This window comes from Mirounga angustirostris, unplaced genomic scaffold (genome assembly GCF_029215605.1).
Source record: "Mirounga angustirostris isolate CCGP_5_RB_7025 unplaced genomic scaffold, mMirAng1.0.hap1 SCAF_6, whole genome shotgun sequence".
In the NCBI taxonomy this organism is placed as follows: domain Eukaryota; kingdom Metazoa; phylum Chordata; class Mammalia; order Carnivora; family Phocidae; genus Mirounga; species Mirounga angustirostris.
In genome coordinates, this window is record NW_026991714.1 from 66,281,549 (window position 1) to 66,396,401 (window position 114,853).

Below are 114,853 nucleotides of genomic sequence, written 5' to 3' on the forward strand. Positions count from 1 at the left end.
TTGATGACTTTTTTTTTTTTGCTCACTCTTTATTTTGGCTATTTTTGAGGTATCGGCAGAACAAAGTCTACAAGAAAGTTCCAATCTGCCATCTTATACAGAAGTCCTTTATCTGTTGCACGTTATCTGGCTACATCATAAGAATGTAAATTCCACAGGGGCAGGACTCTTGTTTGGTTCATCCGTGTCCCCAGGTCCTCAAACAGTGCTTGGCATATAGTAGGTGCTCAGTAAATATTGATAGGAGAAGTGGACGGATGGATGGAGAAGCAAAAAATCAATTAGGAGACTGTCACTGTGGCTTCATGCAAAGATGAGGTGAGCCTGACCGTTGGCAGCAGAGATGGGGAGGGAGGGGTGAATTTGACATACACTGGAGGCCGGAGTAGAACTGAGTGTGTATCCCAGGTGGGGGAGGGGTGGTGAATAAGAAGCACAATTCACTCCTTAAGGTAAACTGAAGACCCTAGGATTTCTAGCTTGGATGAATGAGTGGTGTCATTAGGTTCTTTTTTTTTTTTTTTAAGATTTTATTTATTTGACAGAGAGAGACACAAAGAGAGAGGGAACACAAGCAGGGAGAGTGGGAGAGGGAGAAGCAGGCCTCCCTCGGAGCAGGGAGCCCGATGCGGGACTCGATCCCGGGACCCTGGGATCATGACCTGAGCTGAAGGCAGACGCTTAAGGACTGCGCCACCCAGGTGCCCCTGGTGTCGTTAGGTTCTTAATTAAGGGAAGGAGCAGAAGATGCTGGGTTCACCTTGAACTTGCTGGGTCTAATATCACTGGACTGCTTTGGCCATGGGGCTGAAGTTCGGGAAAGAACAGGGCTGGACAGAATCTGGGGTGTCATCAGCTAGGGTGAAGGTGGAGGCACCAGGGTTAAATAAGAGAGTGGGGCAGAGGTATGAACCACTTACCCGCATTTAAAGTGAGGGAGGGACCAGAGGCAAAGAAATCAGATTCCATGAAGCTCCAGCTCCCAGAAAATGTTTCCAGAAATAGAAAAAATGACTATGCAGATGTGTGTCCCATTTGTGCCCCGTTTGACTTCCTCCAGGCCCACCTTCTTCCCTATTCTGCCACCCTTCACCCAAGTGTTTGCAAAGTACAGGAAGAAAATGCAGATTTAGATCATCTCAAAAATGTGAAACTGCCGCCTTTAGCAACAGGAATGGTTTGATTCTTTGTGCACTCACTCAAGGGCACGGTATGAGTCATCTGAGGTTCTGAAAATTCAGCAGGAACTAGGCATTTTAATACCCTAATTGGCGAAGTGAAGGGAGGTGGGGGTAGAAAAGCACCAGGCAGGAAATGCTGAGTGTCCGATGAGGGAAGATCCCGGGAAGGCTTACACCTTAGGCTCTGGAAACAGTGACGTCAGCACACGTGGTGACCCCAGTTGAGTCAGCTCTCTCCTTGCTTGGGACCCAGACCCAGGGCTGGTGACACTTCCCAGGATCTCCCAGCCTACCCCCCAGCCCCACCCCACCCCCTTGGTCCTACAGCTTGGGACTTGTTTCAGGGTTGGGTTGATGACTTCATCCTGAGTCTGAGTCCAATCTCTGCCGGCAACACCAGGGGCCAAACAACCTGTGCCTGCCGGGCGGTGTCACAGCAGTGGGACATGGGGGATTTGGGGCCAAGCGGAGTTGCCTTGGACTCCAAGGGGCTTTTGTTACTGAATTGCCCTGAGCAGATCTGAACCAGGAAGCATTACCCCGTGAGGCAGGTAGGCGTTCCTGATTTACGAATTCTTTTTTTTTTTTTTTTAGATTTTATTTATTTGAGAGAGAGCCAGAGCGCACAGAGGGAGAGGGAGAAGCAGACTCCCTCCTGAGCAGGGAGCCCAAAGTGGGGCTCGATCCCAGGATCCTGGGATCATGACCTGAGCCGAAGGCAGACGCGTAACGACTGAGCCACCCAGGCGCCCCTGTTTATGAATACTTATCCTTCTTCAGTCAGCCAGCTGAGCCTTCAGAGTCAGGTTGATTGTCACAAAAATTACAATTATAATCACTAATCACTAATTAGTGATTATAATTAATCACTAATCACTATATGTGATTATAATTATAATCACAGGAATGGCTACTTATTAAATTAATACTAATTTTTCTATAGCTAATAATTCTTATTTATACACTTATAATACTCTGGGATAGACTAACTTCAACACGTGATCTCACCTACCCATCATGACGAGTCCTGAAGGATACATTGTCATCTCCATTTTATTTCTGAGAAAACGTGTTCACTCAGTTATTACTTCAGTAAAATGCATCTCTTGCCAGCTGCCGTTGAAAATGGGAAGAAAGGGGCGCCTGGGTGTCTCAGTGGGTGAAGCGTCTGCCTTCAGCTCAGGTCATGATCCCAGGGTCCTAGGATTGAGCCTCACATCAGCCTCACATCCCTGCTGAGCAGGGAGCCGCTTCTCCATCTCCCACTCCCCCTGCTTGTGAGCTCTCTCTCAAATAACTAAACAAAAACTTAAAAAAACCCACTTTATTGAGGTATCATGGACACACAAGAAGATAATCAGGCACATGCACAAGACTCTGACAGGCAGGGCCACGTAGAGCCTCGGTGGTGACAGGGCAGGTAGCCTTGGTGGCCGCATCCAGCTCCGGGGACGGGCTGTGTCTTTCGTGTCTTGTGTGGCGCTGAACTAGTTCTCAGCACAACGTGGGCCAGGAGCTTCCCTGTCTCCTGCCCCACTGCCCAAACCTAATGTACTGGCATTATTCACGATTTGATGAGATCGCCAAAATCCTATACTGTTTTATCCTGACCTTCTGCTTATGGAAGCAAAACTCAGTCTCTGTGGCTGGCCGTGAAGAGCCCTGTCCGTGCAAGGCTGTGCCCTGTGATCCTCCACAGCCACGAGCCCCAGCCCCCAAAGCGGGTGGGGATGCGCGGGGACAGCTGGGAAAGGGGGCCACTGGGGAGGCAGCAGCCTCACAAAAACCTTAGCCGCTAACCATCTACCTTTACCACTGTGGCAGCCGCCTTGGTCCCAGCCTGCTAAGGAGAAGCCTGGAGTCCAGGCTGTGTCCCAGCCCAGCAGGGCTCGCTTTGTGCATGACCCTGAACAAGGCCTTGAAGTACACCTTGGTCTGCACCGCCCACCTCGGCTACAACTCGGGTTTCGTTACTGGCGGAGCTCCGATGGGCAAGGCCTGGGCTATATTCTTTTATATCTGCCCTCAAGAGCCTGCGGGGTGAGCAGCTGTACGCCTACTTTGCAGTTAGGATGCTGATGATGCTCCGAGGGGCTACCTCGCTTCCAAATTCACCCAGCTGTAAATGGTAGAGCGGGGGTTCAAGCCTGTGTCTATCACAGACTTTGAAACCAAAGGACCTTACAGTAACAGAATAAAAAGATGAACAGGAGGGGCGCCTGGGTGGCTCGGTCGTTAAGCGTCTGCCTTCAGCTCAGGTCATGATCCCGGGGTCCTGGGATCGAGCCCCGCATCGGGCTCCCTGCTCCGCGGGAAGCCTGCTTCTCCCTCTCCCACTCCCCCTGCTTGTGTTCCCTCTCTCGCTATGTCTCTGTCAAATAAAAATTAAAAAAAAAAAAAAAAGATGAACAGGAAAAGTCCAGCTATTCAGCCTATCATAGGAACACAGCGATAACCTCATATGTGACCCCCCCACACACGGGGAAGCATCCCCATAACCGCTGGATTGATACAGATAAACTCCGATCTCACAGCCCCCTGAGAAGAAGACCACTACCTGGTTTTTCCCAGGTTATTCTGAGATGGTGTAAATAAGATCTGTTTCCTTCCGTAGAGACAGACCCTGCAGGTGTTCACGCCCCTGTGTGATCGCCTCCCCTTGAGTGTGGATGGGACCTGGGACTTGCTTCTCAGCCGGAGGAGCAGAGCAGGTGGGCCGTCACTCCTGGGACTGTGTTAGCAGACGGTCTCCAATGCGTTCTCAGCTTCCACGCTTTGCTGAGGCAAGTGGCCAGGCTAAGGATACATCACAAATCTGTATTGTTTGAAGCCCCCGAGTTTCTGGTGGTTACGGCGATAAACAATCGGCTGCCAGCAGCTGAGAGGCAGGCGTGTTGTCCCTGGGGCCTTCGAGGTGCCTGCCCAGCATGGCTGCCCCGAAGAACAGGTCTCTGACTCCGCCCCTCCAATATGTCCCCCATATTGCCTCAGAGAGATCATTCTGAAATGCTGATTTATTTGTGTCACTCTCCTCTTTAGACTTGTTGGTGGCTCCCTATCATTTTAAATAAAAATCCAAACTATTTAGCCTAGCAATCAAGGAACGCCCCTGTCAAACTGCTATGCCAGGCTCTTCTGGGCACTGCTGCTGACCCCCTCCCACCCTGGGCTCCAGCCACTCCCACCGGCCACCCTCCCAGCTGCCCCTCCTTGGGTCAGAGCCCCTGCACCTGCAGGCGCTCCCGCCCGAAGACTGTCTCTCTTCTTTGCTGGGTGAGTTCCTACTCATCCTTTACAGCCCCCTCTCCTGAAGCCCTCCCACCTCCTCCCAGAGCCCGAGCCCCAAGGTCAGCCCACCACTGAGCTCCCCTGGTGCCTTACAGGCCGTTACGCCATGCATCACACTGAATTAGAATCATTTTTAAGCTCAGCCCCCTTTCTAGTCTGAGTTCTCTCTGCAGAACTTAATACATGTTCTCCTTCTTCATGTCCTTTTGTTCCCCCTCTTTCTGCCTGGAAAACATGGCTTGAGGAGTAAACGCAGGGCATTACTAACAACACCCAAGGCTGAAGTGAGGTTCTCGTGGGTCAGAGGGCAGCAAAGCCGATTACTGTAGCAGGTGCACAGGGCAAGCTCTGTAGACACGTGAAGCGTGAATGCAGGGAGGTCTGCAGTTGCCCGAGACAGAATCTCGTGTTGCTGCTATTGTCCCCTCACTGTGAGGGACAGGCCGGGGACCCGAGAGACTTCCTCTTTCTGTTGGAGAGAGCCACCTACTCTGTGTCAGAACATTACAGAGTGACCTTTCCTGAGACTTTGTTCTTAAAGACCCAGCATGTAAACTGTAGTTCCTTCCTGTCCCTAAAATATTAAATGATGGGACAGGCTTGACTCAAAGGCCCTCTCCGGCTCTCCTGGGCTTGCCGACTGTGACCACTCAGACACAAGCCTTGGTATCCAAACCACAGAGAAAACAGCTTCTCAATTTCTTTTCTTTTTTTTTTTTTTTTAAGATTTTTATTTATTTGACAGAGAGAAAGACAGCAAGAGGGAACACAAGCAGGGGGAGTGGGAGTGGGAGAAGCGGGCTTCCCGCCGAGCAGGGAGCCCGATGCGGGGCTCGATCCCAGGACCCTGAGACCATGACCTGAGCCGAAGGCAGACGCTTAACGACTGAGCCACCCAGGTGCCCCATGGCTTCTCAATTTCATGGAAGGGGCCGCCTGGCTGGCTCAGTCGGTAGAGCGTGTGACTCCTGATCTCGGGGTCATGAGTTCGAGCCCCACGTTGGGTGTAGTGATGACTTAAAAATAAAATCTTTAAAAAAATTTTTTTTCTCACCACTTATTTGTCCCAGGTGGGGAGGGGGGCACAGATGTCACACAAACCCGGTTATCCAGAGAAGGAGGCAGGGGAAGGGTATAGATAGTATTCCTGACTCCTTCCCCGTTTAAACTTACAGTGAGAGCAGCCTTAAGTCACAGGCCGATGTGGGCAGGGATCCCTGGAGAAGAGGTGCATGCAGCGAAAACCGTGCAGCCAATATCTGAAACCAACAGCAAATGACTCAGTTTCAATTTAAATGAACTGTTGACACCACATTTCAACATGAGGGTTGGAGTTGGCCAAGTTCACATTTAGATATGAAAAGCAGGAGTACATCTTTTCAATCTATCTCTTATCAGTTCATGGTTGATTCCAGACAGTGAAAAAAATATATATTTAAAAACCCCACCGGCTCAGATAATGGCTGATCCATGGCTTTTGGAGTCTCCAGCCTTGGGTCAGAGCCAGTCCAACGGCGCAGAAATCTGTTATTTGAGTGGCTGAGAAGTCAGTGTGAAAGGAGAGCACTGTTTCAGGGTCCACATGGGATGGAGGACACCTGTACGTATCTTGTGCTTCACTGCAGGAGTGTTTCCAATCAGCGTGGTTCCCCCCTCCCAGCCCATCTCCCAACACCCAGATTTAGGAGCCTTAGAAAATTGTTCATTTATTCCCCTTGCCTGAGTTACAGACATCAATCATCCAAGAAATATTTATTAGCCTTCTTTACATCGGGCACTGCAGATGCAAATTGGAGTAAGGCTTTATTATTTCCTCCCTCAAAGGGGAGACAAAAGGCAGCAGGTTCCAACAGATTGTGTAGTGAGGAGGGGGTGTTTAGTAAACATTTCAAGAAGGAATGAACGAAGAATATGCTATTATAATGGGGGAAGCCCCAATACTATGGCGTGTGCTCAGAATGACACTAGCTAGGACTGCAAGTGTTACACTAAAGTCTTTCTTCCTGGAGCCTGGGTGGCTCAGTCGGTTAAACGTCGACTCTTGATATCAGGCTGTGATCTCAGGGTCATGAGATTGAGCCCAGAGTCGGGTTCTGCACTCAGTGTGGAGTCGGCTTGAGCTTCTCTCTCTTCCTCTGCCCTTCCCCCACCTCCACTCACTCACAGGCTCTGTCTCTCTAAAAAAAAATACATTAATTAAAATAAAATAAAATCTTTCCTCTTCATATCAACCTAGAATCATAACATTTGCCCTTTGCCTTTTGCCCTTCCGGATTCCATCATGGGTTGGTAGTGTCAGGGGGCAGCACGACTCCGTATTCGTTTAAAATAAATAAGGCTGGGGCGCCAGGGGGCTCAGTCGGTGAAGCGTCTGCCTTCAGCTCGGGTCGTGATCCCGGGGTCCTGGGATCGAGCCCCACGTCGGGCTCCCTGCTCGGCGGGGAGCCTGCTTCTCCTTCTCCCTCTGCCTGCCGCTCCGCCTGTTTGTGCTTGCTCTCACTCTGTCAAATAAATAGTCTTAAAAAAAGATGATTGTCTTTTTAAACATAGTATTTTTTTAAAGACTAAGGAATTACTCATGAATAAATACTGATGTGTAAGGCAAGGCACTAAGTGGCTGAGGGAAGGTGGGGTTGCTCACATAATCTGGGGTAGACCCAGAGCCTGCCAGCTTCCCAGGAATGGGGTCTGGGAGGCCCCCCTGCAAGTCAGGTCGCACTCTGCCTCTCTTGGCCCACAGCTGCTCCAGATGCTGCCGGTTCCCTTGTGGGGACACGACTGTTCCGCACACCCTCGTGCTCACCCAGAGCCCCTTTGCTCATTCTTGGTCCCTCCCTCTCAGCTCTCACTTTGTGAGGTTGACCTCTGGATCCTTCTGCTGGGCTCTTGGAGCAAGGACTCCAAAGTCCCACAAGAGGCCCCCTGTTTTCATGCCTGGCCATCAGCCAGCCTGTGGCTAGCTGTCGGTGGGACCCTTGTGCACCTGAGTCTAATCAGTGAGGAGCCCGTAGTGGCCCTTTGATACTGGCATTTCTAACAAGGGAGCGGGGCAGGCAGACTCACTTGGAAGGGCCTGTGGGCCACGAACAGGCATCTCTTGTGTGGTTTTATGTGTGGCATAAGCCATCTGGATGTCATAAGACTTCAGAGTTTCTGAAAGTAGAGCAGAGAGAAAATGCTCAGAGGGCCCCCAGATCCCAGAGTCCCCCACCTGGTGATGGGGATCAGAGCAGTTTGGGCACAGGAAGGAAGGTCTCTGGTTGTGGAAGAAGCTCATTGTAGAAGCAAAGTTTTATCGAGTCTCTGCATGCTTGGGGCAGATTCTTAGATCCACTAAGTCTTGGATCTTTTTTGGTACGAGGTGCTAGGGGATTGAGAGCTACTTTTTAAGAAAGCATATCTTCTGGAGTGCTTAACCGTGCATTGCTAATAGATCATCCTAAGAACATTGTGGATTGGGTGTTATAATCCTTGCCATTTTACAGAGCTCCAAACAGGCTCAGAGAGTTTCGGTTACTTGCCTCAGGACACACAGCTATGGTATATGGAGGAGCCTGTAAGAACCTCAGATCTAACCGAGCTGCCTTCTCCACCCCTCCTTGGCAGCAGCCCCCAGGAGGGCACAGCCTGTTCCTGATGGGCTCATGGGCCTCCCCCTGGACTAGTGGGCAGGGAGGGGCTTTATCACCCCATCCCTAGGGCCCACAGTTCATGCTCAAGAGGCCAGTACATGAAGGAATGGTTGCATAATTGGCTGCATTACCCAGATCAAGGGAAAAGTGAGGAAGTTTCCAGAGGGCCAGGGCAGAGGTGAAAGGAGGTATGAAGACCCTTCCTTGTGTGTGGCCTCGGCCACATTCAGCCTGTGCTGGGTGGGAGAAGGTGCAGTAACCTCCCTTAGGGACACAACTCGGCCTCAACTGTGCCTTGGGCTAATGGCCTTTTGGGAACTTTGGAAGTAAGATTTCAAGCAAGGAGTACAGGTAAAGGGAAGACCCCTCCCAGCCTGTTCCCACCAGCCAAGCTCCACGGTGGGAAGGCCTTCCCACTAGCTGGGAAATGGGAGGGGGCCGCTTTCCTGCTGGTGCTGATTGCTCAATTTTGTTTGCTTATTTGTTTTGTTTTGTTTTGTTTTATTTTTTTGCACAGTGATTTGATTGACTGATTCATCTCTTGTTTTTATTTAATAAACATGTATAGATCGACTCTGTGTGGGGCTAAAACCTAAGGCTGGAGAGATAAATAGACTGAGGCCCTTTCCTTGAAGGGAACAAACAAAGGAGGGGAGGTTGAAGCATCAGATAATTTTACCAAGTTACAGATGATGGGGAGTGGAACGCAGAGTTAGTCCATGAAATTTTATGAGAGTATCACTGAATGAAGGATTTAATATTTTACCCACAGGAGATATTCTGTGTCTGGCACTGTGCTTGACACTAGAACGGGGCCCACAACATCCTCATGGAAGGCTACCTATCCACAGCTATGTTTGTTTTGTTTTTGCTTTTTTTAAGATTTTATTTTTTTGACAGAGACACAGCGAGAGAGGGAACACAAGCATGGGGAGTGGGAAAGGGAGAAACAGGCTTCCCGCCGAGCAGGGAGCCCAATGTGGGGCTCGATCCCAGGACCCTGGGATCATGACCTGAGCCGAAGGCAGATGCTTAATGACTGAGCCACCCAGGCGCCCCTCACAGCTATGTTTTTTTAAGAACCAGCCTGATCGAGTTTTAATTCATATGCAATCAAGTGCATATATTTAACACTCTATGATTTGCTAGTTTTCACTTGTGAAATCATCCCCACAACCAAGGTGGTGAACGTAACCATCACCTCCAAAATTTCTTTGTGTCCCCTCTGTCTTCCCCATCTCCCGCCCCTCCCATGGCCCTCCATTTTCGGACAGTCAACAATCTGCTTTCTGTTACTATAGATTTGACGGTGTGTTCTAGAATTTTCTACAGATAGAATTGTACAGTGGGTGCTCTGTTTTGTCTAGCTTCTTTCACTCACATGATCATGTTGAGACTCATCCATGCTGTGTGTCTGTCAATGGTTTATTTCTTTTTGTTGACGAGTAGGATTCCCTGCATAGGTGTACCACAATCTTTTCATCCATTCACATGTTGATGGACATTTGGGCTGTTCCTCATTTTTTGGCCCATCCGAATAAAGCTGCTTGTGTACAAACCTTTATATGGGCATATGCTTTCTTTCTTTTTTTTTTTTAAGATTTTATTTTTAAGTAATTGCTACACCTAGTGTGGGGCTCAGACTTATAACCCCAACATGGAGAGTTGCACACTCTACTGACAGAGCCAGCCAGGCGCCCCTGGACATATGATTTCATTTCTTTAGAGTAAATACCAAGGAGTGGAATGGTGTATGTTTAGCTTTTTTTTTTAAAGATTTTATTTGTTCAGAGAGAAAGAGTACATGTGTGTGCATGCAAGTGGGGCGAGGGGCAGAGGGAGAGAGAGAGAATCTCAAGCTGACTCCTTGATGAACACGGAGTCCAATGCAGGACTCAATCCCACGACCCGGAGATCATGACCTGAGCTGAAAATCAAGAGTCGGATGCTCAACCGACTGGGCCACCCAGGTGCCCTGGTATGTCTAGCATTTTAAGAAACTGTCCAACTGTATTCCAAAGTGGTGATGTCATTGATATTCCCACTAGCAGCATATGAAAACTCACTTCTTCTACAGGCGCGTAAGGGTGTTTAGTTGTGGTTTAAATCACATTTCCCTGTTGACTACTGATGTTGAGTATCTTTTCAATGCATATTTGCCACTTCCATACATCCTTGGATGATATGTCAGCCCAAATTTCTGCCCATTTTTTACATTCTCTGATTATTGAGTTTTAAGAGTTCTTTATATGTTCTAGATACTACGCCTTTAATCAAATATTCACTTTGCAGGGCATCTGGGTGGCTCAGTCGGTTGAGCAGCCAATTCTTGATTTTCAGCTCAGGTCATGATCTCAGGGTCCTGGGCTGGAGCCCCTCAGCGGGGAGTCTGCTTGGGGATTCTCTCTCCTTCTGCCCCTTTCCCTGCTTGTTCTCTCTCTCAAATAAATAAATAAATCTTCAAATATACACTTTGCATATATTGTCTCCCAGTCTGTAGCTTATCTTTTCATTTGTTTCAGAAGAGCATCTAATCTTAATGTAGTCCAATCTGTCAACTTTTTTTTTTTTTTTTTTGAGGATCATACTCTGGTGTTGTATCTAGGAAATATTTGTTCAACTGAAGTTCCCAAAGATTTTCTCTTATGTTTCCTTATAAAACTTTTATGGTTTTAGGTTTTACACTTAGACCTATGAGTTATTTTGAGTTAATTTCTGTACATGGTACAAGATATGGATTGAATTTCATATGGATATCCATATCCAGTTGTTACATCATTATTTGTCAAAAGATTCATCACAGACCTGTACCTCTGAAACAAATAATACATTATATGTTAAAAAAAAAAAAAAGAAAAGAAAATAGTAGGAAGGGAAAAATGTAGGAGGGGAAATCAGAGGGGGAGATGAACCATGAGAGACTATGGGCTCTGAGAAACAAACTGAGGATTCTAGAGGGGAGGGGGGTGGGGAGATGGGTTAGCCTGGTGATGGGTATTAAAGAGGGCATGTATTGAATGGAGCACTGGGTGTTGTACGCAAACAATGAATCATGGAACACTACATCAAAAACTAATGATGTAATGTATGGTGATTAATATAACATAATAAAATAAAGTTTTACAAAAAAGAAAATAATGAAATCATAATTAAAAAAAAAGATTCCTTTCTCCACTTTTGTGCACCTGTATCAAAAATCAATCTTCTCTATACATACCTGTCTGTTTCTGGACTGTGTGTTCTGTCACATTTATAAATTTTTCTAACTTAATGCCAATACTGTGCTGTTTTGGTGATTACAGCTTTATAATAAGTCCTGAAATCAGAGAGTCCTTCCACTTTGGTCTTTTTCAAAGCTGTTCTGGTGAATCTGGATCCTTTGTATTTCCCTCTGAAGTTTACAATCAGCTTGTCAGTTTCTAAAACAAAACAAAACAAAAAAACCAGATGATATTGATCAGGATTGCACTGAACCTGTAGATTAATTTGGGGAGAACTGACACAGTAACAATCCGGAGTCTTCTGGTGCATGCAGGAGGGGTATCTTTCTGTTAGAATTTCATCAGTAGTGTTCTGTAGATTTCATTCTACTGTCTTATACCCTTTCTGTCATGGTGATTCTTATGTATTTCATAGTTCCTGATGCTGTTATAAATATTATTCTTTTAAATTTGGGTTTCTGATTGTTCATGGCTGATCTATAGACACCCAGTTGATTTTGATGTATTGATCTTGTATCCCGCATCCTGGCTGTTATGGGCTGAATTACGTGCCCTCAAAATTTACATGTTGACCTTCTAATTCCTAGTACCTCAGAATGTCACTATATTTGGAAATAGGGTCTTTAAAGAGGTAATTTAGCTAAAATTGGGTGGGCCCTAATCCAATATGACTGATGTCCTCATCAGAAGGGGAGAGTGGGACATGGACACACACAGGGCAGACCGTGTGGGGACATGGGGAGAAGATGGACAAGGAGGGAGGCCTCAGAAGAAGCCAGGCCTGCCACCACCCTGAGCTCAGACTTCTTGCCTCCAGAACTGTGAGCAAATAGGTTTCTTTGTTTATGCCACTGGGGTCCTGATACTTTGTTACCACAGCCCTAGCAAATTAATACACATGCTAACCTCACTTAGAGCTTTGTTGTGGGCTCCATTGGATTTTCTGCATAGACAATCGTATCAACTGTAAAGAGCTTTGCTTCTTTCTTTCCAATCTGGAAGCCTTTTATTTCTGTTTCTCATCTAACTGCCCTGACGAGGACTCCCAGTACCACATTGAATAGGAGTGGCAAGAGCAGACACCCTTACCTGCTCCTCATCCTATGGGGCCAGTGTTCAGCCCTCCACCACTAAGTATGATGTTAACTGTAGGTTTTTTCATATACCCTTTGTCGAATTGAGGAAATTCCCTTTCTGGTTCTTAGTTTCATAGCTATGATTTTTAAAATTCCATTTCAAAAGTGGGAAGATGGAAACCCCAAATAGCTGGTCAAACTTTCCCTACCATTTCCTACGGTTGTAGATATCTAGTGTACAATATGGAGAAATTGTCACAAGCACGGATGCTAGATCCATACTGCACAGGTGTGCGTTACTTTCTTCTTCTGTAAAATGGGGATAATCATAGCATCTAGCTCATAGGGTTGTTCTGAAGATTACAGTGTGAACAGTGCCTGACTACTAAGAAGTGCTATGTAATTTTTTTTCTCCCCTATGTTCATTTAAAATCATGGAAGACAACCAGATTCTGCTTTAGGAGGCAAGCCAACCATGCTGACTTCCAGATATGGGTTTTGCTCCATCTTTTCCCCAAGGCATCATGCTCTTGGTAGTGCAGTTAGAATTTTAGACTGGAACAATTGTCATCTGCCCCTACCTCCGGCCCAAAGCAGGAATTCCTTCTGCAGGCCACCCCTGACCAGCTGCTGGCTCCCTTCTGAGCAAAAATTCTTTAGGCTAATTGCACGTCCCGGAATCCCGAATTTCTCAGTTCTGGGAAAGTCTAGCCGTGAGGTGACAGTGAGATTTCCCAGGGACTGGGAAGCCAAATTTCCATGCTCATTGTATGCATTACTAGGTTCTCCAGTCACTTCCACCATGACACCTGACAGAATGGGTCTCCTGGGAACTGGCAGCTCCTCTTTCTTGCCACTAGGGAACCGAACTAGGGTCAAGGGTAGGCCTGGCATCTCTGCTTTAGCAACTGCCCAGATCCTGAGTCAACACCTGAATAAAGTCTAGGCTCCTTTTATTTAGCCCCATTGTGGGTGGGAGAGTAACTAGGCTCAATCCTTTCATGGCATATTTGGAAAAAAATTTGAAAGGACTCAAAGTCTGATTCCCAGAAATTCTTAGCTAAAAGAGCTCTTGGTTTCAGATTTGACACCAGTCTTTCCCTGATAGAGCAGCAGGCTGTTTTGCTCACTGGAACAGTATTGTTCCATAAACAAGCAAGAGATGCATCTGCTACAAAGTCAAAATTTCCATCTAAATTTTAGCTAATAGAAATATAAGGACTGATTCAGGCTCTAGATTTTTAAATCTCCTGAGCCTGGCAGCTGTGTTTTCACTCTTTTTACTAAACGCTGCAGTTTAGGATTTACGGAATTATGAAAAACACACTGGTGGCACCAGAGCTCAAATGGGGTAGGCTCCCCTGCCCCAAGTATTGACTGATGCACCTACACCCCCCTTTTATTTGCTGATGGTGGGGGGAAAAGGCTTTCGAAAATGATCCAGCTACAAGAGACTGAGCAAAGGGTCTCAGGCTTTCTTAGTTTGAGGATCCTTTTTCTTAAAATAACTGAGCATTAAGTGCAAAACTATGCCAATGTCACATTTGCTGTGCCCATTTAGTAACAGATAAGCGTGCAAGGTCCGGACATGTTTATACAACTAGCAATTGCTCTGCAAAACCATCAACAGCTCACAGCCCAACAATCTTCCAAAATACTATGCGATGCATTTAAAATCTGCAACTTTGCAAGGAGGCACCCACAAAATACCTCCTTTGAATTTGCATATTTGTGTACGAGAACACACACCACACCGTTGATATAGGATTTGAGCTAGTCTTAAATGCTAAAAAGGTCCCCACAATTTGCTTTGCTTAAATGCACACTCAAAACTTTATTAAAAACATTTTTCAAAAATAAGCAAGACATCAGCAAGGCTCGGTGGAGGGGTGGAAAATGGATCGTATATCTTTAACCCGCAGAAGCTAAAAGGCTTTTTTTGTTGTTGTTGTTAGCTAACAATGGAAACTTTTTGTTTTTTAAGTGTTTCCCTCCCTCGGTCTTGCCAAGCAATAGAAAAAAAAGAAGAAAAGAAAAACTTGTTCCGCTGAGTTCAACCCCAGACAGGCTCACAACTTCCTTCCTGCTTTCCTCCCCCAAGCCCCCGCCTTTCTCCCTCCTCCCGCCTCCCTCCTACCCACCCCACCCCCCCACTTTTTTTTTTTTTTTTTTTAATCGCACATCGAACAAACACTGAAGTAGCCGGAGCAGACGCTGACAGGAGTAGTGTCTGCACGGCCCAGAAGGGCGTGCGGGGCCGGTCCGGCGGAGCCTCCGCGCGATCGCCGGCCCCAGCCCGGGAGCTCTCCCCCAGCGTTCGCGCTCCCTTTTTTTTGTCTTCCATAACTCGCTCGGGAGGTCGATCCTGAGCTTTTTCACTTTTCAAGCCATCTTGTTCCTACGAGGTCTGCGTCCCTGGGCCGTACAGTCTGCACGGGCCCGGGCAGCTGAGAAATAGCAGGTAAGTTTGGCGGCTTTTTCACGGCTCTCGCCTCCGAGCCCTCTCTCCCCTCCCCTGCCCCAGAGCCAACCTGGGCGTTCCGGGTTCTGGAGAGGCGCAGAGGTGGGCGGCGGGGACGCGGACGGGGTGTGAGCCGGGAGGGCGGCGGGAGCCGGGGCGCGGGGAGGGGAAGAGGGACGGGTTCGGGGTGTCCCTCCGGCTCGCCTTCCGGGCCGCCGGCCCCCGCCGCCTTCCCCGCGCGCTCCGGGCGCCCACGGCTCGGGCGGCCGGGCTGCTGGGCTGGCGCCGGGTGAGGCTGCCCAGGATGCGGACGAGCCCGGCCCTCGGCCGCGCCTCCCGGCGTTCGGAACGCGGGCCCGGGCGGGGTGCGGAGCCGGGCTGCAGGCGCGCGGGCCCCGGGGTACCTCCGAGTGGGCGCGGGTCCCGGTGCCGCAAAGGCAGCCGCGTCCTCGGGTACAGGGCGTGCGGAGGGCTGACTCCCCGTGCGCGCGCGTACACACACACACACACACACGCCTCCGCGGGGGGCGACGACAGGGAGCGGCGAATATTGGTTCCGGTACAGGGGACGTGCAGCGCCTCGGCCCCGGGCGCGCGCAGGCGCGCACACACTCACAAAACACACTTGTTTGGGGACAGGCGACAAGGCCAGTGCTGAAAAATGCCTCGGCTGCGGCCCCGCTGCGCGCCCGGGCTTCCGTAGTCCGAGGGTCCCAGCCCCGAGCCCGGGGTCGGCGAGGTAAACGGCCGGCGCGCAGGCGTCCTCCCGCTGCCCGGCGCAGGTAGCGGCTGGGTAGGCAGGTCTCGCTCAGGTTCCCTCCGAGTGGGTCCCTGAGGCCAGAGAGGGTGGTGGCGGCAGAAGCCGCGGCCCAGGGGCGGGCTTCCCTCCCTCCGGCTTAAAGCAGGGTTTGCTCGGCCCGAGGAGACCCGCAGACGGTGGATGGGGTGTCCGCACCCTCGGAGCGATCCGAACCAGCCGCGCCCGCACGCAGCACACTTAAGAACCAAGTAGCCCTACGGGGGCCCCTGCCAGCCCGCGTGGCTCTGGGGAGGAATCTTAGAATTGGACTTTGCAGGGACCTCCAAGCGCACATCATACCCTGGGGTGAGGGGTGGGAGCGCACTCGGGAAGCTCACACCCGCAGCCGGGCTCTGTCCGCGCCGAGCCGCGCCCTCCCGGTGGCGGAGACGTCCAATGGCACCGGACCTCCGACAGACGGGGCTTCCGCGGGACGGCCGCCCCCGCCCCCCCGTCCGGGGTCCTCTCCCCATCGCCCCCCTCCCCCACCCTCCGGGGTCCTGACTTTCCTCCTTGTGTCTCCACAGCGGCGCTGTCGTTTATGGAGCTTTGGGCGGGGGCTGAGCCCTCGGTGTTGCCCCCCCACCCGCAGCCCAGGCCATGCCACCGCCTCGGCGCGCTCAGGCGCGGCCGCCGGGCCTCCGGGGCTGAGCCGGGATCCGCGCGAGGAGGAGGCGCCGGCGGCGGAGCCCGCTCGGGAGCCGCGGCGGCGGGCAGCGCGGCGGACCCAGTACTATGGCTGTGTATTGCTATGCACTCAACAGCCTGGTGATCATGAATAGCGCCGAGCAGGTGAAGAGCGGAGGCCCCCGGCCCAGCAGCAGCGAGACGCCCCCGCCGCCGGGCAGGGCCGTGCTGAGCCCCGGCAGCGTTTTCAGCCCCGGGAGAGGCGCCTCTTTCCTCTTTCCACCCGCCGAGTCGTTGTCGCCCGAGGAGCCCGGGAGCCCCGGGGGCTGGCGGAGCGGCCGGCGCAGGTTGAGCGGCGGCAGCTGCAGCAGCGTGGGCAGCCCGAGTTGGCCGGGCCGCCCGCGAGGGGACGGGCAGCAGGTAGTGACCGCCGGTTCCCTCTCCCCTCCGGGGCCGGAGGAGGCCCAGAGGAAGCTGCGAATCCTGCAGCGCGAGTTGCAGAATGTGCAGGTGAACCAGAAAGTGGGCATGTTCGAGGCGCACATCCAGGCGCAGAGCTCCGCGGTCCAAGCGCCCCGCAGCCCGCGTCTGGGCAGGGCTCGCTCGCCTTCCGCCTGCCCCCTCCGCAGCAGCAGTCAGCCCCCAGGGAGGGCCCTGGCTCAGAGCGAGGAACGGAGGACAAAGTCGTGGGGGGAGCAATGTCCAGAGACTGCAGAGACCGGCTTCTCGGCCGGGAGAGGAAGAGCGCCGGGCCTGTGCCTCTCCGAGGGCGATGAGGGGGTGGCACATTTCCCCCACCCTGACGCCCCGTCAGGACCAGGGGCTCAGGGTGCAGCGGTTTCTGCAAGAATGGACAAGGGGACCCCGGCCAGACCCCACTGTGGCTCACCTAGAGCTATGGAAATTGACAAGAGAGTCTCTCCGCCTTCGGGGACGCGCAGCTGCCAAGCTCCCCTGTCGGGGCTGGTCGGTGTGAACTTAGGGATGGCCACAGAGGGGACAGCGAGAGCCACATCCAGTGGGCCACACCATCCACACGACGCTGGCCTCATTGAGCGGCCTGAGAGGGCCCGCGAGCTCGGGGGTGTGCACCCCGGGGAATCCCTGGTGCAGAGTCAGGGGCAGTCTCTGGGCAGCCAGACAAGCCCAGCCCCAGAGAGGGGCGGGCCCCGCAGCGGAGAGCCCCCTGGGAAGGTGGGGAAAGGAGATCCGCCAGGTGGCGCGCAGGGCCCTGGGGCGCCTGAAGCCGGAAGGCCAGAGGACAGGACTGTGAACTCGCAAAGCTCGGAGCTTTCTGAGGCCCCGAGCCGGGTCAGGCCACCCCCGGACCTGGGCTCTGTAGGCCCCGAGGTGACCCAGGGTGGGGCCCCGGTGATCAGGGAGCCTCCACAGCGCTCCAGGGGAGTGGATGAAGGGTCTCCAACGGCGTGGGGCTTGCTTGGGGGCAACCGCTCTGCACAGCCAGAGACCCAGGAGGTGGACGCAGGAATTTCCTCTGGCCGAATGCTGGAGGCTTTGCCCTCCTGGGAAGCCGTGAAAGATCTGAAAGAACCTCTGTGCCTTCCTGGGGACAAGCTGGGGGTGCAGCCTGGGAGCTCCGGGGCTTGGCTGGGCCCCATGGAGGCAGCCCAGCTGGCTTGGACGTGTGGCACAGGGGTGCAGTCGGAGGGTGCTTGGGGAAGCCCCCAGCAGGACAGAGCTACCCACCCCAGCCCAGAGCTGCTCTCCCCAGGCGGGAAGGACAAGCCTTCCCCGAGAGAGGCCTGCAGCCCCAGCAATATACCCGCCGTCATCATCACAGACATGGGTGCCCAGGAGGACGGGACCTTGGAGGAGGTACAGGGAAGCCCCCAGGGTAGCCTGCCCTTGAGGAAACTGTCATCTTCATCTGCCTCCTCCACGGGCTTCTCTTCCTCCTACGAAGACTCAGAGGAGGACATCTCCAGTGACCCTGAGCGCTGCCTGGACCCCAACTCCGCCTTCCTGCATACCCTGGACCAGCAGAAGCCCAGAGTGGTAAGTCACGTTCTAACGTTTTCCTTCGACTCCTTTGCACGCCCCTGTTGTTCTTACTTTGTACTGAGTCATGAAGACTCCGATCAGGGCCCTGGGGCGGTCACAACTTAATATCGTCTCCAGGTGTGTGTGCTGGGGAGGTGGCTGGGCACATTGTAGTGGGGACAGTAAATCCAGTCACTTCGCTTGCCACTCCCATGAACATCTTAAAAAACGATATTTAAGGTACCTTTCTGGCAGGTCACGGCTCCCTTCTCAGGGAGACAATATTCCTGAGTGTTACCAGAAACTCCCTGATGAATCCCAGAAGATAATGAACAGAGCTGCTGAGTATAGCTTTTGTCTGAGCAGGCGAAACACTTAATTCTGTGATACCTTCGGGCAAGAAAGACTGACAAGGTCATGAAATTATCTCGGCTTCTACTCATAGGCTGGGAAAATGAGCCCTGTGATTCTATGTCGGGGCTCCGAAACCTGGGGCTGTGCTTGGGCCAGTGTTGTGGGTGAAGAACCACCTGGCCTCAGGTGGTTGTCAGGACAGCGCAGTATTTGTGGGATCCGTGTAACTTAGATACAGTTTGATGTAGGAATTAAAATAAAAACCATGCTTTGAGCTACACAGACAATTTTTTAAAATAGCAGAATGTTATATTCGATTATATTGCCTGAGCTAGGCACTGGGTGATATCTCTAGGATAGAGAGTTCCTAATGCATATGCTTGCTGGCTGGTGTAGGTACATTTCAGGTATGTTTTCAGTACATTTGTTTTAAGATTATTTATTTATTTGAGAGAGTGAGCGCAAGCAGGGGGGAGGAGCAGAGGGAGAGGGAGAAACAGACTCCCTGTTGGTCAGGGAGCACCATGTGGGGCTCGATCCCAGGACCCCGCGATCAGGACCTGAGCTTCACCTCCTGAGCCCCCCAGGGGCCCCTCAAGCGCCATTGTTTTGATTCACCCTACTAACATCTTTTTCTAGCCGTGGGTATTTATTTCTGTTACATAGTTAATCTCAGTCCCAGGCTGTTTTCACTCTTAGGAGGATCAGAGTGTCTTAACGGAAGATGTTAAGAGTTGAAGCTAACACTTCTGAAAAGGTCTGGACTTTCTCTTAGTTTTCCGGAGTATAGGGGAATTTCCTAGTTCAGCGTGCAAGGGGAGGGGTTCTGGTGCTATGCTGGGGGAAGGTCTGGGTTTTATTGTAGTAGGGAGCCTTCTGACTGCATCTTGAGTATCAAATACTATTCATCCTATGGCAATAACTCCAACCACAGCTGCTAAGAACTTTGTATTTCTACTTTGCATCCTTCTTGAAGGTATTTTGGACCTCAAACCCCTTCCCTCTTGGACTTCCACTTAAGTAATCACAGTCTGAATTTTTGAAGACCAGGCATTCCTTTTCATGAGACTCTGCTTTCTCTGATGATGGGGAGGCAAGTGTGTATGCAAAATTTGGCCCCAATTAGCCTGGCGTTTCGTGGCAGGACAGGGCTGTGGGCACAGGCACACCGGCTTGGTGGGGAGGAACAATGCACCTGGGAAGGGATGGACATCCTTCTCAATGTAGGCGCTCACGTTTCTCTGACTTCGCGCCCACAATTATAGGCCTGGTGGAGAGGGTGGTCCTCCGTTCCACTCTTCCCGTTTGCTTTCAAAACCCTGACCCGTCACTGGCACAGCCAGGTCGCTTTAACTTGTTCTCCAGTTTTCCATTCGGCCTGTCTAGTGGCGGATTAGCAGCTCCTGTTGGCTGTCTCTCAAAACAGCTTCTGTGTCCCTTTGAGAAGGGCTGTTGTCTGGAAGTCAGCTGAAGGGGAGATCAATAAGGAAAGGTGCTAATTTTTTTTTTCATTTGCCAGAGGGATGCCAACTGAGAGGCCAGATGGTTGAGTGGTGTGCTGTGAGCTAACAGGTCCACAGGTAGAAATGAGGCCTGCCCGGCGCCTGGGGGGCTTAGTCCGTGAAGCCTCCGGCTCTTGGATCTCAGCTCAGGTCCTGATCTCAGCGTCCTGAGTTCAAGCCCCATGTTTAAAAATAAATGAGAATAAACAAGAAATGAGGCCTGCCTGTTGTCCACCCTCCCTCCCACCTCTACACAGGTTTTCAGACACCCACAGAGGAGAGCCAGGGAAAAATCCCCTGCCAGCTTGGCTCTGTGTCACGTGAGGCCTAGGGGGGCCTGTGGGGGGGGAAGGGTGGGTAACCAACTGGAAATTATGGGATCCTAGGGACTTTTCAGCTGTTGGTTGAGTGCTTGCATGATAAGCTAAATTTTCTTTTTCTTGTACAGATTGTTATGGTGGAGCCCTATCTGTGACACCAAACATCTGCTCATTGGGTCAAAAATCCCTTGATTACCTGATATTGATATTTTGTCTACGGAAGGCCAGACATCTTGATTGACCCGGCCTTTTGGCTGCGCTCCTCAGTGCTTTGTAGATAAGCCTGCTGCTTCTGTCTGTGGGGCTGCACTTTGCTGCGGGTGCATATGTCCACAGCCGTTCACGCTCACGTGTGCTCACTCTCTCACACACCCTCACGTGCTCACACACACGCCCACAGCCATTCACGCTCACATGTGCTCACACTCACATACCCTCACAGGTGCTCACACACATGCCTGCTCCTGTTCACGCTCACATGTGCTCATCTTCACACCCTCACACGTGCTCACACACACGCCCACAGCCGTTCACGCTCACGTGTGCTCACACTCATACACACCCTCACAGTGCTCACACGCCCACTCCTGTTCACGCTCACACGTGCTCACACTCACACACCCTCACAGTGCTCACACGCCCACTTCTCTTCACGCTCACACGTGCTCACACTCACACCCTCACACGCGCTCACACACACCCGCACCCGTTCATGCTCACACGTGCTCACACACATACCCACAGCCGTTCACGCTCACATGTGCTCACACTCACCCTCACACGTGCTCACACGCCCACAGCCATTCACACTCACATGTGCTTACACTCACACACACCTTCACACGTGCTCTCACACACACGCCCGCTCCTGTTCACGCTCACATGTGCTCACACTCACACACCTTCACACGTGCTCACACACACGTTCACTCACCCATTCACGCTCACGTGTTCACACACCCTCACCCATTCATGCTCACACTCATACACCCTCACCTGTTCACATTCACATGTGCTCACACCCACATACACACTCACACTCACACATGTTGGCACTCAACATGCTCACGTTCACCCTTGGCCTCACATGTTCATGCTCACACGTATGTGCTCACAAGCCTTACATGCTCAGGCACACACACATGCTCACACATGCTCATACACCCTCATATTCATGCTCATACACGATCACACTCAAATTCATTCACCCTTATGTGTTCGCACTCACAATGCACTCAGGTGCTCACACTCATACACACTCACCGTCACACATGCTTGCACACCCACTCACACCCACAGGTTTGAAATTGCATGTTCAGCCTCTCAGTCTTGCAACCAATCGCTGGCCCTCAGCCCCACACTGAGAATTTTTTTTTTTGCTGCCCTGCCTTTCCCCAGAGAGGAGGCCTTTTATGCCTTGTGCAGCTTGTTCTTTCCTTCTGTGGAGGAGTGACTGTGGGTGATGCTGTGTGGGCGGAGGCGACAGCCCAGGGAAGCCTGAAGCTGGCTGCTTTGTTCGCTCTCCTGCTGTTGGGTCCCCCTGCTGCTCATCACTGGTGGAAGCCCCACGGCCCGTGTACCGGAATCTAGAAGCCCTCCCTATGGTTAAAAATAAAGTGAAAAGCAAGTTGTTCGGGAATGCACTCTGAAAATCACTTAGCCATTTAGATGATGCAAATTAGCCATGGCCCTTTTACTGGAAGGGAATGTGGTCGGAAGGCTGGTGTCCCCCCTTGTTTCCATGGGCAGGAGCTGTGCAGACAGCCTCAGATGCATGCACCGTGCCTCTGGCTTTCTGCTCCTGATGAGCCCGACCCACAGGCCTGTCCTTGAAGTCGAGTACTCCAAGGCTTCGCACCTGTCTGTTTATAAAGGCTCAGATGCGAGACATTGGCTCAGAAGCAATTGTATTGCATGCCTTATGTCTGGGGCTTAAATTCAGGCACCTTCACACTTACTGTTCTCTGTGGTCTGAACAGAAGCGAACTACACTTGAGCAAGGATGGTGCTCTTGCTTGTTGTTCTTTAAGACAACTAAAAATCCCATCAGTACGTCTTGTCTTCCTTCTATCATTCCGTTACAAGTATGTGGGCCATGGAAACACCAGGCTTAAAGGGTATGTTAAAATATGCACGCATCTTACTTTAGAAAGTAGATTTTATTGATTTATTCCAAAATTGTGTTATCAATTATATGTACAGAAAATAAGGCAAAACACTGGCCTGGTTACCTGGGGGATCCGTAAAGAAGTATCCTAAAAATTCTTGCCTTCTTGGTACTTAATATTTTATAAGGGCCCTTGGAATTTTATTTCCTTTGCTTTTTAAAAAAATTTGACTAGTTCTGTGTTTTGGTGTGTGTGTGTGGTGTGTGAAAAAGTAACTCACACATGTAGTAAAAAATTCAGACAGTTTAAAATGGTTTTACATGGGGGCCTGGCTGGCTCAGTTGGTGGAGCATGTGACTCTTGATCTCAGGCTCATGAATTCGAGCCAGACGTTGGGTGTGGGGCCTACTTAAAAAGAATATTAAAAAAAAGTTAAAATGGTTTTATGTGGTTTTGAAAAGTGTAACACTTATTTTGGGTAAACCAAATTAAAATGTAAAAGCCTTAGAGGGGTACTTACCAAAAAATAAGTGTAATGGTGAGAACCTTTAAATAGAATATTCTTTTCTGGATAAGAATATCAAAGGCTCGGATTTGTGGGGTTTGGGGTTCAGGCTGTACATGCTGCTTGCTTGAGATGGGGCACACTTCCTTTCTCTCGGGTCTGTGGGGAGGATCTTTCTGACAAGGCCTCGGCACATTTGCGATCTGGGAGGACCCTGGGTCGTCTGTGTGAGGTTCAGGCATTAGTTACTCTGCTCTGTTTAGGGATAAGGAAACCAAGACTCAGAGAGGCAAAGAGACCCAAGGACGACCTATGTGACGCAGTTTCCTCCTTTTAAAATGTGCGCATTTCATGAAGATGATCTCCGGGAGGTCTGTCTAGTTCTAGCTCTCTGGCTGTATAATTCTAGACTTCTGAAGTAAAACCCAGCCTCTGTGAAGTCCGCCTCAGGGTGTCGGAACATGTGGCCCTCAGACACTGAGGCCCAAACCGGGCACATTTAATTTTGTGCTTTTACTTAAGACCCATTAATCGATCTGCCTCTCTTTGCTGGAAGACCGGTTCTTTGTCATATCGCATTGCAAAAGCGTCATAAATTCTCGGTGTCATACCCGAGATACTCATAAATCGACTGTTATTAGAGGCGGTTGTGATCGGATGCCAGGACACTAACCTGAAAAGTAAAAGATGCATTCCATTCCCTGTTGTATTTCAATTTGCAGACTCTCCTGCACAGATGATTGCTTTATCAAAGTGGGGGGTATAGAGAAAAGGGGAGATCGATGCAGAGGCATTGCAGAAACACAGCTCAGGATTTACCTGGCCTTCAGGTTTTATAAGAAAAATGTGTTAAACAAACCAGGTGCTGCTTTTAGAGAGACGCATTTCAGGTGTTGGATAAATAATTTTTAGGACTTTTGTTTTTAAGCGTTGAAGTCACTTTTCTGATTTTGTTGGCACGTACCCATCGCCTGTAGTCACAGATTAGATTAGTTCTGTGTAGTTTATTTATACTCCTAGGGGGATCGATAAGATTGTCGAGGCCTATTTTATTTTGGCAGCTTTCAACGTAGTTAGCTAAAGGCAGAATTGTAGAGTATTTAATGGAAAGAGTTTTAGGTCTTGATAGAAAAAACTGTATAGACTTCCGGTAATCAGCAGATGATTGATTTAGAATTAACTCAGGAACCCCTAGCCCGTGTTGAGGTCACACCTTTGGAGTGGAAGTTTCTCTGTTTTTTTTTTTTTTTTTTAAGATTTTTTATTTATTTATCTGAGAGAGAGAATGGGAGACAGAGAGCATGAGAGGGGGAGGATCAGAGGGAGAAGCAGACTCCCCGCTGAGCAGAGAGCCCGATGCGGGACTCGATCCCGGGACTCCAGGATCATGACCTGAGCCGAAGGCAGTCGCTTAACCAACCGAGCCACCCAGGCGCCCCGGTTCTCTGGTTTTGACAGAAGATAAGGCTTGGGCATTGCAGCTTGTGACGCTGAACCCTCAAACCTGGGACAGAGTGTGTCTTGCAAGGATTTTTTTCCTGACCAGGTACACTTGGCTCCGGGGAAAGACGTATTTTTCATGAATCGGGGAGCACACTGTTGAGGAAATCAAACCCAACCCAAATGTGAACTCTTTCATACTATGAAAAGCCATGTAGAGCGCCAACTGCTATTTGAACATCTGGATGTCCAGTTCTCCTGAGACTGCAAGCGCCCTCCTAGGACAGGGTACTATTGACCTGGTGAGTCGAGGTCATTGGTGCTATCGACGGTCTTAGCACATGGAGCAGGAGCACCCAGCATTGTAGCTGTCCCTCAGGCCAGTGGGCCCAGTGCAGCTGGCGGTGGAGGCCACTGCAGAGGTCTGGAAGAACCCGCCGTCCTGGTCCCAGGACCCTCCCTCCAGTCACACGTGACTTGCTGTAGTTCTGACACCAACCTTGAGTCCCACTGCGGTCCTCCCAGACCCCTGGTCATGCACTTTTTCAGGAGTGAACTATTATTTTAAAGACAATTCAGGTGGGGGCACCTGGGTGGCTCCGTCAGTTAAGCATCTGCCTTCAGCTCAGGTCATGATCCCGGGATCCTGGGATCAAGTACCACATCGGGCTCCCTGCTTAGCGGAGAGCCTGCTTGCTTCCCCCTCTCCCTCTGATCCTCCTCCCCACTTGTGCTCTCTCTCGGTCTCAAATAAATAAATAAAATCTATTTTAAAAAAAGACAACTCAGTTCTCCCATGCATGTATATGAATCCCATTAGGAAGTTGAGCCTCTGTTCTTGGTGTTAAAAAAATAACAAGAACTTCTCTATAGTGTACATAGTTAGCATAATACAAAGCTGGGTCTGGGAGAGGCTCTAAAGCTCATTTCCTCCATTACCCACATTTTACAGATGAGGAACACAAAGCCAGAGAAAGTTCAATACAGTGACAAGACCCACGTTTACAATTCTTTTCACTTAAAAACCTTGCTTAGCGGATAGCCTCCTCACTCCCCCTGGGAGAGCCTCCTTGGCTTTAAACACAGCACATGTTTTCAAAAAAAGTTTGTTAAGGGGAGGGAGGGATGGCTGAGTGAATGAGCGACAGTATGTCTGCTGCATTATCTACCCATGAAGGAAATGTCTAACCATCTAGAAGGTGGAGAACAAAGAAAGGGGGAAAGGAATGATGAAGGCGAGCTCACTGCTTCCTCCTGCGAACTTGCTGGCGTAGGGGTGAGGGTACTCGACCATTCCAGTCTGCGCCCGGCCTGCAGGCCCCAAGGGAGGCAGAGAGACAGGTGTGACCTCACGGGCCGCTGCGCATCGAGTCAAAGTGCCCAGCACCACACCTGGCAGGCGGGAGGGGCTCAGCAGGTGTTAGTCGAGGCAGCTCGGGAGACATTCTGAGCTCTGGTGAGGCAGTGTCTGCCTGGAAAATCTGCCGGCCCCCTTGCAAGAAATCTCTGTAGCAGTCCTCGGATTTTGTTTAGGTTCCACTTGCATCCCAGTACAATCCTGGGAAGCGAGTCCCCCCCAGGCAAAATGGAATGCAATGAATTTCTCAAAGGCCCGGATTCCCAGGCCAGCTGTGAATCCATCCCAGGCAGTGGTGGGACATTGGGAATGAGGCTGCCGCCCCTTCTCTCTCTGGTTCCTAGAGTGGTTTCCCTTTGTTCAGTCTCAGGGATGGGAGTCCATTAGGGCAGAGGTTCCAGGGCACACCCGGCGACTAGCTCAGTCGCAGCGCGTTTGCAGGGGAGACCCTGCCGATGCTGTCACTGGAAGGCGGCACCTGGCAGGCCTTCTCTGATTAGGAGTGACTTGTGATAAGTCACTGCGCAGGCTTTTGACTAACTGGTCGGGCGTGTTTCTCGAGAATTCCATTAAGAATTAGCTGTTAGAAATCGGATCTTTCCCCTCTGTTGAGCTTTACTTGGGCATTTTATTGACTTGATATCCCCTGGTGTGGAAGGACATTCGGTAGAAGATTCCTCTGCAGGCCTCTTGTCAATACTACACATTCTTTATTTCCTGAAATGTTTACTTCTCTTTTGCACCCAAGCAGCTAAGTTTTACAAGGAACCAGAAAGGAGCAGCTACAGACAGAGAGCACGCAGAACGAGCCTCTGCAGTTCATTTTTACGTATAATTTAAGGGGGGAAAATGCTGTGACTCCCCACCTCTCGGAATCGGTCGGAAAACTTCTCACCCGGCCCGGGCTGCTGGTGGTGAATTTTCAACCCAAGAAGAGTCTCCCTCGTGAAGTTCACTGTTATCCTGTTCATCTAGCATTTTACTTTTGTGGTAATAAGGTTCTGGTGGAAAGGGAAGATGAAACGATCAGCGTCTCGAACGGAGGCCTGGAGATTATTTCCGTTGACCTGGTGACTAAGATTAGGGGTGGCCCAATTTATTTATTTATTTATTTATTTATTTATTTATTTATTTATTTATTTATTTATTTATTTATAAAGATTTTATTTATTTATTTGACAGAGAGAGGTGGAGGCACAGCGAGAGAGGGAACACAAGCAGGGGGAGTAGGAAAGAGAGAAGCAGGCTTCTCACCAAGCAGGGAGCCCGATGCAGGGCTCGATCCCAGGACCCTGGGATCATGACCAGAGCTGAAGGCAGTCGCTTAACCAACTGAGCCACCCAGGTGCCCCAGGGGTGGCCCAATTTAGAGGTGATACGGTGTATTACTGGCGAGGGGCGAGGCCCCACCCGTGGCCCAGCAGATCTCCTCCCACGGGTTCTCCCTTTGCCCGCCTTTGTAAAGTTGGTCTCAGTGCATCAGAACGCAGGGACAGGGGACTTGTGCCTTCGGCACTGGGGGCTCCGAGAGCAGTTTACTTTCTTCACCCCTTTTGAAGGGTCCTCTGCCTTCTGCATGCCCCCCCACCACTTTCTTCAGAACGAATAAACTGATGGTCCTGTTTTCCAAGAAGAAGCTGTAATATCTTCTATCCCATCGCACTTACCACTTTCCTACTCTGCAGGGAGGGTCCAGCCGGCCGCAGGGGCAGGGATGGAGGGATTTGGGGGCCAGCCATCCCTCAGCACAATCTTCAGTCTCTCTTGGTAGGCCACCAGCTGCTGGGGCCTGGGCGGTTCCAGGGGGAGGTCACTGCACCCCCCGGGCAGTTTCCAGCAAGTGCTTTTCCAAGTTCACGGACATTCTTTCCAGGCTCAGCTCAATTTGTTTTTTCTTCTCTATGGCAATTGATGACTGAGTCGTCAAGTGTGTGAGTCTGCAGGATCTCCCGTGAAGGACTTCCTCCAGAGTTGCACGGGAGCTGGCTCTTTGTCTAGTCTTCTGCTGTGCATGGGTGTGGCCTGTTGTGTTGTGTTTTTACAAGTTAGCTCCCCGAGGAGCAGATTTAACAAAATGCACCTCTTCACCATGGGGAGACTGCCCTGGTTGGGGTAGGGAGAGGAACTTGGGAGTATCACTTCTGTAATGCTTAAAATGCTTATCTAACCTGAATCTGCCAGCAGGAAACTGAAAAGGCCCGTGTATGACAATGACATAGACAGTTTGATCTCTTAACAATGTCAAGTGGAAAATCCAACCGCAGCAGCCGGTAGCTTAAGAAATGGCTAGGACGTTTTGGTGGGACAGCCAATCCTCACACCCAGGTTGCTGAGCCAAGGGGAGGAAATGTGGCTGCTAAGTGGTGGAGCTGGGGGGTGGGAAGATGCCGTTGGGATTTGAGAAACTATTGGAAAATCCTCACGGATGCAGAAATGGCTAATGTGGCAGACATTTTGAATGCCTTAGAGTTGGTATTGTATTTTAAGATTTTTATGTATTTATTTGAGAGAGAGAGCGCACACATGAGAGGGGGGAGGGGCAGAGGCAGAGGGAGAAGCAGACTCCTCGCTGAGCAGGGAGCCTGACTTAGGACTCGATCCCAGGACCCTGGCCGAAGGCAGACACTTCATCGCCTGAGCCCCTCAGGCGCCCCTCTAGTTGTACTTTAGTCTAAGACGTTTTGAATGCCTTACAGTTGGTATTTTAGCCTTTTCCACCCTTCCCCACCTCATCACAGTGGCCACAGCATTAAGCACTCATTAGCATCGAGCATCTTGCTCATTCCAAGTCATTCGGCCGGTGGCTGGTGCGGGGCCTCCTCTGGAAACTCTGCTAGGAGAACTCCGGGGGTGCAGGGTGCTAGAAGGACCAGTGCCTCTCAGATCCACATCTGGCCTCTTTGGGCTATGGGATCCTCATCTGTGAAATGGGTATATTGATGAAGCCTTCCTACTTCATGGAGTCTTTGTGAGTCTCAAGTGAGATCATTTTGAGAGAGTGATTCTTTCCTGCCTAAACTAGTTTTAATTATGAGCTTTGAAAGCTGCATGTGTGCAAGATGGTCCCACGTCGGTGTCGCCGACCCAGAAATTGCCTGTGCCAGCCTCTCAGCCAGAGTGGACTGCAGACGAAGCGTCCTGCCCTACGCTTTGCTGTCTCATGCGCAGGTGGGGCGCAAATGTGATGTAAGTTTGAGAAGCCAGAGTGGGCGCAGAGGGGGCCGTGAGGCAGGGGTCAGTGTTCCCGGCACAGGGCCGTGAGCTCCTGCATAACTGAGAGGCGACCTTGCTCCATCTAGAGTTTGAGGGTACTTAACGGGGGCATTTATTTTTTTCCAATACCATGTGGTGGTTTTCTCTTCCATGTCCTGGAAAGCAAAAGGGAGGAATCCAGCAAAGTCTTAAATTTTTCGAGCAGACGCGACATTCAGCAGATAGAAACTGGGCATTTCCTAGACCCGGATAGAAACTGGGCCCTGGATCGGGAAACCTCCGCACACAGCTGGCCTCCCACGCTGACAAGCGGACGTTTGTCCCAGCAGTGCCCACACATCGGGCAGCCACGCCCGTGCTCTGTCTGCAGACACCTGTGCTGAAGAGAATGGCCTGGTCGATGCTCTCCCCGTCCCTGGGGACCTGCCCTCGAGGCAAAGCTGATGCCCACAGATAGACTTGAGAGTTGTGAAACTCAGGAACAAATTGTATGGCCGTGAACACAAGCACGTTCGCTAAAGAGCTAATAAACGGAGTTGGTGTTGGCGTGTGACACACACGGGGGGCTCCCCGTGTGTGCTGTGCAGCCTCGTGAAGGGGGACTGAATTTGGGCACTGGCCCCTGGAAAGGGAGTCTGGATGAGACCTTGAGGAGGCTGCTACTTCTGTTCGAAGCGGCCAAGCAAAGGGACTGTTCTGAATCCAAAGGCTCTATCTAGGAAGTTGGAAAGGAAGAGGGAACTCGCCCCCTGACCCCCTCCCCAAGCCTTAATGCCCTGTACTGAACTCCACGCAGATAGGTTTCCAGTGCATGGAAATGTGCTCTTGAAGGCTAAAATGGGGCCCCGGGAGACAGCCCACCCCCACCACAACTGACCAGAGGAACGTGGTCAGGAAAGCTTGGCACGGACGTCTGTTCAGTAAGTATTTACTGAGCCTGAGCCTAAGCAAGGGCCCTGGGGCAGGCTGGGGCGTGGCGAGCCGTGGTGTGGCCTCGGTGCACAGTGCTGGGTTTGAGTGTGACCTGTGTGACTCTGTTTCTGCCTGTCTGTAAGACGGGACTGATGGTACCGCCTTCAGGTTGTGGGGAGGGCTGCTCTGGTGAGCACAGAAGTAGGACGGGCGCGGGAGAGCCTGCAGACCCGAATTCACACCCTCCTTCTGCTCCAGAGTCTGTCCCTGGGGGCCCTTCACTTCTCTGCGCCTTAGTATCCTCGTCTCTCCCTCCTGGCTTGTCAAGAAGGTGAAGTGAGACCCGGCCTTGGGCAGGCGTGGGTAGGGGTCGCCTTCGCTGACCCCATCCTCATCCCAAGTACAGCTCACGCAGGATGACAAAACTGGCGTCAGGGTTTACTTTCCCAGAGGCCTGGCTTTGTTACCAGGGGCTCAGAACTTGAAGTTGAAGAAAGTCCACTGTATTCAGCTGCTGGCAAGGGGGTGTCAGGTTACCCCCCAGGGACCAGTCTCCTTTTATTCTGTTTTGGAGGTGGAAACTGGCCGAGGTCATCCAGGCTGAGAGCGCCCAGCTTTTGGAATGTGGAAGGCTCCATTCCTTCTCCCCACCGTCCCCCCCCCCCCCCCGCTTGCCCTCCACAGCTCCTAAGTCAGAGACGGCATATATACATGTATATATATATAAGGAACGCCGCTGCTTTGTATGGCCGTGGCTCTTGGGGCCTGTGAGGTCTCTGAACAAGAGTGATTGGCCTTCCCTGTGCCCTCTCTGCTGGTAGGGGGTGTGCATGCTTACTGCGGCAGGCTCTTTCTTTCGCTGCAGACCCCGCTGAGGCCTTGAGGACCAGGCTGGGGGGTCTCCGCAGGCCTCTCTGCGCCACCCCACTTCCTCGGATGGGGAGCGGAGGAGAGCCTGCTCAGCACACCTCCTGAGTCACGCTGCTCTTTGCCATTGTCCTGACTGAGCTGTGTGGAGCCTGCTGGACTGTTCCTCAGGGCCGGGGTGGTAGACGGCGGTGTGGAGGGTCAGGTGGACGGACCCTGAGCATACCAGCTCACATCGGAGCCCCGGCAAGGCCCGGGGGACCCTGTGCAGGCTCTGGCGGGAGCTGGCGCTATGTGGGGACAGGTCCCACCAGAGCAGCACGGGCCACTCCTCGGCCAGGCATGGACACAGTCTCGGGCACCCCCACCTGCCAGGCACGGGCTTCTGTTTCATGACATGCTGAACACAGGATGTGGAAATCCTTCTTTCCACCACAGCTGTAGTGTGGGGCGGGCGGCTTGCTGCAGTGACCCTTGGGGTCCCCGTCTTTCCTGCCTGCCGCTGGTCCCATGAGCCTCCATGTGTCCCAAGACAGCCGTGAGGCCTCTGGGCAGTGTCCAGGCACTGAAAGGTCTGCTCCTTCACGCGGCGTTTGGGGGCCGTGCCCCCTTTCGGACCTGTGTGTCTCCGGCCTGGCCTCTGCTTACATCTTCCCCGAGCCCCAGACTCCTGCCCTTTGCAGGATCCAGAGGCTGGCGTCTGGGAGGAATGAAACCACTAAAAGAGCTTGTTGGTATGTGGCAGCCTTGACCTCAGAGGCTGTGTGAGTGGCAGCGTGCTGGACAGTAGCTTCCTTATTGCCCCGACCTAGAAATGTACACAGCGCCACAATTAATTTCCATCACAGGCTGAAGCCATATGGAGCAGCATCTGGGACCCTGTTGGCCTTGCGCTATCACACTATACATTAAAAACGGTGCTGCTTCCTCAGGAGAGCCGCCTCCCACCCCACTGCAGGCCTCGATTTCCCCTCTGCTGCCGCTAGCCTCGGATACCACATCCCTGGGGCGGGGAGGGGCGGGGGAGGCAGGAGAGGCTCACCCAGGGGCTGCACTGTCTGGGACCCTGGGGTCCGTGTGGGTCAGCCTGGAGGGAAGTGCCCTGAGCGTCCCAGCCTGGCCTCTGGGGACAAGTGACACTGACTTTGGAAAGAGGATCTCAATGACCTCAGGAAACAGTTCACTGTGACCCCATGACCAGGTGTCATAGAAGAGAATGTGAGTCCTGAAGGGAGGTTTCAAAGAGTCAGCTACATGGGGGCGCCTGGGTGGCTCGGTCTGTGGAGGGTCCGACTCAATCTCAGTTCAGGCCATGATCTCAGGGTCGTGAGTTCGAGCCCCATGTCGGGCTCCATGCTGGGTGTCCTTCCCTACATGAAGGACAGGATGGAGGCGACCTGGCTTGTCAGTACTTCCTGTGAAATTTACTGGGAGTTATGACACTATTAAAAAATTCAATATAAATTAACTGTGTGGTTAAAAGTGCTGAGCTGTCTTGGGGGGCACAATAATAATAAAATAAGGCCAGCTCCGATTCCTGGCTCATCTGCTATGTGCCAGGCATGGCCTATAAATTACTTCACTGAATTTCTGCAAGGTCTATATTTTCCTTATCCCACGGTAAGCATATTGAGGTGATACCAGGTGGACAAGGCTGCAGTCCGCAGCACAACCCTTCCCCCCTGCTCCCCACGGTCTATCACCGGGAGGACACAGGAGGGTGGTGCACTGTGCACAAGGAGGGCTCAGTTCAGTTCTGGGCCCTGGGCCGGAGAGGGATGGGGGACTGGTTGCGTTGAATGCGGAGTGAGATGGAGGGGTCTGGGCGGAAGCCTTACAGGAGGGTCGAGGGCATTCGGTTGCTTGTGCCTTGGACATATTCCATCTGGGGGGTGAGAGAGTTGGATTTGCATCGTTGCCCCGGAGTCATGCTTCAGTCTGGTTCAAGATCAATTTTCTATTCTCAGAGGTGAAACCAAGAGAAGATTCTTTTCCTTTTCAATGAATGGGCCTTTGTACAAAAAACACAGACTCAAGTTGATGGAACAGGAGCAAAAGGGAGCTTTGGAGCTGCCTCGAAGCTCCCAGGCCTGGTGGGGAGGGAGGCAGAGAAGTTAGCGGCTTCTCACTGCTGCCCACGGAGCTGGGCAGTGAGCCCCTGACAGTGGAGCAGGGGAGGCACCCAGGCATTCCGCATCCTTCTAAGTGACACGGGTAAACACCTGTTGCAGGTGTGGCACCTAAACTGGAATTGAATGCGTCACGTGGTGCTACCTCCCTTCGGACTACAGTTAAATCGGGAGACACAGGACGATCAAGGGGAGAAGAGAAGGTTTATTCCAACGGGGCTGGTGGACAGGACAGGAGGCCCAAACTTGCAGTAGATGGCTGTCCCCGGATTCCTTACCTGCGAGAAGAGACCTGCTGTGCGTGGCTTCAGTGGGCAGAGCAGAGTCTGAGGCTGTGAACCTCGAGAGGCCGTGACTCCACCTTACACAGGGGCAGCACAGTGTCATCACAGGGAGGTGGCTCTGTGAGCGCAGAGAAGGTGCCGAGGGGTGGCGAGCGGACACCACAGGCCAAGTCCGTCCCCAGCGGGGTGAGCACCATGCCCTCCGGGAGCCCTTAGCTGGAAATGGGATTGCTCAGCCTCACTCCATGCTCGTCTGAGACTCTGACGATGCTGTCCCTTTTAGGAAGGGACGTCTATGCTGGGGCACCATTTGGCCATTACAAACAGAGCTGCCACGAACAGGTGCGTCCAGGGTTTTGTGTGGCCGTAAGCATTCCCTTCTCTGTGATAAATGTCCAGGAGTGCACTTGCTGGGTCATACGGTAGTCACATACTTGCTTAGTTTTTTTAAGAATCTTCCAGACTGTTTCCCAGAGTGACCGCTCCACTGTGCATTCCCAGTGGCAGTGTGTGAGCAATCCGGGTTTCCCACATCCATGCCGGCATGCGGGGTGGCTACGGTTTTTTATTTTAGCCACTCCAGAGTTGCGTGGGGCTATCTCCTTGTGGTTTTCATGGGTTTCTCCCCAGTGGCTAATGGTGTTGAACATCTTCTCGTGTGCAGATTTGCCACTGCTGCATCCTCTTTGGTGAAATGATTTGGCTTTAAAACAAATTCCCCAGAGGTGCTGCACAACGCGGGCAGGGTGTCAAAAGCCTCGTGCCTTCGTGGCCCCCCTCCCACCCTGTTGAGGGAGCTGTGCCTCTCTGTGCCCCGAGGAAGGTGTGTGGTCACCCGAGGTCCCCTCCTGCCCCCACTTCCTCTGACTCCAGGATAGAGCGCTGACCCACAGCAGCCTCCCCTCTGAGTGGCCCCCACGCACACCATCACCTTCCCGCACCTGTGGCCGCAGGATCCCCCCAAGGCTGACTCACTGGGGCTGTGTTCAGGGCGAGCCGGCTCTTGCTCGTCGGGCCTGGAAGTAAAGAGACAGCCAGGCACCAGCGTGGAGTGTCTCCTTGGCGCCTGCCGGGCCTCCCTCCCGGCCTCCCTGAGGACTGCGGCTGACGTGCAGCCTCCCCTCCGGGCTTCCCCTTGGGTCTCTTCAGCTTGGCCTGCGCTTGGGGTTTAGTTTTGCAACAGGGTTGTGCTGAAGGTCCCAGAAATGCTTCCCTTTTTGTGTTCATGAAACCGAAGAGAAAAAGCGTGTGTATCCTTTTACACCACTCCAACCGAAGTGGTTGACCGAAGTACTTTTCCTCCTTAGAAGCAGGACTGAATCGCACCCCCTCATAGCAGGCTGATGGGCAGTGTTGCTGATTTTCTGCCCTTTGCCTCCCGTCTCGGGAGGGGCCGCAGGAAGTGGCCTTGAGTGTTAATGGGGTGGCTGCCAGCTTGAGGGCCTGCTAGAGGGTTCCGGCTCCGAGGGGAAGCAGGGGGGGATGTCATCTGCTTAAGAACGGATTTACCGGGGCGCCTGGGTGGCTCAGATGGTTAAGTGTCTGCCTTCGGCTCAGGTCATGATCTCAGGGTCCTGGGATCAAGTCCCGCATCAGGCTCCCTGCTCAGTGCAGAACCTGCTTCTCCCTCTCCCTCTGCTTGTGCTCTTCTATCTCTCTGTCAAATAAATAAATGAAATCTTAAAAAAAAAAAAAAAAAAAAAGAACGGATTTACCTTTGCTTTTCCGCCTTGTGGAGGACCTGGGGCTTCACAGTTTGTGAAATGCACATCCTTCATCTTGGCTTTGGTGACTCATAGAAAACGAGAAGGCGGGGCTGTTTCTTCCTTGGTCTAATGAAGTATAATGTTTGCAAACTCTCATTCGGTGAATTGGTACAAACAATCCGTCACAAAGAAGGAATTGTTTTCTACGTGGGCTTAGAGGATTTTTGGAGAACGAGCGAGCGGAGGATTTTTACAGGAGGCCCTGAGCCGGGTGGTGGACATGGTCTCATGTAGGTAGATGATCACAGGCTTTCCACCCAGTCCCTGTGGCCTACTAGAAATCCCAGCACATTGTAGCAGTCATCTGATGGGGCCCAAGATCAAAGATGTAGCTGAGTCACATGATGGTTTGGTTCAGAGTCTTTTTCTGGTTAGGTACTTTCTGAAAGCCTAGGTTTCATTCTGGTTGAACTTGTTCGATAGTCTTAAGGGAAGAAGATGGAGAAAAATAACACCCTTGTTACATTCCTGGGTCGAATTAAAATTTGATATCTGTGCTTGGTTTGAGGTCGAATAAATAAAATGTGTTATGGCTCTTGGGGAGTCGTTCATTTTGATTCAAGTCACTTCTTCAGATAACATCACAGTTATAAAATTTATTTCCCGTGAACCTGCATTCTTCTGGGATGGTGTGCGTCGGTCTCATTTCTTAAATATTCTGGTTAACTGAGAGTTACTGTAAATTGCCTTCGTCCTTTGCAGTGAACTAGAAGAAATAAAATACTTGACGCTCAAGCCAGCAGAGGTTTTGCTAAATGTGCAGGCGTTGTCTTTGGGGGACCGGGAGGGAGGTTTTATCCACTACTTGCCACCGGGTAGCTTCCAGGAAAGGGCCGGCTCTGGTCTTGAATGGCCCACACACATGTATTGGGTGCTGGCTGTATCCAGGTTGTGCCGGCAGGGAGGGATCTCTGTGAGTGAAGCGCAGTCCCTGCCTTCTGGGAATCTTAGCTCAAGGGAGGAGGCAGATGGCAACAGCTCACGTCTCTCATGCATTGATTACGGGTAGGCATTGAATGAGGGGTTAAGTGATATGCCTAAAATCAGGAGCAATAGAAGAATCAGGACATGAACCCAGGCCTCCTAACTGTAGCAAATGGTTTCTCAAATTCGGCCCTATTGACATTTTGGGCCAGATATTTTTTTGCTCTGGGGGAGCTGTTCTGTGCACAGTAGGATGTTTAACAGCATCCCTGAGCAGCAGCATCTCCCCCCGGTTGTGGCAACCAGAAATGTCTGCACACATTGACAGATGTGCCCCAAGAGACAAAATGCCCCAGGTCGAAAGCCGGGGTTCTAGAACTTGTCCTGGTAACGAGCATTCCATGCTGCCTTCCGGGGGCAGGTGATGCAGAACCGCATCCATGTTTGGAGGGATGGCTCCATCCAGGGCCCCCACCCAGGGTCCCTCTGGAAACAGAGGACAGCTGCTGCTCTATTATCCAGGGCTGTCCGGAAGAGGAATTGCAGAGATAGTGCTGTTTGCATGGAATTTTGATGGAGTTCACTGAGGCAGAAAAGGGGAACTATCTCTGGAGCGGAAGGACCCCCACACAGGCGCGAAAGTGGGAGAGACAAGGCAGATAGTTTGCTGTGGGCCCTCACTTCCCTCCCTCTTGCTGTTTTCTCGTTCCCTCCTTTCAAGCAGCAAGCTGGTTCCCAGCAGCTAGAGAAGCTCTTCAGTCACAGGTCTGCATCGGTCGGGACGGGTGCGGCTCGTCACAGCAACAAACAGGTCCGCAATCCGTATTTTCAAACGGCAGGGGTTTATTTCTTGCTCGTACTGCATACCTGGTCTGGGGCAGCTGGGTCTTCACTGTGCGACCCTGGCTGACGGTGCAGCCACTCTCTGGAGTGTCGCTGGTCACCACAGCAGAGAGAACGAGAAGATGGGGATTCACATACTGGCTCAGAGAGCTTCAGCTCAGAGAAGTGTCACGTTTCTCTTCTGCTCATATTTTCCTCTTTCTTTCCTTCTTCCTTCCTTCCTTCCTTTCTTTTTAAGATTTTAGTCATTTATCTGAGAGAGAGAGAGAGAGAGAGAGCACGAGCTGGGGTGGGGGAAGGCAGAGGGAGAAGGAGAAGCAGACTCCCTGCCGAGCAGGGAGCCCGACGCAGGACTCGGTCCCAGGACCCCGAGATCATGACCTGAGCCAAAGGCAGACGCTTAACCCACTGAGCCACCCAGGCAGCCCTCTTCTGCTCATATTTCATTGGTCAAGCAAGTGTTGTGTCTTCACCTAACCTGAAGGGGACAGGGGCATCGAGTCCTACCATGTGTCCAGGAGAAGAACTGGAAATATCTGGGGGACAGCACTGATGTCCAAGGCCCGTACCTGAGCCGTGCGAGCATGGGTCACTTGCCCTGGCTCTGAGGGCCTACCACCTTGGCTTCAAAGAATGGCCTATTGCCAGGCTCAGTGAGAAACTGCTGAGCGAAAAGAGAAAAGTAGACCATCAGGATTCCAAACAAGTTTAATTCTCTGAATAAGTCTAAGAGGTCTCCATGGGATAGGACCAGGTTGCAAGCCCTCATTGTTAGAGTTACGATGTTGGGCATGGGAGAAAGTGTTCAAGTAAACAGGGCCTGGATGCAGTGGGCTGTGTCCATAAAGTGGGAGTAGTGGATGAGGACACTGGTGGTTATCCAGACCCCAGACACTTCCCCTGACTGTTACTGTAGGAAACAGAATGGCTTTCAACCCAAGCTAAGTGTCCAGCAAGATGGCGTCCTTTGTGAGCCATAGATTTACGGGGCTGTTTTGAGATAGTGGAACGCGCACTGGCTGTGAGCAGACATGACTGAGCCCCTTCGGGATGCTTTCAGAAGGCCTGAACAAATTCCTTATAAAACCAGGAAGAGTGTTTCTCGTTGGAAACTCATTCAGACCGCGACTCGGTCCCAGGCCCTGGAGTGGGGAGATAGAGACAGAGCCTGGCTGTGGTGGATCTAAAATGGGATAAAACCGGAAACCTGTGGGAAGGACACAGGCCTTGTCACCCCTCGACAGGGGGCACAGAGGTCTTAGAAAAATAGAACTAAAAATAGCAGCTGTGGGCCACCTCTCTGCCCAGTGACGTGCTCTCTCCAAAACTGGTTTCCACTCAATTTCTGAACTGGTTTTCACCATGGTGTGTAGGGAGCCGGGGCAAGTGAAGTGGACAGAAGTGGGGGTGGGGGTGGGGGGGGCACAGGCCTTGATTCAAAGGGAGACAAAATTAGTAAGCCACCGTCTGGGAACTGGGAGGTTAAGGGCATTCCAGAGACGGGAAGCGCCTGGAGCAACCAGCTGGGTCCAGAGTCTCCCTGCAGCGGGGGCTTGCTGGAGCATGTGTGCGTGTGTGTGCGTGTATGGGGTGCGTGTAGGTGCACACGCATGTGCCCCCCCAGGGGAGGGCTGCCGTGGAAGGGTGTGCAGAGGACCTGCCTGTGGTTTGCTGAGCACTGTGTGTTCCCTCTCTCCTCTTTCGGGGGCCCCAGGGCACCCAGGATGCAGTGGCTCCCTAGCATTTTCCACACCTCCAGCCTGTACTGTTCTCTCACGCTGAGGGCAGCAAAGCCATGGTGTGCTTCTAGAAGCTTCCACAGGCTGAGCAGGACCAGTAAAGGAGCCTGAACAGACGGGTGGGCCTGAAGGGCACAGATGGTGGCTGAGCGCAGGGCCAGGGCAGCCAGGGAGAGGCCAGCCGCCCCTCCGCACAGGCCAGTGCTCCCTCCCCCGCGACCACTGTCCCTTCCACGTGGATCTCTGCTTTCTCAGCTGCGAAGTGGGCATGCTGCATTCAGCTGAGCAGGAAGTGCTTGCAAAGGTGCCCGCTCTGGGAATTTGTCTCCGGAAAGGAGGCTCCAGCGGGGGGCCCCGTGGCTCGGCTTTCTTCACCTTCTTTCCCCGCCGCCCACTTGGTATGGGGCCGCCTCGAGCACCCACCTGCCCTTCTCTTGCCCTGGGGCTGGGACTGCGCCCACAGGGGCCAGGAGGGCAGGGATCCGACTACTGTGGACCTCCCCAGGCCCCCCAGTTCCCAGCAAGAGGCTCGGGCTCTGAGAAGGGCTGCCTCCCAAGCCTTGCCCACCCCTCAGGGTGGCAGGAAGGTGGTTCACCCCACTCTTACCCCGGGCTTTGAGGTCTCCGGAAGACACAGGTACGAAATATAAAACCACGACGACTATCTCACTCTTGCTACGTTTCCACCCTGGTGGCTTACTGTACATCACTGCAGAAATTTCTTGAAGCCCTTCTCCCAGGCCCTTGGGGCCAGGCCGGAGGGCACTTTCTGTGAGAGACTGAACATCCTCCCCACCCCCCCAGGAAAGCCTGTTGCAGGGCTTGCTTGGGAAGAGGGAGGAGGACTAAGGTTTTCTAGAAAAACACCACCCTCACACGAGGAAGGCCCCGGGAACTGATCTGGGGCAGCAGCGTGGCCCCAGACTGCCGTGAAACCCCATCCCTCCCCTTCTCGCCTCTGGGTTAGGGGTGGAAAGGGGGGTGTGGCAGACGCCCAGGTAGGTTCAGCTGAGCTCTGGAAGAGACGATGGACAGTAGTCCTGAGGGATTTCTGTTGGCACCTGTGGCCTCCCTGACGAGCAAGAGGAGGTCCCGATGGGTAGGTCTCCGTGAAACTCCGCGGTTTCTCATGCAGTTTTTCCAAATGGGGCATTATTGGCATTTTGGGTGGCAGAGCTTTTTACTGGGACTGCCCAGCACCTGCGGATCATAACCCTTCGGCACTGTGCCCCCATCTCGGGCCGGGCAGGGGGTTTCTGGTTAGCAGCCACTGCAAGGAATTCTTTACTTCGGCAGAATCTTGAGAGGATTGCAGGTAGAGTTAAGGGACTTGAGGGGGTGGTTGGGGCAGGCAGGCGATGTCAGACTGCTCAGTGTCTTGTCACCTTGGGCGGGGTGTTGGCCTGATTTTTTAGCGATGAAGTTACATTTTTCGTCCTGTTATGAGCACTGGGCACCACCAGTTCACTGGAGAATGTTTTGGGCTGGTTTCCTTTCTTTCCTCCTTCTGTCTTAATGAGCATGGTCACGTCAGGGCTCCTCCATGAGTGTGTGACCAGCGCAGGACAGGCCCCTAGCACCCAGGGTTGAACGCTTGGGGTTTAATGCTGTGCGGTTACCGTATTGAAATTCTATTTTTTTAAAGATGTTTTATTTATTTGATAGAGCACAAGCAGGGTGGGGAAGGGGCAGAGGCAGAGGGAGAAGAGGGAGAAGCAGACTCCCCGCTGAGCAGGGAGCCCGACGCAGGACTCGATCCCAGGACCCCGGGATTGTGACCTGAGCCGAAGGCAGACGTTTAACCCACTGAGCCACCCAGGCGCCCCTTAAAATTCTTAATAAATCTGTCTTTGCGTGTGTGTTTTGTAAACAAAGTCCAGTATCACAAGGGAGCAGGAGATCCCTGGGCTCGGGCCCCACCTGCAGCCCACCCACCCCCCAGCAGCTGCTGACATCTCACCAAGGGCCTGGGTGAGGCTCCCGGAGTCCCTGCGGCTGGTGTCCCAGGCTGGCGGAGCCACAAACTGAGCCTCAAGTCCTTCCCGATCCAGGTTCCCAGCGGGAAAGGGGAGTCGCCCTGCCCCTGGCCAGGGTCATGGGGTGAGACCCCTGGGTCCCCTGAGGGTCTGCATTCGCCCAGAGACCTCAAATAGCAAAGAAGCAATGCTATCAGGGTGAGCGCGAGACTGCCGAAGAAAGATCTCTATTTGATTGCCCCTTGTGGCCCCTTCTCCTGCTGGTTTTCCTACTTTTTGAACCAGAGGTGATGCATTTTCACGCGACCCGGAGCTCGTTCTCACCTGCAGCATCTGGTTAGTTTTCCCTGCGTCTCTGGGCAGAACAAAGGCAAGTGACTACAAGGGATCACCACAGGAGTGTCCTTTCGGTTCTTCTGAGAGCCCCAGCCCAAGGCCATACCTCTTGGCACAGCATCTTTTTTAGGAGGCCACCAGCCAGCGGGCAGAGAGGGGCAGGGGCGGGAAATCTGTCTTTCGACGGGACTTGGCTGCATTTTGGGGGCCAGTCGGTCATGAATCTTCCGTAGTCCGTGAGCTGCTTCTTCGCAGGTACTTGCCATGGACCAGCTCTGGGCTGGTGCTGATGCTGGGCAGGATGCTGCAGGAGGTGCAGACGGGACCATAAAGCAAGGTTCTGGGAAACGAGGCTGGGCTCACGGGCAAGCTCCATTAAGGGATTGTTTGTGAGCAGGTGGATAGTGCCATACAAGGGAGATGACACAGACCTTGTCCTTGGCCTGAGGGACCATGGAGAAAGACTGAGCCCAACGTGACTTCAGATACGGTGAGTCTATAGCTGGGAGACAGGCGAGGGCGAGGCCCCCCAGCCCCCACTGCCACATTCTGTGGCTCGTGGACAGTCTTGGGGGGCTTCATATTTAGACAGGTAGGGTCAGGGAAACATCAGGTCTTCTGCTTCATCTAAGACCTTCTTGGCGGGCCACTGGATGTCAGGGACCACTGTGCACTGTTCCCAAACATCCCAGGGCCCCAAGGATGGCTCTTCCTATGTCTCAGTGTATTTCTCAGAAGATCCCCCCTCCCCCCTGCCCCGGCAGACATCCTTGTGTCTCTCTGACTGGAATGTGTCACACGCTTGTGCCAAAGTCAGCCTCAGGCGGGAGAGTTGACTCAAGACCATTAGCGATTCCCGCTGCCATAGCTCGGGACACACATTTTGCTGAGTTCCCTCTGGGGAGATAGAGGCGCCCAAACAAAATCACATCCCTCCCTCCATCCCCATCCTCATCCTAGAAAGGGTTGGAGGTTGCGTTGATTTTTTTTTCTCTGTTCTTTTTGATTTTTAACATAAACTCAAATATTACTAAGAAGCTAATGATAACCATGACCAAGTGAACGATTTAACTCCTTCCAGGTGTACTTGGGTCTTTGATCAGCTGCATAACTTTGTTGTACATGATTGTAATCTGATTGTACTTGCTTTATCTTTTTGATTTATCATTTTTATGTCAACTCATGTTTTCTTTTTCGTGAGTTGACACAGGTCATCTGCTTGTGATTTTCAGTGAGTATAATATTATATAATAATGATAGCACTGAATTTTTATTTATTTATTCTTAAATATTTTATTTATTTTTTTGAGAGAGAGCAAGCATGTGGGAGGGTGCAGACAGAGAGGGAGAGAGAGAGGATCTTAAGCAGGCTTCACGTTCAACTCAGAGCCCAATGAGGCGCTTGATCCCATGACCCTGAGATCATGACCTGAGTCGAAATTAAGAGTCTGATGCTTAACCGACGGAGCCACCCAGGCGCCCCAGCACCAAACTTTTACCGAGTATTTATGTGCCAGGCATAGCTCAGTGTTTTATATGGATTACTTTCCCTAAATCTCATAGCCACCCCTTTTCAGAGGAAGCAAACTAGTATCCAAAAATGTGGTGTCTTCTGATTCCCGAGCCGGGGCTTGAACCTCTGCAGCGGTTCCATCCTCGTGCACCTGCTCAGGTATAGCTGTTGCTGTCTGTAGCCACGAGCATTTTCGTAAAGGTTACCTTTCTCTTCTTCCCGTGGTTACTTCCTTGGGAAATGTTCCCCTCGGTGATGTTGTCCTCGGCGCCCAAGAAGAATGAGCAGCTACCTCATCGTGTCCCCATCCTCTCTGGAAAGACTGGACCAATGATGGAGCCATCCACAAAGACTCTGCCGGTTCCTCCACCACCACTGGCTTTTCTGTGTATCTGCTGCTGTCTGATTGTCCCTTCAAGGTAGAATGTGTAATTCTTCAGCTTTCAAATGGGACTCGCCATGCTTCCTTGTGACGATGCCCTTTAATTATTCCTCTGTAAGCTCTTGCTGCTTCCCACTGAGTGACTGCCCTCTAGTAGTGATGGCCTGAGCTGCTAGCGTTTCTATATAGTGAGCTCTCAGTTGCTGTTACAAATATTTTTCTGTTCTGTGGTTTGCTCTTAAAATCCTACTTTATTGGCGGCAGTGTTTTCATTCTGACTTACTCTAATAGATTTTTGTTGCCCCTTGTGAAATTGGTCTTAATGATGCTGGCCTGAAAGTAGGGACAAGCTGGTCTTTGAGGGAGATGATTATTACTACTGTTTTTTTTTTTTTTTAATTTTATTTATTTGACAGAGAGAGACATAGCGAGAGAGGGGAACACAAGCAGAGGGAGTGGGAGAGGGAGAAGCAGGCTTCCCACGGAGCAGGGAGCCCGATGTGGGGCTTGATCCCAGGACCCTGGGACCACGACCCGAGCCGAAGGCAGACGCCCAACGACTGAGCCACCCAGGCGCCCCTATTACTACTGTTTCTTATGCAACCAACCTTTGGGATGGGTTCTTAGAGGACTGGACTGTGCCTCGCCCTCAGAGGGGTTTCCTGAAAAACCCCTTTTTTAATTCCCAGGAAGCCCTGGGCTCAGAGCAGGTGCCTCGCTGTTAGCTAGCTGGCTCCCGGCCATATCCAGCCACCCCCAGTCTCCTGCCCATCTGCACAGCTTGGCAGCAGAGTAGCGACCAACACACCCAGGCCCAGAGAGCCAGACAGAGTGGCGGCTGGAAACTTCTTGGAATCCTTGTAATTAGTAAGGGAAAAGGCCTGTTAGCTCATGTGGTGTCCTCCTCCTCCCACGGGCCCCAACCAGCTGTAGAAGATGACATATAATTTGCTCGGTCACCTGGAGCACTCAACTGAGCTTTCTGGGGCTCCTCTGTGAAACCCAAGAGCTAGACCAGATCAGTGGTTTTTAACCCCCTTTGGGTCTTGTATCATTTTGGAAAGTGGTTGAGAGTGGTGTACCCTCTCCACTAGAGAAATGCATACTTCACAAACCATTCTCCGGGCTCTTGTAGGACATCTGTGGCTGAAAGCCCATCTCAACTCCAGCTATAGTCTGTAGGCTTAGAACCCAAAGATTTGTTGATCTCCGGGCTCCATTTCAGCAAGCTCTAGAAAGTTTCCAGTCAAGGAACCTAGGGATGGAAGGTGGGGAAAGGGAGCTGCTGGTATTTACTTGGAGGAAACACCTGTCCAGCCCCCAAAGCGTTTCACTATCAGTTATCTGTTAGCTATTTGTTATTTTTCAGGTCTGAGTTTAACTTTGTGATAGTGCGTTCTATCCCTTCACCTTTTGCCCCGCCTCTGACTGAAACTATTGAAATCTTTCAGGTCTGTGGGGCAGGGGCGGCTTGTGAAGGCCTTTTGACCTTCGAAGCACAGGAACGGGGAGGGGGGACATCTACCCAGATGCCCCTGGCAACTCCCAGCCACCATCAGCCTTAGCCCTCAACCGCTTGGAACAAGAGAGAACAGGCCAGTAGGGTGATGTTTTGTGAGTAAATGTGTGCTCGGGAGTTGGGAGAGAGGGCAGAAAATCTTTTCTGGTTGATCGGAGTGCTTTCCCAGCACCTCTGGGCTTGGTTAAGAGGCTTTGCTTCAATTCCAGGGACTTTTCAAATTCCTGAAATGACCTGTTTGAGAGGGAGTTGCAAGGAGCGGCTCAAAGATGTTCTCAGGGTCAAGAGAAACCTCCCAGTGTAGTTTCTCGGTCGCTGGAGGGGAGATGCCCGCAGCTTCCAGTGTCGAGGCTGGCGCAGCCTCCTGAATGGGATAGAGGCAGTCACAGACACAGGTCTTTCTGGTCGGAGGCCAGAGGGATGTGTGTGCACATAGGCCCAGAGGCATTTCTGAATATTTGGCTTTGACTCAGGAAGTTGAGGACAGGGAGGCAGGAGGGAGAGAATCAAAGTCATGCACTTCAATTTTATGTTTCTGAAATCTCTTCTCTCCCTCTCACCGCCAGGATGTTTCTGTGAAATGTGGGGCGAGAGATAAAGGACTTTGATCCTAAATCTTCTGTGAAATTTGGGGATGATTCTGCTGTGCGGAGAGTGACCTGTGTTCAGGGAGCCTGTGGATCTGCTTTTACCGTAGTGACTGGTGCTGTTCCATGTCTCTGAACATGAAACACTTTGGACCAAGCAGCAGCCATGCCGTGATTCTCTTAAAAGCACTGCGAACAACCTTGCTAGTAGCTCTCTCCTTTCCAATTCTAAGTTTGCTGAGGTGTTTCTTTCACAGAGCAAAAGGAGCCTACAACTTTAAGAAAGTATATTCCAGCTCCAGGTTTCAAATGAAGGTGAAACTGTGTGAAGTCACAGGCTGTCCACTGTGGCCTGCGGAGGCCTGGGCCCTCACTCCGGCTGGGGCACTGCGCTGCTGACCGTCCATCACGGAACGTTTAAGTAGCTAATGATCTCTGAAAAAAAGGTTGGCGGTTAAGGTTGCCAGAAGGATGCACTGCTTTTTTTCAAGCCAGGGTAAACTCGTTCCCGGGTCCTGTTCACCTCCAGGACATGTGTTGCAGTCTTTCTGTTTGTTTCTCCAGAGTGACATGATGTTGCATTCCCCAGAAAACCTCCCAGGAAGACTAATTTCTTTGAAATTTTCATAATGACCCAGGGGGAAAAAAAACTTTTTTTCCTCCGGCTTCACTCATGTAAGGAAATTCTCACCACTTGGACCAGTTTTGCCGGCTGTTGGGGTGTGGCTAGCCTACAACATACAATAATCTTTAAAAGAGTTAACGTATGCGGAGTTAATAATTTGTCATTGGTATCTTGGGGCGCGCTGAACAGATTTTTCTGAGGTGCTTGTGCTGTTAATGTTTATTCTTCTCATTCATTTCGCGGCTCCTTTTTTTTTACACGGCAAAGAATGTTGACTTCAGCGTAAGCTCGGGTTCTCCGAAGATCTTGGCGGGGGGGGGGGGGGGTCGGGACAGGAAGTGAGCGACCCTGGCCCCCCCCCCCCCCCCGGGTCTGCAGCCCGAAGCCTTTGCAGGGCAGTGTGATCCCGAGAGACCAGGATCGGGGTTTTGTGTGTGCGTCTCAGGCCTCACGGGGCTCGCAGGGGGACCCACACTTGCTGCTCCCGGGCTCAGAGGCACGCGGGAAGACACGGACGGGATCGTTGGGTAATTCGGCCCACGTGGCTTGAAACGCGGGGGCTGCTACACCAACGGGCGGTGGAAACGGGGGCAGAAATCCGTGTGGCACGCCAGCGGCCGCCAACTACAAACGCTGTACGCCTTCCGTAGACGATTCGGCCCACCTCACAAGCGCGGAAACCGAGGCTGCGACGCGGCCTTCCAGACCCCGGAGGGGGCGGTGGCCGGGGTCGTCACGTGACCGCGCGCCGCCGCCCGCCCGTCACGTGGCGCGCCCCCGCCGCCGAGCATGCCGGGAGGCAGCGCCCCGGCGGCCCAGGCTTGCGCGCGTGGCCGGCGGGACAGGGGGAGGGGCGGAGTCCGCGCCGGGGAGAAGCCCCTGGGAGTGCTGGCAGGCCGCCGACCCCCGGACTCCGGGCCCCTCCCCCCCGACTCACCGCCCCTCGGAGGGCGGGAGGGCCGCCGCTCTGGGGCGGGGGCACGGCGCGTGGCGCAGGCCGGGCCGGGGGGTCCTGCGTGCACCTGCCCCCCTGCTTGCCCGGACGTCCCCCCTCGTCCTCGTGGCCACTCTCTGCGGCTCAGACCGGTACGCTCAGCCCTCGGCCCCCTGTCACACCTCAGTGTTGAGGTTGCTGAAACACAGGCATGTTTGGCTGCGGTATTTTTCTGTCGTGAAAATAAACCGCCTCCCGCAGGGACACACCAGTTCAGGTATTTCCTCCACGGGGTCCGCGGACGTGATCCACCAGAGGGGAAAGTGTGTGATTGGAAAGGAGTAAGGTCATTCCACTCCTGGTCCCTTGAGACCGGGGGCCGGGGTAAGGGACAGTCACAGAAAAATGCCGCCCCTGAAATGCGCTCCCGGTTGGCTGCGGTGACCCAACCTCCCCAGGACCCCTCGTCCAGTCTCTCAGAGGGCAGGGTCCGGCTCAGGGGTCTTCACCAACGCCTGTCCAGTGCCCAGTGCACAGTGCAGCACTTGGGTGTCCAGGAGCCAGCTGATGGACCTTGGGCTGCGGTCTCAGCGAGTGTAGCCGGCCGTCTCACCCCTAGGCACTGCGCCAGGTGTCCCGCCTGTTTGGCAGATGGATTCAGTGAGGCCCTGAGAAGAGCAAGGGCACCAGCAGAAGGTGGTCTGGGGGTGCCTCACCATGGTGAAGTAGGGGAGCCATCGCCTGGGTTTTTCTGTCAGGAAGTAGTTTCCCTGCTTAACAAATACCTGATACAGTGTTCTTGTCTCTTTCTGCTCCCAGGTATTGTCTCTGGTCTCAGGGAAGCATTTCCGGCCTTTGCTGACCCTCCCTGGGTGTGCAGGGAGTGTTAGAGGAGGAGGGGGAGGAAGATCTCTGATAAAGGAGCAGTTGGTGAGCAGAAATGGCTATTTGGCACTGACTGTTGAGCAGAATTAGGGAGTGTTTCGGTGCTGATGCTGTGAGGTCAGGTAGGGTTCGGTGTGTGGTGACATTGAGCCTGTCATCCCAACCAGGAGGGTTAGTGAGGGCTCCTGCCGTGTGTTCATTTCAGGCCCAGCTAGCAGTGGGCTTTGGCAAGGCTCCCTATCCCTCCTAATCCCTGCCACGCGGACAGTATACCGAGCAGGTCTCCCCACATCCGTGGAGCGTAAGACCTGAGGTCCTCGGAGAAAATGGGGAAAGTCAACTTTTTGAAGTAGAGCTGCGAGCAAGACGCTAGAGCCTGCAGAGCCTTGTAGGAATCCTCCTTTGGGTTGGTCCTTTCTGTTGTGCAGAAATGGTACTTCCTCCAGAAGTGGGAGTTGGGGCTGATCTAGCAGGGAGCCTTGCTTGCGCTCACAGATCCTTCTCGGGTGGCTTCGGATCCGAGTGCCAAGAACGTGTGAGGTTCTCAGAGGTGTGTTCACGGGAAGAGTCAGCTCTTGAGAAGTCTTGTCCCCATGCACGTCCACAGACCTGGTTTCCACCGCCTGTCACTGTGTCTTCTTGAAGGTGCTGTGTGCATCCATGCTGTGTGCCCTGTGTAATCTAAAAACCCAGAGGCAAAGGGAAAGCTGCAGTAAACCTAGTATCCAGAGAGAGACAGACCTGTATGAGATAGTGAATTTCTTCTGATGCCTCTCAGCTTCTCCTTTTTGTATTCTGTTCCTCTCTTGCTTGACTTCTGTCTGGGCTCCCTCTCGTTTTGTGAAGGGGAGGTTGTGTTCAGCATTCAGGCAGGATAGCCTATGGGAAGGAGAAGCAGGCTCTATAGTCTGAGGCCGAGTTTCAATCCTGACCTGGCCAATTACTAATAGCATTTTAGGCAAAATACTTCTCTTCTGTGAAAAGTGGGGAGTGGTACTAATTGTTTTGTTTTTAAATTAATGAGGCTGTGTTGTACTGGGTGCTCTAGGGAGTATCCCAGCAAGGACTGCTCTTGGAGAGCTGACAGATGAGAAAGGCTAACTGTTGAGTGCATGTTATGTGCCAGGCATCATGCTAAGTGCTTTAAACATTCTGGCTTCTTCAGTTCTCACAATGGCCCTATGAGGGAAGCCTTGTTCACGTAGCTCTTCTGCAGGTGAGCAGACAGAGGCACACAGCGGTTGAGTAGCTTCTCAAGTGTGAGGGAAAATTCTAGAATGTGAACACAGGCCGCCTGGTGCCAGAGTGTGCGCCCTTAAGTGCTGCACCCTACCCTGCCTTCCAGGGCAGACTGTTAGATTCGGGAATGGGCATCGTCAGCAGCCTGTGAGGGGCCTGGTGGTGCCGAGACCCTCAGGTCCTGCTCCTGGTGTCCTGCCGTGCCCTCGTCCTCTGTCACTCTGTCACAGTGCAGCTCTGACCAGGACACTGCTCAACAGATGGCCCACTGAGTACTTGCCTTTTGGCCGACAGCTCCCCGCCCTCCTGGTCTGATGGGTCCTTACTATCAGCACGTTAGAAAGCCAAGGCTGGGGGTGCCTGGGTGGCTCAGTAGGTGAAGCCTCTGCCTTCGGCTCAGGTCCTGATCTCGGGGCCCTGGGATCGAGTCCCGCGTCAGGCTCCCAGCTCGGCGAGGAGCCTGCTTCTCCCTCTCCCTCTGCTCCTCCCCCTGCTCATTTTCTGTCTGTCTCACTCCCTTAAATAAAATATTAAAAAAAAAAAAAGAAAGCCAAGGCTGTTCCTTATGGGGGATGGTGGGAGGGAGAGGAGGGCCGTGCAGAGGTCCTGGAGCCCAAGGAGATGGTGAGGCAGTGCTTCTTGCCCATCAGCCCTTCCCTGGGCCCTGCCCAGCAGCAGCTGCAGCTTCCACATGACTCCAGATGGATGCTGGCTTCCCAGCTCTTCCCTGAGCTGCCAAACTCAGACTTCTTAATTTGAAGCAAGTAAGGGCAACAGGCTGGACAGGGCAGCAGCCTGAGTCGTGAGCCGAGGAGCAGAGCTGGTGCCGCCCGGGGCTCCCTCTGTGGACCATCAGCAAACGAGTGAGGACTGAGTCAGCAGGACGGAGCAGAAGCCAGGTCCGGAGCTGAGTGGTGAAAGCTTGCCTCATTGGGGATGCTGCTTTCCAGATACTCCTGCCAACGATGCTTTACCTCTTCCTGCTCTGATCTCAGTCGGTGGCTCCTTCGTGTTAGGCTGGGCCTCCCGGAGGAAGAGTTTTGCTGTTCGTTCTTCTCCAGCTGCTGGTGAATTGGTTTATTCACCTGTGAATGAGCAATGCCTGTTCCCTGGGCCTCGTTTTTTCCAGGTGAGGTGTAGCTGGGCTCCGCCCTGAGTCCAGGAGAGGCAGAAGGAAATGAAAAGGTACGCACCTTCCCACCTGGTGGTCCTGCCAGGGCGGGCCTCCTCTTGAGGGCATCCATGCGCATTTAGGAGAGACTCTCATCCTCTGTGCCCTGTGCCCTCAGGCCAGCTGTGGTCGCTCCAGAAAGGAGCTGTAACTGCTTTAGGGGCCTTAAGGAGCCTGTGACCTTTCTCAGCTTTTGCATCAATGGAGATGTCCCAGATATCTGCCGTATGCCAGGTACCGTGCTGGGTGCTGTGCAAACAGCAGCAGAGCTTCTGCCCTGGAGGAACCGTGCAAGGCGGGTGATCCCTCTGGCTCCTCGACAGTGACACCCGTGACACGTAGGGGACAGAAAATACGATTTGAGCCGGTCGGGCAGACAAAAAAGTTGCTTTCAGCCCACAGAGCTGGCATGCCCGGGCTAGAGTCACACTCGCGCTGCCTGCTAAGCGTCGTGTACAAGCCCCTGGCTCCGGGTCTGCTGGCTGAGAGGGTGTTCGTGCCTCTCTGAGACCCCTTACCAGCCAGGGGTGAAGGCGTATCCGTTCTGCTGGCTGTTCTTGCTCGCTCTGACAGAGTCAGAGAACCCTCCCCTGGAGCCCTCTCTGGAGAGATGCTCAGCTTTCATGGGGGCGGGGAAGGCACTTTGGGGAGGTAACGTGTAGCAGGGGCTGGCCACATTGGCAAATTCTGCCTTCCCTTTGGAACTTGGTTTTGGCGGTTACTCTCCCCCTTGAGCACTCAGCGTGGGGAGAGAAGGCTGGGGAGCCCGTCACCCCTCTGTCCTGACCCCCCAGAGCTGTGTGAGGTTGCCCGGGAGACACCCACTGGCCTTTGCTGAGCACCCTGGCACAGGGCATGGCTGGTCCCGGGTGTGTTCATGGCAGCCTTGGCTTGCTGAGTTGGGGAATCGGGTGCAGAGGGCTCCCGCCTGCCTGACTTCAGCCAGGGGGTTGGCGAGAAGAGGAGACCGGAAACCATTCCCCTCGCTGCTCATGCCCAGCTCTCCTTCACAGCACTCACTTGCCTGAAAGGGGGACATTCTCTTTCTCCTGTTTTCTGTGTATTTGGGATATTTTCAGATTTCCTTATTGGGGGGTGGGGGGAGGGAAGGGGAAAGATACTTCACATTTGTTGACAGTTCACCAGATACTAACTGCATCACGTCGTGCGTCGATCTCCGTCATCTGTCAGACCAGGAAACAGATTCCAAAAGGTTAAGCAAGTTGTGACAGGCACGCAGCCTGAATTCAGTGGATTTATTCCTGGACCTACCAGCTTTCAGTTGCGTTTGCCCGTGTTTTCTGGTTCGATGAGCCATATTTGGTTGCTCTCAGACAATAATACCTCCGAATTCGAGTGAACCAGTTTCTTTAGTGTATGGTCTGTTCCCAGGAGGCCTGGATGAATGAACATCAGGATATGTCCTCTCTTTAATTAGGGACATTGTCCCCGTCCTTCCTGTAGGAGACTGGCACCACTGAGTGTGATCCGTGCCCGGGATGTTTTCCTGGAAGTGGGCACAGGGGGTATCCAGCCCCCCTGAAGCTGGTGGGGGGCTGCCTGCGGTACTCAGGCCTCCCGGGGAGGCCCAGGCCACATCGCCTCTGCGGTGAGTGTGACAGATACTTAGAAACTCTTCAGAGCCCTCACCAGATGTTAACCTTTTGTGTTGTTGATTTTTCTCATTGCTGTTGTCGGCACTAAATTCTCTGGAGGGAGTCCTCCTCTTTAATGGTCACTTTGTCACCAAAGGGACCCTGAGAAATGGTAGCAGCGAATGCTCCCAACAAGAAAGTGGTGTCCTCAGGAAAGAGAAGAGACGGTCTGGGCCCAGGCCTGCCTTCTCTGAGCCTTCACCTTGTCCCATGTTGGGGCTGGCGTTTGGGGCAGTGACACATGGTCCCGGTTGGCCTGCCAGGATCGCCCATCATAACTGATGCTAGCTACCGGCGCACACTTGCCCTGAGCAGATCTAATTCTCGTTTAATCCCGTGAGCAGAACCAGGAGGGTGATATTATTGTACTCCTCTCCTAGATACGGAGACTAGGGCTCTGAGAGATTAAATAATTGGCCCCAAATCACACTAATGGGTAGAGCCAGGATTTTAACCAAGTGTATTGGATTCCAAAGAGTCCCAGGTGGGGACATTCGTGGGTGGGTATTGGGCTCAGTGGATGCTCTGGGCGAGGAGCAGGACGAGCAGTGGGAAGGGCAACAGTATGGGTGGGGATGAGTATCAGGCTGGGGAGGAGGCCAAAGAGAGGCCAGCCTTCCCCTTGCTCTACCTCCTTCTGTCCTCCTCTTCCTGGTCTGGGTCCCCCCTGCATTTCCCCCACACTCCCCTCTTCCTTGCTTCGTCCTTACCCTCCCCGAGGTGACTGCAGATCTCACCCCGGGTCTGGGCCCTGCCCAGGCTTCTCCCCAGGCCCCTCCCTCCCTGTCCCCTCTTCCTTCCTGTCATCTATCTGCCAGTTTACTGCACGGCAGGCTCCTCAGAAGGGCAGGGCGAGGCTGGGGCAGAGGCAGGTTCTCCAGGGGAAGTGGGGGGGTCTGCAGGTGTCTGGGGCTCGGCTGCCGTAGATGAGGAGGGGCTGGGGGGAGAGATGCCAGGACTGCTACCCATAAGCTCGAGGCTGACCCCCCCTTCCTTCCCCTGCAGTCTGTCATCCCTAACTGCTGCCATGCCAGCACCTTCGGGCTCTCTTATTACTGATGTTGGCCTAGCACTTCAATCAAGATAGTTTGGATTCTTGGTTTCTACGACTCGTCATGTTCACTATCCCTCCCAGCTTTTTTGAGAGTGTAGAAAGAATTGAGACTTGAATTCAGAAATTGGCCCAGCACGTTTTTAACTCTGGACCTTGACCAAGCCAGTGGGTTTCAACCAGGGTAGTTTTGCATTCCCCACCCCCGACATTCAACAATGGCTGGAGACCTTTTTCTCCATCACAGCTGTAAGGGAAGTGCTACTGGCATTTTGGGGGGTGAGGTGAGGGATGAGGCTATGCTAACCTTTTACGGTGCATGGAGGAACAAAGATTTTCTCCATGCAAAATGTCAGCCTGGCAGAGGCTGAAAAATCCCGAGTTTCTTCACCTGCAAAATGAGCATAATGAGACGTGGCACCCTGCCTTGGGAGGCTCGAATGAGGTGAGGTATGCGCACGTCCTTGGTAGAACTGTGAAGGGTTGTGTGTGTCCAATTCATGCCCTTATCACTTATGATCAAAGGCGTTGCACCCCGATCAGGACTGTGGCTGTTCATTCACACATCAGAGGAGTAGTCGATAGAGAGCTTGAGCAGGATTAGACTCAGGAAGGAACCTTCTGGAGTCCTCAGAGAAGCATTCCACAAGGTTCCTAACGAACGGGCCGTGATCAGTAAGTAGCCTCCAGAGTGTAGCTCAGATACCTTCAAAATTATTCAGCTCTTGGGCGCCTGGGTGGCTCAGTTGGTTAAGCGACTGCCTTCGGCTCAGGTCATGATCCTGGAGTCCTGGGATCGAGTCCCGCATTGGGCTCCCTGCTCAGCAGGGAGTCTGCTTCTCCCTCTGACACTCCCCCCTCTCATGCTCTCTCTATCTCATTCCCTCTCTCAAATAAACAAAATCTTAAAAAAAAAAAAATTGTTCAGCCCCACTCAGATGCAGATTTATGTCTGTCTGTTTTTTCATGCACCTCAAGGAGATCTAAACACATTCTCCGTGGCATTCTTTCTGATTTTATAGCTTGCCCCAGGAAAAGAAATGAGGTTGGTTTGTTGAGACTTTTCCTTACAGAACCCATTTAGACTGTTAGTGACCTCTGCTCTTCCCTGTAAATGTTCACAAATCACTTGTTCTATAATCCAGCCAGGCAGAAGCTTCCAGAGTCCAATTTGGCAAAAAACAGGAGACAAATATTTACCTGTCTTTAGTCTCCTGACCCTTCCTTCTCCCATCCCCCGTGCTGTCCTAAAGGCTGCTAACAATGGTTCTGTGAACACACAGTTGAGGTCTTTCAGGGCTGCCCTTGAAGACAAAGAAAGCAAGCCATGTGTGCCGTGGGAACCCACCGGGGCTGGGCCCCTGGCTCATGTGAATTCTCTTCAAAGCACCAGTGTGGGGCTCTACAGGGAGATGTGAGTTATCCAGAACAGGGGAATGAGCTAGAAACCAACCCCTGGTAAGTTCGGTCTGACCCATGATGTCAGCCTACGAGGTTATCTCAGAAAGGTAGGACCGGCGGCAGGAATCTTCCCAGCAGTGTTAAAACCACAGATCGTGACCCTGAAATGCGGGTCTGGATTCGGTGGTCACAGCCAGTCATTTTTGTTTTTTTTTTTTAAGATTTTATTTATTTATTTGAGAGAGAGAGCACATGAGAGGGGGGAGGGTCAGAGGGAGAAGCAGACTCCCCACTGAGCAGGGAGCCCGATGTGGAACTAGATCCTGGGACTGCAGTCGCTTAACCGACTGAGCCACCCAGGTGCCCGCCAGTCAGTTTTAATGCAGGAGAGTAGCACAAAGCCGTGCTAAGTCCTGGTTTGTGAGACTTCTGTTACCAGTGTGTGTGCACAGGTGTGTGTGTGTGTGTGCGAGTGCACAGTGGGGGGGGGGCATGACGGGCACATGCTGTCAATATGACTGCTTACATGGGTCCCAGTTAAAGGCCAGGTGAGAGCACGCAGTGGTCTCTAGACCCACATAGGAAGTGGTTCTCAAGTCTAGAAATTGAATTCTGCCCCTGTGCCTCTCAGCATGTGTCGTCATCTCTCCGTCCCCCGTATGCTCAGCGTTGCTAGACAACGGGCGCTCAGGTGAGGCCAGCCAGGGAGAAGCATTGGGGCAGGAGGGTTGGTGGAGGGGCCCCATGAGCCCGAGGTGGTCCCAGCTCAGCGTCTCCCACCTCCGTGCCCAGCACCCATTCAGTCCCCATCTGAGCAAGCAGGGCTCGGGGGGCTGTCTGCCCCCAGAGGGTCCCCAGAAGAGTCTGCTGTGGGGTACGCTGTGACGGGCTCCGAGGTCCCGCACAGAAGCAGCGCCCAAACCAGGACCAGAAGGTACTTTGTTCCCTCACCAGCCAGGCACTGTGACAGCAGCTCATCAAGGATTTAGGCTGCGCTGCTACCCCCGCCCTCCCCCCCCCCCCTCCCCAGCCCAGGACAAGGCCACAGCCCTGGACTCAGGAGGCAGCTGTTGAGATTTTATTGTCTGCTGATCGTTGGTGCTTGTTGGTAAAAGGGGAAAAGAAGGAATGAAAGACCGTGTCCATGTTAGTAAAAATACACAAAACAGGGTTGTTGTGTGGAGACTGTTTCTCTCCCTCCCTCCCTCCTTCCTTCCTTCCTTCCTGTTAAAGTTAGCATGTTCCTCAAACCTAAAGGTTTACTTTTATACTTTGGGCATTGATCTCTTGAACAACCAGCATCTCCGCCTCCCTTTCCTGACAGTAAGCCAGGTGGTGGTCTGATGAGGCTTTGCTCAGAGACCGTCAGCTCAGGTGCTGCCCGGAGCCCCGCTTTCTGGACGAGGACAAAGTCGAGGACAGGGTCGACGACCTAGGCTAGGCTTCAGAGGCCGAGCTCAGCGCAGGGTGGGGAAGGATCCGCACTGGTTTATGTTAAGGATTCCAGGCTGGGGAGCCAGAGTGCTTTCTGTCAAAGCTTACCCCTTTAAAAGTGATTTCCACTTTCTTATTTATTTAAAGAGGTTTTGGGACTTGTGTTTATGAGATCTCTTCCCGCCATTTCATGTGACTTGGGACATAGCCCTGGGATGATGTTCTTTTTACCCAGATGGAAATTTGGTCTGGGCCGGGGCCTGCGGAAAACTTGGAGAACTTTGGAAGCCAGGCAAGCAGGATCTCCCCCCTCCCCTGCAAAAAAACCCCAAACTAACAAAACAAAACAACAAAACAAACAAAAACCAAAGTAGCTCATTCTGAGAGGCAGTCCAGTGTCATAGAAACAGTGTAAACTTTGGGATCAGGTGACTCCTGGGGGGATTCTGAATTTCTTCTTAAAAACCTGACAATCACAGGGTTGTGAAGGCTCAGTGGGGAATAAAGATATAGCACCTTGCACACAGTAGGCCCTTGATAAATGCTAATCCCCTCACAGGCCTTTTATCCCTGTCTCCCCAGGGCTGTTACTGTTCCTCACTGGCCCTTGGTTTGGTCACCCATCTGGGCTCTGGCAGGTACCCGGGAGCCCAGAACAAAGCACTGCGGACACCGGGTGGACCCTGGGAGCACTTCCACCGACGCTGGCCTTCAGGATGAGGGCCCCTGAAAGCCTGTGCAGCTCCCCATGCTCCTCCATGCTTGGTTTTTGGTTTGGGGTCCTTGAAACTTGACCTCATCCAGTACAACGACGTGATGGGGAGAGAGGGTGGCAGCGTATATGGGGCGCTTGGCATTAAGGCATTATCATGTTGGGTCATTCTCGAGAACAGTTTTCCAGAAGACACTGGTCTTCAGACAAGCAGGTGTCTGTTCGTTTTCCTCCATTAAAATTATTGGCTCTGCTCTGCATTGGGCCAAAGGCACTAGGCAAGGTACTGCTTTGTAGGTGGTGGTGGTGGGAGTCTGTTATTCTAAGCCCTCTCCTTCCTGCCTTCAATTCAGGCCCAGGCTGAGGCATTCGTGAACATTCGGCGGGGCGGGGGGGGGGGGGGGGGGGGGCGCTTCCTGGGCCTGGTTTTAGCATGCCGCACATGTCAAGCCCTCCCCGGACCTGCTAAGCCACAGCCTGGCCCTGCCACTGTCATCAGAGGCCTTATGGCCTGAGGTTGGGAAGAGAGTAGAATAAATCAATCTCACAGAAGTGTCTACGGTTACTTTGGGTGAAAACATGCATCCTTACCCCCAAAGAGAATAAGCTAGTTTTTAAAAATTATAAAATATACGTAACCTAAAATTGACCATTTTAACCATTTTCAACTGCATTTCCGTGGCACTGAGTACGTTCATATCATGTGTAACACTGACCACCATCCACCTCTAGAAGTCTGTCGTCTTACCCCACTGAAACCCTGGCCCCGTGGAAGGGCTCCCCTGCTCCTCCCCTACCGAGAACCACCATTCTACTTCCTGTCTCTGTGACTGACTCGACGTGCCTCCTACAGGGGGGATCATACAGCATCTATTTTTATGCCTTTTAGCACAAAGTCCTCAAGGTCCATCCATGGTACAGCAGGTGTCACGCTTCCTTCCTCTTCGAGGCTGAGTAATATAACGTGATGTAGATGCGCCACCTCTGTTCACCCCTTCCTTCATTCGTGGACACTTGGGCTGTTCCTACCTTTCAACTCTTGTAAGAAGCCAGTATGGCGGATGGTCCCCTGTATGACTAAGTGAGGTATGTGCGGATACGTTTGAGTGCCTGTCTGTCGAAGTTGATGTAAACAGGGCAGAAGAGGCCTGTTTCATATCTGGAGAAGCTCTTCCTACCACCTGGCTTGCGAAAGGCTCTTGACAAAAGGGTAAACAGGAGGTGCTTAGAGGCCAGACTCGGAGTTGGACAGACACGTGGCAAGCTCCTGCCCTGGGTCCCAACGCGGACGGAGCTTCCCTGAGCCGATCAGTGGCGGGAGGGCGGCCCGGGGCTGGCAGCCTGGGGCCAGCTCCAGCTCTGTCATTTCCAGGTTGGGTGACTCTGGCTAAGTAAGCCTCTCTCCATCTCAGCCTCTGCGTTGAAGAGGACTCGTGTGTGTGCGTATTAAAGGCAGCACAGCGAAAGCTGTCAGCCTGGTTGGTGTGTGTTCAAAAAATCCAGTGTTCCTCCTCCCTTCTCTATCCCGAGCCCATTGCGGGGAAAGACCGCGTTCCATTGACCTCCAGGACCCACAGGGCCTAAACGGAACCAGGCACACAGTAGGGCTGCCAGTTGAATGCTTAGGAACATTATGCTCAACGCTCTGTGTCAACCAGAGGCTATTCTACAGGACTTTGCAAAAATGTTTTGAGCAAACACAGCTCCATGGACTGAGGGCAGGACTCCACAAAGGGGACCGCTTTGAGGAAACTATTATTTATTCAGATGGGTAGACTCTGGCTTGTTTGGAAAACAGAAACCTCATATTGGCTCCATTACTTTTTTGGTCGTTGCCTCCTTGGCTGTGTTTTTTAAAAGATTATTGGTTGGAACTTTCAAAACAGGCCAGTAGCCAGATGTTTTGGCAAGAAAACCTATCCCGATGGCTTTAGGAATCTTCATAGAGCTAAACCTCTCTGCTTGGAGAGGGCTGTTTTCATTGAGTCGGAGGAGGTGGGAGCGCAAACTTGGGGTCACGAGCACATCCGTGAACTAGGGAGGACTTGGGGAGGGGGGGATTGCATGGTTGCTTGCAGGAGTGAAGCACGTTCAAACCATTCCCTCCCGACCCCATCCCCAGCCCACCCAAGGGCATGTGTCTGTGCTTGGACCCATGGATCATCAGCCTCCATGGGTAGTCTGTGGCTCAGGCAGAGAGAAGGACAGGGGCGAGGCTCGTGGGTGGGTTTCTGAACATCAGGTGCTAAGGCACAGGAGATGTTCCGGCATAAAAGCTCCAGCCTGGGCTGGACCAGCTGCTGCAGCACAGGGAACATGGCACCAACTCTGTGGCCCACGTGGCCCCGTGGCAGCCTGCCCACGTGGGGGGCTTCATTAGCACTGGGTTGCTCAGGACAGAGCCCCCTTTCCTCTCTTCACCTTGTGGCTTATTACCATCTAATGTCAAATATAGCAAAAGCGGGTGCGGGGGGACTCTTCTCTTTGTCTTACAGGGGACCCCAAGCAGATGGGACTGGGCTGGCAGAGCCTGGGGTCTCCGGGAGTAGCTCTGTACAGCACTGCACCTGTCACTGATAGGGGGCCATTCTTGCCTGGGACCCCCCCCAAGGGCTGCAGGGATCTTTGTTATAGTGACATCACTGGCCCAATCTGCCATTCCAGGGGGGCTCCGATTCACTGCTTGGCGCTGTCAGAAGGGTTAAGACTCTCTGAAGCACTGAGCCCATGGTTTTCCTTCCTGGCCTTGGACTTGGGCCAGACTTGGTATTGGCCTCCACTTTAGGTCTGTTATCCTAAGGAAAGCTTAGGGGGCTTGGGGCTTTCTGGTGTTTCTTGTTACATGAGGGGGAAAGGTTGTTGCAGAAACTACCCTGCTGGTCCTGGCAGATGCCTGGTTTATGGGATTGGCTCTCCCCCCTCCCCAGATGCCTGTGGGAGTTGGTGAGTGCCCCGGGTTGGTGCGGGGACCGTGTCTTTTTTTTTTTTTTTTTTAAGGTTTTATTTATTAATTTGACAGAGAGAGACACAGCGAGAGAGGGAATACAAGCAGGGGGAATGGGAGAGGGAGAAGCAGGCTTCCCGCGGAGCAGGGAGCCCGATGCAGGGCTCGATCCCTGGACCCTGGAATCATGACCTGAGCTGAAGGAAGACGCTTAACGACTGAGCCACCCAGGCGCCCCGGGACCGTGTCTTTTGACCTCAGCCTGCGTTGCCTTGAGCAGAGGGCCACACTCAAGGGGCCCTTGAAGCTGAAGAGCAACTATCGTGCTGTCCAGGCCCCACAGTGTCTCTGTGCCAGGCCAGGCCCCTGGGTGCATGGATCCGCTGGGGCTGCAGCTTCAGGAAACTCTGAGCTCACTCGTGTGCCAGTGGCTTCCATGCAGAAAGCTGTTCCAGGCGTTCCAGGCAGTCTGCTCCCCAGGCTGGGGCCCAAGCTGGAGAACAGAAACCGGGCAGTTGGGAGTGACGGGCTTGAGGCCGAGGAGACCCCGGGCCCTCCTGGCCCCTCTTTTCCGCCCACTTTGGGCAGCCCCATGTGGGCAGGGGGTGAGATGTCTTGTTTTCATCCAAGGACGGGAGCCGTATGCTCATGGCTCCAAACGAGCTTTCTTCGCAGATAGCTCATGGTTCTGTAGCCCATGGCCCAAATATGTGGCAGCACTCTGCCCTAGTTTCTGCCTTCTCTTCTTGACCAGAGTGCGCCTTGCTCCACACTGAGCTTATTTCAGCCCAAGTGTAAATGATGCTATGGAGAGATTCTTTTTTTGGGTCGTTCCTTTTTGCACCCAAGCCTTCCTGCTCCCGCAGGTTCGCATTCCAGCACCCCCACCTGCGGCTGGCCGCTCCAGGGGGCCCTTGTCCTGGCACACGGCAGACAGGCGTCAGCATGTACACCCGCCGCCGGCACACCCCGCACAAGCCTCGGGCAGGCTGGACACATACCCAGGCCCTTTGGGATGGCCTCCTCCACACTGTGCGGAGCTACCTACCACATTTCAAAAGGGAATGCTGCTTAGAGAGGAGGCGCATGCCCTGGAGATAGCCTTTTAGTGCTGGGGAGGTTTGGAGAGTTCCCTGGCCCATGGGTGTAATGAGGCTTAATGCCGGCGTAGGTCTGTGCTGGGGCGGAGGGCACGTCACACCGCAGGCTGGAGGAGGTTCGGGCTTCTCGGAGAGTAAGGAGGGCCGTGCGGGAGCTTTGTGTTTCCCCACCAAGCTGACGGAGGCTTGGATGGGCTGAGCCTTTAGAATCTGTCCCCAGTTCCCCAGAGCCCGAAGTGGATCCCCAGCTAGGAGATGCTCTAGGGGACCCGAGTCCAGTAACCGTGTCTCTGTGAACCTGAAGGGATTTTCTCCTTCCCTTGATAACTAACCATGACCCCCTTTCCAGTCAATACCAGTGGTGCCCAGAGATGAAATTAGGCCGTCTAGGAGGCTGGAGAATTGGAGACCTTCTTCAGCCGGCAGAGCCCTGCTGTTGACCCCCGGGCAGATGCTTCTGGGAGCTGGCTGCCTGCCTCCACTGCCTCCCTGTCCCAGCAGACAAAACCGGTCGGGACGCCTGCTGGCCTGGCTTTCCCTTGGGTTCTCAAGAAGTTCTCTGGTGAGCTGTGCTCGTGGGCCTCCTGGAGCATGCCAGCTGGGCTGTTCCCTCACCCCGAAGCAGCAGCCTCGCTCATCGGGAGCTGGTGCGTCTTCATCCTCTTCCCACTCTTCACCTGCTGCCCACACCGTCCTCAGCCCCCCATCACCCCATGTTCATCTGCTCCCGGGGGGAACCTTGTCCCCCGTGCTGCCTGCCAGCCCCCCATGCTCCTTGCACTCAGAAGCAAGCCCTTCACTCCCCCAAATCTGGAGCCTCATGACCAGAAGGGGATTTTTTTTTTTTTAGCTTCTACTGTGTGTTTGGACTTTTCGTTGTTTCATTTTACAGACACTGAGCTAAACACTTTGCACATGCTGGACATTCCAGCCGAGTGAGCCCCAAGGACCTGCCGTGCATGGTATAGCTGGTTGGGGAGCTGTGCAATCAGATTGTGGGGCCCAGGAGCGGCAGGGGCAGGGCGGCATGGCTCAGCCAGGGAGGGGTGATTTCTGCCCTGGGCGAGCCAGGAGTCTCCCCAGCAGCTATCCCAGAAGCTGGGACAGTTGAGCCAGGTGTGCGGTGTGGACTTGGACTCCTGTGGCTGGACAGGCAGGGAAACAAGATTCCAAGTGGAAAGACCCCACAGCCCAAAGCCGAGACAATGTGGCGGGACTGGGAAATGGTGAGTGGGATGAGACATAGGGGATCGGCGGGGAGGGGGTGAGGAACTGAGCCTCCTAAATGTGGAGCACAGTACGAGCTGGGCTTTGGAGGGCTGCACTCTTGGGAAACGAAAACGTCCTGTGGTTGACAAGGAGACACTTCCGGTTTTGAAAGTGGCATTGACAAATCCAGGCATAGAGAGGTAATCACTGAGGACAGGGACTTGGGGGCGCCTCTCTCAAGACGCTGTTCCCCTTTAAGGACTGATGCTGAGTCCCATCTTCCAGCAGCATATCAGCACCCACCTCCGCGAGTGGGGGGTTGGAGCGCCAGATGCGGGGTGCCCTGATGGGCAGCACAGGGCCCCAATGCCTCTGGACTCTGATCCCGTCACTGTGCCTGGGTCTTCTTATCTCTGGGTCCATGCCCGCCTTCTGGATGCTCCACGAAGAACACAAGAAATGCCCTATGGCAATGTCCTTTTAAGAGCATAAGGCCTGACATCCTCACCGCATTCGCTTGTCTCCCTGGGGAGGAGAGCTTCCAGCTTCCTCTGTGGTGGACAGGACTTTCTGCCCGAGATGGGCTCGTAGAGATCCTGGTTCTGGGACAGGAATGGTTTCGGGTTTGTATGGATTGAATCGGTGGTCACCCTTCTCACGTTAAAAAAATAAACAAAAAATAGCTCCCCTTTGTCCTCCCCTCCCCTGCTCACTGGCTGGTGGGCTGCTTTGTGACTCCAAATGCAGGCCATCCGTGCAGACTTTGGAGAGAGGACATGGGGGTCTCCAGGCTGGCTGCTCCGCTCCCTGGCTGGGGCTCACCCCCTCCTGGGAGCGTCGTGCCAGGCAGGCCAGCTGCAGAGCGCCTGGCAACAGATGAGCAGGACTTTCTCTCGCCATTTCTTTGCGGGGGGGATGCTGTCCTTCTTCCTCGTTCCCTTCCTGGGAAACACTGAATGCTGCTGCTTCCTCCTTCTCCTTGGTTCTGTTCCTAAGAACCCCGGCATCAGTACTTTGTGCCAAGGGTGAGGGCTGGCTACCTTTCTCCTGGTTCGTTTATTATTTGTGTTGGAAATTTCCTGGAGACCCAGAAAGCCAGATGGTTTGTCAGTATGGGGCATGCCCCAGGGTATCAGCAGGATACCCGCGCCTTCTTTGGCTGGAATTAAACATTTTCCACTTTGGACCAGTGACGTATAAGCCCTCCAGCAAGAACGTTGCTAAGATTAAAGCTGCCCTCTGGGGCATAGACTTTGTAAGGTGCTTGGTGGTTGGATTGTAGTCCTCCTTCACCCTGGCCTTGGGCAGGTGGCTCTGCCATTTCTCCAATGAGGATAAGCGAGAGGCATAGTAAAGAGGGAATGATGTGTGACCCAAGTGCACAGTTTTAGAACTGAGAATCCAGCCAGCCACCTCTCCCTCAATCCCCCCAGTTCCCAGTATGCTCCCACAGCGAGCAAGGGGGAAATGGGCAGAGGGCAAGGGGCTGTGGCATGGTGAAGAGCAATGGGTTCTTGGCATGCAGACAGGGATTCAAGTCCTGGTTTTGCTTCTGAGGGATTCTGTGACCCTGAGCAAGTCAGGAGATCTGCTGAGCCTCTGTGTTCTTATTGGTGAGTTGGGGCATCTCGCCCCCCACCCCCACCCTGCCGTCACCTGCCTCACTGGGCTGTTCTGAGCATCATGAGAACAATGTATGTAAGGCAGCTCCACCAAGTCTACTGCTGTGAAGGGAGAACAGAGAGAAAGGAAAAGGAGAGATAGCCACGCGTTGGCAGCAGGGTCTTTTGTGCTGGGCTGCTCGGAGGGCGAATGGGGAGCTCTTGTTCCGGAGTTGGGATTCCCTCGTCCTGTCTGCCTTGGGATACCTGTCACAGATTCCCAAGCTCTAGCTTTGCCACCAGGTTTGCCCGTGCTCATCGGGAACAGGTGACGGGCCACCGTGCGGTGGCTGCCCCTCTGGGGCCTGGCTGCCCCCAGAGCATCTCAGGGCAAAGTGGGAGGGAGAGAGTGGGCATGGGTCCCGGGGTGGACAGACCTGTCTTGGGCAGAGCTGCTTGGGGTGACACAATTCTGTCTAATTGCCACCCACCTTGGGAGGCAGAGCTGCGGCCAGATGCACTTAGACTCTCCCTCTAAGTGTGCACCTCCTCCAGAGGCTGAACTTGGATGTGGAGAGGGGACTGGGGGTGGGGAACGACATCTGGAGCGCTGTGCAGGCTGAGGGCCTGCCCTGCCCGTCACCCACACCACGTTTGGCTTCTCGTTGTTTGCTGCACAGCTCCCCCCCCCCCCAGGAAGTGTGACACTCCCTCTCAGGGTCCCCTCCGAAGGGCATGGTCAGCCCACAGCTTCCCTTCTCTTCAAGAACAAACCAGGCTAAACCCCAGTACATTCAGTTGTTCACAGTCCTGGGCATCATCCATTGAGGACATAGTATGTGCCGGGCAGGGTCCTGGGATGGCTAGTTCTTAATACATCCCGTGAGGGATGTCTTATTACCCCCATTTTACAGATGAGGAAAGTAAGGCTCCGAAGCTTTCAGTGGCTTCGCCTCAGTCACACACTGGGCAAAGTGCTGGAGCCGGGATTCAAACTTCTGCTTCCTTGGCTCCAAAACCTTTGCTCTCCCTTGCCACCTTGCCTGTCACTGCCGATTAACAGAAGTCCCCCTGGGCTTTCTCTGTTCTCAAGAACCCCACGTGGCTTGCTGAATGTTACTCACTTTTTCCTAGTTCTTTTGGGCCACTGTGACCAAACACCAGCCCAGTGGTTCTCCCCTAGGAAACATGTGGGAACTTGGGAAGGTTGGAAACGTTGGGGCCTTCACCAGTCCTACACCGGGCTGCAGTCCCCACCAGTTAAGTCCGAATCTCTGAGAGCGGGACCCAGGGAACGGGGTCATAAAGCCCACAGGTGATGCTCATGTGTAGCCAAGGTTACGGACCGCTGTGCGCACCCGCCAGCCACTAGCTGGTGGTTCTCCTGTTGCTCCTTTGAATAGTGAAGGTGGATCCCTGCCTGGGATCCCTCAGCCAGCCTTCTGGGGGGCCTGCCTATCTGGCTACAAACTGTTTCCAGATAGCTCTGCAATGACTTCTTATTTAATGGTGGTCTTCCCGTGAGCTTCCACGCGGCATCTGAACTCCCAGCCTGGGCCTGGGAGACAGAGGCTAGAGAAGAGACAGTTGTTTTGAAGGGGGGAGTGAGGTATCATGGGGAGCTGTGTTCTGCAGCCCTGCCAAAAGATGGTCCGCTAATAGCCCTGCTCTCACTCCCTTTTTCAGTGCCTGGGTTACGGCATTTAAGTGTTGCAGGTGGGAAAGGACAAAGCACGGATCCAAATCTGCAGGATGCAAAGATATGCAAATTGGGTTTTAAAAGAAAAGACTGCATAATTTTTTTAAATCAAATCTTTCACCCTGATGGAGGAGTTCTTCCCCGTGGTGCAGGCAGTTGCGAGGAGGCTGCCTGACATCTGGCAGAGACCTTGGTTGGATCTTCGCTGCAGATTTATCAGTTTCTACACTTCAACTCTGCGCTCTTGCCAACGTGGCTGTGAGCACTGAGCACAGATACAAGCTCTGGCACGGTGCCAGGCACACTGTGTGCATCCGACACAATGTGAATTTTTTCCCCTTCCTTCCCTGCCCCATTTTCAAGATGCTCTGCAAGGGCAAACTCGCTAGCCAACCCCATGGTGGATGAAGGAATGCCCCTGAACAGCAGAAGCACCAGTCTAGGCCTGAGCCTGATCCTCAGGCTGGGAAGAAAGCCATCTGGCTTCTCCTGGGGAACCGGCAACAGCCCATGGGGCTGAGACCTTCTCACTAGACCCCTGGGTCTGACACGGGGAGAGGAGGCAGACGGTCAATTTTCTGACCAAGGTGCTCAGCTGCAAAGCTGCCAGGGCATGAATCATCCTGCCATCCTGGGCAAATTCTGGTGGCTGGTACAAGAACTTTAGTCCTAGTCTGACCACTTTCTATTTGGGGACTTTTTCTTGGGGCTATGGAGGAACGTGCCCACTTAGCCTACTGGCAGGGGTGTGTGTGTGTGTGTGTGTGTGTGTGTGTGTTTTGCGGGTGGGGTGAGGTCTTGCATTCACATACACCCAGCATGAGGTGCAACGTTTTCCCTCTCGTTTCTCCCAGTTTCTCCCACAGACAGGCTAGCTGTGGTGCCCAGTGAGTTTCAAGGTAAGGGGGCAGCGTGAATCCTCAGGTGAGAGAAGGCATTAAAAATGCCTCTTCGACAGTAGTTACCTCCACCTGCCTCTTGGGCTTGACTGCATCTCAACCAAGCTGAGCCTGTTCCCGGAGAAATTCCTAGCACGGATGCCGACTTCTTTGCCAATGCCCTTGCTCAGGGGCCTGGGCCCCCTTTTTCCTCCCGCCCCAAAGTATGAGATTTTCCTTCCTTTTAACGCCAAAGAATCGTGGGTAACTTAGCACAGTGGCTCATGGTAAAGTCCAGTCTGCAGTAACGCGTTCACCTGTGTTCCTGGACAAGGACCCTAAAATCATCTGTCTCTTACGGGGAGAGTTTTTGTTCCTCCTGCCGGGGCTCGGCTGCACCTCTGCCAAAAGGGATTTAGAACTCCGATGCTGCCTCTCAAATCTCAAGAAATGCCACTTAAATTTCTAGAAGCTGGGCGCTCTCTCCGGGGTCGCGCTGAAGTGGGCCCCGCCTTCCGCCACGCTCCGCCACGCCCCCCGCTCTCCGCTTCTTCCCACCTTCCTGCGCTCTGCCACGCCCCTCGTGCTTCGCCTCGCCCCGCCCCGCTCCCGAGAAAGGCGGAGGGCAGGGCTCTCCGCCGTCACTCTTGGGAATGCGGCCCCAGGGGCGGGTCCCCGCGCCTCCAGCGACCTGCGTAGGCCGGGAGGTGGTTGGTGCCCGTCAGCAGGTCCCAGGCGCAGACGCGGGGCCCAGGTGTCTAGCTCAGTGGGAAGCACCAGGGTCTGGGGGTTCCCGAATGTCCTCTTCTCCGCCTCCGGCATCGCTTCGATGAACCCTCCTCCGGTGGGAGCGCGAACGCTTGATACCGGTGAAGACAAGGATTTCAGAAGTCATCTTCTCTTCTTCAGCCTCTCCCCAGCAAAATATAATTTTACACAATAATTTGTGAGATTGTTCAACACACCTTGTAGGTCCACTGTAGATAATTGGATAAATCCAGAAAACCGTAAAGAAGTGAAAATCAACCTATAGTCCCCCTGTTAGACATTTTTTCTAAGCACTGAAAAAAATTTTCATGTTGTCAAAATGCAATTTTTAGTATACTCTTTTGTGTCATTCTGATAAGGAAGAAAGTCTCCATCCTCTGATCCACTTTCTCCCTAAAAACCACTTCAAAAGGGAAGCCAAATCTGAACGTGGGTCAGTTCCCACAATTCAGCTTTTTTTGAGACTATCCCAAACCATGGAATTTCAGGGCCAGCCATTATTTGTGAGCTTATGTGGTTAATCCTTCCATTTTGTGGACTGATGCTCAGAAGTGGCATGACTTGCTAGGGGTGCGGAAGTAGCTGCAGACCTGGGACCCAGAAGAACCCAGGCTTTTCCCCAAAGTCAGGCTCTTCCCCAAACTCCAGGAGCACTGAATAGGACAGCCCTTTCAGTTGGAGACTTAATAATAAGCAAGGCAGAGAAGGGGAGAGGTAACATTACAAAGGGACAGTTTTCTTTGGAATTTTGGTACAATCTAATCTCTTTTTACAAATGGAAACAAAGCCACATCTTGTAAAATTTTAAATAGACGCTGCCCCCCCTCCCCCTGACGACCCCTCCCCCTCGCGGCCCCCCCCCCCCCCCCCCCCCCCCCGCCCCCGTTGGAAGGAGACACCAGCAAGTCAATGCATGGAGAGTCAGAGGGCTCTGTCTTGGAGAGGCACCCAGTTCTTTGGGACACATGGAGGGATCCCCGAAGAAGTTGGCCCGGGGCCTCGGCTAGCCCCTGAGCCTTCTGCTGGCGTCCCTCTGGGTCTGTCAGTAGCACCTCCCCTGGGACCTGCCCCCTGGGATGTCCGTCTCTCCAGCATCCACTCTGAGCCTGCCGTCTGGCTCTTGCTGGGAAGACTGACTCCTCTGTTGTCACTTCCTGGGAGACCTCACTGGTCACACAGGAAACCTCCTTCTGGAGAGCAGCTTGGAGTAAGTCCACTGTGAGCATGGTTGTCGAGACCACGTGAAAACCTGACCAAAGCCTTATTAGCCCAGCCTGGCTCCTTTTGGAATAGACAATTCATCCTTTTTCTCTCTGACTGGGACAGATACTCATTTTAACAAAAGGAACACCTAGAGAGCATCTGATGCGATCTCACAGTGTCCCAATCTCATTTTACAGATGGGGAAATGGATGGGACACTGACAAGCCCGCCTGAGGTCAACCAGGAGACCCGGCTAGCTGGCTTCCCACGGAGGCTCGGCCCCTCCCCTGTGGCGTCCGCCCACGGCTCGTACTTTCTGCCCTCTTGGGCGGGAGTCTGAGGTCTTGCAACACTCGGTTGGTGTCTATGCGCAGTCCTACGTCTGCGCAGCGGCAGGTTTTCATTTTATGTTGTTCAGTTTTGTTTTCCAGCGGTCATTTGTCATGCTTAATAACGGTGATTGGGTATTGGTTCTTTTGCAAGATTTTTCATATGAGGAATGTTAGCTAAATAATCTTTGGACAGGAGTAGAAGTGGACCAATTTGTTTAAAAACAGACACCCACCCCCTGACTGCCAGCACATCTTTTTTTTTTTTAATTTTTTCATTTGATGTTTTTTCAAAGTGTTCAAGTAATGCCTGTACATGCCTGGTCTAGATAGTGCTTGAGGAGATGTACGCAGGTGACGCAAATCATCCTCTCCTCTTAATCACCATCAGCCTGGGCAGTTGAGCCGCCCCAAGATGGTTTTCGCGTCTGTAACTCCAGGACGATAACCCCCTTTTGTGAAGGAGAGAGGGCGGCGTATGTAGCAGGTGCTCTGTAAAGGGCGGTAGTAATGTGGGGGCACATATGTGCATTTAGGGCTGCGGTAAGTTGGATTTTGCCATGGATGGAGGGGCTTCTCCAGCGTTCTGCTGTGTTTCTCTGGGCTCCTCCATCCCGCAGAGTCGGGCATGGCCTACAGCCCAGCCGGGTGGGCAGGTGCGAGGCTGTGTGACCATCAGGGCCCAGAAGGGACAGTGGGAGCACGCCTGGGCCTCCTTGAGGCACGGCCAGCGTGGGGCTGAGTTCCAGGGTTTCTGATCCTGGGGCGGAGCTTGTCTGAAGTTCAAATGAGGTTAGAGAAGGAAGGAGTGACTACTTGAAGCCCCACCCCTCTCTCTCTCCCCCGCCTTTTTCCCTCTCTGGAGGAAACCTCAGACAGCTCCTCCTGCTTCTCTCCTGCACACACACCTCTTCCTGCCTTCTCTACCTTGACACAAAGGTCTCTCCCCAGCCCAGTGGCATCTTGCCTGGGGTGCTAATAATAGACAGGGGTAGATCTGCCAGGCAGTGAATCAGAAGGCCGTCCCAGTTCTCTCTTGTGGCAGGAATCCTGGCAAACGTTTGTGGGACTGACTTGGTAAATATCCTTTGTGAGCAGAATAAGCTTTTGTGTGTCCTGGAAACTCCTGCTCTCCCTCCCCGAGGGTAACACCCTCCTGGAAGGATGATGGGGATGCCTTTGGCCTCAAGACCTTAGGAAAACAGAGCTCTGGGCTTCCAAACAGGCCCCGGGGGGCCGGGGTTTGCAGGTTTGGCCAAGGAGCTGCTGAGGTGCTCCGGGCAAAGAAGTGGGGACAGAGAGGACTTGCGAGACCACATTTAGCTCTACCTAAAAGGCAACACAATACGCTTAGATCCGTCCTTTTCGAGGCTCTAAAGCAGAAATGAGTGAAAGAAGAAAAGTGGAAGAATTAAAGTTTCCCTATTTAAAAAAAAAGTCTAAAAGCCTACTTAGCACTTTAAGGTCTTGTTTTTGTGACTCGCTTGGATAAACTTCAGACATTGTTTAAAAATGCCTCTGGGCGGCTAGCTTAAAGTCTTCTTAGATCAAGGTCGGACCTCCATCCGGGAATGGATTAAAATATAAAACACCTCCAGGTTCCGGGGTGATTCTCAAGGCACTTTTGCGAGATACCCGGCCCTTGGACCTCGCCTGTGGTTGTGACAATCACCTTGGCAGCCAGGCAGGGCCCGTCTTGTCATTCCCGTTTTACAGATGAAGAAGCCAAGGTCTGGGAAGGGCTCACGGCCTACTCAAAGGTCACGTGGGGCCAGGGGCCAGGGATGGAGCGCCGGGTGGCCGTGATTATGCAGTCCCCGTTGCCTTGGACATTAGGTTGCCTCGCAGGTGAGCGAGAGCTAGAAGCCTGTGTACAAAAGGCATCGCGGTGGCAGCCAGATGTTCATTTTAATAAATGGAAACTATGAGTCAGAACTAGAGCTGGCCTGACCCTCCGAGCAGGCAAATTAGTCATTGAGGGGGAAGGCTTGGTGTTTGGATTGGAGCACATGTGGGAGCGGGGGGCCCGTGTCACTGATTCTCCCTGCTGCTAGCTGGTCGTGCTTACACTCCACTGAGCACACTCTGTCGGATATTTGCCATTCTGCAGAACTGTGGGCAGAATTATGAAGAAGGCCCAGCAGGCTGAGTTGGGGTAGTAGTCCAGCCGAGATGCAGCTGAGGGCTGAGCCGAGAGCCAGAGGTCAGCCCTCCAGAAAGCTTTCTGAAGGCTTGAACGTTCGGTAGTAGCAACCTGCATTTGCATGCGCCTTAGGGTTTCCAGCGAACCCCCGACTTTATGCCTTATTCCTCCGTATGAGCCTCACAACAACGGAGGATGTGAGCAGAGCAGTTAATAATATCACCGGCTCATAGAGAGGAAGTAGAAACCCAGAAGCAGGAAGGTTGAGTAATTTCCACAGCTTGTAAATGGCCGGGCTGGGACTATAGCCTGGGTCTTCTGACCCTTCCTTCCTCCTACCCTGAGCTCCCAGGGGCTCCCTCCCAGCCTCTCCGTTGGCTCAGGGTAAGGGAAACAACGCTGAGCATTTTTCCAAGAGCCAAGATGTCTCTGGGAAAGAGCGGAGCTGTGTCAAGGTCCTGCTCTGTGCTTGAGGGTTTTGGGGCAATAGCGCCGAGTCTTGGGCACTCGGCTCTGGGCAGTGTTTGTGCAAGGGTTTCCAAGTGTGGTGGCCTCTTGCACGTTGCTAGTGGAAAATTGTAAGAGTTCCATTTTCCTGTTTCAAGCAAGTATTTCCCCCCCCCGGGGTTATAGTAACCACTTCCTCCTCAGCACCCAGTGGAACATGGTAAACACCAGTTATAGCAGAGCATTCCCTTCTGAGCATCTCACTGGGTTTCTTTTTTTTCTCTTGTCTTTAAGCGTGCGTGCACACACACGCACACGATTCTGAAGGACCAGGCTCCTTTCCCTCCAGTTTAGAGTTTTCAGGGTACCCCGCAGTGCCTCTGGAAACAGGGGCAGATGCAGTTTTCACCGAGGTGCTTTGTTATCCTGCTGCTTTATTTTGGGGGGCATCTGGGTTGGAGTCAATTTAGTCGGACTACCGAGTCATTCGGGGGGGGGGGCCACGGGGTGGGCCAGAGGCATGTGGGTGAACAGCTGAGTTGCAGATGCGGTGGGTCCCCAGGTGTGACCTACAGGAGACACCGCGGTGGATTTTCTGGAGGTGGCAAGGGGAGCAGAGCGGGGACTTGGTGGTCAGGTAATGAGGAGAAGGAAGCAAACAGGGATTCTAAAGAAACTGAAAGCAAGGGGGGTGCAGTAAAAAAGTCATAAGAGAGGCTGTTGATTTTAGATATTTTAAAAAATACCTTACCACTTTAAAACCTTATTTGTAAGGGCTGGTTTGGGTCACAAGAACTTTTGAACCCCCCAGTGTCGCTCAGAGCCTTCGAAAGCATGGAATTCTAGCACGACAAACTTCTGGCCTGGAACTTAGAACCCCTGGCTTTGGGATGGCCGCTGAGCTGGGGGTGAGGCATTAGAGCTTGAGGCACACGTGGGGATCCCAGCTCCGACTCTCTGCTCCCTCTCTTCTGCCCATTTACCTAGAGACTGTGGCCCCAGGACATTAGCCCAGCAGTCGGTTCGGGAGATTGGCTGGGTTTTCCTTTCCTGAAGCCTCACCTTCTGTCCTCCACCTGACATCGTGACTGATCCAGAAAGGGAAGTAAAGCCTCTCTTTGTGTCTGTGCCTCACCTGTACGCATCATTAAACAGAACAATAGGAGAGCAGGTCTCTGAGCCCACCTGGCAGAGCCCTCTGGGCAGACGAAGCCGCAGCTCCCTGCAACTCTGGCCGAGTTGGAAATCAAAATTGCACACAGGCTTGTCTTGCTTCCTACTTTGTGCAGATAGAGATAATGGAGCTGAAAGGACAAGAGATTCGAAATATATGCCACGTCTCACGTACACGAGTGCCTTACATGTCGCCCTATGGCTGTGTCTAGAGGCTCCAGAGGCTTCGCAGAGACTTGCATCCATGCAGAGGGTTCGGAAAAATCCCCTAATGGGGAAGAGCTGAGGCTTGTCGGAACGCTTGCTGCCCACATGTTGGGCAGATGGACCATGTTTGTCTGCGTCTGCCTCCCTCCACGGAGGACCGTCAGGGACTTCACTGTGTGTCTGTCCGGCAGTGAGGGAGGGCAGCGATCCCTTAGTGGAGGCATTTACTGAGCTCTTCCTTGGGCCCCGTGTTTGCAGCAAGGGGACAAGGATGAATCCCACCGGCCCTGCCCTTCTCAGTGGGAGGGTTCTGCACGTTCCGTTCACCCCTCCGGATCCTGCAGGTGCTATCTGAACAGCGGGAGGGCCGTCACCGGATGCTTCTAGCTGTTTGTTATCTAGTGGCCCTCCGCTCAGGTTCCTGGGGTCCTAGAATTCTGTGGGCTTCCATTCCGGGAACAGTGTCCAGCCCTGACCTCATGGAACCTGCACAAAGGGGCATTTGGAGGGGGCAGCAATTTGTCCACGTTACCTGGTTTTTTGGTGATCTGTGTATTTCGTAAATCATATAAAGCAAACTAGCCATATTATAGACGTTTTGGAAATAAAGACGGTGTAGGGTGCATATCATCGCAACCCTGACATCATAGGTGTAGAGTCCATATCATCGCAACCCTAACATCATAACATAACGATTCTGTCAATTACTAATTAATCGGTGAATGTGTATTCCATCTTAATTCAAAAAGGATTTGAAAGTGCTTACCCACTATATGTGCAGTATAGTGCGATTTAAAAAATAGCTAAAAAAATCAGAGCAAGAGGCCAAATAGTTTTGTCAAAGTCAGTATAAACGTAGTATGCAGAAATGCATACTAATGTAGCTGTTTTTATAAATTGGTGTGTTTCCACCGAGCCTTTTAAAGCATGTACGTGTAGGGGTGCCTGGCCGGCTCAGTCGGTGGAGCGTGCAACTCTTGGTCTCAGGGCTGTGAGTTCAAGCCCCTTGTTGGGTGTCGAGATGACTTTTAAAAATAAAATCTTAAAAAAAATTAACTATGTATGTGTTTTATAGCCTCTCCTCCTTCCTCCCCTTCTACCCACCCCTCCCCTCACAGAATATTATACAAACTTTTCCATGTGTCTTTCTAACGCTTAGGACTTAATGATCAGTCCCAAGGATGTGCCCCTGATTTACTTGATCATTCCTCTATTGTTAGGCGTCAGGCTATTTTCAATGCTATTGTGAAATAAACAATGGCATCGTTAACATCTTGGTGCTTGTAACTTTTTCCATAGTTCCTTAAGTAGATTTCCAGAGTAGAATAGCTAATGGAAGCTTCAGACATTTTGACAGCCTTTGACACATACCCCTGGGCTGCTTCCTCCTGAGGGTCCTGTGCATTTAGGGCGCTTCCAGCCCCGCATATTGGTGCGTTCCTGTGTGTCCTCTTCCTCCAAGCGTGTCCTCCTCCCCCAAGCGCTTGTGTTGCTATTTTTCTGGTTTCTTGCTAATTTCATAGGGAAAGAGCACATTGTTGTTTTCACTATGTATGTGTTGCCAAGTTTATCTCTTGGCATCTGAGGGGTTTTTTTTCACCCTTGTGTTTGAGTTCTTCATGTACAAGATATATCGACCCTTCTACAGTAATAAATTTTGTAAAATACTTTCTCCAGTTTATTTGACTTTTACTTTGGTTTGGGGGATTTCTTTGCCTTTGATCCTTAGAAGTTTTACATTTTAGATAGTCCGAGAAAGCTCTGGTACTGTCCTCCTTCGTGTCTGCCCATTTAGCTAGAGACTGTGGCCCCAGGACTTTAGACCAGCAGTCTGCTTGGGAGAAATTGGCTGGGTTTTCCTTTCTGAAAACCTCACCTTCTGTTCTCCACCTGACACGTCGTCAGGACACTGAACCAGTGGTATTATGCAGCATATCTGGCACTTGGCGTGGATTTTTCTAACACTCTTCTCTCCTGGATGACAGAATCATTTTCAGCAATAATCAAGAAATAAAACAATGAAAATGGCCAGAAGAGAGTTGCAGACAGTGAAATTGTCTACTGTTGAATTTTGTGTATATGATCACGTTGGTAAAAAAAACAAAAACCAAAAAACTGTGTGTGGGGGCAGGGTAGTAATGGATTTAGTACTTGTTTTTTTTTTATTGAATTTTATTATAATTCCAGTGTAGTTAACGTACAGTGTTATATTATTTTCAGGCGTATGATATGGTGATTCTACACTTCTACATCACCTGGTCTAATACTTGTTAAATACATTAATGCATGTTTAGGGGAAAGGGAGAAATCACACTTCTATATGGGTCTGTGGTTGTAATAAATAACAACGTTATAATTTCTATTTTGAGTCTCGTATACATTTGTCAGACTTCCTAAGACCTGATCTCCTCTGCCAGTTCATGGTCGGTGGAGAGCCAGGTTTGTCAGACTGCCTTCCTTTATAGCTGGCTGCAGACCAATTCTTACTAATTTTAATTTTGAATAGTTTCTTTCCACTGAAGCAGGAGAAATACAAATAGAAAAAATCTTAAACATAAAGATGAACCTGGCAGAAAGTCACAAATTTCCCCTTTCTCAGTAAATCCGGAAACTGTCATACTGTCCTTAACTCTTTTTCTCTGGGATTGATTAAACGTCTCTGCTGCTGAGAAATTTAAAACATCACTAAAACTGCAAGGGGTCTCCTTGAACAACAGGGTGGAAGGAGGGAGCCCCAGTCTGTTTTCTGCATTCCCACCGTTTATTTCTCACCTGCTCTGGAAGTTCAGGACAGGACTCAGGGATGCAAACCGTGCTGAGTGGGGCCCCGCCTCAGATTCTGAATCCTGTGAATGTGCCCCAAAGCACGGAGTTTCCGTGTGCGTCTTGTCTGGGGGTCTGACTTTACACCTGAGAGCTTCTGAAGGACCTTCTGGGTGGTGGGGTGCAGTGTGTATTAAGGATAGCTAACACAGGGCACCTGGGTGGCTCAGTTGGTTAAGCGACTGCCTTCGGCTCAAGTCATGATCCTGGAGTCCCAGGATCAAGTCCCGCATCGCGCTCCCTGCTCCCAGCGGGGAGTCTGCTTCTCCCTCTGACCCTCCCCCTCTCATGCTCTCTCTCTCTCTCTCATTCTCGCTCTCAAATAAATAAAATCTTAAAAAAAAAAAAAAAAAAGGATAGCTAACACAGCCGGGAATTTGAAACTTACATATATTAATAAAATGAAACCGTTCGTGCAGCAGGTGTATAGAATCAGACAGGAGGCTCGGAGGTCGGGAGCAAAGGCAGGTGGGCATGTGTTCATCCACAATTGCTGGCTCCTGGTGATAACAGAAAGCTGATCCATTTCATTATTATTTGCCCTCTTAATTGCTTGACTTAATTTTGTTCCTGTCTCCCAAAGAAACTAACTCCCCGTGGCCTGGTATCTGGGCCTCTATAAGGTCACTGATGGTTCTGACCCTCTTTTATAGTTATTCAGCTCCATGCTTATCCTCTTTAATGGACTGTGGCTCCCCAGGACACAGCATTGAACCCCGTACCGTACACATTGTGGGATTTGAATGGGTACAAATCATCCTAGCCAGCAAAGTGCAAGAGGAGGGGGAAAGAGGCAGCAGAGCTACCAGATTTGGGGTTTCAGGAGAGAGCCCAGGGGGCTGCTTCCATCAGAAAAGGGCAGGGGGTTGGGGGCCTGGGGCAGGGAGAGGGCACAGCAGCACTGGAGGTGGCCTGTTTGTGGGGCCACCGTGAACCTAGGTGTGGGGAGACATGAGGCTTGTCTGCTGAGCTGTGGTCTGGGTGGACAGGGGTGTGAACTGCAGCTGCTTCTTGCTCTGATGTGCAGAGTACCCCCCCCAGGTGCCTTTGGGGGCTCTGTCTTCCTCGTGTGCCCAAGCGTCCCCCCCGCCCGGCAGCCGTACCCTAATAAGTCTGCAGGAGAAAGCCGCCCTGGCCAGTGTCATGTGCAGCCAGGGCCGGCCTCGGTATCAAAAGGTGTGGGTGTCCTGAGGGAGGCAGCCCAGGGTTCCCTACCTGGGTCCTGGCTCCGGGCTCTCCCCATTTGCCTCTTTTCCTGAGGTGCTGGCCCTTGGAGGCTGCTGCCTCGAGTTCTTGACCTCCGGGCTCGTGTGAGGCTTCCTTCCCTGGCTCTGGAACACCCTCCCCACTCCCCCAGCCGTAAGCCAAACTCCAGGGTTGGGGCTGTGGGTTCCGGCGAGGCTCCTCTTTGGCTTTCCCAACCAGGCTGAGTCTTGGGGGACTCCCAGCTGTTTAGGTACCAGGCATTCCTGAAAGCAGCACACTGGGGCTGAGGGATTCAGGGTGGACGAGCCGTTTGCTGCTCTGAAGGCAGGTTCACTCCAGTGGAGGGGACACTGAGGTACAACCCAGTCACGTGAATATGCTCTGAACCGGGCAGCACATGGACATTCGAGGCCTGGGGCACAGGTGCCATGAGGGGAGACATGGTCCCTTTGCTCCTGCACTGGGCTAAGGGACATGAGGTCTGAGGAGAGTGCAAGGAGGAGGTGATGCCTGAGTGGGGTTTTGAAGGATGAAGATGAGTTCTCTGGGTAGGTTAGGTGAGGTGTCTCTGCCCGAGCAAATAGCACAGAAGGCTCAGAAGCATCAAGCAGCATGACGTGTCTTCGACAAACAGGCTAGTTTTTCTTCAGCATGGGGGCTGCCTGGGGGGAGCAGGTGAGAGCGCTTGGGGATCATCTGAAGGAGTCTGGTCTTTATCCTGAAGCCAGCAAAGGTTTTTGTTGTTTGTTTGTTTTTTAGTTTTTTATGTACTTATTCATGAGAAACCTAGAGTGAGAGAGGCAGGCAGAGGTTGAGAAGCAGACTCTGCCGCTGAGCAGGGAGCCCGACGCGGGGCTCAGTCCCAGGACCCCGGGATCACGACCTGAGCCGGAGGCAGACGCTTCATCGACTGAGTCCCCTAGGCGCCCCGCCAGCAAAGGTGGGGGGGGCCTGGAGTTGGCATGCTGAGATTCACATTCTAGAGAGCTGTCGAGGCTGAAGTGCAGAGGGGCTTCCTGGGAGCGTGGGTCAACAGCCACCATGTAGTTGGCCGCCGGGCTGTGACTACTCGGAGGCACGGGACCCTCCGGTTTGCCCCCGGCGTTGAGTGTTGAGTTTTATGGCCAAGATGTAATGCTGGGCTTCCTCCTGGCCCACCTCGATGCCGTCGTGTCTCCTGTCCCAGGCCGGGCCACAGCTGGCAGCCCCAAGTGGCAGGTGCCCCATTCTAAATTCTGCTCTAATGATGGGGGCAGAGGCCGGTGAGGGCCCGCGCTGTTCAGCCGTGACTCAGTGTTGTTCCAGTTCTCTGGCGAGCCGACAATGGGGTCCCAGCCATGGCAGCATGCTTGGGTGGCTCAGAAGTCCCAGCTTCTATTTCAGCTCCCTTCGGTGACCACCGAGCCATGTTGTGGGCTTCCGCTGCCCGCTCGCCTCTCCCCAGCTACTCCTCTAACCAGAGAGGCCAGCTTCCCGCGGGCATTTTCTTTTCTCCCTTAGCCCCGAATGGCCAGTGTCCTACTTGAATATGGTACAGTCAGTGTTCAGAGCATCCCCTTGTTTTCCAGCGTCATCCTCCCTACGGTCTGAGGCGTGGGCAGGGCTGTGCATTTTCCTCTCCATGTGCAGATGGACAGAAGCTCAGCAAAATAGGTGACAAGTCGGTCCACACTCACTTGACCAGCTCCTCTCCTTCCTCTTTGTCTTTAAATCCAGGGAGTCGACTCACATGCTGTCAGGCTCTGGGCAGGTGCTAATGTGGGAACAGGGCCTGGGGACCCATCTCAAGGTGTCCTCTCAGCTCCAGCCCGTAGATGGACGCCTCCCAGGAGGGTGGGCCACGGATCGCAAAGACAGTTGGAGATTTGGGCTTTTGTGTGAAATGTCCTCATTTGTACGTGTCAGCGACTAATTTAGAAAAAAAAAAATTGTAGCCACAGAAAATAAGTCAGCTGACTACTAGCTGGACTGGCCCACATCATCTGGTCACTTATTGCTAAGTGGCTCTACTCTGGGTCTGACAGAGGGTTGAGGGGGAACCTGCGGGGGAAGGAGAGGACCTGGCCTGCGGAGGCGAGGAGGAAAGAGCTTGCAAAGGTGCTGGTCCACTCATGTCCCACTGGCCAAGACCTACGTACATAGCCCAGCCGCCCACACTCCCACATTCCCAGGGCACATACTTTCCATTCTCCTCCTGGGTCACCCTGAATTCTAGGGTTCTGTGGTGGTTTATTGCCTTGCTTCCTTTTCCCAAAATTGAAATGACGACCGCTTGAAAGTATTTTCTTCGGTTGGATTTTTCCTTAGTGACTTCACTCAGAGACAGATGTGCCTTATTAATAGCCTTGAAAATTAAGGGGAATAAGTCAGCCAGCTGGTTCTGTTCCCTAGAAGCGATGTCACAGGTCCTAAATGTGGGCCATCCCCAGTGGCCTCGGAGGGGCTGAGCCTGCCAGAGGGCTGTAGCCACAGTGAGACTCCACAGTCCCTCTGCATGGGACAGAGTCCTTCCTGGCGGCTCGCGATCGCCCAGGAGGACAGCTTTCCCACCTCATCCCTTGTGGCGGCCACTTGCTCTGACTTCCTCCAGGATGCATGTGGCGCCCGGCGGGTGGCAGGTGCGGGTCACAAAGGGGCTGCTCTCTGCGCTTGCTCGGCTCCCACCTCTTGCCTGTGGCCAGAGCAGCCCCATCCTCCAAGCGCCTCTCTAGCTCCCCGGATTCAGGGTCAAAGTCCTTGGCGGGAGGGACTTCCATGGAGCCCAGTCCTCAGCCTCTGGCCTTCCAGAATACATGTTTCAGATAACCCACTCAGGTCTCCGAAATCGTGTTTTCTTGCCCGTGAGTCAGTAGGAGGCAAGAGGAGTCTGAGAGAACCAGAAGCTTTCTGTAGGCCGTGCAGGCCACCGACGGGGGACTGCGGTGTGGCTCAGGCTGCGAGGAACGTCGGGTTGTTGGCCCGCTACTCTGTGACGCCGAGGGAGAAGGCAGACTTCTCTGGCACTGGGAGGCCCGTGGACTGCCTGCCTCCCCACAGGCTCGGGCTGCAGGGGAAAGTGCTGAGTAAGCACTTGGGGCCCAGTTGACAGAGACGCGTGGGGAAGGGCGATGAGTCAGTCTGTTTATGAAAATCACACGTACCGACACAGACGTCGAGATGATCCGGGGGACAGCGTGTTCTGAGAGCCGACGAGTCTGGCTCATACTTGGGGGTTCGCTGCTGTGTCTTTTTGGCAGCCCGTTTCCTGTGCCAGCGGTGGCCTATGCGTGAACAGGTGCATGGCCGCTTTGCTGAGAACGGCTCTGTCCTGACGGGCTCAGGACGGAGAGGGAGGCTGGGTGACCCGGGGTGGGATCCAGGGCCGCGAGCTGCCCCGCGCTAGCCTCCGCCAGGCACGGCTGCGGGCGCTTCTTTGGAAATGAGCTGCTGCCCGTGTCTGCAAGCCTGCGTTCCTATTTGCTCGCCGCCGCTTAGCCACAGGCAAATCAGTGGGATCTTTCAGAAATATGAACTGCACCAACACATCTTGATTAGACTTCCTAAATAAAGCTCAAATATTTGATACTACTGCATGTAAGTTCTCATGTGGCATTCACGCTCTTCCTGAAAACTTTCCGTCTCAGAAATCCTTACGTGGGAGTTCCCCAAATTCTGGCTTCGGAGTTAGCCTGGACTAAGCCCCTTAGCAAATCTCTTATGAGCACTTTCTGCATTCTCAGAAGCTACTTAGAAGGCAATATTGTGTCCGTGAACATTCTTGGCCCAAAGAGGTCAACTTTTAAAGATTTTATGTATTTATTTGAGAGAGAGTGAGAGAGCACAAGCAGGGGGGGTGGGAGAGGGAGAATCAGGCTCCCCGCTGAGCAGGGAGCCTGATGTGGGACTCGATCCCAGGACTCCAGGATCATGACCTGAGTCGAAGGCAGATGCTTCCCCGACTGAGCCACCCAGGCGTCCCCAGAGAGGTCAACTTTTAGCAAGCTAGAGGTTGAGGAAGGCTTCTGTTCTGCCCAGTGGTGTCCTTAGGCTTTCCGATTTACAACCCAAAGAGTTTCGATCTTAAGGTATCGTCAGAGAAATAACCAGGAGTGTGAGAGTGCTAACCCAGGAGGACTCTGTGTCGGTAGCAGGGCTGTGTTTCTGAGAACTGCAGGGCAGACAATGACACTGTAGATTCCTCAACATTTTGCAGAAAACCTCCCTACATTTTCCTGGCAATCTAAATGTCATGCTCCCGTGTGGGACAAAGTTGCGCAGCCGGGCCCTGTTGCTCGGTGGAGCCTTTGGGAAGGAGCAGAGTGACTTCTTTCAGACCCTAGGTCCCTAGGGGAGGGCTGGGGGGGAGGGGAGCATCTGCTGGGGGCACAGGCTGGTGGCTCAAAGGCCAGGCCGCCTCTCACCTGCTGTCTTCAGCACCAGGCTTCATAAAAGCATCTCCTTGGCCTTCTGGACTTCCAGAAAGACTGTGGAAGGCAAGCTCCAAGCTCCTCCAGGGTTCATTTCCAGGCGAGGAATGGGACCTTGGTGGGCACCCACTTTCTGCCAGCTGCGGCCTTCATCCTCTGCACGTCCCTCTGGTGAGGAGGGATCCGAAGGCCCGCACTGGGGCTCTATAGAGGAGGAGGTGACTCAGCCGTGCGGCTCACATCTGCTGAGCCAACACAGAGCCCCTGCCATTGCTTCATCCCCCAAAGAGGCGCCCCCGCTCTGGGGCTCAGAGGCCAGACACCCATGGGAGGTGTGCCGTCCTCACGTGACTGGATGCTTGTGTCTGCTAGCCGGCGCTGCGTGCGGAGACTTCCATCCTGAAAACAAGCCTGCAGGACAGGTAATACGTATTCCCATTCTGCAGATGGGCTGGAGGCTGGAGCTCAGAGAGGCTGCTGACTCGTCTGATCCCGCCAGCCAGGAATACCAGCATTTCAACCTGGCTTGATCTAGCTGGAAGGTCACATGCCACCAGTGATAATGGGGCAGCCTGGCAGACTGATGAAGGGCTTGACCCTGGAGCCAAACTGCTTGGGTTCAGATCCTGCCTTTGCCACTTACCAGCTGTCGAACCTGGGACAGACGGTCTAACCTTCCGTGCCTCTGTGTCCCCGCCTGTAACCGAGGAGAACGGGAGTCCCTGTGTGGTGGGTTGAGGCGCTGGTGTCCTACACACGTGATGCTTACCGAGCTCTGCGTCTGGCTCTCGTACTCAATACTGTTAGCTGCTTATTATGTTACCAGCTCAGTGCGCGTGCTTTCGGCCCCACCGCACTGCCTGCATGGCCTTCCCTTAGTCTCAGGGGGCTGAGGAGGAGGGGTTGAGGGCCTGCAGCACCCCCAGGCCAGGGAGGAAGCAGGAGCAGGTGCGTGGGGCGAGGGGGGCACCAGGTGGGGGGGGTGCTGTGTAGCCCCGCCCTTCCTTGCCAAGCGTCTGGCTGACCAGTGAGGACCTTCAGTAAATTTCCACCCTCTGTAACGGGGCTTTGTTTCTTTGCATTTTACCAAAGTGAAAATAAGGTCTCTGGGGAAGGGTGGGTGAGGCGAAGCGGGGGAAGGGCCCTGGTGCGTGTCTCAGGGGTCCCCCCCCTCAGCTGGGCAGAGCCCCGGGTGCCCTTTCCCAGAGGAAAAGCTGAGCTCTTCTGTCCTGTGCGCTTTGTCCACCGGGAGGTCAGCTGCTGGAGGCTGCCCTCCCCCAGCCCAGGGCCCTTCCGCCAGCCCGGCCTCTCCCGATTTCCTCCTATTGTTGGTCCTGCAGCCTAGAGGCCCCCTGGCTCCTGGTGTGAGAGGTACACTAGGCCTCTGTGCGTGCAGAGCACCTCCCTCCCTCCCTCTCTGTCTCCCTCTGTGTGTCCTTCTCCCTCCCTCCCCCGTTTCCCCCACCCCTCTGTGTTTCCTCTAGTCCTCCATTATTTTTAGTTCTTGAGAGGATGAAGCCCAGGAGGGAGGAGGAAGGAGGAGCCAAGTTAGTGACCTTCCAGACCTGAGATGGAGCATTTGTGGGCCCCGCCTGGTAGGGAGTGTTAGGAACATTTCCATTTTGAGTGAAGGATACCTCCGTCCCTGGCTAGCCAAACAAAGGCTGGGTTGGCAAGATTGCAGGTCCCTTGGATGCCAGCTCGTGTGAAGCTAGGAATTGGGGAGGAGGGTGGGTCTGGAATATGCACTATGAGAAGAGCTTTCTTTGCTGGTTGACTGATCTGAGCTGGGGGGGGTGGTCCTCCAAACCCTCACTTGTGAGTGTGCGAAGACCCCTGGGGTCCAGGGCCAGCCAGGCTCCCAGCTGCCCAGGAGCCATGGCGGGTGTAGGGAACCCCAGGCAGACGGAGCGGGAAGTTCCCGCAAGGATGCCCCTCCTCCCTGGAGATGTTTCTGGAAAAATCCAGGTCCCAGCAGGTGAATCTAAGGAAGCGTGTGCCGGCTTAGGTGTATTTTGTCTTGTAGGAAGTGCGATGTGGCAGGGCCCGAGCCCTTGCTGTGTGCTGGGCCTGTGAGGCTTCCCCCACAAGCCCCCCCTCCGTCAGTCAGCCAGCCGGGGGTGCTGTAATCCACCGTGTGTGCAGCTGGGGGGCGTGCAGCTGGGGGGCACACAGCAGCGCTAGGCCCAGCCCCCCAGGAGCTCACCCTCTGCTGGCAGACACAGCACGCTACGCAGAGTCAGGAGGCACTTGTACCCTCTCCTGGGCTTCCAGAACGTGGGGCTGGAATGATCTAAGCAGCTCCGTGGAGAAGTAGGGCCAGCTCACAGCTTCCTGCGGGATCGGCTGCGGGGATAGGTAGGACGCAGATCAGCAGAGGGGAGGACGGAAGGCAGAGCATGTGCAGCTGCGTCGGCAGAGACCTGGGATGGGGCAGGTGTGGGGCGGGTGTGGGACAAGGAGGGGGCCGGCTGCCGGATGGGTGAGGATGGGAGAGGCCCCAAGAGCCAGAGTGTGGGCGTGGGGGCGGAAAGGCCTCTGGGACTGGCTCCCTCCTGGGGGTGGTGGGGGGCACTCGCCAGCTGGGTCAGGGCAGCCCCCCCAGCTGAGATCTGGATGTTGGCCGAGGGGGAGTCTCTCTGAATGAGGACCCCAGTGTGCCAATCCGGGTCTAGAAAGTGGGCCTCTCATTGCTGCAGGAAGGAGGCAGCTCACCGGGGGAGCAGAGCTGGGCAGCCCTTCAGGGTTCTGGCTTTGGCCAGAATGCGCTGGAAGGCATTGGCTGGCCGGGGTGGCCCCCCTCACACAGGGTCAACGGGGCTGAGCTTGCATCGGGAGTGCCCACTGTGGAGCAGGAGATATAGGTCCTGACCAGGTCCTCCACCCCAGAGCTGGCGCTCGGCAGCCCTCACCCCGAGAACCCCGGGCTGGGTCCCACCTCTCACGCCTGCAGTGGCCGAGGTGGTGGCCTCGGGGGCAAGAGAGGACTGCCCATCCTTGCTCTCCGGCCCCAGGCCAGCTGCCGATCCAGACCGGGGGTTACTTCAGCCACCCCACCCTGCATTGGTGGCTTCTCTGAAGGACAGGTAGAAAACCTGTGCCCGGCCATAACCTCCGCTGAAGGTGTTCTGACCCGCCTGCTGCCGCCGCCCCCCCCACCCCCCCACCCCCGCCCAGCCATGGGGCCAGGGGAACATCACGTGAGGAGGCGGGAATAAAAAAGAACATTCCTTGGGTCTTTTTGCAAAAGTGTTTTTGCGTTTGGTTTATGGGGGAATTTTCTTGTTTGTTAAAGAGGGGAAAGATGGTTGGTCTTAAAGCCCAGACTCTTATTTTTAGCCAGAGCTACCTGCCCTGCCAAGTCCTTGGGCTTAATTTTTCCGATCCTTGGGGTCTTGGTTTTGAAAGGCCCTCTTCCCTCCCCCTCCCCCAACGCCCCAAGCACACAGCTCAGCGCTGGGGGCGGGGCAGCTCTCGCTTGGGTCACCCCGCCAGGTTTCTAAGCAGGGCTGCAGGAGGGAGCTCTCGAGCCAGGGGTGCCTACCTGCCTGGGCATGCCCAGCTGCCAGCTCGGGAAGCTGGGCCAGGACGAATACAATGAACAAAGTTGGCCGGCCCAGCCTGGGAGAAGCGCAGATTTTGGCCCAGCCTGGGAGAAGTGCAGATTTTGCCCCAGCGCAGGAGGGAAGGATCACCCGGGAAACCCTAACTGCTTTTTCAGAGAGACCCGAAGAAGAAGGAATAAAAAAAGCATTCTTCCAAACATGGACACCTCGGTGACTTTCGCTCAGACTTTTGCAAGAGCAGAGCAAAGGCACTGAGGCAGAGTGGGCCTTCCCTGGGCAGGGGGTGTCTTGCCCCCCATCTCAGGGCTTGTGAAGCGTGCCTTCCCTAAGTGTGCGTCAGGGAGGCGGTGCCGGGAACTAGGCAGAGCAGGTCTCCCCCATCTGAGAGGTCGCTCTTGGGACAAAGCCCTTGCTGTTGATCTGAGGCTATGTTTTAACTGGGGGAGGGGAGCAGCCGATAGCCCCAGAACAGGCAGAGAAGACGGGGCCTGGTTAGCCTGTTGGCTGAAACAGAACAAAATCCTCAGAATTAAATGGCGGGAACCAGGAAACTGTGTGACCTTGGGCAAGTTACTTAACCTCTCTGAATACGTGTCCTCATGTGCAGAACAGACAGGGTTGTGTCAGTGTGGTGAGGGAGGACGGCCTGAAAGCTTAGTAATATGCCTGGCACTATCTTTGCCATGTAACATGCAGTTTCTCCGCCACTTTCCCCCACACGCCGGGTTATAGCCACTCACTTAACACACCTGCACACGCACGTGTGCCGCAAAGCCCGGCCTCCCGGCAGTGTTGTTTTGGAGAGTAACGGGGTCCAAAGAAGATTCCCCTGTTCGGACATCTTAGAGATTTCTCCTCATCTCTTATACTCAAACAAAAAACAAATGGAGACTCTGTGTAATTATCTAAAAAGAAAAGTCAGCCAACTGTCAAACTATTTCAATAAAAAGGGAAGCACTGGAGGAAAGAGAAGAAAATTGGGGGAACCAGTTTGGTGGGAAAAGGTTAAGAAAAGTCTATAAAACTGCTTTTTATTATAAAATGAAATGTGCTCAGCAATCTCACTCTTTACCCCCAAGTGCTGCTCTTCGGGGGCGCCTGGCAGACTTCCACATATGTGAAATGGGGTGATTTGGGAGACTGTTCTCCTCTGGGCAACTTTACTGATCCTCTGACCCAGAACCTGGTGTCAGCGCCTGGGCCTGGCTGGCTCTGGCTATCCCTGAGGCCCGGAGCGCGGGGACGTCTGGAGCTGCCCCGCGGGCTCCCAGCGGCTGAGAGCACCCAAAGGGAAGCATCACGAGCAATGAATTACACAGTTACTCATCTTCTTGCCCCCTGGTGATGACTTGACCCTCTGGAAGCGCCCAGCTGGATTCTTGCCCATCTGCTGTGCCTTGGAGGTGAAAACTATTTCTATTACCAAAAGAAAAAAATATATATACAGAAGTAAAAGCAAATGAACACCTGAGGTTCTCCTGTCCTGTGACCATGAACAGAGCACCTGCCCATCTGTATTCTTCCCTCCTCGGTTCTCCCCACAGCCCTGTGGGGTGGGCAGGGCGCGTGTCACATTCTCGAGCCCACTGTACAGATGAGAACACTGAGGGGGGCAGAGGGCACAAGGTCAAAGGCCTGCTCACTGCCGAGGCCTGGAAACCTCAGCTGGCCCCGGGGGGCTCTGACCACGTCCCAAGGGGCAGACCCAGTTGGATTTGGTCTCCCTCCTCCTGAACCGTGTGGGGCCTGGCTCAGCTGCAGGCCGGGCTGACCAGGGTGGCCTCTCGGGGACCCCCGTGGTGGGGCTGGGGGCCTGGCTCTCAGGAGGCTCACACTTGTTCAGATAAGAACTGGTGTGCAGGCATGCCCAGGGCCCTGCGGAATCACCCAGAGGGAGGGCTTCCAGGGCACGGGGGCTCCGAGCTTTGTGGGGTTAGCTGAGTTCTCTGCAGCCATTCTTGGGGGGAATTCCTGAGGGCAGAGACCAGACACCCTTGCAGGCGTCTGAGGGTGGGTGGGGAGAGGTGTGTGGGGCCCGGGTCGCCTGCAGGATCTCACCGGCCTGGGAGAGTACGTGTTTAGTGAACTGCTGTTCATAATTCCATGTGGGGGTGGGGGCAGCTGCCTGATGTCACTTCAACATCACTCCCTTTTCTCCCCACCCCACCCCAGTTTTGTTGGCTACGAGGGGCAGGCCCCAGAGGGCCCCGACCCTGGGCAGCTCCTGTGGGGAAGGCTGGGCACTGGGCTCAGACACCCCTGTGGGGACCACTCTCCTCTCAGTGCACGAGAAGGAGGCCCCCAGGGGGGACGGAGCGAGGCCAGACCCAAAGAACAGGCATGATGCTGTGTGTGCAAGGAGAGGAGTGCTGATGGGTAACCGTCCTCACCCCTCCTGCCGGACCTTTCCGGGGGTGCTGCTGGGAGCCCCCCAAGGAGAGTCTCAGGCCACCCGTGCTGGAGCCCTCCCTGCCCCCCAGTGCTGAAGAGCGGCCCATGGTCATCGGCAGAGGGCGAGCAGGTTGGGACCCAGAAGGTCACCTGCTCCCACTGACCGGCTGGGCACTTATCCCCCGCAGGAGGTGGGGCCGGCTTCCCTGGTGGGAATGCTCTGTGGCCACAGAGCGCCCTCGCCTCGCAGGGACCCCACGCTTGCTTCAGCCTCTGCCATCCCCGTGTGGACAGTCTTACGGAGTTTTGGACAAGGAATCCCATATGTCATGTCGCTGGTCCTGTGGGGGTGGGTTGGCTCCTCCTCCCCCAGCCCAGCTCTGGGTCCCTACTCCTCGTCCTCGTTCTCCTCTCCCCGCTGCATCCTTCTTGTCTGTTTTATGGAAGACGAAGGCCAGACTCTGAGGCGATCCCAGTCGGCCCTCTCATCTGTTGGAGGCAGTGTCCCCTGCAGCATGAGTGGGACATGGGGGGGGAGCAACGAGAGGATGGCGTTTTCCCGGAAGCCACGAGCCTCACAGGGAGGCTTGGAATCCAGTTTAGAAAAACACACAGCATCAGATGCTAGCCAGGCTGCCTCTCTTGTGCTCGGCCTGGGCCCTGTGGCCCCACTGGCCAGGGGACCATTTCCGCCCTGGGCCCTTCTGGGGCCACGGCAGCCTGTCCGCTCGGAGGCGCCCATGTAGGCGCCGGCCTCTAGCAGGTTCGCATCTGCTGTGAGGCCAGACATCTCGGTTCCTGCAGGCCGGTGATGTAGGGCGGGCAAAGTCTGAGCTGCTGAGACGGGCAGGTGGGCTGTGGTGGGGAAGGCTCGTCTGGGCTGGGCCAGGCTCAGGCACGAAGAGGGTAGGGGTCTGTTTTCAGGTCTTTTTTCTCCCCCTACACATCTCTCCATGTGCTGACTGTTTCCACTCCTGTGCAGTCAGGTGCCAGGGGATGGAACCTCCTGGAACAATTTCCAAGCATCAGGCATCTCCAGGCCGCTCACCTCCCCCGTCCTGCTGGTTTTGGGACCTTTCCTTCTGAATCACCCCATGCAGCCGGAGTATAGAGTGAAACCCCACCGCTCACGGGGCGAGGTCAGGCGTGCAGCAGGTCCCCTGCACGTGGGAAACAGAGCAAAACCCAGATAGTGCTGATTGAACCCCGGGGGCTTGTCAGCGAGGGATTTGTGTCGTGGGGTCTCATCACACTCTGTAAACCTGCACCGCTACCTGGAAAACCTCACTGCAGGAGGCTCTCCCACGCAGCACAGAGTGGAGGTGAAAGTCTGCCCTGTGGCTCCGCACCTGCTTGGCAGGCAGGCCGTTCCATGGTTCTTTCCTTTCCCTTGAAGTGCTCCCAACAACATCCCAAGTGCCGCACTCCAGCCAAGGTCAGATCTGACTGGTGCAGAGCCTGGCGTTATCTGGTAGCTAGGCTGCAAGTGGCAGGGCCCAGCGCCCACATGGGACATACCTGGGGTTTGGGTGGCCAGCCACGGTGCGTCTGCCGAAGGCTCTGGACTCTTCTGCTAAAGGAGCGCTCTGAAGACTCCCCCTGAGCAGAGCGGCTGCCAGCCTCCCGTCCTGACTGCCCAGGGGACCCGCCTTGAAGAAACCTCCCTGGGGTGGGGGAGCTGATTCTCTGCCATCCCCCCCACATTCCCACGTGCCTCCGCTGCTGTGGGCTGGTGAGCGGTGGCCCTGCACCCTCCTTTCCTGGGCCCGACCATGATCTGGATATGCTTTCTCCTGTTAGTGTTGGTGGCCACATTCGGCACCACTTCGGTGCCCCCAGGCATGCAAACCCACAGACAAGAATGTTCCACCATCCTCGACCGCCCGAGGCAGCCTTGCTGTGGGAGGACTCTCGTGGCCTTGGCCCTTTTCATGTGAAAGGCATGCTTCCTCGTGTTGGGAAGGGAAGCTGAGCAGAAAAGCTCAGCTTGAACTGTCGGCGACCCACCCCGAGCACCCCTCTCCTTTCAGCTCCAACACTCCCACACACACCCCATCCTCGTGGAGTGGCTTTTGCTCCTGCTATCAGGGGAACCCGTGTGCTGGTCCCATCTTACAGGTAAGGGGGGTCCACGAGGAAGGTCATGAGCTCATCCAAGGGCGGTCAGCAAGGAGGGGACGGAGCCAGGTCCACCTGCCTCCCCTCATCGTCACACTGCCCTGCTCCAAGCTTCCCGGCCCAGCCTCCAGAGCTGGCCTCGCCTGCTCACCCTCAGCCCCTGCTGGACCCAGCGGTTCAGGACCCAGGCCGAGGCTCCGTCCCAGAGGCCTGCAACAGTCTTCTCCCCCAAGTTTGTCGGCACCCTGCCTCTGTCCGGCACAGCCTCCACGAAGACCTTCCTTCCCAGCACACACCCATCTTGGCACACCCCTCCCTGGCCGTAGGACCTGTCCTCCCTGGGTCATGTGTCACCACTGCATCTACAGATACATTGTGCAGCCGGGTGATGCTGGCCCTGAGGGTCCAACTGTTCAAGAGCCTGGTGGACCAGCTGTCCCTCCCTCACTGAGCAGAGGAGGAAACTGAGGCCCCAGAGGAGCATGAAGCGGGGGTGCAGGGTGGGTTTAGTCGTTCCCTGGTGGGCCGGTGGCACGGGGTGGGGTCCAGGCTGGACTGGGGACACGTGCCATCCTGCTTCCACGCTGCACCTGTGGCACCTTCATCCCCTGTGAGCTGTGCTGGGTGGTGGCCGGCTGTGCGCTCTGCCTCCGTACCGACCTTGACGTCTTCCCCGTGGGGCCGTCAGACCACTGCCGGCTCCTCTCCTATAATGAGGTTTTTCCGCTGTTGCCCCCCCCCATGCCCTGCGCTGTTTGTGTGGCCTTCTGGGTGCTGAGGTAAGTCACGCCTCGGCCTTCCTTAGGCTTCTTTGGTGATCTCCGTCAGAATGATCTAGAAAAACAACCTTGCTAGTAGAGGCCCGGCCCTTTTGTCACATGGCCTGGCGTAAGAACAGACTAGGTCTTGGTGGCGGGGTGAGCGTTTCTGGCACAGTGAGAAAGACTGCCAGGTTCAGTAGGGAGGAATTCCTCTCCTTAAACAGATTTTCACTTGAAAGCCTGATGACAGAAGCAGCTGAGTCTCAGCGAAGAGAACGAAAACCCGGGGCGACTGATTTAACCTTGAATCCACCTTGGGCGCCAGCAGCCTCTGCAAGGATGCGGCCTGTGTCCTTGGGGAACACAGCTGTGGGCAGGGAACAAGGAGCTGCTGCGTCTACAGGCCCCCCCAGTGGAGGTGGGACCCCTCCTCCCCGCCCCCTGCCCCTGTGCAGAGGGGCTAGCTTCTCCTTCCCCCAGCGCGGAGCCCCGGAGCCCTGTGGGTTCGCGCTGTGGTTTTGCTGGCCAGGGACCCGCTCGCTGCTCAGGGCGGGCTCCCACCCACCTCCAGGGACGCCTGTGTTGGGGGGCACGTGGTCTTCCCCGCTCCGTCTCTGATTCTGTCCTAAAGTTAACGTGGGGATGTGTGTTTCTGGAGAAACATGTACTGCTGGGGGAGAAGAGGATTTTTGTAAGGTAGTCATATGGGATGGAGGTTTGCGTGCCAGCTTCATTCATCGCTGACTTCTGAGGGTCACGTTCTACCCATGGACGGGACAGTGACGGCCCTGCATGCTTCTTGCGGAACCAAAGTAAGGTGCTAAGTCAATGTCAGTTCTTTCTGCGCAAGGAGCCCCTCCTGCGCACCTGCACATGCACACACGCACACATATGCACACTCACACACGTGTGCATGCACTCACAGGTCTTACTTGAGAAACTCCCTAAGGAGAAGTACATTGAAGAGGAGGGAACTGCAGGCCCGCTCACCCCGAGTGCACCCCAGCTGTGAGGTGGAGGGTGCTCTCCCCAGGAACTCCCTGCAAAGTCTCTCTTCAAGCCCCTTGCAGGCAAGAAATACCTCTGCCACCACACCCACAGGTACAGCGTGAGGGGACACCGGCCCTCTCTTATCTGCCTCTGAGGGGCCAGTGCTGTTGGGACGCCGGGGTCATTTCCCAGAACGCTTGAGGGTCCCGCCGTGCTAGGAGCCTGGTGGACCAGCTGTCCCTCCCTCACTGGGCAGAGGAGGAAACTGAGGCCCCAGAGGGGCATGTAGCAGGGATGCAGGGTGGGTTTAGTCGTTCCCTGGTGGGGCGGTGGCATGGGGTGGGGTCCGCACTGGACTGGAGACACGTGCCCTCCCGCTTCCACGCTGCACCTGTCACACCCTCGCCCTGAAGGTCCCCTTGCATCTGGGCGCTCTGCTCAGCAACAGGTTTTGCCGAGCTCCCTCTGACAGTACGTCCGCCAGGTAGATGACAGAGGGTGAGGACCTCGGAGCCGCCAAGGGCCCCTGCCCCATGGGCGTGGCGCTTCTCATCCTGGGGCCACCGGCACAGAGTTACCTTGCTTTGAATTTATCCTAACGGGAAAGTACTCGTTCTCTTTCTAATGGAGAGTTTTTTGTTTCTTGTTTCTAGAGCAAATCATGGAGGAAAATAAAAAACATGGTTCACTGGTCTCCCTTTGTCATGTCCTTCAAGAAGAAGTACCCCTGGATCCAGCTGGCAGGACATGCAGGTACTGAACCCCACCCCCAACCTTCCCGCCAGACCACCGGCTCTCTCGGGAGGCACCCAGCACGCGGGCGGGGCGGGCCTGGCCCTGGATGCTCCTGGGGATGGGAGCATCTGGAACAGCTTCTCTGAGACCCCGGGGTCTGCAGTCTCAGCCAGACATGCCTATGTGGCCTCAGCATTGCCCTGAGCACAGCTGCCCCCTCTAGGGTCCGTGCCACCCCTTCCTCAAACACACACACGCCGCCCCCCCCGTCTCTGTCACATTCGATCTTTCTCTCCCCCTCTGCCTCTCTTCCGCTGAGCCCAATAAAACTTGTGCCGTCATCAGTCCTGCCTCTAGCCCACCATGGGTCAGCTGGGACAAAGGGGCCACGCCCAGCGCTTCACTGAGCGCCCACTCTATCCCCGCATCACCATGGTTTTGGGGGTCACCACATTCTTGGAAACGTGGTCTCTGTCCCAAAGGACCCTGTAGGTGGGGGGGGGAAGAGGCAGGCAGGTCACCCCACAAGTCAAGGAAGGTCCTAGGTGCAGGTGGCCAGGGTGCCCACCAGCCACAGGGGTGGAGGGACGTGTCACGCCAGAGCCCGAGAGCCGGCCAGTCCACATGTGGGGGCCCTTTGGTGAGCATCGTCCTCTGCGGAGGTCTCGGTGGCTGCCCCAGACTTGACCTTCATGACCGCAGACCAGCACGGGGTCTGACATTTCCTCTATATTTCCGAAACCTGGGCCCAGCCCGAGGTGCTTGGACGGACACCTTCCTAAATAGATATTTTCCTGGTGGTGTGACTGGAGCAGTGCTCGGGTGAGCTATGCCTCAGACCCCCGCTTCTCAGCCAGTGTCCCTGTCCTGAAACTGAAGCCGGCCCTACCAGGACTCCTGTCCGGAGACTGGAGGCACCTTCAACACCTGAGAAGCAGGACGGACGATGGGCTGGGGGTGGTAACGGTAATACCAGTAGGACAGCACAGGCCCTCCAGCCATGAGCACTGGAGGCCTTCTCCCTTCAGACAAGGAGCCTGTGGTCGGGGAAGCCGGGGAACCAGCCTGTGAGCGTGCCTGGACACCGGGACCTGCATCCACTCCCCCTAAAGTGCTTGGTCCACAAGCGGGGACCTGGGGGGCACCCCCCGGGAGACTTCCCGAGGGGGCTGTGGAGGGGGGGGGGTCAGCGCAGGGCGGGCCCCGGAGAGGGACCAAAGGCCGCCTCCGCCTTGCCCTGCAGGGAGCTTCAAGGCAGCAGCCAACGGCAGGATCCTGAAGAAGCACTGTGAGTCTGAGCAGCGCTGCCTGGACCGGCTGATGGCCGATGTGCTGAAGCCCTTTGTACCCGCCTACCACGGGGACGTGGTGAAGGACGGGGAGCGCTACAACCAGATGGACGACCTGCTGGCCGCCTTTGACTCTCCCTGCGTGATGGACTGCAAGATGGGCGTTAGGTGAGCCAGGCCCCACAGAGGCCGCCCCGAAGTCCAGTGTGTATGGGGGAGGCTTGGGGGTCCAGGGGGACCACTGGGACCCCCTCCCACCCCGGTCCTGTTACATGACGTGCAGAGGGGACGGGACCCTGCTTTGCCCCTGACAGCCTCCTCCCCTCTCTGGAGCCAATACCTGTGGGGCCGGAAACAGGGCCTGGGTCCGTGCTGAGCCTCCCTGGGGAGGGCACAGAGAACTGCCTTTCTGGACAGGGGGGATTGCTTGGAGTAGCAAGGGGGTGGCCGCACAGGGAGGCAGGGGTAGAGGCCCTTCTCAGTGCCCCCTGTGCCCCCACCCATGGGAAGGGAGAGCCCATTAGTGGAACGTGCTGGTTTGCCAACAGAGACTTGGGTCTGCCCTTTGAGGGGAGGGAGAGCCCAGGAGCTGCTCCCTTGGCGGACATGGGGTGCTCCGGGGCCCTGAGTAAGGCATAGAGGCCACAAGGGGCTGCGTGGGCCTGTGCTTGGAATCGGGTCCAACCCCTGGTGTCTGCCCAGGGAGATAAGCCAGGAGAGGACTGGGGAGGGAAGGAGAAGGAAGAGCGGCGAGGAGGAGACAGGGTGGTGCGCCGAGCCGAGAGGAGCCGAAACCCCGCCGCCTGTACCACCCTGGGCCCTGTCTTGGCTGCGTGGTGTTCTCATCCCTCTCAAACTTGGACCATTAGGTCCCAGGGGTCCCCGAGCAGCTCCTTCTCTCCTGCAGGCAGGGCTGTGGCCACGTGGTGTCCGGGAGCCACGCTCACCTCGGGGAGCCACCGGCTGCAGGGGCCCAGCCTGGACAGGCAGACGCCGGGCTCCTCCGTCCGACCCGCGGCTCGCCGGGAAGACCGGGCCCTGGGAAGCAGCTCCGAGCTGGGGCCTGTGTTTGCTTTGGGTGGTGTAAGCAGATTTCTTTCTTAAGAGAGGAGAATGAGAGAGAAGGGTGTGTCTGTGTGTCTGTGTGTGACAGAGATGGAGGCTGGGGGAGAAGGCCGGTTTCCCTTCCCTCACCCCTCCTGGGATTGTCATTAAGTCAGGCCCGCGGGCTGCATCCCCTCTGTGTTGTCCCCAGGAAGGGACCAAGGGATGGGGAGATACGGTCCCACTCGGCTATTGTGTGTCCCTGACCCCCTCCCTCCCTCTGTCCAAGGCCCTCACCACTCCGGCCCACCGAGAGGAAACAGAATGTCCTTCCAGCCACCACTTTGCCACTGCTCTTCCCCAGAGTGTTATTTCTGTCCCTGGAAGGCCCTCCCAGGGTATACCAGGATGGGCCCTCTCAAGGGAAGACACATAAATATTCTGATGAGTGTTCACTCTGACCGTGGCCAAAAAAAGTACAGCCTGAGGGAAGAACGTGTGGCTAGTGGGTCCTGAAAGGCTGCCCCGTGTGCCTGTCTGTTCCCCGGGAAGCTGCTGGGGGCAGGCGCCCCCTCCACTTGAGGCTGGGTCCTGCAGCTCTGTCCCCCTGGTGTTCTCGGGAGAGACCCAGAGTGACCCTCGAGGCTAGAACAGTTTTAGCCCAGGTGTGGGCCGGGCCCGGAGTCCGCGTGGAGGGGAGGGGTGGGTCTCCCCAGAAGGGGTCTCGCCCCAGGTTCTCTCTGCTTCACCATGCCAGGGATGGGCTCCTCTGCATTCCTGCCACCCCAAGGCAGAGGTCACGGCCCAGTCCAAGTAGGGGTCACAGATGCCACAGGGGAGGGACCCAGCAGGGCCGTGCTGGGCTGACAGGCCAGCCAGCCTTGTCTGGACCAGGCCCTGCAGACCAGGCCCCAAGGGGGCTCCTTAGGGTCCTGTGCCCCTGCGGGGACTGCACTGCCTCCCCAGCTCCGTCCATCCAGAATGCTTGATCTCACAACCTCCCCTAAGACCAGCAGTCGGTGGCCATGCCTGGAGTGTGGCCTGTGCTTGCCAGAAGGGGGAGGCCCGAGTCCAGGGCATGAGGGGTGGAGACTTGTCGCAGGGAAGAAGAGGGCAGGCTGATCAGCAAATCTAGCGTTGGCCCGGGTGGCACGGGCACCGGTAGTGTCCTAAGCCAGGGGCCTCGTGGGACCGGGGTGCTGCTTGGACACAGGCTCACGTGGCCCTGGGGAGTTTTCTTAGATGTGCCCCTGTGGTACTTGGAGGTGTCGTGTTCCTCCAGGGCCGGCGTCAGGGAGCTCGGGCCCCACTGTCCGGCTGCTGACCGTTTCCTCTGCCAGAGGGTGGGCTACTCCCCCCGGAGGGATCGCGGGCCAGCTTTAGAGAAAGCCCCGGTCAGAAGGGACTGGAAGCTGAGGCCCGTTTCCTGTTTAAAGAGCTAGTAAAAGCTCTTTGCAGAAGTCGAGCCACCCACCCACCCCGCAGGCCCCAACAGCACCCTCCGGAGCACTGGGGATGGCCAGGCCGCCCCTGCCACGCAGAACGCACGCACAGGCCCGCTGGACGCGCCTCGACGTGTCAACGCCCCTCCCCCATCGCCGACCAGGCTCTGCAGGCCCAGCGGTGTGGGGGCGTGCGCGTGCGCGCGTGCGTGGGGGGTGTGCGCGTGCGTGCAGGGGGGTGCGCACGAGTACAACGGAAGGCTCTGAGTGACCAGGCCGGTGTTCACACCCAAGGATTTGGTCTTTTCTTACGTTTGATACAATGGTTTCTGAAAACTTGTCCTTGGAAGAGCTCAGGAGTTGACGTGCAGTCAGTTCTGGGTCCCAGCGCAGCAGCTTGGAGCTGGTGTGATGCGCAGTGGCAAGGGAGGCCCCGGGACGACTCCCGGGCGGGGGGGGGGGGGGGGGGGGGGGGGGGGGGGCGGGCCGCCGTCACAGCTGCCCACCGTGTGGGCAGCCCCCACCCACGAGGGGCCCACGCCGAGAACTTTCCTCCGTTGCAGCTCAGCGCTGTGATTGCTGTTTCAGGAAGGCTTGCAGGCAGCCATGGAGCCGGGGGCAGGGGAGCGGGGGTTTGATTGGGGAGCAGGGGGGCGTTTGCGTTCGCCTGTGTGTGCAGCAGGGGTGGGTTCCCCACCTCAGTCTGACGATGGGGGCAAGGGAGTCAGCCGGTCTGTCCCTGCTCCTGTTACCCCGCCAGTTTCCGGGGGACCCCTGCCAGGTCAGCCAGCAGGCCCAGCTGGCTCATGTGGAGGGCAGGCAGTGAGCAAGCGTTGGCCGCGCTTTCTCAGGCCCTTCGAAGGGGCTGGAGGCTCCGCTGTGAGGAGGCACGGGCTGGGCAAGGCAGGCTGAGCCGGCCCATGGGCAATACAACAGTGGCCGTGGGACACCCAGGCTCCCTCTCCCAGTCATGGGTTTCCCCTTCCCCCACTGTGGCCTCTTCAGAGGCCACTTTCTGGTCCTGGCCTTTGTACTCAAGATGTCCTCTCCTGAGAGAGCCTCTTCCTGGAAGGGAGACTCCTGGGCTCTGCCAGGCCTCCTCAGTGATGCTGGTGTGGGGTACCCCATCCGCAAGGTGGCCCTGTTCTCTGCAGCCTGAGCGGAGTGTGTGCCCATCCCGGGTGAGCATGCCTTGGCTAAGCTGAGTACAGCCCTCGGGCAAGGCTGGAGCTGTGGTGCAGCCAGTGGTCTTCATCACCCCTGTTCCCACACAGGACCTACCTGGAGGAGGAGCTTACCAAGGCCCGGAAGAAACCCAGCCTCCGCAAGGACATGTACCAGAAGATGATTGAGGTAGACCCTGACGCCCCGACTGAGGAGGAGAAGGCCCAGCGGGCTGTGACCAAGCCTCGGTACATGCAGTGGAGGGAGACCATCAGCTCCACCGCCACCCTCGGGTTCAGGATCGAGGGCATCAAGGTGGGCCAGGTCCACGGGCTGCCAGCTCCCAGCTGAGGAAGGGATGGAGGCTCTGACATTCACCCATGGGGTCATGGACGCGCAGACCCTGGTCCTTGCAGCGTTGTTGGGTTTCTATCCTCAACCCACTCTGGGCCCCACCACCCAGCCCTTGCATCGGGGTTGGACGGCTGGGAGCCCCCAGCTTGCCAGTGGGCTGAAGGCAGGGCACCCCTGCAGAGAGTCCCCTGGGCACCGCTGCTTTTCGAGCTCTGGGCTGAGAAGGCCATTCACCTTCCCCTGTCCTCTGAAACCAGCATTTTTTTTTATTTTTGTGTATCCAGCCCTCAGACTGGCTGTAAATTTCATGCTCGTCCCCTTCCCTGTAATGCTCCTTTTCCTCTCCTTATCTGTTTGAAACAATCCCCCATTTCCTTACCTCTCCTTCTCCAGCTGCATGTTCTCGCCTCTGTTCACTGTCTGGCCAGCGTCCTCCCCCAACACTTCACCTGCTTCTCCCCTTCCCTGCTCCAGGAAAGGGTCCCCCCACCCCGAGATGGGCTGTCCACCTGGCTGTCCCTCCACCCCAGCATCCTGCTTAACCTTTCAGAGGCAAGCACATTGCGTTAACTAGCCTCCGGCCTGATGGCGCACAGACCCAAGTTTGGTGGCTCCTGATGGAGCCATCTTCATTCACCCTTTGTCCCCAAGAACAGAGCTCCTCCTGGGGGAGCTAAGCTCCATGTGCTTCCCTGGAACAGCCTGGAACAGACATAGTGCCAGATTAAGAAGTTGGAGCAATCTCTTGCACCAGGTGGGCCAGGGAAGAGATGGGCAGGCAATATTATATCTTGGTCTCCAGGGAACCTATGATAAAAGATGTTACGTTACAAAGGGAACCTAGCTGACCTTGGGGTAGGGGGCCCCTCTCTTCTGTCTGGACAGCAGCAGTGTCCCCTGGGCACTCGGGTTCCGAGGCCAGGCCCCGGGGGAAGCCTTCGGCCCCTGCTGCCCACAGCCCCGCTCTTCCGTTCCTGGGCTCCACACCCCCAGGCCTCCCCTGACCTTCTGCGCTGCCACCTGACTAGCCTCCCTGGGATGGTGCACGCACCTGCCTCCTTGTCCTGCACATGGGGACCATGACGCTTCCACGGTCCCCCCCGAGCTGCCTGGCTTCCTTGGGCTGCTGGGTCGGTGAGCGCCCCGCCGGTCCCCAGGCCCTCTGCTGACCCCTCCTGGACGGGTGTTCTCCTTCTCAGAAAGAAGACGGCTCCGTGAACCGAGACTTCAAGAAGACCAAAACGAGGGAGCAGGTCACCGAGGCCTTCAGAGAGTTCACTAAGGGGAACCACAACATCCTGGTGAGTCACCCCCAACCCCCACCAGAAGGGGCTAGCTGCACAGGGACCACCATTGCGCCCCCAGGCTTGCCCAGCCCTAGACCGAGCTGGGCCGCGGTGCCCACGCTGGCCCCAAACTTCCACTGGGCAGGTGCAGAGGAAGGTGACTTGGTCACCAGCCCCATCCGAGGGTAGATGGGGGCACTTGGTGGGCTCACTCTCTGCCTTGCCGTCCCCTCACGGTGCCGAGACGGTTCCCTCCCATGAGAGGATTGCTGTCACTATAGCCTCGCTGCAAATCCCCAGGGAGCCCACTGGGGCAGGGAGACGTTCTTGTCCGCACTTGACAGGTGAGGAACTGAGGTCCAGGACACAGCTAGGAAAGCACAAACTGGATCTCATGCGCAGGCCACTGCACTAGTAGACAGGCTGGACAGATGGCTCTGACCTCTGCGGTCAGGACCTCGATCCTCCAGGCAGAGGTAGGGTGTGCTGAGTATCCGTACCCCTAGGGAAAGGCACCCTGCGACAGACCCAGACACACTGGGGACATGGGCCCTGGGAGCCCCTGGGGATAGGCTCCTTCTGAGCAGGGGTGGACACGTACAGCCTTTTCTCTGAGCAGACTCCTCGCTGGCTGGATCTCCCTCCCTCCTTTGCAGGCTGGGTAGGCTTCCCTGAGCCCTTGGCAAGGAGGCTTCGGGCATGGGGTGCACCCCCAAGCTCTTCCACGGCCCGAGCCCTCTGTTTTCTGGGTCACGTGCTCCTTCATGGTGCCCGCCCCAGAGCACGTGGTGCCAAGCCCCGGGCCACGACGTTCTGCAGAAGGGCATTGAGGGACCGTGGCAGCCTGCATGCACCGGGCTTCCCCATGGTCCCTGGGGACAGCAGGCACCCCGGGAGCCCGCGCAGCTCTATCCCTGTCCGAGGGCTCTGTGGAGAGGCCGCTGGCCGAGATCTTTGTGGCTTCCCCACTTCCTCTGTCCTTTGGAAGGTCAGGGGCATGGAGGTTTGTATTCTGGAAGACACCATGGCAACCAGGCTGTTTCGGAGGCACACTGCTGGTGTTCCGGAATAAAGTTCACCCTCGTGTGAGAGCTCGGAGGGGCTGCATGGCTGTGTGGGGGTGGGGGGTGTGGATGAAGCGTGGCCCCAGGAGCCCAGCTGCCCGCCTTGCCTGGTTCTGGAGGTTGAAATAAAACCTCAGGGTGTAAAGTCTCTTGCGCTCTGATACCCAGCGATGTTAGTGGGCCACGCGGGGCTTAAAAGCCACCCCACCCCCAAGTGTTTAAAACTCTGGCCATTTTTAAGCGACTGCCTTTGGCTCAGGTCATGATCCTGGAGTGTCAGGATCAAGTCCCGCATCGGGCTCCCTGCTCAGCAGGAAGTCTGCTTCTCCTTCTGACCCTCCCCCTTCTCATGTGTACATGCTCTCGCTCTCTCTCTCTCTCTCATTCTTTCTCAAATAAATAAATAAAATCTTAAAAAAAAAAAAAAAAAAAAAAAAACTCTGGCTATTTTCTGTTCCCAGATCGCCTACCGGGACCGGCTGAAAGACATTCGTGCCACCCTAGAAGTTTCTCCCTTCTTCAAATGCCATGAGGTAGATACCGGGCTTTCCTTCTCTGGGGCAGAGAGCCTTGCTCTGTGGGGTCAGCCGTGATCTTCAGGCCTGCGCACCTGAGTGGTGAGCGCGCCTCCCACACTTCCAGACCTGCTTGTTTTGGAAGCCTGAGGGGCACTTTTTGGACCATGCAGCCAGAGGCAGCCCGCCCGGGATCAGGCCCCTCGCTGCCAGCAGGAGCCTCGTCGGCACGCGTCTGCACCAGGCTCCCTGGAATGACCACGCAGGCTGTCCTGCCTGAGCACTGTGGTCATCCTCATCCCACTCCTCCCTCCCCCTCCCAGCAGCTGAAGCTTCTGTCCCACATGCTTCTGGGTATTAGGGCAGAGCTACCCATCACCACCCAAGACCTTCTGAAGGGGCTGGCCCGTCTTAGGCACCACTCTTGGAGCAGGGCTAGAACGTTCCACCTGTTCCTGCTTTTGCACCTGTTTGTCTGCAGGGGCAGCGGGCAGGCAACCCAGACACCCGAGAGAGGTTTGGGAATTGTCAGCAGTTTCCCTGGGGGGTCGGTAGGATCCTGATGTCAGAGAGTCCAGGGCCCCCAGCCCCTGGAGCATGCGTGCACATGTGTATACGTGCGCACACCCCTGCATACTACTCCCAGAAACGGTACTGCCGTGGCCAGGTGCACGTGAAGCAGGGATCCTGTGCTCCCTGCAGGCTTGCAGCTCCTTCCAGAAAGCAGCCCCTCTCGGGCTCTTGTACGGAGGGAGCCTGAGCCTGAGCCCAGCACACAGAGGGGGCAGTGAGGGCAGCAGGAGGAACAAGAAACGGGTGGTCCCAGGACCCCAGGCAGAGGGAGCTTCCCCAGAGGGGGGTGGGCCAGGCCCTGCTAGGCCTCACGGCATCTTTGAGCAGGTGACACGGCTGGCCCCGCCTCTGGGCACACAGCCTGGCTTGCCCTGGGATTTTATCCCTAACTGGTCCCTTGGTCAAGGATGCACCTGTCCCACGGGGTGGCTCTGACAGCTGCCTGGATAGGACTGCCCGTGAGGGGGGACTGTGGTGCCCAGAGGGCAGACGGGGCGGGCTCTGCCCTGAGCGCTGCCCCTGGCCTAGCCATTCCCAGGATGCCCTTTCCTCTCCTCCTCCACACTGAGGCCTAGGGTGTGCAAGCCCTCCACCCCACCCAGGGCGTCTGGATTCCCAGCTCAATAAAAGGTCTTTGTGCAGCCTGCTGGAGCCTCCCTTCCCCACCCCCACCCCCCCCCAGCCTGCCTGCATGCTCCAGAGGGCACAGGCCGTCCGTGGGCCTCAGAGCCCCAGGACCTGCCCCATGGACCGCACCGCCCCCGGTCAGCAGCCCAGGCTTTGTCTCGAACATATGCCTTTTCTTCTTCTGCACCTTTGCTGTTATTTCTGGAAGATTGTTTTTGCTTTACTCCTTCTGGAGTCTCATTTGAAAGCTTCAGTCTAGAAAGAGCTGGGGCTTCTGCCATTTTCCATCTGGGAAGAGGAAGCTCCTCTCTGGGTTCAGCATTTCCAGGAGCTCTTCCCTGTCCTGCCTGGGGCCCTGGGAGCTATAAGGACCTCACACCCTCTCCTCGTACCCCCTTATTTTCTCCAGTCCCACACAGTGACCTAGGGGAGGGCTTGGGGGATGTGTTCATATTTGGGAGAGCACCTTACTCCGTGCAATTGCTCTGAGCTGGCCCGGAGTGGGGGAGGGCTCCTTGGCGCCCGTGGTCCTTGGAGCAGGGGCGTAAGCAGGGACCAGCCCCAGAGGCCCTGCCGGGCCTGTCTGCGCAGGCTTTGCCTGGGTTGTGCTGCTGGAATGGGGGTGGTCTGGCCCTCCCTGCCACCCTCTTGGGTGGGGGGCCTGTGTGTGCATTTGGGCAGGTCCATCAGGGTGAAGGAGGGGCACGGTGAGGCCCAGGGTTTAGTGGTAGTCTGAAATAGTGGAAAGTGTGCAGGCCAGAGCTGGGGGGTGGGGGTCTGCCATCCTAGATGTCCTCCGTGCCGCTGCCCACACGGAAGGCAGTGGCTGTCCTGGTGGCCGGCATCCTCTGCCCCCTGGTCAGCCACCCTGGGTGGGCTTTGCCATACAGGATGGAGCTTTGAGCTCTGGGCTTCACGCCCCCCATCCCGGGCGGGCATGCCCTGGGTACACTCCGGCTGTGGTGGGGTGGGCTGTGGGGGCTCCGGTGCTGCCTTCCCCAGTCCCCCACTCCCCCCCCTCTTCCCCCAGGTCATCGGCAGCTCACTCCTTTTCATCCATGACCAGAAGGAGCAGGCCAAGGTGTGGATGATCGACTTCGGAAAAACCACGCCCCTGCCCGAGGGCCAGACCCTGCAGCACAACGTGCCTTGGCAGGAGGGGAACCGGGAGGACGGCTACCTCTCGGGCCTGAACAACCTCATCGACATCCTGACAGAAATGTGCCAGGGCGCCCCGCTAGCCTGAGGCCCCCCTGTGCCTGCCTCGCCACACCCTCCCTTCCTCCCCCTGTGCTTCCTTTTTTCTCCTTCCTTTTCTCTTCGTGTCTAGAGAAGTGCGAGCCCCAGAACTGACCCTCCTGAACTGCACTACAAGACACTTTGTAGAAACGAGATGGAGATTTCAAAGAGCAGAGGGGAGATTTTCTGGTGACTTTCCTCATGAAGGGCTTGAAGCTGGGGTCTCCACTTCTGTCTATCCGTAGGATCTCCGAGCAGAAGAGGAATGCCCAGACCAGGGCTCAGCGGCCTATAGGGCAGCTCTGTTGGGTTTAGGTCTGGAAGCAGGCTCAGGTGCCACCTGGTGGGCTCCTAACCCAGCAGCCAGCTCCAGCCTCCGCTCGGGCTTCCTGTGGGGGCCTGCTGCCCCCTGGTGGCCGGTGCGGTCAGTGAGCTGCCCAGCTCAGCACACAGGCTGGGGGGCCGCAGTGGGGGGGTTGTAAGAACCCTGGCTTCAGCAGGTGCCTGGCTGCAGGCTTCTGGTAGTTGGGGTACCAAGCCACTGGGAACTGCATGTTGGCCTTTAGCAGTCCAGGGGCGCCCCCAGACGGTGGTGGCCTGTTAACACAGGGCTCCCACCCATCTGGTATCCAAACCCTCCAGCTTTGGGCCAGACCTGGGAGTTCGGAGATGCTAGAGTTGACTGGCTGTGCTCTCTGACCTAGGCCTTTGCAGGAGGGGGCAGGCAGGAGCTGTGCTCTTCCCTGATGCTCACCCTCTGAATTCAGAGGACACTCTGCACACCTGAGCTTCCAGGGATGTCCCTCCAACCCCCCAGAGCCATTTGTGCCTCCAGCCACCCGCCTTGCAGTGCCGAGGTTGGGAGCACCGGGTGGGGTGGGCCGGGGCATAGCCAGCCCTGGAGAAAGAAGACGGAACCTACAGAGGACAGATCCCATACATCCCTTCACCCCCCACCACCCCCACCTCCCTGGGCTTCTTTCATGAGGTCAGGTCCCCAGAAGGTTTGGGGTGGGCTTCAGGGCAGTGCTAAGCAGGTTTCTGGCTTACTGGCCTCATCTCCCCCCTAAAGTAACTCTTAGTGCCTGAAGGGCTTAGACCCACATTTTCCAAATGTGGTGTGGGCAGTTCCCAGGGTAGGTGGTGGGTGCCAGGAATGGGGAGGGGGTGCTCCAGGCATCTCTCCCTGGAGTCTCCAGGTTGCCTAAAGATGGCTGGGGAAGCCATTAAGCTGTGTTTTAATTTTCAAGCAAATTACGTCTCTGTTATGGAGAAGAATGTAAAATTGGCCAGACTTTAAGAACAAAGCACTCAGCTCTCTGGCCATGCGGAGCTGTGTCCCCCAGGTGCCCTCCTTTGTCCGTGCAGGTACGGGCGGTGGGGGGGGGGGTGCGGAATTGAGCTCTAACCAGGCAGCAGGTGCTGGGGCCAGTTTCTCTGCTGGGAGCTGTTTCAGGGACACGGTGGAGACGTGTGCACCCAGGTGTGTGCGCCTGGAGGGACCAGTCCAGAGGTTTCCTGGGCTGCTGCCCCAGGGCCTCTGGGGGACCTCCGACCTCCCCACACGACACCAGCATTTCCCCTTTCGGGCGGGGTAACGGTGGGGGCAGAGGGTGGGACACATGAGGATGTTTAAGTACAGATTTTTTTTTAAAGGAAATCACTTTTAAACTTCCTGGCTCTTGTTCAAAAACAGTGGTGAGTTCCTGTGGGGGGTTTGCTAAAGGTCACGCCCCCACCCAGCTGAGCGAGAGAGGCCTCGTGACAGCATGTGACCTCTGAAGGCAGGAGCACCAAAGGCAGCTCTGGGTCTCCTTCCGGAGCTGGAGTGACTTGTGGCTCGGAAGGGGCCTGGGGGAGGGACTTAAATTCTGACATTGAGATTCAAGATTCCAGCACTGTGGGCTGGCCAGAAATCGTCCTCTCTCTATCTACCAAGAAAGTTTGCTAAAGCAAATGATTGCTCCAAACAAAAAGTGCAGGTGACCAGCTTGATCTACTTAAGAGAACAAAATTTCCAAGCACTTTAAACAGGCACCGATGGTTTGCAAACGATGGGCTGAAGTGCAAGTGATATGTTTGTCAGAGGAAGTCCGTGCTGCCTCATTGGCAATGGGTTTCTTTGGGTCCCGTTCTGTCTGTGACAGTGGTATGAAGCGGTATCTTCGTAGGGTTATTCTCTTCCTTAGGGGTTGGGGTTCTGTATTTACTCGCTAACTGTTCTCCCCCATTCCCTGCCGCCTCCTTCTAGAGGGGTAGATGGATCCTGAGTGGAATTTCTCAGAACCCTTGCCTGCCCAGCCCCAGTCCCCACAGGGATGCCTTGGGTCCTGGCCGCGCGGGGGCCGGGAGGGTGAGCCAAGCCGTGTGCGCACAGGTGCACGGACAGCCTTCCTGCCTGGTCCTTGCCGGCCCCCAGGGGGTTCTCGGTGAGTAGCATGCTTCACGTATTTGAGGAAGGTTTCTCTTGCCTTTAGTGTCGTGTAAGAAGTTTTTAAGTTATATTTATTTTTTCCAGTTTTTTTAATTGCACAAAACACTAAGACTGGGAGGCTGGATTCTGTTTGTCCTTTAAAGCTGTGCCTTCTTTCTGAACTTCTTTTCCCACTTGGGGGAAAGAGCCCGGACACAGCACTGCACACCCCCCCCCCCCCAGATGGACTCTTTCCCCTGTTCGCTGTATCTAGCTTTGAGTTTGCCTGCATCCAGTCCACACCCTGCCCCCGTGTGTATATAACCCAGGCCACCAGCCTGGGAAGAGGCGGGGGATTCACGCCCCCCCCCAGCCAGTGCCTTTCTTCAACTCCCCAGAGGGTTCTCTTTCCTTCTGCACCCCTTTCTCTGCGACACCTTGGAGTAAACAACTGTTACAAACCACGCCCCCGCACAGTGCCTGCCAGACCGCGCCGCTCTGTACCTTCTGAATAAAGGCCCGAAAGACCACAGTGCCGGCTGCAGTGCGGTCCTTGCCACCCCAAGTCCTGGAGAAGTGCCTCAGGGTGGGTGGGTGGTGGTGGTGGCATTCTTTGGAAACTGGAGGATCGTTCTGGGGACGCCAGGCTCAGACTGGATAACATTTCGATCTGCAAAGGATTTAAAACAGTCTTCAAATCCAGTCTGTTTAACCTTGTCCACAAAACCTTTACATAGTTGTTTAAGGGTGCAGAATGGCCATGAAGAAGTGCTTGTCCCCCATCCCGCGGGCTGGGGGGGGCACCGGGAGGCCATTGCACATGGAGCTTAGCTCTGTGCAAGGTGAGGGGCTGGCTGCTTGCCTCTGTGGCCCCCTTTGATTCCTGATCACCTCCACGAACAGGGCTCTGAAGTCTGCGTTTTACAGAGGTGGAAACTGAGGCCAAACAACAGGACCTGGGCAATAAATGGGGAGCAGAGATTCAGATCCAGACTTTGCCTGGTTGCAGACCCGATTCTGTCTTCCTCCTCTCCAGGGAACATCTGTGGACAGAGAGCCTGTCCTGTCTTGGCCCTGGGTCCCAGGCTCTCCGCACGGGACTCTGCGCTCCCTGGCCTTGTCCATCGCTTCTGATCGAGGGGGCCATGCGCTCTCACGAAGCAGTAGGAAATAAACCTCCCCTCCAGGTAGCTTCCTGGAGAACCTGAACGGAAGTACAGTCTTGGCTCCACTGTTGGCCCCTTGGAGTGGGGTGAGGACCCCAGGCAAAAGCGAGATGCCCCAGCCACTGTCTCCCACAGTGATGGTCCCACCCATACCTTCTCGGTGTTGCAGCCACCCACGGGATTTAGACTCTGTCCACACCAGTGGGATGTCACCCTGAAGGCGGGGGCTTGCCCCTGTGAACTGGTGTTTCTTCAGCATCTCGCAGGGCCAGGCCCAGGACAGGTGCTTAGCCAGTGTCTGCTGACGGGTCCCCACCGAGCACCGTCAATGATAATGGCAGTTGGGTGCATGGATGCCCTTCCTTCGGCAGAAGAACGACTCACAGTTGGCGTGGGCTCCCTGGCTCCTGGGTCTTGCGCCCCCTGGGGCCGTCCCTCCTCCAGGTCTTACTAGACCTTCTCATTGCCAGCAGAGCACCCAGCAAACAGTTGCTGGAAGGCGTGAGCGCCAGTCCCCCTTCTACTCACAACTGTCTCCTCTGTGGCCCCCCAGGGCTTGGTGATCATCCCCCACTCCCAACCCATGAAACCCCCCCCACACCTGTGTCCCAGGCCCACGGCTCCTCCTGAGCCAGGACTTCGCGGCCCGGGGTTTCTCCAGCGGGGTCATCAGTGGAACTGGGAGCATCCGGGCCTCCTCAGCTTCTGCACCCCTCCTCCTGCCAACCTGGAGCAGACCCCACACATCCCCCAGAGATCCAGCCCTGGAGAAAAGACCCCAGGCTGTGGCGGAGGGTCTTAGGGGAGCCCGGGCACCACCAGGGCACATGGGTATCCCCTGTGGGGGGGAAGAGTTGTCCTCTGGCTCACTTAATGGAGTCTTGGGTCTTTCTGCCTGCTTCGGACAAACTCCCATAGCCAGGGCTGCCCGTTGGCCCTGCCCTGAAGACGGAATCAGCATGCAAACCAGAGAGAGCTCCGGGTCCGTTGCCCACAGTCCCGCCACAGCCCCGGTCAGGGCGGGGGTAGGGAGAGGCACTCCAGCAAGGTGGGCAGGGGCGCCTCTCCCTCTGTGGTGGTGGTTCTCACCAGGCCTGGCCCGGCTGGAAATCCCTGGGAAGTGTGAGTCTCTACTCTTCGGGTGAGGATCGAAGGTGAATGCCCCGTCAGGTGCAGGTAAACACATCCTAGTGCTGCTCCTGGGAACCAGGGCACCAACCACAGACAGCTCTGTGGACCCACTGGGCCCACTGTGATGGGGACTTGGGCCAAAACTCTTAATTCCTGGACTCCGTCAGCAGAGGGCCGTGGTGGCATCTCAGGTGGTCAGTCACCCTATTGCTTTTCCAGGTCGCTTTTGGCACCAACTGGCTTGGCCTGGGTTCCCTAGAAACCAGGTAAAAGCTGGCCTTTTTTGGGGAGAGCGATCCCGGGGGGCCTGGCATGGGGGGGCATGTGGAGCAAGGCTGGGACAAGGCGAGGGGCAGGGTCAGCAAGTGTGAGCTGCTCTCCCGTCTCATGGGACGTCTTCGGAGAGGCCCAGAAGCCAGTCCGGGGTTGGTCCTGGGGGAGCAGGGCTAGGAGTGCAAGTACAAGTGCCCCCAGCTCTGCCTCCCATTGGCCATCCTGTCCTCAGGGCATCGACTTTGGTGGGCAGCACTGTCAGCCTTCTTGGGTGCCCGTGTGGGTCAGCAGCAGCCTGGCCCAGACCATGGGGGCAGCATGGGCCGTTGCTGGGCTGCTCCGGTCTGGGGTGCTCTGGGAACCAAGGTGGACCAGACTTTCCCAGTAAACACCAGAGGGCAGTGCCCATTCTACCCCCACCAGCTGGCCAGTCCTCCATTCTGTGCCTTGCATTTCTCTGAGGGTCTCACCCCCTTACCCTATTGAGCAGGACACTGGGGTCCCATCAACCTGCCAAGTCTGGGGAGGGGAGAGAAACTGGAAACAAGGAAGCTCCCTGTGGGTCTGCAGAGGGTTGGCTGGGGAGTGCTTGGGCTGTCTTCAGACCAGGGGCCCGTAGGAAAGCCTCCCAGAACGAGCTTGAGAACCTGCAGTTGGTGGGAAGCCTGCTTTGGTGGTGGGGGGAGGGACCAGGAGACCCAAGCCTGCCTCTGAGCAGTGGCAGGCCTGGCGAGCCCTGGTGCCTCTTCTTCCCACATCAGCTAGGGCCCCAAGGTCACTGAGCATCTTCACTGAAGTCTGGGGAGTTGCTTGACTCAACAGGGTGGTTTCTCACCTTTTGGGGATCACAGATGCCTTCGATAATTTAAAGGAAGCGATGAACCCTTTTCCCAGAAAAATATATGCACAAATTTATATAGGAATTCAGGGATTCCTGGACACCCCCCTTTCCCCCACCAAAGCCCCTGGATAGATCCCCAGGTGGTGGATGGGTCTGGCTTAAGAATCCTTGGTTTGTTGTAGCCCTTCCCGGTAGGGGAATGCGCCCAAACCCCCTCACTGCAAAGGGCATCTCTGTCATCGGAGGCCAGCCTGGCCGCTTGTTCCCCTTTTTCCCTCCCTTAAGGATCCAGCCTTCTGAAAGGCATCATCTTAGAACTACAGCCCACCTATTTTTGTAAATAAGTCTTTATTGGAAACAACCATGCCCATTTATTTATGTACTGTCTACAGCTGCTTTCGCACCACAAGGCCAGAGCTGAGTAGGTACCCTAGTCATCCCGTGGCCGCAAGGCCTAAATACTCACTACCTGTCCCTTTATGGGAAAGTCCTCCAATCCCCACCTCATGCCGACTGCAGCCATAGAAAGAATGACTCCCTGCCTGGCACCATGCTAAGTGAGTCACAACTGTTAGTCCAATCTTTATAAAACCTCTGAGAGAGGAGCTTTGTTAACCCCGTTTTGCACATGAGAAAGCAGAGGCACAGAGAGGGTGAGTAACTTATTTAAGATCACACAGCTGGTAAGCAATAGACTCAAGCTCTTTCCACGACCCTGCACAACTGAGCCCACCGGCCAAGTGGCAGGGTTGGTCCGGGCATGTGGCTGCATTACAGAATTTTGGGGACAGCCTGTGGTCAAGCCATGAGTTCCAGTTTTGGGGACTAGAAACCTGACGAGGCCCTGGAGATGTTGATCCCAAGCATGGCCCTCTCTGGGGAGTGGGGGGGTGGGGGGGGGGGTGAGAGCTGAGCTGCAGAGCCCAGGCTTTGGCTCTGGCCCCCACCACCAACAGGCAGGACCTGGAATCCTGCCAGCCCGCGGGAGTTGGGCTGGGGGCGGGGCCTGGCTCAGGAGCTCTCTGGGAGGCGCTGTCTGTTCTAGGCTCCAGGTGACCCTGCAAGCAAGCATAGCCCCCGCAGCCTTCCTCCTGCTAGAGACCCTTGGCACGCAGAGCCACAGTCATTATTGCCCCCGACGCCCCCCCCCCAGACTGCCAGTTCCCGGGCCGGCTCACACGTCCTTCCAGAGAAAGATAGAAAATGCATCCTGTTCTCGCAAACACCAAGGCACGTGTGCGCGTCCTGTCTACCTTTGCTGCGACAGACACTTAGTGCACCGAGCACACAGGCCTGAGCAGGGAGGCGGGGGCCGGAACTTCAGTGAGAAGAGAGACTTCACACCTCAGCTGGGTGTGAGGGCTTACAGTTTCGGGTTTTTTTCAACAAGAAAAAAACTAGCCTGATATAATACTCACAATAAAAATATGAGAACAGGAAGCGCTTCCCCCAGCAGAAATTTATTTTCTCACAGTCGCGGAGGCTGGACGTCCAAGATCAGGGTCTGGCAGGTTGGTGCCTGGGGGGGGCCCTTCCGGGCCGCGCACTGACCTCGCGGGGCCGGGGCGAGCTCTGCCGCGGCTGCTCACGCAGGGCCCTCACGTCTGAGTGGGGCACACTGCTACACCCTCACCTTGCCAGCTCTGCTCCAGACACAGTCCTGCCAGGGGCTCGGGCTTCGGCATGTGAAATTGGGGGGCACACAAGGCAGCCCCTGCCCCTGCTGTGTGCTAACACCGCTGTTTCCAGCTCCACGTTCCATCCCATACCTTCCAAACTTGTGAATGAGTGAAGCGGTTTTGGGGTGTGGGTTGGGGTTGGGGGAGGGCGTCGCTGAGTTCTGTGGTTTTCAATGTGGCGACACATATTTGGGTTATTTTAGAAATAGTTTCTGCAGGGCGCCTGGGTGGCTCAGTTGGTTAAGCGACTGCCTTCGGCTCAGGTCATGATCCTGGAGTCCCAGGATCGAGTCCCTCATCGGGCTCCCTGCTCAGCGGGGAGTTTGCTTCTCCCTCTGACCCTCCCCCCGCTCATGCTCTCTATCTCATTCTCTCTCTCAAATAAATAAATAAAATCTTTAAAAAAAAAAAAAAAAAGAGTTTCTGCAAATCATGGGCAAACAGTGTCTCACTGGGACAATTTGCTGGCGGCAGCAGGCCTGTTTTACTTCAGTGGAAAACAAGTGCCTGACTTCAGTCACGCCTGCTGAGCACACGTGCATGCAGGAGTGAGTCGGGATCGCTGCCCACGGAGGCTGCTGGTGCGGCCATGGGGGACAGTGCCCCCTTCTGGACGGTCATGCGCAGGACAGCCCCCCAGGAGGAAAGGAGGAAGTGCGGGAGCTCCTTCACCGACAGGTCTCTGGGCGGGCTGGTCCGGGCCCCCAGAAATGCCCCAGGGCAGACAGAGGTCCCTGGCCTTCCTGGCTCCCCACAGCCTGCTGCGTCTTTGTCCTGCTGGGACACAGCGGCCGCCGCAATGTCGTCAGAGCCCCGACAGCCAAGCGCTAGGGTGGGTGCTGAGCAGTGCACATACCATACCTCCTAACTGGCGCCGCGACCAGCGCGGGTGCATGCTGTGCGTGTCATTACCTGTGCGGTGTAAATTAGGAAATGTGAGCAAGGTCGCGCTGCCGGCGGGACCAGACCCCAGGTGTAAGGCATGGCGTGGAGGCGGACAGGTGAGAGGGCTGGGGGTCCTGGGTGGGGGGGCAGGGCAGGGCGCCTAACCCCGGAGAGGGACAAGGCCACTTCAGAGAGGCTTTGCAGAGGAAGTGCCCCCCAAGGTCAATTTATCCAGAATTATCCAGAAGGGCTGGGGGGTGGAGGGAATACATGAGATGCCGCTGAGGCACCTGGAGGACGCGGGGTCTGCAGTGGCCCAAGGGGGCCCAAGGTGGCTCCATGTGGGGCCCCGCTGGGGGTGGGGCTGGCAGGGTGGGCAGGGACCCCCAGGGCGCCAGGGTGGGGCGTGCAGCTATCTTCAAAGGCTCTCCCACCAGGGCATGAGGAGGTGGCATGTTGGGGGGGTCCCGCTGGCGGCTGGTGGCTTGGGGGAGGGTGAGACCAAGTGAGGAGGCTCGGCCAGAGGAGCAGTGAGGTCAGGCCGTGGGCTATAGAGGTGTGAAAGGGGTTTGTGGGCACCCCTCTGAGGTGGCTGTGGCTGTGTGGGGGTGGGAGGATCCCTGGGGACACCTGGTCTGAGCAGCTGTAGGCTGGGGGTGGGGGTGGTGGCAGGAGGGGCTTGGTTCCCACCTGCTGCCCGGTTAGAGGGGACACCCCCACGGGGGTGTTGGGGACGGCAGATATGCGGCCTGGCGTTCCAGAGCGAGTCCCCGGGAGCCCAAGTGGGACAGTGCTCACAGTATCCCATCTGGTGACAGAAGCCGACTTCAGTGTCCAGCGAGCCCTTTCTTTTTTCCTTCATTATCCTTCTCTGTGTATTCCAAACATTCTCCACGGGCACGCTTTCAGATTCAGGACTCTGGGCGGGTACAAGCAAGGAGTGGGATCCCGGCCACTCCAGTGTTCTCCCCATTTCCTCCCACGCTCCTGCTCAGCCAGCTCGCAGGCCCCTTCCTCATCCCCAGCGTGTGCCCCACGCTGCACCCCCTCCACACACACACGCACACACGCACTCCTCGACAACCAAAACGTGTGCGCTGGGATTCCTCAATCAGAACAGAGCATGCCTGGCAGCCACGTCTCCTGAGTGGTGGTGGAAAGGGCCACAGGTGTTTTCTGTGCAGTAGGGAAGGGGAGGTGGATGGCAGATGGGGGCCATTGTCCTGCGGAGGACGGAGGGCATTTCCCACACCCCTGTGTTATCCTCCATCCTGGGTCCTGGAGAGATCCGCAGGGACTGACAGGTAGAAGTTGCAGAAAAGTAGGGGATGGCCCAGCCAACATGTCTCTGAGAGTTCTTCGCGACCCGCAGAGGAATAAGGTGGTGAGTCCCGGTCTTGGGGGAGTTACACGGAAATTTGTGACCCTTTACCTGGGAGACGGCGGAAAAGGTAGAAAGGTTGGGCACCATGCCCTTGAGATTTTGTGGTTCCTCAGAAGAGCCGCTGTCTATTTAGAAAGTAATTTTCATTTTTTTAAAGATTTTATTTATTTATGAGAGAGAGAGAGCACAAGCTGGAGAGAGGGAGAAACAGGCTTCCCGCAGAGCAGGGAGCCCGATGTGGGGCTCGATCCCAGGACCCTGGGATCATGACCTGAGCTGAAGGCAGATACTTAACCAACTGAGCCCCCCAGGTGCCCCTAGAAAGTAATTTTCAGTCAACAAGTATGCTTTTATTTCAACTACTTTTTTCTATCTTCCAAAATGTTTTAATGAATATAGATGGCTACTGTGCTGAAAAGATACATTTACTAATGTAGTCAAGTTCACTGCATCGAAGTCTGCAAAACCAGGCGGGCTGCCTGGGTCTTGAGGAGGATAGAGAGGCCGCATAATTGGCAGGAAGTGAATCTGGAAGCAATCTGGGGCGGCGAGTCTTGAGCTGGAGGGTGTCCCCTTCTCCACCAGTGTCAAACCAGACTCCTGTCGGCTGGAGAGAGACTCTGAGATGGACTCTAAGATGGCCTCCGAGATGGACTCCGACTCCACGCTCAGGGCAGGCCCCCTCCACGGTGCAGGCCACCCCAATTTCCACGGCTCCAGGCCCTGGGAAGCCTTTGCAGCCTGGTGACCCAGAGGCCACGGCAACAGTGAAGCCTGGCACACCGCGCTCTCCATCTCTGCAAGGTGTAGCTCAGGTACGGCTGCCAACCTTGCCCCCAAACGACCTGAAGCCCCGTGGGGCCACATTGAACAATGCCCCTTGGGTCTCACAAGGAAGCCAGGGCAGAGCTGGTACGTGAAATGCTTTCACTGAAATTTCAAGACACTTTGGAAACCCTGTCAAGCCTCCAATATTCCATCAGCCCTTCCTGAGGCTTGGCTGTTCATCTTCCAAGTGTTTGCTCTCTTTCTGTCTGGCTGGCTTCTCCGAGAGCTAAAATTCTTTGAGCCCATAGGCCTGTTGGCTCCTGCTTATTTGCATGGCTAAGTAACCAACACTTCAGACGGGCAGGAAGCCAATGGAAACAAATCCTGTTTCTACAGTAGGTACAGAGAGGATTCTCTGCAGAAAAGAGTTTCCATTTTCGGTAGAAGGGGGCAAGTGTGTTCATCAGCAATTGACCACTCCTAACTCCATCTTCCCTGTGTAATGAAGTGATCCTGGAGCGGGGCCAGGTGGAACGACGGAAATAAAACTATTCTAGGACCTGGCACCATCTGGGGGAGCGTTTTGTGGCTGACAACCCTGGTTCCCTCTGTGAAGAGACTTGGGCCATCGTCCTTGCTTGGTGGGTAACCCAGCAGGGCTGGGCGGCAGGACACCCCCGAGGGTCCAGGATGGTGGAAAATCCCCAAGGACTTTTCGATGCCAACCTCAGGGTTCGGTTTCTGCAGGGGCTCAAAGAGGAGATGCTTGGTCTCAGTTCTGGGACTTCCACCTCCAGTTTCTCATGTTCTAACCAGGTAACGACTCCCAGCATGCTCAAGGTGTCCTGGCTGGCCCCGCACCTGCCTGGGGCATCCACACTTGCCGTCGGGTTGATGGGAAAAGAAAGGATTTATACATGTATGTTAACCTTCTCGGGACCTTTTTAAATGGAAAAAAAAAGTTTTAATTGGCATCGTTGTGCATGCATGTAATTTTTCTTTATTTTTTTATTAAAGTTTTGTTTATTTTTAAGGCATCTCTACGCCCAACGTGGGGCTCGAACTCATGACCCCAAGACCAAGAGCCGCACCCTCCACTGACTGAGCCAGCCGGGCCCCCCTAAAATTTTTTCTTTAAATACTGTGCCCCATTACAGGAGGGGACAGGTGAAGCGGGAAGGTGGGAGGCTGGGCTGGGGATGAAAACTTACAATGTCTAAGTGCCAAATCCATCGCTGGTCACCTGTGGAGAGCACATGCGCGTGTGCCCAGGCCTGGTGCACGCCAGTGTGGGTGTGTTTGTCCTGTGCAAAGACCGAGTCCATGTCAGTAAAGACAGAGACTCCGAGGACACTCCCTGGAGCAAATATCACTTTAGGGCTTTTTGTGATTAGCGAGAGAAGGTCACTTTGAACCAGTTTGCGGACCGCTCCTGGTAGTAGAGGCAAGGCTAGGACTGGCCTCGGGGAGGCAGGACGAGACCTTCTCTTCTGCCACTGTGTCTTGTCTGGCCTCCTGTATCCACGAGGCAGGAACCTGAGGCTTATAAACTACAGCCTCAGGAGCGAAGAGGAGAGATCCCAAAGACCTCAGGAAAGACCTTGATTTTTGCAGGCTAGTTCAGTGAGAGGGACAAGCTATTGGCCGGGCTGGGATGGGATAAGTCCAGGGACGGGCAGCCTCCCCCCAACACAGCATGGGTTATATGAGAGGCACAACTGGCCCCTAGAACAGAGGAGTGGAGGGCAGAGCAAGCAAGATCAGTCTGTCTCACCCTGGGGGATGCCGTTCCTGAGCTAGGCCTGGGGAACCAGGGAGGATTTGAATGGGGGGAGTGAGAGCAGGTGCAGACTCTGGGGACCCCTGATGCTCAAAGCAGCAACACTGGTTTCTTGGTGATAAAATCCATTCATCTCCACCTCAGCTTCTTCAAAAGATCCTGGACGTGTTTCGAGCTTCCCCAGAAGCCAACGGCGAGGGCGAGTCCTGACTTTTGGGCTCCCCTCCTGGCCCCAGAACCTCAGGAGATGTGGACAGCTTCTAAGTGTTCTGGAAGTGCTTATTTCCTCCACCAATGACATTCCCAGTTTTAAAAGTTTCTTTGCTTTCTAGAGTTTTTGTTTTGTTTTTTTAAACATAGCTATTTTGGGTGGACATGAAAATACCCACGGCTCTGACTGGAAAGACAGCTGCAGGCTCCTGCTAAGAGCATGGGACCCTCCTCGTCCCATAACTCCCCACAGAGCCAGAGCCCTTCTGGGGGGCCTGAACCCAGTGGGTGGGAGGAGGAGGCCCTCCCCCAGGGGCCATTCAGGCCTGCAGGCCCATCACAGGCCCTGTCTCGAGTTCCCCTGGGCTCGGGATACCCTGCTGCCCCTGAGCCGCGAACGCGGACCCCATTCACACCAGCAACGCTTGCACTGTCTCCTCTTTCTGTGGGGCCCCCTCTTCTCCTCGGTAATTCCTGGCTTATGTCACCGCGGGTGAAGTCCCTCAGCGACCTGGCTGGAGAGTCACCTCTGAAGACCATGGCCAGTCTGGGGTCTGGGGGTGTGGGGGAATCCTAGGGAGCCCGACTTCCTCATGCAGCCCGACTTCCTCCCCTACCCCCAGAAGGGGGCCCCTCTGAGGCCGCACAGCCTGCGGAAAGCTTTCTCTGGCAGAGAGCATGATCTGAGCACAATAAGTCTTTGGATCAAGAAAGGTCCCAGGGTGTGCCTTGGGTCATCGAGCGCTGACTGCCGCTCTGCAGATAGAGCCTTCTAGAACGCGGCCTGGAGCCCCTGACTTGCGGGCGTGAGGGAGAGCGTGGGGCGCTAACGGCCCAGGGCAGCTGTCTCCTCGAGCTGTTAGCTTCAGCTCACAGATTTCATCTGGTTGCATTACCTCTGCCTGTCAGGAGCTCTCTGAACTTCCACGTGTCCATCTGGTCTATCTACTGTCTTTGGCCACGGATTCCACAAGCTCTTTGGGTCCTCACCCCGTTAGCAAATTCCAGCTGGGCCCGCAGAGCTTGTGGACCGAGCCCTGCACTTCCTCCCAGCTCCCGT

General features: G+C 54.8%; 1 protein-coding gene and 1 non-coding gene across 3 annotated transcripts; both read left to right on the top strand.

Annotated features, from left to right (window-relative positions):
* The first annotated feature begins 5,403 nt into the window (after window positions 1–5,403).
* TRNAR-CCU (transfer RNA arginine (anticodon CCU)) lies at window positions 5,404–5,476 on the top strand. The gene has a single exon. It is a non-coding gene; the product is annotated as a tRNA-Arg (tRNA).
* Window positions 5,477–14,558: 9,082 nt separating this feature from the next.
* ITPKB (inositol-trisphosphate 3-kinase B) lies at window positions 14,559–104,208 on the top strand. 2 transcript variants are annotated; one of them, XM_045877621.2, is made up of 8 exons: window positions 14,559–14,859; window positions 16,186–18,301; window positions 90,585–90,684; window positions 91,910–92,123; window positions 95,716–95,920; window positions 97,159–97,260; window positions 98,771–98,842; window positions 101,055–104,208. In XM_045877621.2, the coding sequence occupies exons 2-8, from the start codon at window positions 16,394–16,396 to the stop codon at window positions 101,268–101,270; spliced, it is 2,817 nt and encodes a 938-aa protein (XP_045733577.1). In that variant the 5' UTR covers window positions 14,559–14,859; window positions 16,186–16,393; the 3' UTR covers window positions 101,271–104,208. The 2 variants fall into 2 exon arrangements, with proteins under 2 accessions (XP_045733577.1, XP_064450526.1); XM_064594456.1 differs by lacking the exons at window positions 90,585–90,684; window positions 91,910–92,123; window positions 95,716–95,920; ... (1 more) ...; window positions 98,771–98,842; window positions 101,055–104,208 and adding an exon at window positions 42,654–43,207.
* Window positions 104,209–114,853: the final 10,645 nt, after the last annotated feature.

Bases quoted from the DNA above. Each gene is read 5' to 3' on its own strand.
- ITPKB (XM_045877621.2), top strand. From the start codon at position 16,394: ATGGCTGTGTATTGCTATGCACTCAACAGCCTGGTGATCATGAATAGC. The intron at 18,302-90,584 runs GTAAGTCACGTT...TCTTGTTTCTAG, and splicing joins ACCAGCAGAAGCCCAGAGTG to AGCAAATCATGGAGGAAAAT. The intron at 95,921-97,158 runs GTGGGCCAGGTC...TCTCCTTCTCAG, and splicing joins TCAGGATCGAGGGCATCAAG to AAAGAAGACGGCTCCGTGAA.